The 135918-nt window shown below is 43.1% G+C and overlaps 5 protein-coding genes across 5 annotated transcripts in view; 3 read left to right on the top strand and 2 right to left on the bottom strand.

Annotated features, from left to right (window-relative positions):
• Nucleotides 1-5537, top strand: part of wbp11 (WW domain binding protein 11) — an 8691-nt gene extending 3154 nt beyond the window's left edge. The window contains exons 6-12 of the mRNA XM_079886202.1: nucleotides 81-214; nucleotides 534-667; nucleotides 3186-3383; nucleotides 3638-3748; nucleotides 3845-4117; nucleotides 4234-4419; nucleotides 4819-5537. Of these exons, the coding sequence (XP_079742328.1) occupies nucleotides 81-214; nucleotides 534-667; nucleotides 3186-3383; nucleotides 3638-3748; nucleotides 3845-4117; nucleotides 4234-4419; nucleotides 4819-5384 (1602 nt within the window). The 3' untranslated portion in view covers nucleotides 5385-5537. The remainder of the gene's footprint in view (nucleotides 1-80; nucleotides 215-533; nucleotides 668-3185; nucleotides 3384-3637; nucleotides 3749-3844; nucleotides 4118-4233; nucleotides 4420-4818) is intronic.
• Nucleotides 5538-17653: 12116 nt separating this feature from the next.
• ddx47 (DEAD (Asp-Glu-Ala-Asp) box polypeptide 47) lies at nucleotides 17654-31115 on the top strand. The gene is made up of 12 exons (XM_079853885.1): nucleotides 17654-17983; nucleotides 18823-18916; nucleotides 19541-19729; nucleotides 20038-20109; nucleotides 20192-20310; nucleotides 23233-23304; nucleotides 23484-23600; nucleotides 23709-23855; nucleotides 24157-24294; nucleotides 29760-29830; nucleotides 30234-30363; nucleotides 30440-31115. The coding sequence occupies exons 1-12, from the start codon at nucleotides 17783-17785 to the stop codon at nucleotides 30608-30610; spliced, it is 1521 nt and encodes a 506-aa protein (XP_079710011.1). The 5' UTR covers nucleotides 17654-17782; the 3' UTR covers nucleotides 30611-31115.
• A 25844-nt stretch (nucleotides 31116-56959) lies between these two features.
• LOC307166563 (polyunsaturated fatty acid lipoxygenase ALOX15B-like) lies at nucleotides 56960-87263 on the top strand (the record flags this gene model as incomplete). The annotated part of the gene is made up of 18 exons (XM_079885008.1): nucleotides 56960-57126; nucleotides 67648-67653; nucleotides 67770-67920; nucleotides 68184-68388; nucleotides 71349-71450; nucleotides 74733-74859; nucleotides 75786-75889; nucleotides 77078-77247; nucleotides 77360-77503; nucleotides 77934-78137; nucleotides 80251-80337; nucleotides 80692-80861; nucleotides 81223-81344; nucleotides 81783-81883; nucleotides 85047-85217; nucleotides 85496-85663; nucleotides 86400-86618; nucleotides 86805-87263. 18 exons carry the CDS (start codon nucleotides 56960-56962, stop codon nucleotides 87261-87263), a joined length of 2877 nt encoding a protein of 958 aa, XP_079741134.1.
• Nucleotides 87264-97699: 10436 nt separating this feature from the next.
• Nucleotides 97700-99197, bottom strand: LOC307155187 (ecto-ADP-ribosyltransferase 5-like). The gene is made up of 2 exons (XM_079865730.1): nucleotides 98968-99197; nucleotides 97700-98871 (listed from the first exon to the last, which is right to left on the bottom strand). Exons 1-2 carry the CDS (start codon nucleotides 99031-99033, stop codon nucleotides 98098-98100), a joined length of 840 nt encoding a protein of 279 aa, XP_079721856.1. The 5' UTR covers nucleotides 99034-99197; the 3' UTR covers nucleotides 97700-98097.
• Nucleotides 99198-116812: 17615 nt separating this feature from the next.
• Nucleotides 116813-120630, bottom strand: LOC307167319 (interferon-induced protein 44-like). The gene is made up of 7 exons (XM_079886315.1): nucleotides 120424-120630; nucleotides 120265-120298; nucleotides 119021-119225; nucleotides 118756-118902; nucleotides 117539-117677; nucleotides 117125-117225; nucleotides 116813-117016 (listed from the first exon to the last, which is right to left on the bottom strand). The coding sequence occupies exons 1-7, from the start codon at nucleotides 120524-120526 to the stop codon at nucleotides 116843-116845; spliced, it is 903 nt and encodes a 300-aa protein (XP_079742441.1). The 5' UTR covers nucleotides 120527-120630; the 3' UTR covers nucleotides 116813-116842.
• Between the last annotated feature and the right edge of the window lie 15288 nt (nucleotides 120631-135918).

The raw sequence follows: 135918 nt of genomic DNA, 5'->3' as shown, positions 1-135918 counted from the left end.
TCTGTGGTGTGTGTGTGTGTGTCTGTGGTGTGTGTGTGTCTGTGGTGTGTGTGTGTGTCTGTGGTGTGTGTGTCTGTCAGAACGCGGAGTCGGTGGAGGTGGACAGTATTCCTCTGCCAGACATGCCTCACGCTCCCTCCAGCATCCTCATCCAGGACATCCCCCTACCCGGAGCCCAGCCGCCCTCCATCCTGAAGAAGAGCTCAGCACTCGGGTCAGAACACACACACACACACACACACACACACACACACACACACACAGGTCCACCATCTGATCTGGATACGGCCCAGATCCGGCTTACTATAACCAATCAGAAAAGAGAGATGAGGTTATTTTTTTGGGTGATCTTCTTTCTCATGATCGATTGTCACTGTCACGTACGAGAACTTCAGTACTCTGGTGCTCTGCCCATCCCTATCATGGATGAAACACGTCATCACAATATCAGATATGTTTAGGAAAGTGTCTGCGCCAGGACTGTGTGTTGATGTGTGTTGATGTGTGTTGATGTGTGTTGATGTGTGTTTCAGGAAAGGGTCAGCGCTCTCTGCTGCTGCTCTGGCTGGAGTTCCTCGCCTGCCGCCGGGACGCAAACCACCAGGACCCCCTCCAGGACCCCCGCCGCCACAGATCCTGCAGCTGTACGCCAGCACACGCCGCACAGGTACACACTACACACACGCTACACGCCAGTTACACGCTACACACACGCTACACGCCAGTTACACACTACACACACGCTACATGCCAGATACACGCTACACACCAGGACCCCCGCCACCACAGATCCTGCAGCTGTACGCCAGCACACGCCGCACAGGTACACACTACACACACACTACACACGCTTACACACACGCTACACACACGCTACACGCCAGATACACGCTACACACACGCTACACGCCAGTTACACACTACACACACGCTACACGCCAGTTACACACTACACACACGCTACACGCCAGATACACGCTACACGCCAGGACCCCCGCCACCACAGATCCTGCAGCTGTACGCCAGCACACGCCGCACAGGTACACGCCACACACACGCTACACGCCAGATACACGCTACACACACGCTACACGCCAGATACACGCTACACACACGCTACACGCCAGTTACACACTACACACACGCTACACGCCAGTTACACACTACACACACGCTACACGCCAGATACACGCTACATGCCAGGACCCCCGCCACCACAGATCCTGCAGCTGTACGCCAGCACACGCCGCACAGGTACACGCCACACACACGCTACACGCCAGATACACGCTACACACACGCTACACGCCAGATACACGCTACACACACGCTACACGCCAGATACACGCTACACACATGCTACACGCCAGATACACGCTACACACACGCTACACGCCAGATACACGCTACACACGCTACACACACGCTACACGCCAGATACACGCTACACACACGCTACACGCCAGATACACGCTACACTCCAGGACCCCCGCCGCCACAGATCCTGCAACTGTACGCCAGCACACGCCGCACAGGTACACGCTACACACATGCTACACGCCAGATACACGCTACACACACGCTACACGCCAGATACACGCTACACACACGCTACACACATGCTACACACACGCTACACGCCAGGACCCCCGCCGCCACAGATCCTGCAGCTGTACGCCAGCACACGCCGCACAGGCACACGCTACACACACGCTACACGCCAGATACACGCTACACACACGCTACACGCCAGGACCCCCGCCACCACAGATCCTGCAGCTGTACGCCAGCACACGCCGCACAGGCACACGCTACACACACGCTACACACATGTCACACGCCAGATACACGCTACACACACGCTACACGCCAAATACACGTTATACACACGCTACGCGCCAGGACCCCCACCACCACAGATCCTGCAGCTGTACGCCAGCACACGCCGCACAGGCACACACTACACACACGCTACACACATGCTACACGCCAGATACACACTACACACACGCTACACACACGCTACACGCCAGGATCCCCGCCACCACAGATCCTGCAGCTGTACGCCAGCACACGCCGCACAGGTACACGCTACACACACGCTACACACATGCTACACGCCAGATACAATACACACACGCTACACGCCATTATACACGTTATACACATGCTACACACATGCTACACGCCAGATACACGCTACACGCCAAATACACATTCTACACACGCTACACACATGCTACATGCCAGATACACACTACACACATGCTACATGCCAGATACACGCTACACGCCAGGACCCCCACCACCACAGATCCTGCAGCTGTACGCCAGCACACGGCGCACAGGTACACACTACACACGCTTACACGCCAGATACACGCTACACACACACTACACACACGCTACACACATGCTACACACATGCTACACACACGCTACACACACGCTACACACATGCTAAACACACGCTACACACATGCTACACACATGCTACACGCCAGGACCCCCACCACCACAGATCCTGCAGCTGTATGCCAGCACACACCGCACAGGTACTCGCTACACACACTACACACACGCTACACGCCAGATACACGTTACACACGATACAAGCCAGATACACGCTACACACATGCTACACACATTCTTACATGCCAGATACACGCTACACACCAGACACACGTTACACACATGCTACACGCCAGATACACGTTACACACGATACACGCTACACACATGATACACACATCCTTACACGCCAGATACACGTTACACACGATACAAGCCAGATACACGCTACACACATGCTACACACATTCTTACATGCCAGATACACGCTACACACATGCTACACGCCAGATACACGTTACACACGATACACGCTACACACATGATACACGCCAGATACACACTACACACGATACACGCTACACACATGCTTACACGTCAGGTACACTCTACACACATGATACACGCCAGATACACGTTACACACGATACACGCTACACACATGATACACGCCAGATACACACTACACACGATACACGCTACACACATGCTTACACGTCAGGTACACGCTACACACATGATACACGCCAGCCACACACAAGATGTTTGTTGATCATGTTTTCCGTGTTGTGTGTGTGTGTTATTCCCCGCTCACGGTTGTGTGTGTATGTCAGAGGGCAGCGGTGGCTCCGACACTGAGATGATGGACACTGGAGCACGAAACTCCGACAGCGAGAGCGACACAGACGACGACAGCGACTCTCAGGACGACAGTGGCGGAGAGAGAGACAATGCAGATGCTGGCGCGCGAGTGACAGCTGATCGCCACGACGACCGCGATGAGGAGCGAGACCGGGGCGAGAAACACACAGGTGACCTTCACTTACTGATATATATACAGATATGAGTACTGTACCTCCAAGGCCTTTCCCCTGACGGAGACAGAATTAGGGTACAAACATAAACTAAAAAAACTGGTACTTAGAATTAATATAATGTAATACTAAAGTGTTGTCATATGAGATATTTGAGTCAGTTTTTTATAAAGGCATCTTTACTTTTGACCATCGGGATCAAAAACATGATCCGACCCTGATAAAGATATGAATGTTTGTGTTTCCCTCAGGTCGCAGTGTGCGGTTCGCAGACATGCCTCCGCCCAAAGACAAGAGGAAGAGGAGGGTGGTGAAGACGAAGAGCATCACACCTCTGCAGGCCATGATGCTCCGGATGGCAGGTGTGTGTCGGTCAGCACTGATGAAGAGCTTGAGCTCGCTCTCACACAGACAGGAGTGGCTTACAGACGTGTGTGTGTGTGTGTGTGTGTGTTCAGGTCAGTCTGTCCCGGAGGAAGAGGAGGAGGAGGATGAAGAGGAGTACTCGGAGTCTGAGGAGTCGGATGCTGAGGACCAGGTCTCTGCCGAAGCCGCTCAGTCATTGGTCAATCCCAGACTTCCTGCTCCATCGGCACCAATGACAGCGCAGCAGCCGCCTCCACACATGCAGGCTCCACCAATCACAGGGCCTCCTCCTTTAGGACCGCCTCCTGCTCCTCCAATGAGGCCGCCAGGCCCGCCGTCCGGCCCACCTCCAGGCCCGCCTCCCGGTGCGTTACATCACTCATCATCATTATGCTAATGAGCAGCTCATTAACTCTGGAGTCCTTAATAAAGCATTAAATGTAGCAGTGAAAGTAATGTTAGTGAATGTGTTGTGATGCAGGCGCTCCCCCGTTCCTGAGGCCTCCTGGACTCCCCGGGTCCCTCAGGGGCCCGATGCCTCGTCTGCTGCCTCCAGGACCCCCCCCAGGCCGCCCCCCCGGCCCTCCCCCGGGCCCCCCACCGGGCCTGCCTCCAGGGCCCCCCCCCAGAGGGCCCCCGCCCCGCCTGCCGCCTCCGGCCCCGCCAGGTGTGTGTGTGTGTGTGTGTGTGCGGCTCATAATAGGACTCAACTCACCATGGCATACGATTCACGATACGATTCTCACGTTTGTTTGACTTTTTAACACATTAAGAATCAAGACAAATTATAAATGAAAAAGTGTCCTTTTTTAACTTTTTCACATTGTTTTATAAAATTTAAATATATTTTGAGTAATACTGTCAAGTCAAATCACCTTTATTTACATAGCACTTTTTACAGTACAGATTGTGTCTAAGCAGCTTTACAGAGATAACAGGGAAATAATGCAGGTTTCCAGAAGGTGACTGGAGCTTCTCACTGCTGATGATTAGTCTTCGGGAGGTCAGAATGGCCTAGCACATGATAATGGCCACACTGATGCTCTAATGTGTTGTTGGTTTGCAGGAATGCCTCCGCCCCCCCCTCCACCCCGCTCCGGCCCCCCGCGCATGGCCCCGCCCCTCTCGCTGTTCCCGCCTCCACTCACTCCCAACGTGCTCAGCGCTCCGCCCAGCCTCCGCCAGAAGACTCCCTCGGCTCCGCCCCCCTCCGGCGACGCCCCCCAGAGCTCCGCCCCCCTCCCGCCTACCTCCAGAGGCTCCGCCCTGCAGATGCCGCCACCCCCCGGCACCTCCGCGCACCCGCTCGCCCCCACCATCGAGAAGCGGGCCACGGTCGCGGGCGGCTCCGGTCCGGCCTCCGCTCAGCCGGGGGGCGCCACCATCTCCGCCAAGCCCCAGATCATCAACCCCAAGACGGAGGTGACGCGCTTCGTGCCCACGGCGCTCCGCGTGCGCAGGGACCGGGCCGGCGGGGCCGGAGGGCCGGAGAGAGCCAGCCGGAGGGAGGAGGAGCCCCGACACCAGGCCGCCGCCCACCCGAGCCAGCCGGACCGGCCGGCGCCGCCCAGCATGAAGACCAAGGACCAGATGTACGAGGCCTTCATGCGGGAGATGGAGGGCCTGCTCTAGCTACTCTCGCTAACGGCTACATGTCCGCGCGCAGTGGCGCTCGCTTTAGAAGCTCTTTTGTACCTTTTCTCTCAGCAGCGTCACGTGATTGTGTTTTATCTGTAAACATGAATAAAAATGTCAAACCCCTGCCGAGTCGCTTTGGTAATGATGTTGGTAAGCCAGGGCTGTCTGCAGCGTGTGTTCATCACCACCTGAGCTGGGTTAGCGCCGCGGCGGAGCTGAGTCTGCGTTCAGGAGAACGGGTTAGGGTTAGAGGAGGAACTGAGGAGCTACTGAGGGTGGAGTTCAGACGCCGGCTCGACATCAGAGTCTGAGTGTAGAGTAACTCATCAAGGAAACAGTATTCTGCTTAATTATGTACATACATTAGTGTCTGAACTTAACACTTGACATCTTCACCCTTTATTCAAACACTATTAATGTGTGGAAAGATTTAGTGTAAAGCATACTGTGTTGGGAAAACTTATTTACTTTTTGAACAATTCTTCTAAAAAAACGCTTCCTTATAATTTGGTTTAAATAAATTAAACTTATGTGAGCTTTGCTCGTCACATAAATGCTATTCTTAAGTAATTGCGGAAATATGACGTACATGTATATCTACTTTGAATTGTAATGGTGTTCGGTTTGAACAGAGCTCGAGTAAAGTACAGATTCCCCATAATAGCAGGCTTGGTGGACTTCATGCAGCTCTGCGCAGGCCGATCCGCGGCTGACGTGAAGCAGTGCATGCTGGTTAGAGCTTGTGTCCGACGCCACGTGACTGATGTACGCCATCACAGCACTGCGAGAGCGACTCGAGAGTAGCCGGAGGACTCGGCCAGCGCAGCTTCTCTTTTCTTTATTAATGCTGAGAACGGGAAAGTGTACATCACATAATATCAACAAAAACAATAATAAAGGAGACAACAGCAAATATAAAATACAAAAAAGAAAAGAGGTAGGGCCAGATTACATCACATAAAGATGTTCACATGAAGAGATCAAAGGCAGTCCTTATAGCTTTCTTATTAGTAGATGCTGAAATCACATTTAGATCATTTTCTATTTCTTTCAAGAAGACTGAGAAGACAGGTTTACAGTTTGGAAATTTGCATTTGTGAATTTGCTTAGGAAAATAATTAAATTAATAACAAAACAGATATTTTCGTTTGTGGGGTCTGAGTCAAAATACACAACTATAATGTTTCATATGTATTGAGAAGCCCGGCCAAATCTTACACTTGACAAACACATCAATATCATCCCAGAGCTTCTGATGTAGTGCCGCGACCAGAGTAAGCGAACCACTGTTTCATCAGAACGCTAAAGGAGCATGTTAGCTCAATGTCAGACTCAAATCTTAATTTATTAACAGGACAGAACCTGTGTATGAGCTTACATGAGAGGTTTCTTTCACTTTATCTGTGAGGAAGAATTTCTGCTGTAAAGACCAGATTAAGGTTTCCAGTTAAGGTTAACAAACAAATTATTCCAAAAGGAAATAACAGGTGGAACAGAAATCACATTCTTAAGAAATCAAGATCACAAGGGTTAGGAAAGGATGCAGTAGACACTGAGGAGGAGTAATTACAGCTGTTAACGAGCATTCATAAGCCAGAGGGAATAGCACCCATTACTGTAGCTAACTCTTTTGGGGTTATTGGTGTTTGGTATTCGGAAAGAAATTCTGAATATCTGAACAAAACACCTTGCTTATTAAACAACTGCTCCACCAAAAATAAACCATTACTGAACCAATTATCATAAAATAGAGACTTGAATAAAATGTTCTTATTGTTCCAAATAAAACATCTCTGTGGTGAAAAGTTATGTTTACAAATTAGTGCCCATGCTAAGAGAACCTGACGATGAAAGTCGGAGAGTTTGATAGGGAGTTTGGATACATCATAATTACACATTAGGAGAAAATGAATGCCACCAAGTTGAGGAAAAACATTGCAGATAGAAGACGGTTTGGCGAGGAACTGACTCTGTATTGTTGAGGGAATCAAAATCAATAAAATTCAAACCACCACTATTATAATAGTTTAATATGACTGATTTTGTCATAATGAGATTAATTTTTCCATAAGAATTTTATTAAAACCTCATTAATCAATTGCATTTTTTTTTTTTTTGGAGTTTTGGTAATAATAGGTTTGAAGTTTGCTGAACACCTACATTCAGCAACTAAGCTGTTAGCAAGTTTGTTAGTTTATCCCAGTTCCTAACCCTTTGTGTAACGTCAGAGGCTGGGTTAAAATATATATATATATTGTAATTTTTAGGTAATTTTTTTTTTTTTTTTTTGGGGGGGGTGGTTTATGTTTTTTTAATATTTTTTTTTTTGCATGATCGAACCATTTGTTAACAATCTACTTGCATTAGAAAAAAAGCGAAAATAAAATAAAATACTTTCAAAAAACAACAAAAAAATCTTCACTTTGAGGTAGATTATTCTCCAAAACAGGAAAAGTAAAATAATTTTAAAAAACCTAACAAAAAATCTTCACTTTGAAGTAGATTGTTTTGCAAAAACAGAACCATTTAGAACATGAAAAAGAAGATGTGTGTGAATCACACATCCGACATCAGACGCTGGCGTTTTCCTTTGAGCGCACTGAGCGTTCGGACAGCGACGGAACTGTCTTTGCAGCGCCTCAGGTACTCCTCATAGGCTCTGATGTGGCTCGTGTCACGGCTCACACTGATGTAGACAGTCTCCAGGCAGCGCCTCAGGTACTCCTCATAGGCTCTGATGTGGCTCACGTCACGGCTCACACTGATGTAGACAGTCTCCAGGCAGCGCCTCAGGTACTCCTCATAGGCTCTGATGTGGCTCACATCACGGCTCACACTGATGTAGACAGTCTCCAGGCAGCGCCTCAGGTACTCCTCATAGGCTCTGATGTGCCTCATGTCACGGCTCACACTGATGTAGACAGTCTCCAGGCAGCGCCTCAGGTACTCCTCATAGGCTCTGATGTGGCTCACGTCACGGCTCACACTGATGTAGACAGTCTCCAGGCAGCGCCTCAGGTACTCCTCATAGGCTCTGATGTGGCTCGTGTCACGGCTCACACTGACGTAGACAGTCTCCAGGCAGCGCCTCAGGTACTCCTCATAGGCTCTGATGTGCCTCATGTCACGGCTCACACTGACGTAGACAGTCTCCAGGCAGCGCCTCAGGTACTCCTCATAGGCTCTGATGTGGCTCACGTCACGGCTCACACTGATGTAGACAGTCTCCAGGCAGCGCCTCAGGTACTCCTCATAGGCTCTGATGTGGCTCACGTCACGGCTCACACTGATGTAGACAGTCTCCAGGCAGCGCCTCAGGTACTCCTCATAGGCTCTGATGTGGCTCACGTCACGGCTCACACTGATGTAGACAGTCTCCAGGCAGCGCCTCAGGTACTCCTCATAGGCTCTGATGTGGCTCATGTCACGGCTCACACTGATGTAGACAGTCTCCAGGCAGCGCCTCAGGTACTCCTCATAGGCTCTGATGTGCCTCATGTCACGGCTCACACTGATGTAGACAGTCTCCAGGCAGCGCCTCAGGTACTCCTCATAGGCTCTGATGTGGCTCACGTCACGGCTCACACTGATGTAGACAGTCTCCAGGCAGCGCCTCAGGTACTCCTCATAGGCTCTGATGTGGCTCATGTCACGGCTCACACTGATGTAGACAGTCTCCAGGCAGCGCCTCAGGTACTCCTCATAGGCTCTGATGTGGCTCATGTCACGGCTCACACTGATGTAGACAGTCTCCAGGCAGCGCCTCAGGTACTCCTCATAGGCTCTGATGTGGCTCATGTCACGGCTCACACTGATGTAGACAGTCTCCAGGCAGCGCCTCAGGTACTCCTCATAGGCTCTGATGTGGCTCATGTCACGGCTCACACTGATGTAGACAGTCTCCAGGCAGCGCCTCAGGTACTCCTCATAGGCTCTGATGTGGCTCATGTCACGGCTCACACTGATGTAGACAGTCTCCAGGCAGCGCCTCAGGTACTCCTCATAGGCTCTGATGTGCCTCATGTCACGGCTCACACTGATGTAGACAGTCTCCAGGCAGCGCCTCAGGTACTCCTCATAGGCTCTGATGTGCCTCATGTCACGGCTCACACTGATGTAGACAGTCTCCAGGCAGCGCCTCAGGTACTCCTCATAGGCTCTGATGTGCCTCATGTCACGGCTCACACTGATGTAGACAGTCTCCAGGCAGCGCCTCAGGTACTCCTCATAGGCTCTGATGTGGCTCATGTCACGGCTCACACTGATGTAGACAGTCTCCAGGCAGCGCCTCAGGTACTCCTCATAGGCTCTGATGTGGCTCACGTCACGGCTCACACTGATGTAGACAGTCTCCAGGCAGCGCCTCAGGTACTCCTCATAGGCTCTGATGTGGCTCATGTCACGGCTCACACTGATGTAGACAGTCTCCAGGCAGCGCCTCAGGTACTCCTCATAGGCTCTGATGTGGCTCATGTCACGGCTCACACTGATGTAGACAGTCTCCAGGCAGCGCCTCAGGTACTCCTCATAGGCTCTGATGTGGCTCATGTCACGGCTCACACTGATGTAGACAGTCTCCAGGCAGCGCCTCAGGTACTCCTCATAGGCTCTGATGTGGCTCATGTCACGGCTCACACTGATGTAGACAGTCTCCAGGCAGCGCCTCAGGTACTCCTCATAGGCTCTGATGTGGCTCACGTCACGGCTCACACTGATGTAGACAGTCTCCAGGCAGCGCCTCAGGTACTCCTCATAGGCTCTGATGTGGCTCGTGTCACGGCTCACACTGACGTAGACAGTCTCCAGGCAGCGCCTCAGGTACTCCTCATAGGCTCTGATGTGCCTCATGTCACGGCTCACACTGATGTAGACAGTCTCCAGGCAGCGCCTCAGGTACTCCTCATAGGCTCTGATGTGGCTCACGTCACGGCTCACACTGATGTAGACAGTCTCCAGGCAGCGCCTCAGGTACTCCTCATAGGCTCTGATGTGGCTCATGTCACGGCTCACACTGATGTAGACAGTCTCCAGGCAGCGCCTCAGGTACTCCTCATAGGCTCTGATGTGGCTCATGTCACGGCTCACACTGATGTAGACAGTCTCCAGGCAGCGCCTCAGGTACTCCTCATAGGCTCTGATGTGGCTCACGTCACGGCTCACACTGATGTAGACAGTCTCCAGGCAGCGCCTCAGGTACTCCTCATAGGCTCTGATGTGGCTCATGTCACGGCTCACACTGATGTAGACAGTCTCCAGGCAGCGCCTCAGGTACTCCTCATAGGCTCTGATGTGGCTCATGTCACGGCTCACACTGATGTAGACAGTCTCCAGGCAGCGCCTCAGGTACTCCTCATAGGCTCTGATGTGGCTCATGTCACGGCTCACACTGATGTAGACAGTCTCCAGGCAGCGCCTCAGGTACTCCTCATAGGCTCTGATGTGGCTCATGTCACGGCTCACACTGATGTAGACAGTCTCCAGGCAGCGCCTCAGGTACTCCTCATAGGCTCTGATGTGGCTCATGTCACGGCTCACACTGATGTAGACAGTCTCCAGGCAGCGCCTCAGGTACTCCTCATAGGCTCTGATGTGCCTCATGTCACGGCTCACACTGATGTAGACAGTCTCCAGGCAGCGCCTCAGGTACTCCTCATAGGCTCTGATGTGCCTCATGTCACGGCTCACACTGATGTAGACAGTCTCCAGGCAGCGCCTCAGGTACTCCTCATAGGCTCTGATGTGGCTCATGTCACGGCTCACACTGATGTAGACAGTCTCCAGGCAGCGCCTCAGGTACTCCTCATAGGCTCTGATGTGGCTCATGTCACGGCTCACACTGATGTAGACAGTCTCCAGGCAGCGCCTCAGGTACTCCTCATAGGCTCTGATGTGGCTCATGTCACGGCTCACACTGATGTAGACAGTCTCCAGGCAGCGCCTCAGGTACTCCTCATAGGCTCTGATGTGGCTCATGTCACGGCTCACACTGATGTAGACAGTCTCCAGGCAGCGCCTCAGGTACTCCTCATAGGCTCTGATGTGGCTCATGTCACGGCTCACACTGATGTAGACAGTCTCCAGGCAGCGCCTCAGGTACTCCTCATAGGCTCTGATGTGGCTCATGTCACGGCTCACACTGATGTAGACAGTCTCCAGGCAGCGCCTCAGGTACTCCTCATAGGCTCTGATGTGGCTCATGTCACGGCTCACACTGATGTAGACAGTCTCCAGGCAGCGCCTCAGGTACTCCTCATAGGCTCTGATGTGGCTCATGTCACGGCTCACACTGATGTAGACAGTCTCCAGGCAGCGCCTCAGGTACTCCTCATAGGCTCTGATGTGGCTCATGTCACGGCTCACACTGATGTAGACAGTCTCCAGGCAGCGCCTCAGGTACTCCTCATAGGCTCTGATGTGGCTCATGTCACGGCTCACACTGATGTAGACAGTCTCCAGGCAGCGCCTCAGGTACTCCTCATAGGCTCTGATGTGGCTCATGTCACGGCTCACACTGATGTAGACAGTCTCCAGGCAGCGCCTCAGGTACTCCTCATAGGCTCTGATGTGGCTCATGTCACGGCTCACACTGATGTAGACAGTCTCCAGGCAGCGCCTCAGGTACTCCTCATAGGCTCTGATGTGCCTCATGTCACGGCTCACACTGATGTAGACAGTCTCCAGGCAGCGCCTCAGGTACTCCTCATAGGCTCTGATGTGCCTCATGTCACGGCTCACACTGATGTAGACAGTCTCCAGGCAGCGCCTCAGGTACTCCTCATAGGCTCTGATGTGGCTCATGTCACGGCTCACACTGATGTAGACAGTCTCCAGGCAGCGCCTCAGGTACTCCTCGTAGGCTCTGATGTGGCTCATGTCACGGCTCACACTGATGTAGACAGTCTCCAGGCAGCGCCTCAGGTACTCCTCATAGGCTCTGATGTGGCTCATGTCACGGCTCACACTGATGTAGACAGTCTCCAGGCAGCGCCTCAGGTACTCCTCATAGGCTCTGATGTGGCTCGTGTCACGGCTCACACTGATGTAGACAGTCTCCAGGCAGCGCCTCAGGTACTCCTCATAGGCTCTGATGTGCCTCATGTCACGGCTCACACTGATGTAGACAGTCTCCAGGCAGCGCCTCAGGTACTCCTCATAGGCTCTGATGTGGCTCATGTCACGGCTCACACTGATGTAGACAGTCTCCAGGCAGCGCCTCAGGTACTCCTCATAGGCTCTGATGTGGCTCACATCACGGCTCACACTGATGTAGACAGTCTCCAGGCAGCGCCTCAGGTACTCCTCATAGGCTCTGATGTGGCTCATGTCACGGCTCACACTGATGTAGACAGTCTCCAGGCAGCGCCTCAGGTACTCCTCATAGGCTCTGATGTGGCTCGTGTCACGGCTCACACTGATGTAGACAGTCTCCAGGCAGCGCCTCAGGTACTCCTCATAGGCTCTGATGTGGCTCGTGTCACGGCTCACACTGATGTAGACAGTCTCCAGGCAGCGCCTCAGGTACTCCTCATAGGCTCTGATGTGGCTCATGTCACGGCTCACACTGATGTAGACAGTCTCCAGGCAGCGCCTCAGGTACTCCTCATAGGCTCTGATGTGGCTCATGTCACGGCTCACACTGATGTAGACAGTCTCCAGGCAGCGCCTCAGGTACTCCTCATAGGCTCTGATGTGCCTCATGTCACGGCTCACACTGATGTAGACAGTCTCCAGGCAGCGCCTCAGGTACTCCTCATAGGCTCTGATGTGCCTCGTGTCACGGCTCACACTGATGTAGACAGTCTCCAGGCAGCGCCTCAGGTACTCCTCATAGGCTCTGATGTGGCTCATGTCACGGCTCACACTGATGTAGACAGTCTCCAGGCAGCGCCTCAGGTACTCCTCATAGGCTCTGATGTGGCTCATGTCACGGCTCACACTGATGTAGACAGTCTCCAGGCAGCGCCTCAGGTACTCCTCATAGGCTCTGATGTGGCTCACATCACGGCTCACACTGATGTAGACAGTCTCCAGCTCTGTCCACCTGGCATTCGTACTGACAGGAACTGTGGATGGATCAACTCCTCTTCGGGTTCCTCATCAACCTCGAAGTCAGCCACTTCTCTTCTTTCCTGGGTCTGGGTGGCACAACTGGAGGCAGGACCAGCTTTGTAGGGACTGAGTCGTGGAATCTCCAGACTGCAGGAGACCTCAACAACTGAAGTTGGGAAAGGATGCGCAACTCCTTCATGCGCCTCTGGGTTACGGGAAGCTGCCGCTCCAACTCTCCAAGTTTTTGGAAGGAAACGAAGTCCCCATTGTGGATCATTCCAACAGAGCCGAGGAAGGCCAGCACCGTCATTAGTCGGTCTTTGGGCAAACACTTAGGTAGCCTCTCAAGACACGTCTCCATCCATGGCATCCCATGCTCCCGATACTTCACTAGGTTCCTTGAGTAGGAAAGATCCAACTCTTCAATCTTGGCGCACACGTCTCCAAGGTAAGCTGCTGCGCGCGATGCAGCAGATGGAGCTTGAGTTGGACGGTAGAGTTCGACAAAGAACTGATGGCATCCACAACCTCAGGAAAGCCAGGATGAACAAGGAAAACACCCTCCAGCCTCACGAAGGGCCTTGCATTGGTTAAGAGTGCCAGATCATCCATGTGGTCCACATGTGGTTTTGGCATCCTTGGGAAGCATCCGCCGATGCTCCTCGATATGGAGGTCACATGTCGTGGTCACCCTGCTGACAGGGTGCTTAGCGGGGGTGCCCTGGTGACAGTGCGGAGTCACTGCAGGAAATCCACCTTGCAGTTATCAAGATGCACAACCTGGTCAAGAATAGCACTGACATCAAGTGGCATCTGGTCAAGGTTAGGTTGAAGATTTGCACTGTACCTATTCTCCGCTCTTGCTTTATTCCAATTTTTGTGAATTATCTTGTTAATTTCCCTGTAAGAGAGAATGGAGTTGTTAAGTTTCCAGTAAGAAGAGAATCAGTGCACATTGTCAGAGGCAGAGAAATGTATACGAATCAAGATACTCTTGTGGACAGAAACTGGTGATGGCAACATATCAGTAGAGGCGTTGCATAATTCTTTAGAGATAAGCCACATGTCAGTTCGGGATTGTGAGGAGAGAGAGTTATTACTCCATCCACTAACATCTTAGTTTGGTTGTAAGAGGGTATATGCAGTGACACACTGGGTAGATTATAAAAGCAGAGAGAAGTTGTCAAAAGTACCGGTACTTCGGAACCAAGTCGGTACTGAAATGTTTAAAATGTGACGATACCAGCATTTCTGTAGTACCGGTAGTACCGAGTACCGGGTATATTGGGCACCCAGTAATAGGCAGCTCTGTGTTTATCTAGTGCGGGGCTCCAGACTAACTTTTTTACTAGGAGCACTGTAGCCTATACCACAATATATATAGTGTCTGTGAATATTAAACCGCAAAAATACTGTTTAAATATTAACCCTGCATGTTCTGCTTGTCTCTGTGTGAATGAATGGCGCAGACGCGCGGTTTCATTTACCTCACACACACACACACACACACACACTGAAGCACGAGTGACGCTCGCGCTGTTTTCAGTCTCTGCTGCCTCACGATATGATGACATGATGAACTTCATCTCCAGAGCCACTCTGAGAGTCACTTCATGAGCATTTTACCGTTTCATTTGAGAAAAACTATCGTCATATCACACACACACACACACACACACACAGAGAAACTCAAAGATCTTCACGGCAACCCGTCAAAATAAAAGTTCGGTTTAACTTGAAGAAATTGACACAAATAATTATATTAGGCTACTGTACAGTAGATTTAGCTATGTCTCCATGTATTAAAAATACTACTACTAATAATAATAATGTGTGCATTTGAAGGTTGTTATGTTTCACTTGATTTTTTTATAATATTTACGTTTAAACAGCATGTAGCCTTCAGTGCTTATGTATAATTTACTTATGATTACCGTCATAAATAGAAAGTCATTGAATTTAATTTAATATTTTTTTTTTCAAATAGTTAAATAAAACGGAAAAATAGTTTCAACAGATTTTGCTGTGGTACCGAAATTGGTACCGAGAACCGTACAATTTTAATGGTATCGGTACCGACTACTGGAATTTTGGTATCGTGACATCCATATCTAATATAACTACAAACAGGGGTTAAATTTGGATTTATTATGTGGGGTGGCTCTCCCTAGGGGGGTCCGGGTGTATGCCCCCCCCACCCACCCCCCCTCCCGGAATTTTTATTTTTTTTAAATAAACCATTAAAATGGCATTTTCTGGAGAGTTTTGTGCAAAGAAATGGAGAAATTGAGTCTTACATGATATGTGAAAAACTGCAAGGTTAAGAGCATATACTTTGCATTGTTGTAGTATCAACAGGTATTAGGACATTTAGCATTTACATTACTGTTAATCAGCAGTGGTGGAATGTAACGAAGTACAAATAGCCTACTTCGTTACTTTACTGAAGTAGGCTACATTTTTCACGTAGTTGTATCTTTACCTATCTGTACTTTACTTAAGTAGCATTTACAAGCATTTACTCCATTTAACAAGTGTTAAACTTCATAACAAGTGTTAAACTTCAGCCCACTCCTTTTCAAGCAGCGGTAAATTTAATTTGTTGGATCATCAGTGTTTTTTCAATTATTGTTTTATGTTGTACATACTGTACACTTTTTCATTGTATGCTTGAAAAAAATAAATAAATAAATAAATAAATAAATAAAGCATTTACGAGACGAGCTCCAGTTCACGCGCCGGCGCCTCCGTGTCATGATTATCTATTGTCTGCTATATTTACTTCTTAGTTATTAAATCCTGGCATTTGGTTGATGAAACATTGATTAAAATTAAGATATCATTAATACAAAACTAAATTAAATTTAAAGAAAGGTTTTGTGCTTTCTGTTTGAGGTCTCAGTGAAAGTTTTAAAGCAGTCTTTAGTGCCGCTTTCAGAGCGCTCACGTGCGTAACGGAGATCTGTCCCGTCCGTAACATAGTTTTTTCCTCATAAATGCGAACATGAAAAATAAAATAAAATGAATATGTTCTGTTCTGTGGAGAGCCGACCCTTCTTCATCCGGTGGGTAGTACTTTGGTTTGCAGTGTAATTCACAGAATTACAAAAAAATTATTTTGCCACCTAAAAGTTAAAGATTTTTTGTGTCACGCCCACGGCATGTGTAGCCTATTTCCCTCATATTAAATATAATATATTTATATTACATAATACCTCCTGGACTGGAGTGTTGCCCTCCTTATAAATAAACGACGCCATCAAAACCTTACGGCGAAATGACAGTACCTCCACACACTCGTTTGTAAGGCGGCCTCCTGTATTTTTGCTAGTCGATTTTATTTCATCCAGTGACATGATGGGTTTTATAACTTCATTCAGGAGATTTTGGGTAACTGCACAACTCTGAGCGCACCGCCAGCGGTGTGTGTGTGTGTAACCATAGCGATAAAATAACTAACCCTATTTTTTTACAGTCTATGGTGTGTGTGTGTGTAACCATAGCGATAAAATGACCAACTTTCGGACCCTGCACTTAAGCCTAATTTCGTTTTTTAAAATGTAATTATGTATTTAAAAGTTGCAGAATGGATTAATTTGGAGACTCGGAAATCGGCAGAGATAGGCAGGCAATGCAAAACAAAATCTTACATTGGGAAATAGTGGAGGGGACTAAACTTAGTAGGCTATAATGGCTCCTACACTCTCCAACTATCGATCAATGAGAATCTTTGCATTTAAACATTTTCAAGACAGTTTAAACTAGTATTGTCAGGGAGTTTTGGTGTTTTTATACACTCTTTCATGTAGTTGCGATGTTATATTGTGTCATGTTTATCAAATTAAAACTGATTAAAAACGTAGACTCCACTTCATTGATAGTAGCTTATGCTGAACTTTATTCTTGTTCAAACAGACGCTGGATGAAGCAGTACATAAAGTATTGAATGAAAGTGTCTCTGAAACATCTGTGTATTATTTGGCAAATATCGCATTTATTTCACTTCAGCTGTGGTAAAGTATGCAAACACCACGTGAGCGGTCACCACGGGAACCAGAGAGTGTCCGACTTCACGTCTCCGTTTGCAGCTCCTCCCGCCGGCACGCGGCGACTCTCGCCGATCGGGTGCATCCAGCCGGTGTCCAACACACCTAGTTTCTCATTTTGGGTTTGTGGCATTTTTTAAAGTAACTTCCATGTAATTCATAATCGAAAAACACAGTGGTGTTAAAATCCAGTCCTGCTGTTCTTTCACACACACACTCGCGCTGTTTACTCGATCCCCTCCGTCACTTCCGCTCGAGGGCGGAGCTTCAGCAACACGTGGGTAACGCGCCGCAAACATGGCGGATCCCAGAGAAGCGTCTTCAGATGAAGAGAAGAAACACACACGCAGAGCCGAAGACACACACACCGAAGACATGGAGCCGAGCGAAGACACACACACCGAAGACGTGGAGCCGAGCGAAGACACACACACCGAAGACGTGGAGCCGAGCGAAGACACACACACTGAAGAGACACACAAGAGCTTCAGAGACCTGGTGAGGCGCGCACACAGTCAGTCTTCATCACTCTCGGTTATTATTATTATAAACACGGGCTGTTTACTTTAGTGCCCATTAGTTTAGTGATGCGAAACTGATCTCTCTGACCCAGAGAGGCTTTGAACGCTGATATTGTGTTGATTTCTCGAAGCTCTGGTGCGCGTTCACAGCCTGCTGGTCAAACACGAGAAGCGCGCGCACGTCAGTCCGATAATACTGTAATATTGCACCTATATTTAAGTACACTTAATAGTCAGGTTATTATATACACAGTGTGCGGTTTCTGTGTACATTATACTTGTGTATATTGGCCAATAATTACATTTTTCTATAATAATTATAATATAATTGTATAATAATTGTATATCGACTTACTGTGACTGATAAGGTGTGAACACACACACACACACACACACACACACACACACACGTGTCTATGAACACACAGCGATTGTGTTTGTGCTGTTTCAGGGCGTCACTGAGGTTCTGTGTGAAGCCTGGGTTAGGGTTAGTTACACACACACACACACACACACACGTGTCTATGAACACACACCGAGTGTGTTTGTGCTGTTTCAGGGCGTCACTGAGGTTCTGTGTGAAGTTAGGGTTAGTTGTTGTACATAGTTGAGTGAACACACACACACACACACACACACGTGTCTATGAACACACACTGAGTGTGTTTGTGCTGTTTCAGGGCGTCACTGAGGTTCTGTGTGAAGCCTGGGTTAGTTACACACACACACACACACACACACACACACACACACACACACACACACACACACACACGTGTATATGAACACACTCTGAGTGTGTGTGTGCTGTTGCAGGGCGTCACTGAGGTTCTGTGTGAAGCCTGTGATCAGCTGGGCTGGAAGAAACCCACCAAGATCCAGATCGAGGCCATTCCTGTGGCTCTGGAGGGTGAGCAGATACACACACACACACACACACACACACACACACACACACACACACACACACACACACACACACACACTGATACATTCACTCACACTCTCTCACTCATACACACACTCTCTCTCACTCACTCTCTCTCTCTCTCTCTCTCTCTCTCTCTCTCTCTCTCTCTCTCTAACACGTGTGTGTGTGTGTGTGTGTGTGTGTGTGTGTGTGAGAGCAGGTCGTGACATGATCGGTCTGGCGGAGACTCTCTCTCTCTCTCTCTCTAACACGTGTGTGTGTGTGTGTGAGCAGGTCGTGATGTGATCGGCCTGGCGGAGACTCTCTCTCTCTCTCTCTCTAACACGTGTGTGTGTGTGTAAGAGCAGGTCGTGATGTGATCGGTCTGGCGGAGACTCTCTCTCTCTCTCTCTCTAACACGTGTGTGTGTGTGTAAGAGCAGGTCGTGATGTGATCGGCCTGGCGGAGACTCTCTCTCTCTCTCTCTCTCTCTCTCTCTCTCTCTCTCTCTAACACGTGTGTGTGTGTGAGCAGGTCGTGATGTGATCGGCCTGGCGGAGACTCTCTCTCTCTCTCTCTCTCTCTCTCTCTCTCTAACACGTGTGTGTGTGTGTGTAAGAGCAGGTCGTGATGTGATCGGCCTGGCGGAGACGGGCTCGGGGAAGACGGGGGCGTTTGCTCTGCCGATCCTCCAGTCTCTGCTGGGGTCCGCTCAGCGCCTGCACTCGCTCGTCCTCACGCCCACCCGAGAGCTGGCCTTCCAGATCGCAGAGCAGTTCGACGCGCTCGGCTCCAGCATCGGCGTCAAGACCGGTACCCTTCCCAGCATGCACTCGCTCACCACACCCTTCCCAGCATGCACTGTGACCAGCCAACACAATAACCCTTCCCAGCATGCACTCGCTCAGCACACCCTTCCCAGCATGCACTCGCTCAGCACACCCTTCCAGTCAACACAATAACCCTTCCCAGCATGCACTTACTGTTAAAACGGCTCTTTATATCACAGCGTCTCTATCTGTCCATAATAGAGCTGATGTGTGGTGTGGTCATGTGATGCAGTAAGGGTTGTGAACACACTCTCATCAGTGTGTGTGTGTGTGTGTGTGTGTGTGTTTCAGCGGTTGTGGTCGGAGGGATCGATATGATGTCTCAGGCTCTGGTTCTGGCCAAGAAGCCGCACGTGGTCATCGGTAAGAGCTTACGAGCGTGTGATGTTCAGACCGAATGTGTGGCCTGTTGAATCATGGGTAATAATCCTGCTCTGACTCGCAGCGACTCCGGGCCGCTTGATCGATCACCTGGAGAACACCAAAGGTTTCAACCTGAGAGCGCTCAAGTACCTGGTGATGGACGAGGCCGACCGCATTCTCAACATGGACTTTGAGTCTGAGGTACACACACTCACTCACAGAACAACACACACTCACAGAACAACACACTCTCACAGAACAACACACACTCGCACTCATACCACTATATATATAATTATACAGTTGTAATCAAAATTATTCAACCCCCTTTGCAAATCAGGTTTATTGGCAAAATGTACAGACTTTCAGCATTTTACAATGAACAAATCAAGCAGAAGTAATTGAGATGGCTCGAGACTGCAGAAGTCATTAAAAGTTGCATTTTTAGTTGAATTTGGGGAAACCACTTGAAACATTAGTTGTGTTGAGCTATCTCAATTACTTTTGCTTGATTTGTTCACCCCCTGAATATAATCCCTCACAACAGCCCAGGGGCCGTATTCACAAAGAATTTTAAGGCTAAAAGTAGCTCCTAACAGCTCTAACTGGCGAATTTAGGAGCAACTCCTAAAAATAATGGGCGTGTCACTCGTAACTTTAGGACTCCTAATTTTTTTGACTAAGAGTAATTCACGAAGCATTTTAGCCCTAAAAGTAGCACCTAAGCCTGGGACAGCTTAAAAGAAGTCGAGAGGACTCCTAACTCACTAAGACCTTCACAAACCGCTTTCTGTGGCATTTCACGTTGCGATGTTTTGAAATGCGTACGCGGCGCTACAGGAGCTTCCAATCGTGAGGGAACAATTCTGCAGTGTAGGCATAACTAGGGATGCAATAACGCCACCAACAACAACCAAAACTAGGCTACTCATTGCATATAAACGTTTCATTGTGAATCAAATTAAAATGTTCTTCTCTTTGCAAATGTAGGCAGAGGCATATAGTGACAGATTAATTCAATAATGTTGCAAAGATATTGCATCAATCCATATGTTTCATTAGACTACTAGGCTATTTGTTTTGCCTTACTCTTTATTCATTTAGGCTATTTATTCAGTTATTCATCATCTTCCATGGTCTCAAAGACTACACCACTACTGACCCCAAGACCACACCACTACTGACCCCAAGACCACACCACTACTGACCCCAAGACCACACCACTACTGACCCCAAGACCACACCACTACTGACCCCAAGACTACACCACTACTGACCCCAAGACCACACCACTACTGACCCCAAGACCACACCACTACTGACCCCAAGACCACACCACTACTGACCCCAAGACCACACCACTACTGTCCCAAAGACCACACCACTACTGTCCCAAAGACCACACCACCACTGACCCCAAGACTACACCACCACTGTCCCAAAGACTACACCACCACTGACCCCAAGACCACACCACCACTGACCCCAAGACTACACCACCACTGACCCCAAGACTACACCACTACTGACCCCAAAACTACACCACTACTGACCCCAAGACTACACCACCACCGACCCCAAGACCACACCACCACCGACCCCAAGACCACACCACCACCGACCCCAAGACCACACCACCACCGACCCCAAGACCACACCACCACCGACCCCAAGACCACACCACCACCGACCCCAAGACCACACCACTACTGACCCCAAGACCACACCACTACTGACCCCAAGACTACACCACTACTGACCCCAAGACTACACCACTACTGACCCCAAGACTACACCACCACTGTCCCAAAGACTACACCACCACTGACCCCAAGACTACACCACCACTGACCCCAAGACTACACCACTACTGACCCCAAGACTACACCACTACTGACCCCAAGACTACACCACCACTGACCCCAAGACTACACCACCACTGACCCCAAGACTACACCACCACTGTCCCAAAGACCACACCACCACTGACCCCAAGACTACACCACTACTGACCCCAAGACCACACCACCACTGACCCCAAGACCACACCACCACTGACCCCAAGACTACACCACCACTGACCCCAAGACTAAACCACTACTGACCCCAAGACTACACCACTACTGACCCAAAGACTACACCACTACTGACCCCAAGACTACACCACTACTGACCCAAAGACTACACCACTACTTTTCGGCCCTCTGTATCAGCGGTGTGTCTGGAGTAGGAATGAGGCATAAGCTGTGAAGAACACCATCTACAGTTCAGCATGAGGAGCTTGTGATGTTCTCGTCTACAGTTCAGCATGTGGAGCTCGTGATGTTCTCGTCTACAGTTCAGCATGAGGAGCTTGTGATGTTCTCGTCTACAGTTCAGCATGTGGAGCTCGTGATGTTCTCGTCTACAGTTCAGCATGAGGAGCTTGTGATGCTCTCGGCTGATGTATATCCTCCAGCTCTGAAAACCTGCAGCGTGAGGAAGGAGAGATGGAGTCACTGAAGTATCAGGAGATCCTAGGAAAAAAAGTCATGCCGTCAGTGAGGAAGCTGAAGCTTGGACCTTCAACAGGACAATGATCCCAAACATTCCTCAGATTCCAGCATGGCTTGGTTGCAGAAGAAGTCCTGGGAGATACAGTGGCATCACAGTCTCTTGACTCGAACCCCATAGAACATCTCTGGTGGGATTTGAAGAAGGTGCTTGCAGAACACAAGCCCAATAATATTATATTCCTGAACTGGAGGCCATTGCTCATGAGGAACGGGCTCGGATTCCTCAGAAGCTGCTGACTGGCTCTACACCTTGCTTGCAGGAGCTCGGAACAGCAGAAGACTGATCTACCAAGAGCTAAATATGCTTGCCATGAAGGGGGTGAATAATTGTGAGACTGCAGAAGTCATTAAGTTGCATTTCCAGTTGAATTTGTGGAAACCACTCGAAACGTTTGTTGTTGAGCTATTTCACTTACTTTTGCTTGATTTGTTCATTGCAAACAGCTGAAAGTCTGTTAATTTTGCCAATAAACCTGACTTGCAATGGGGATGAATAATTTTGATCACAACTGTACATAGAGTTCAGTGATATGATGACAGAAGGTGAGCTCATGTGTTTGTGTCTCAGGTGGATAAAGTCCTGAAGGTCATTCCGCGCGACAGACGCACATTCCTGTTTTCGGCCACCATGACTAAAAAGGTAAAGGCCTACATGTGTGTGAAGTGGCCGCTGATGCGGTCGAGCGACTGTTGATGTGCTCTGGTCTCACTGGTTTCAAGTCTGTTGATGTGCTCTGGTCTCGCTGGTTTCAGTCTGTTGATGTGCTCTGGTCTCACTGGTTTCAGTCTGTTGATGTGCTCTGGTCTCACTGGTTTCAGGTGCAGAAGCTTCAGCGAGCTGCTCTACGGGACCCCGTCAAGTGCAGCGTTTCCACCAAATACGCCACCGTCGACAAACTGCAGCAGTACTACATATTCATCCCATCAAAGTACAAGGTTCCTTCAGCTCCTCCGTCCTTCTATTGTCACTCTCCTCAGACGTGTGTATCAGACGTGTTTCAGCCCTCATGAACGCTCATGTGTGAGTCTGTGTGTGTGTGTTAGGACTGTTACCTGGTCTCTATCCTCAATGAACTGGCCGGAAACTCCTTCATGGTTTTCTGCGGCACGTGTAATAATGCCCAGCGTGTGGCGCTGCTGCTCAGGAACCTGGGAATCACTGCCATCCCACTGCACGGTCAGATGAGTCAGGTACTCACACACTCTCTCTCACACACACACACACATACACATACGGCCATCCCACTGCACGGTCAGATGAGTCAGGTACACACACACACACGGCCATCCCACTGCACTGTCAGATGAGTCAGGTACTCACACATTCTTTCTCACACACATACACACATACACATACGGCCATCCCACTGCATGGTTAGATGAAGCAGGTACACTCACACACAGACACACTCTCTCACTCACTCACACCGCGTGTGTCGCGTCTCCAGTGTTTCTGTGTGTCATGGACTGACGTGTGTGTCTCCTCCTTCAGAACAAGCGTCTCGGCGCACTCAACAAGTTCAAGTCCAAGTCCCGCTCGGTGCTGCTGGCCACGGATGTGGCGTCCCGTGGGCTGGACATTCCTCACGTCGACTGCGTCATCAACTTCGACATTCCCACACACTCCAAGGTACACGAGCAACTTCTACATCCCCACACACTCCAAGGTAAACGAGCAACTTCTACATCCCCACACACTCCAAGGTACACGAGCAACTTCGACATCCCCACACACTCCAAGGTACACAAGCAACTTCGACATCCCACACACTCCAAGGTAAATGAGCAACTTCGACATCCCCACACACTCCAAGGTACACGAGCAACTTCGACATCCCACACACTCCAAGGTACACGAGCAACTTCTACATCCCCACACACTCCAAGGTACACGAGCAACTTCTACATCCCCACACACTCCAAGGTACACGAGCAACTTCTACATCCCCACTCCAAGGTACACAAGCAACTTCTACATCCCCACACACTCCAAGGTACACTCCAAGGTACACGAGCAACTTCTACATCCCCACACACTCCAAGGTTCACAAGCAACTTCTACATCCCCACACACTCCAAGGTACACAAGCAACTTCTACATCCCCACACACTCCAAGGTACACAAGCAACTTCGACATTCCCACACACTCCAAGGTAAACGAGCAACTTCGACATTCCCACACACTCCAAGGTAAATGAGCAACTTCGACATTCCCACACACTCCAAGGTACACGAGCAACTTCGACATTCCCACACACTCCAAGGTACACGAGCAACTTCTACATCCCCACACACTCCAAGGTACACTAGCAACTTCGACATCCCCACACACTCCAAGGTAAACGAGCAACTTCTACATCCCCACACACTCCAAGGTACACGAGCAACTTCGACATTCCCACACACTCAAAGGTAAATGAGCAACTTCGACATTCCCACACACTCCAAGGTACACGAGCAACTTCGACATTCCCACACACTCCAAGGTACACGAGCAACTTCGACATTCCCACACACTCCAAGGTAAACGAGCAACTTCTACATCCCCACACACTCCAAGGTACACTAGCAACTTCGACATCCCCACACACTCCAAGGTACACGAGCAACTTCTACATCCCCACACACTCCAAGGTACACGAGCAACTTCGACATCCCCACACACTCCAAGGTACACGAGCAACTTCTACATCCCCACACACTCCAAGGTACACGAGCAACTTCTACATCCCCACACACTCCAAGGTACACGAGCAACTTCGACATCCCCACACACTCCAAGGTACACGAGCAACTTCGACATCCCCACACACTCCAAGGTACACGAGCAACTTCTACATCCCCACACACTCCAAGGTACACGAGCAACTTCTACATCCCCACACACTCCAAGGTACACGAGCAACTTCTACATCCCCACTCCAAGGTACACAAGCAACTTCTACATCCCCACACACTCCAAGGTACACTCCAAGGTACACGAGCAACTTCTACATCCCCACACACTCCAAGGTTCACAAGCAACTTCTACATCCCCACACACTCCAAGGTACACAAGCAACTTCTACATCCCCACACACTCCAAGGTACACAAGCAACTTCGACATTCCCACACACTCCAAGGTAAACGAGCAACTTCGACATTCCCACACACTCCAAGGTAAATGAGCAACTTCGACATTCCCACACACTCCAAGGTACACGAGCAACTTCGACATTCCCACACACTCCAAGGTACACGAGCAACTTCTACATCCCCACACACTCCAAGGTACACAAGCAACTTCGACATTCCCACACACTCCAAGGTAAACGAGCAACTTCGACATTCCCACACACTCCAAGGTAAATGAGCAACTTCGACATTCCCACACACTCCAAGGTACACGAGCAACTTCTACATCCCCACACACTCCAAGGTACACAAGCAACTTCGACATTCCCACACACTCCAAGGTAAACGAGCAACTTCGACATTCCCACACACTCCAAGGTAAATGAGCAACTTCTACATCCCCACACACTCCAAGGTACACAAGCAACTTCGACATTCCCACACACTCCAAGGTAAACGAGCAACTTCGACATTCCCACACACTCCAAGGTAAATGAGCAACTTCGACATTCCCACACACTCAGAGGTACACGAGCAACTTCTACATCCCCACACACTCCAAGGTACACGAGCAACTTCGACATTCCCACACACTCCAAGGTAAACGAGCAACTTCTACATCCCCACACACTCCAAGGTACACGAGCAACTTCTACATCCCCACACACTCCAAGGTACACGAGCAACTTCGACATCCCCACACACTCCAAGGTACACGAGCAAGTTCGACATCCCCACACACTCCAAGGTACACGAGCAAGTTCTACATCCCCACACACTCCAAGGTAAACGAGCAACTTCTACATCCCCACACACTCCAAGGTACACAAGCAACTTCTACATCCCCACACACTCCAAGGTACACGAGCAACTTCTACATCCCCACTCCAAGGTACACGAGCAACTTCTACATCCCCACACACTCCAAGGTAAACGAGCAACTTCGACATCCCCACACACTCCAAGGTACACGAGCAACTTCTACATCCCCACACACTCCAAGGTAAACGAGCAACTTCGACATCCCCACACACTCCAAGGTACACGAGCAACTTCTACATCCCCACACACTCCAAGGTACACGAGCAACTTCTACATCCCCACACACTCCAAGGTACACGAGCAACTTCTACATCCCCACACACTCCAAGGTACACGAGCAACTTCTACATCCCCACACACTCCAAGGTACACGAGCAACTTCGACATCCCTCACACTCCAAGGTACACGAGCAACTTCTACATCCCCACACACTCCAAGGTACACGAGCAACTTCTACATCCCCACACACTCCAAGGTACACGAGCAACTTCGACATTCCCACACACTCCAAGGTAAACGAGCAACTTCGACATCCCCACACACTCCAAGGTACACGAGCAACTTCTACATCCCCACACACTCCAAGGTACACGAGCAACTTCGACATCCCCACACACTCCAAGGTACACGAGCAACTTCGACATCCCCACACACTCCAAGGTACACGAGCAACTTCGACATCCCCACACACTCCAAGGTACACGAGCAACTTCGACATCCCCACACACTCCAAGGTAAACGAGCAACTTCGACATCCCCACACACTCCAAGGTACACTAGCAACTTCTACATCCCCACACACTCCAAGGTACACGAGCAACTTCGACATCCCCACACACTCCAAGGTACACGAGCAACTTCTACATCCCTACACACTCCAAGGTACACGAGCAACTTCTACATCCCCACACACTCCAAGGTACACGAGCAACTTCTACATCCCCACACACTCCAAGGTACACGAGCAGGTACACGAGCAACTTCGACATCCCCACACACTCCAAGGTACACGAGCAACTTCTACATCCCCACACACTCCAAGGTACACGAGCAACTTCGACATCGTACACGAGCAACTTCGACATCCCCACACACTCCAAGGTACACGAGCAACTTCTACATCCCCACACACTCCAAGGTAGAAGAGCTGTGACAGCAAGCATGGCTGCCTGACGGGGCTTGAGTTAAACCTGTTAGAGTAGCATGTGCTATTATAAATATGCCTGAGTGAAACAGTGAAAGCGGGCAGGACTTGGATTGTGATGCTTTGCTCAGAATCTAGTCTCGTTACTCTGAATAATGCCTAATAAAGTAATTTATAAGCACAGCGGTGCTTTGCTTAACAAAGGTAACCATGGTAACCACTGTATTTCTGCTGTTTCATAAGCGCCCCCTACTGTCAGAGATTGAAACTGTACTCACGTTTGTTCAGACAAATGTGAAGAGCGACCAGTGCTTTTACACAACTGAAGGGCCTCACACTGAATGTGAATGTATACATTTAAATGTAGAGCTGTTCACACCGGGCGCAATCAATCGCGGCGTCACAAAGACAGTTCGACCAGTGTGGTGTTGTTTTTTTCTTTGGAACGGGCCAATTAGATTGAAGACTCAATTCGCGTCTATCGTGTCTAGTTGGACGCTTGAACATTTTGAATCCACCAAAGCGAATTGGACGCGCGTATAAAGCGAGCGTTTGAAGCGAAATAGACGCGCATTCAAGGCGTAATTCTTCTCGTGGGAGGGGCAAGTGCTAGGCGGTTGTCTGTTTGCAAGATGGCTGATGTTGATCGAGCATTCATCGACAGAGTTACCGCTCTGTATTTGCTCTGGAGAGCAGAACAGTGGCGTAGGGGTCATCAGCAGCGTAGGGGTCACCGTCGCTGTACTTGGGTCCACCAGACCCTCCGGAGGCGTACCCAGTTTGGCGAGTTTCACCAGTTGCTCCAGAAGCTGCGCCTGGATGACGGCCGCTCTCAGCATTACTTCCGCCTGTCCCACGCCCAGTTTGAGGACCTGTTGTCCCACATCGGAGCGAGGATCACCCTCACCCACCTAATCTGTCATTTATTTTTGTTTCGATGATAAATGGAGCCAGCCTCCAAAAGTAATTAACCTGTCCTGTGAAGTTTTTTTTTCTTTTTTTTTTTCTTTTTTTCCTCACACAACACTGCCCAGACACGAACACTGTTCTTATTCACTAAAGTATGTTGGTTGTCTTTACATTAGAATAATTGTTTCATATAATCTACATTTAGATATGGAATAAATATTGAAATCAAGTTTGTATGTGATAAAAGATTTGCTTTGTTGTGCATTAGGACCACACCAGGCATTTAGTCAAAATAATTTGAGGCCAAACATATAAAATAACATTATAAACAAGAAAAGCGGGCCTGCCCCCGTTTACCCCGTCACTTCACCACGTGACCGCAGCAAGCAGGCTCCTGATTGGTTAACGCGGCGTGAACAGACGCCAAAGTTCAGATTTTTCTACTCCGGCGTCAGGTGCGAATTCGCTTCAAACACGGGAATGCACAAATAAGCACCAAATAAAATCACTCGTGGCAGACGATCATGTGCCTCTCTCGCGCGAACGAGTTAAACGCGTCTATCGCGCCACAGGACCTCCAGACGCGCGTCTTTACATTGACGTAACATGGAAATCACTCGCTCCAGACGCTCAATTCGCGTTCGGTGTGAACGCAGCATGATGATGTTCATATCAGTTTGACTCTAGATGGTGGTTTGAACGTTGATCACGTCACGTGGAAAACAGAAGCTCGAATGAGCCTGATGTGAGATTCTGTGGATATCTAGAGTTTCAGAGATCAGAGAATATATTACACACACACACACACACAAAGGTTTGAACTTTAACTGACTGTCAATCATCTGATGCTTAATCATAATAATAATAATAATAATAATAATAATAATAAACACTTGATTAGCATTAATATAGTCCTGAAAAACTCTGTTTTAGTGCTTATTTCTGTACTTGATCACTGGCTGTTTGTGTGTTGCTAATGTAATGGAAGAATACTGGAGTTAGATGCTGTTGTTAATCTGTATTGATATTTGATTTACTTGATTAAAACCCTTTGAAGAAGTGTTGGCCTGTGTGTTTGCTAACGCTAGCTGTGTTCTCCGCAGGACTACATCCACCGCGTGGGCCGCACGGCGAGAGCAGGGAGATCTGGGAAATCCATCACCTTCGTCTCACAGTCAGTCACTCCTCCTCTTCTTCAGTCGTTCAGTGATTCTGCTGTCTATCTCAGGCCTTAGAATCTGCACTCAGGAGAGTCGACGTGTTACTAGCTTCAGTGTTTCCAGACACCTATATGTGTGTGAATTATGGGATGGCGCATGTAAAACCACTGGATGGAAACGCAGAGATAAATTCTTAAAAAGGAAACATCCCATTTTGTGCACAATTTAAATTCATAACTTTGGATGGAAACAGCGCTATTATTGGCTTAAGAACTGATGAACCAGTGAAGGGTTTCAAGCTTTATTAGTGCAGGTCTGAAGAAGTCTTAAGTCCCTCTTCAGAGCGACTGAGCGACTGTGTGTGTGTGTGTGTGTGTGTGTGTGTGTGTGTGTGTGTGTGTGTGTGTGTGTGTGCAGGTATGACGTGGAGCTGTTCCAGCGCATCGAGACACTGATCGGGAAGAAGCTGCCCGCCTTCCCCACACAGGAAGAGGAAGTGATGATGCTGGTGGAGCGAGTGAGCGAGGCTCAGCGATTCGCACGCATCGTACGTCCTCCTGCCCTGTGATCAGGTACTGCGGTGTGACGGAGTGTGTGTGTGACGGCTGTGTTTCCTCTGGCAGGAGATGAAGGAGAGCAGCGAGAAGAGGAAGCGGCCCCGAGCGGCCGAGGAAGAGGATGGCGAGCAGTCGAGCGGCGTGAGGAAGATGGTCAAGGGCGGCTCCTTCAGAGGAACACGAGGCGGCGGCTTCAGAGGGACGCGAGGTGGTGGCGGCTTCAAGAGAGGAAGATGAAGAGCAGGCTGACGTCTGCAGTTCTCCCTGTCAATCTAATAAATGCTGCATTCTCTTCTCGTTTCGAGTGAACTGTCCCTTTAAGATAATATAAACATGTGCATTATGAATTTCTTTGAAGCCGCGTCCCCCTTTGGCAGAGAACAGACCACAGCGCTACTTCTTTTAGAGGCGTCTCTCAAGGGCAGGTTCGGACTTGTGTTTTTGGCGGTTCAGACTTGGCGAAGGAACCCTGGAGTCCTGAGATTCAGCGGACAGAACAACAGCTCTCGGTTACTCGCCTCGATAGGAGTCGACTGGAACAGGCTATGATTGCTGTTGCCGTTGTTCTTTATAAGGAGCGAATCCGTCAGGAAGAGACAGTGGAGGACGGACAGGAGACATGCGTCTCCAGCTTTTATCTAACCCTTATGCTTTGCTCATCACCTGCCCATGTGTTTATAAATGTGACTGGACAGTTCACGTGCTATACCTCTAAATAAAAAGTTTAGCATTGTATTATTTGGCATTTGTAGGTGTCCTTTTTGGCGTAAGCTGTAGTAAGAGGTGCTTTTAATTGGTCCTGGTTATACGGAGAAGTGTTTCACTCATATAAATGCACCTGAAGAACTGGTAAGTTTCTGGTAATGAAACATCCAGAGGGTTTTATTTTTCTAATATATTGCGGTGAACACGTGGAAACTGTATCAATAACAGTGCATGTATGCAATGTGTACATTAGCCGAGCTCTAGTGTGAATGACTGGTGTAACAAACGTTGGTAAAACAAATCTTTCCTCAAAGTAGAACGACAGACAATCTGCATTAATAGACACAGTTATAACAAAGGAAAAAAGTCGGCACACCACGGTCGAAAAATGTAATAGACTCACACACAGGTGGTAACGTTTCGAGCACGTAGGCTGCTCTTCTAGACAATATTTAGAAGAATGTCAGTAACCAGACAGTTTCTGGTCATATTGACTTCCATGGTGTATTTTTTCCTACTATGGAAGTCAATGAGACCAGAAACTGTCTGGTTACTGACATTCTTCTAAATATCTTCCTTTCTGTTCAGCAGAAGAAAGAAATACATACAGGTCTGAAACAACATGAGGGTGAGTATATGATGACAGAATTTTCATTTTAAAGTGCAGTATCCCTTCAAACACACCATGCCTTAATACTCACAGGTGACCATGGAATGACATGGAAGTCTTCATGGACTTACCCGTCCCATGTAAATAAAGATAAGAAATTCTTCGCTTACGAGGATAAGTCAGATCATTGGCAGAGGTCATTTTACACCAGTGAGGACCTATTTTATGAATACAGACAAATTTCAGATGTTTAAATGACAAAATACCATTTTTCAACCGAGTGAATCTACACATGAGAGGCCTTCAGAAGTCATAACTTCAGGGGTCAACGGTTTAGGTCAGTTGGCAAAAACACTGCGTGTGTAAAAATCAAATACTGTATTACACTTTTCAAAGGATAATCTAGCTTTAAAGTTAGAATAAAAAGTTAAAAACCAAACATATCTTCATACCTGTTGTGTTCTGACACAAGGCCATTTGTTTTATAAATGTATTGTTTATTTCTGCAAATATCAACCTGATAAATATGGACTTAATACACGATTAAACAAGATAATCATGCTACCAAATACGCCTGACACAACATTAAGAAAAATCAGTGTTTTAAAATAAAACTAAACCATGATAACAGATGATTTTTTGACAGTTTTCGGCATAGTTTCAGGTGTAGTGCAACCATGCAATGTTCGAGAAAGCTAATATCGGTGTAATCTTTGCGCGGCCTCTCCCACAACGCACACCTTTGTGTTGGGTGATCCAGGCATACCTTTACTAAAATAAAATATTATGGAAGTAATTTCCAAACTGTAATTATACCATATTTTATGTATTAATATTATGGCTTCATGTTGATTTAAAGTTTTTGTTTGTTTGTTATTAACTAATACCTTTATCTTTTAACTAACACTTCAACATCCAGCACAAAATTAAAGAGATGTATGAGCTAAGGATGTTCTCTGACCCCAAATAAACAGATAATGGAGTGTTCACAATCTACAATCTACAGTTAGATATTCTCCTTCTTAGTATGTGTGTAAATAGATGTGCTTAAATCTTTGGGTGTATTTTTACACAGCAGCATATTTTGTCACACCGTAGTGATGCAAAGTTCCACACCCTATTTTGTTAGGTCACAGGCACACCCTGTTTGATAAGCTGTATGTTTTTTTTTTCTTCAACTCTCTAAACATTTAACTGATTGTTTCATAACCTGTATGTTTTTTCTTCAACTCTATAAACATTTAACTGATTGCAATTTCTTTGTGACCCCATTTTATTTAAACTGAAATGGTTGGTTCAGTGGATTTTTTTAGTAAGCTATTTTATAATCATTCAACTTTTTGTGTGAGGTTTTAGTAAGATCTTTATTTTATATTATTTATTTTATAATCATTTATATTATTTTAAAGAACAATGTTTTTTCAACATTTGTGTGAGATAAACTTCCACAGTTTTTCTTATTACTTTCACAGTACAGCCCGGATACGCTCAGGAATGTGGAGGGGGGTCCTGTGACACCAACTTCAAAAAACTAAACCTTCTGTCAATACCATGAATTATTATTAACACTAACTGTCAATATCAAAAGGCTTCAAAGAATCAAAACTAGCTGTCAAAACACATGATCAAGGGCTAACCGGGTCAATAGGTCAAAACTTACTGTCAAAAACATGATCAAGGGCTAGCCGGGTCAAAGGTTAACCCTTTGATCTCCTTTGATCTTCTTTGATCCCTTTGATCCTATGCCAAAAGGGGCGGGCACCTGTCAATCAATCATTTTTGACAGGAGGTCCAGAGTATTCACTACTTATACAGCGTCCTCATTATGGTATTAAAGTATAATAAATATAGAATATCTTATACATCTGTATAACCATAATTAAACGAGGTATAGCCAATATTAGCAAGATAAACCACGATGCTAGCGACCCTTACATGTGTGTTTCACTTGACGAACTAATGTACATAAAGATCGCGACTCAAAGGCTCAGTGTTAAAGATAATCTCAGCAGTATAAACGTCCAGTAATACAAATATAAAGTCAGGAAATAAACTCACTTCTTCAATAACTTTTATCCTGCATTCAGCGATGCTGCACGGTTGGAAACTATGCGTCACGTACATAAGTATGCTGTATGCGTACAGCAGTGGATAATACTTAAAGACATACAATGTAAAGAATTCACAACAGCCACCCCCACATTTGAACAGCAAATGTGCAATTTAAGAGAATTCTTTAAGAGTCTTTGTTTTCCTCTAAAGCTGGCAACAGAATAAGGCGAGCGACTGGCCTGGTGTACACTTTACCCTTGAGAAGAACATCTGCTGTTCTCACACATCCATCCTGATTGACAACAGTCTTAGCCACTTTACCGATAGGCCACTGAGCTCTTGGGAGTTGTGGATCAATTAATAAGACTACTGAGTCTACTGCCAGATTGTCTGATGGTTTGTGCCTTTTCTGGCGTGTCTGGAGTGTAGGCAAGTAGTTCCTTGTAAATTGAGTCCAGAATTGGTCCACAAGATTTTGACGATGGCGCCATCTGCGCCGCCCCATTTCTCCTGAGGCATACGCCATGAGCGATGCATCCCGCCGCCCCATGAGGAGAACTTTTGGTGTAATGGCGTTGAGGTCTGCAAAGTCTGCTGAGACGTATCCGAGGGGTTTTGAATTTAAAATGCCCTCTACCTCTACTAAGACTGTAGACGCTGAATCGCTGATCGATTGCTCCTGTCTGCCTCGCTGCCTGCTGTGAGTGTGTTTGTGTGCTTCGGTGCGGTAAGCTCCGTCTTAGCCTTATATTTCTTTGTTTTGAACCATCATTTTACTACCATTTCTAGTTGTTTATATTACTACATTTTACCCAACATCTCAGATTAACCTGACATCGCTAGCTTTTGTTATTAGTACTACTAGCACAAAACGCTAGTAATTCGCTAGCCTGTTAACGCGCCACCCGTGCGCTCAGCTATTTTATTTATTTATTTTTCTCTCGCGCGTCCGCGCCTTTGAGTTCATAAAAAGCTCAGGTGAGTAAGAATCACTCAACAAACACGGTGAGTAATGTCTTGTCCTGTTATTGTCACCTGCACTTCATGTCACATGTTTAGTATAGCCTTCTCTGTCGGCAATATAGGATTTATATGTGATAAATGTAAGGAGACAGTTAGGTTGACAGAGAAGATTTCAGAATTAGAAACACGCATCCAAACTTTAATTGAGGATAGTAAGAGTGCTAGTGCTTTAGATGTTTTGGATGCGCATAGAATAGTGAACACTTTACATGGCGTGGTTCCGGCTGAAGTAGAGCCTGAGCAGCCGGGCAAATGGGTGACAGTGAGGGATCGCTCTAGTCGCGGATCTAAAAACCACTCTTCCGTTCCGATTACCATAACAAATCGATTTGCCCCGCTCAGTGAAACACCCACTGAGAATGATTGTGCCCTAGTTATTGGCGATTCTATTACACGGAACGTGAAAATAGAGACACCAACCACCATAGTCACATGTTTGCCGGGAGCTAGAGCGCCTGACATCAAAGCAAATTTAAAAGTGCTGGCTAATGCTAATCGTAAATTCTCTAAGATCATTATTCATGTCGGCACTAATGATGTTCGACTCCGCCAGTCGGAGATCACCAAAATTAATATTAAAGAGGTGTGTGAACTTGCAAGTACGATGTCAAGGACTGTAATTTGCTCTGGCCCCCTTCCTGTTCGCAGGAGTGATGAGATAGTTAGTAGATTGTGTTCGCTTAACGGTTGGCTGTCTCGGTGGTGTCCGCAACATAATATAGAATTCATAGACAATTGGAAAAGTTTTTGGGGCAAACCTGACCTGTTGAAAAGAGATGGTATTCATCCCTCCTGGGATGGTGCTGCTCTTCTCTCTAGTAATATGGCTCATAGTCTTAGAGCTCAAACATGACAATCTGGGGCTCAGGTCAGGAAGCAGACAGACTGGCTAAACCGACCGTCTGCTAGCGGCCTCGCGTCACCAAGGTCAGATAAATCCTATCACATAGAGCCTCTTACACCTAGCTATCATCATCATATAGAGACTGTGTCTGTTCCCCGAATTTGGAAATCCAAAAAACGTTTTAACCCATCTAAGGTTAAAAATTTAATTGATATTCAACAAATAAAAAACAGCTATAATACAGATGAGCAAATGCTAAAGCTTGGGTTGCTGAATATTCGATCGCTTACTTCAAAAGCACTCATTGTTAATGATATGATTTCAGATAATAACCTAGATGTGCTGTGTTTGACAGAAACCTGGCTAAAACCAAACGACTACATTACTTTAAATGAGTCCACCCCGCAAGATTACTGTTATAAACATGAGCCTCGTCTGAAACGCAAAGGGGGTGGTGTTGCTGTAATTTATAGTAATAGTTTCAAAACCACTAAGAAATCAAGTTTTAAATATAATTCTTTTGAAGCATTGGTGCTTAATGTAAAAATATATAGTGTAAACGATAAATCACGTTTGAGATTTGTGCTGGCTACTGTATACAGGCCACCAGGGCACCATACAGACTTTATCAAAGAATTTGCGGACTTTCTATCAGAATTAATATTGACTGCAGATAAAGTACTAATTGTTGGTGATTTTAATATACACATCGATAATGAAAAAGATGCATTGGGATTGGCATTTAAAGACATTGTAAATTCAATTGGAGTTAGACAACACGTGTCAGGACCTACTCATCGTCGTAATCATACTCTAGATCTAATATTATCACATGGAATAGATGTTGATGCCGTTGAAATTCTGCAGCAGAGCGATGACATCTCAGATCATTATCTAGTCTCGTGTAAACTTCATTTAGCCAAAGCTGCAAAGCCGACTCCGTGTTTCAAATATGTGAGACCTATCACTTCTGCCACTAAAGATTGCTTTATTAATAATCTTCCTAATCAGTTTCATCATCTCAGCATCCCAGATAGCTTAGAAGAACTAGATATTACAACAGAAACGTTTAACTCTCTCTTTTCCAGCACTTTAGACACAGTTGCTCCGTTGCGCTTAAAGAAGATTAAAGAAAATAGTCCAACGCCGTGGTACAACGAGCACACTCGGGCACTTAAGAGAGCAGCTAGAAAAATGGAGCGCAACTGGAAGAAAACAAAACTAGAGGTATTTCGCATTTCATGGAAGGAGAGCTCGATTACTTACAGAGAGGCTTTAAAAGCTGCTAGATCTGCTTATTTTTCAAACCTATTAGAAGAAAATAAACATAATCCTAGGTATTTATTTGAAACGGTGGCTAAACTAACGAAAAATAAAGCTTCAAGCACCGAAGTGTCCAAGCAGCACAGCAGTAATGACTTTATGAACTTCTTCACTTATAAGATTGATAATATCAGGGACAAAATTATAACTATGCAACCGTCTACTACAGTATCACATCAGGCAGTGCATTGTAGTCTCCCTGAGGAAAAATTTTATTCATTCGTTGCTATAGGAGAGGAAGAATTTACTAAACTCATTAAATCATCTAAATCGACAACATGTATGTTAGACCCTATACCAACTAAGCTACTGAAAGAGATGCTTCCAGAGGTCCTAGATCCTCTTCTTAATATCATTAATTCATCTTTGTCTCTAGGATACGTACCAAAAAACTTTAAGCTGGCTATGATTAAACCGCTTGTTAAAAAAACGCAACTTGATCCTACAGAATTAGTCAATTACAGGCCGATCTCGAATCTACCTTTTCTGTCAAAGATATTAGAAAAGGCGGTATCCTCACAACTGTGTTCCTTTCTAGAAAGAAATGATATCTGCGAGGATTTCCAGTCCGGATTTAGACCGTACCATAGTACCGAGACAGCTCTCGTTAGAGTCACAAATGATTTGCTCTTATCATCCGATCGTGGTTGTATCTCGCTATTAGTGTTACTCGATCTTAGTGCTGCGTTTGACACCATTGACCACAACGTTCTTTTAAATAGATTAGAACATTATGTTGGCATTACGGGAAATGCACTAGCATGGTTTAAATCATACTTATCTGACCGTTATCAGTTTGTAGCAGTAAATGATGAGATGTCTCATCGATCACAAGTTCAGTATGGCGTACCACAAGGCTCAGTACTAGGACCGCTGCTGTTCACTCTGTACATGCTACCATTAGGAGATATCATTAGGAAACATGGCATTAGCTTTCACTGTTATGCTGATGATACTCAGCTGTATATTTCTTCAAAACCTAACGAAACTTATCAATTCATAAAATTAACGGAATGCATAGCAGATATAAAAAATTGGATGACTCGTAATTTCCTACTTCTAAATTCTGAAAAAACAGAGTTTCTAATTATTGGACAAAAAACTTCCTCACGTAATAACCTAGAATACTGTCTAACACTTGATGGCTGCTCTGTTAAGTCTTCGTCGTCGGTTAGGAACCTGGGTGTGCTCTTTGATACCAATCTTTCATTTGAAAGTCACGTGTCTAGTATCTGTAAAACTGCATTTTTCCATCTTAAAAATATATCTAAATTACGCCATATGCTCTCATTGACAAATGCGGAACAATTAGTTCATGCGTTCATGACCTCAAGGCTAGATTATTGTAATGCTCTACTGGGTGGTTGCCCTGCACGTTTAATAAACAAACTACAGCTGGTCCAAAACGCAGCAGCTCGAGTTCTTACCAGAACCAGGAAGTATGACCATATTAGCCCGGTTCTGTCAAAACTGCATTGGCTCCCTATTAAACATCGCATAAATTTTAAAATATTGCTGATTACTTACAAAGCACTAAATGGTTTAGCTCCGCAGTACTTGAGCGAGCTCTTAACGCATTATAGTCCGTCACGTCTATTGCGATCTCAAAATTCCGGCCAGTTGATAATACCTAGAATATCTAAATCGACTGCTGGCGGTAGATCCTTTTCCTATTTAGCACCAAAACTCTGGAACAGTCTTCCTACCATTGTCCGGGAAGCAGACACACTCTGTCAGTTCAAAGCCAGATTAAAGACACATCTCTTTGACCTAGCATTCACATAATACATTATAGACTTCTATAATTTAATGTTAGGCTGCATAGATTAGGTCAGCCGGAACCGGGAACACTTCCCATAAATCCTGATGTACTCGTTACATCATGAGAAGAATGGCATCTACGCTAATTTTACTGTCTGTGTTTATCCCGAGGTTTTCCTGCAGCCTGCCGGATCCAGGCCGTATCCAGATCTGACGAAGGCCCTTCGCCTGGACCGATGACAACGCAGTGCTGAAGTGCCAACTAGTCTCTCCCTATGGAGGATCCCACTACCACTATACAGATAAGGCGTTGTCGGGAAATTCGTTTCGCGTTCCTACCCCAAAGCAACAAAATAAAATAAAATTCTTTATCAAAATTTATAAGGAAAGACAAGTACTTTGTTTAGGCTTGGCTTGTAGGGAATTCCAAACCTGCGTATATTCAAACGCACATAACTATAGAACCCATTCTAAATGCGCATGTGAACGCCATCAGCGTTTCTCACAGGTTCGCGTTTAAAGTCTGTGTAGAGAGAATGGTGTCGTCTTAGCGGCCCCTAATTTAATAACAAATGATCGTTGCGACGGAAGCAAATCAATCAAAACTAACTTTAGATGGAAAATAACTTAACTCTGCTATAAAGCCAAAACAATCTCTGTTACCTTAAATTATACGCTTATCTCTGTGAAGCTGCTTTGAAACAATCTACGTTGTTAAAAGCGCTATATAAATGAAGATGACTTGACTTGACTTGACAGGACATCTTCAGAGATAGACTGACTTCCAACTGCCACTTGGAGAGCAGATTTAATGGAACGGACCTCTCGCTCCCAGACACCACCAAAATGAGGAGCATTAGGCGGATTGAACTTGAAGAGGATCTGGTAATCTGCTAACTGCTCTTTTAATTGGGAGTCCATAGCTGCAAAGGCTTCTCACAGTTCTCGATCGGCACCACAGAAGTTTGTGACACAATCTAACCTGATCTCCTTTGGTCTGCCATGTCTGGCTATGAATCGTTGAAGTGCAAGCAAGAAAGTATCCACATCCATGGAGTTGAGAAGCTCTATGTGGACAGCTCTCGTTGTGAGACATTTGAAAATTACACCCCAACGTTTCTCAATCCTTCTGCCTATTTTGACATGATACAGCCCAAAACAGTCCACTCCTGTAGAAAAAAATGGGGGACAGAGAAGCCTGAGCCGCTCTGGTGGCAAATCTGCCATTTGTGGTACTTTAGGCTGAGCTCGCCATTGTTGACAGGATTAAAAGTTAAGCTGGTGGTGTTTAATAGCTTGGCGTCCCCGAAAGATCCAGTATTGCTCATCGAAGTCTTTAAACAATATTCGCTTAAATACTGATTCAGGCAAATTATCAGTGCTGGTACTACTCGACCTCAGTGCTGCATTTGACACTGTTGATCATAACATACTTCTTGACAGGCTGGAAAACTGGGTGGGGCTTTCTGGGATAGTCCTAAAATGGTTCAGGTCATACTTAGATGGGAGAGGTTATTATGTGAGTATAGGAGACCATAAGTCTGAGTGGACATCCATGACATGCGGAGTCCCTCAAGGCTCAATTCTTGCGCCACTCCTGTTCAACCTGTATATGCTCCCAATGAGCCAAATAATGAGAAAGAACCAGATCTCTTACCACAGCTATGCAGACGACACACAGCTCTACTTAGCCCTATCGCCTAACGATTACAGCCCCATCCCTGTGCCAATGCATCGATGAAGTCAAAAGTTGGAGGTGTCAAAACTTTCTTCAGTTAAACAAAGACAAAACTGAAGTCATTGCGTTTGGAAACAAAGATGAAGTTCAAGGTGAACGCATACCTTCACTCTAGGGGTCAAACAACTAAAAATCAGGTCAGGAATCTTGGTGTGACACTAGAGTCAGACCTTAGTTTCAGTAGTCATGTCAAAGCAATAACTAAATCAGCATACTATCATCTGAAAAATATTGCAAGAATTAGATGCTTTGTTTCCAGACAAGACTTAGAGAAACTTGTGCATGCTTTCATCACCAGCAGGGTGGATTACTGTAATGGACTCCTCACTGGCCTTCCCAAAAAGACCATAAGACAGTTGCAGCTCATACAGAACGCTGCCGCCAGGATTCTGAGCAGAACCAGAAAATATGATCATATCACACCAGTACTCAGGTCTTTACACTGGCTCCCAGTTAAATTTAGGATTGATTTTAAAGTATTATTACTGGTATATAAATCATTCAATGGCCTAGGACCTCAATACATTGCAGATATGCTCACGGAATATAAACCCAACAGATCACTCAGATCATTAGGATCATATCAGCTAGAAATACCAAGGGTTCACTCTAAGCATGGCGAGTCCGCTTTTAGCTATTATGCTGGAACCAGCTTCCAGAGGAGATCAGATGTGCTCCTACAGTAGTCACTTTCAAACCCAGACTCAAAACACATCTGTTTAGCTATACATTTACTGAATGAGCACTGTGCCAATGTTCGTCCGACTGTTTGTTCTGTACTGTATTTTATTTTTAATTTTTCTAAACTGTTTTAATTATTCTTATTTTTATTATTTTAATTTCTTCTATGTAAAGCACTTTGAATTGCCATTGTGTATGAAATGTGCTATATAAATAAACTTGCCTTGCCTTGCCTTGCCTAATGAGAAGCTTTGTTGCTGGATGCTGTGGATCTAGCACTATCGGATGAATTTGCTCAACATTTGGGCTTTCCAGTCTCTGTAATCGTCCTCCGACTCTTAGTACATTCGTCACTGGATCCCATTCTGGAGCAAGACACATTAGTCGACTGTGGTTTGGAATATGTTTTTGTGTTTTAAGGGCTGCTATTTCCTCAGGAAAGCTCTGAGCTTGACACTCTCTCAATAGGATCAATATCTGCTTCGCGATGATCAAAGAGCCAGGTGTTTGTTAAATCATCTGTCACCTTTTGACATGCTAGTTGAGTTGCCTCCACTAACTCTTTCCATGTGCTGAACTGAATGGCATCCGGAAGGGTTTGATCTGATTGCGTAGTGGTTAGGCAGCAGATAGTGAGACTCTTCAAATCAGGTAACCTTTCTGACCTTGCCTGTTCAGGTCTCTTTGGCCAGTGTTCAGAACTCAGTTTCAGGAATGATGGTCCCTGACTCCAGCGACCAGGCCCAGTAAGACTTGAGAGTGGTTTACCTCTTGTGATATCGTCTGCTGGGTTCTGTTGCGTGTCCACGTACCGGCAAGCACTGCGCTCTGTCAACTCCTGTATTTCTGAGACTCGTGTTCCGACAAAGACTTTGGATCTACAAGAGTCTGACTGTAGCCACTCCAGTTGTAGAATCTGTCCAGAGAATTGTCTGCTGGATTGTGAGAGTGATCTCATCTTTCAGAAGCTTTGCTAACTGTGCTCCAGCTAATGCTGCACATAGTTCCAAGCGAGGCATGGATTGTTGCCTCTTGGGAGCGACTCATGACCAATAACAAAAGAAGTATGGATGACATCTTCTGTGTACTCTACTAAGTAAGCTACTGCCCCATACGCCCTCTCGAATGCATCGCAAAACACATACATACTTCTGTACATCATTAGGAACTGATGAGTAACAGCGAGGAATGGTTATGGCACTAAGATGCTGTAACTCACTTTCCCATGTGTTCCAGGCAGCATGAAGATCCGGAGGTAAGTTTGGGTCATCCCATTCTCTTTTTTTGGACCATACCTGTTGAATGAGCACTTTTGCTCGTGTGGTGAAAGGCACAATGAACCCCAAGGGATCATACTGAGTTGCTAGCACTTGATAGGCTGTTCTCATTTTTAGTGCGGCATGTTCAATGGGACGATAATGGTATCCTAATGTATCGGCAGCACAATTCCTACCTGAAACCCAAAGTTGGCTCCATTGGATCAGTCCTGTACTGCCCAAGCCATTGTTCTGCAGCCAAAGACCTTGCTTCCGTGGGTAGATGCGATATCACTGATGGCTGGTTGCTGGCCCATTGTCTGAGGTCAAATCCACCCTCTGACAGGAGATTGTGCAATTGGTTGGTTGTTAGCTTGGCCTCGGATGCGGTTGGAAAGCTTGCCAGATAGTTGTCCACATAAAAACTCTGTTGCACTGTTTGTAGAGCACCTGGGTAACTCTCTTGATTATTCAGAGCATGCTGTTGCATGGCAAAAATGGCACAACATGGGCTGCTGGTTGTACCAAATGGCAAGACCTGCCATTCATAAACGTCTGGGCAGTTCTCAGAGTGTAAATCTCGCCAGATGAAACGGAGTAGAGGTTTGTCCTCAGGCAACAGGCGAACCTGATGGAACATTCTGCGAATGTCCGCACTTACAGCCACGTGGTGTTGTCTGAATCTCAAAAGGACCCCCAACAATGATGGGCCGAGTGCAGGCCCTGGCAGAAGCTGATCATTCAGAGACAGACCTTGATACCTGAACGAGCAATTGAAAACCAGTCATGGTTTATTATTGTGGCACACCAGGTGGTGGGGAATGTACCAAGCTTCCTCTGACTTGGTAACTTCTTCAGGTTGAAGCATAGTAACATAGCCTGCCTTAATGAGCTTATTAATCTCACCAGTGTTACGACCCTTGGCTCAAGGGAAGCAACAAAAAACAAGGGACACACGAAAACCAAATTATAAGCTCAAAGAAATATTTATTTAATTACAAAATAAGGCAACACTAAATAATAAGATGAAAATCAATTAAAGAAAATAACAATGTTTCTGTATTCATCAGTAAGGTCAGTGTGTAAGGCAAGGTGCAGGTTTGAAATGTAATGTAGTGTTGAAGTGAAAATGAAAAGAGTAACAAAATACAACACAACCAAAGAGTCCAAAACCAAAGCGTCAAAACCAAAGAATGAATTGTCCGGTCAATTGGTGATCTCTTAAACAGCATCCAAGGCACGAACACAGGTGTTTCCAGTAGACTGGCAATCAAGGTGATTAATGGGCTCAGGTGCCAACCGCAATTCACAGAATCAACAGCAGATGTCGTCACACCCCTCCCCATAAGACAGGGACTCCCACAAAGATCCCTGTAACAAAACAAAATTCAGTCATAGGATACACTCAAGTTCAGAACCACAGACAGCTCCCAAAGACACCAAACAGGAATAACACATCAAATCCAGTAGATTAAACTGCATCTGGGGCGCGTGACAGCGCATCAGCTACCACATTTTCCGATCCTCGAATATGTCGAATATCTAGACAGAAGGATTGCAGGAACAAGGACCACCGAACCAACCTCTGATTCGGACACTGCAAAGAATTCAAAAAAGTTAATGGATTATGATCCGTGTAGATCACAATAGGTGCACTCGAGCTGAGGTAAACCGCAAAATGCTGCAATGCCCAAATAAGGGCTAATGCTTCCTTCTCAACAACAGAATAATTACATTGATATGTGTTAAACTTCCGCGAAAAGAAACTGACTGGATGGTATACTCCGTCCCCATTAGACTGCTGCAGGACAGCTCCAGCTCCCACATTACTGGCATCGACGTGCAACGTGAAAGGTTTGTCAAAGCACGGAGCCATAAGCACGGGCGCTGAACACAGCAAAGATTTCACATTCTCAAAAGCCAATTCACAAGGGTTAGACCAGATAAACTTTGTCTTTCCCTTTAACAAGTCTGTAAGCGGTGCCACCACAGTAGAGAAATTTCGACAAAAAGACCGATAGTATCCGACCAGCCCTAAAAACCTCATAAGCTCTTTCTTTGTTGTTGGTGAAGGAAAGTTCTGAACAGCCTGCACTTTAGCCTGTATCGGACGCACTTGACCGTTCCCCACCACCTTCCCGAGATATGTCACTGTCGCCTTCGCAAACTCGCATTTGGCCAAGTTCACTGTAAGTCGAGCATCAGCCAAACGTCTCAACGCCGAACGCAAACGTTTTAAATGAGACTCCCAACTGTCACTAAAAACTACCAAGTCGTCCAAATAGACGGCACAACCCTCAAGACCACAAATTACTCGGTTCATGAGGCGTTGAAAAGTCGCCGGAGCGTTTCTCAGGCCAAAACTCATGACCTGATATGAATGTAACCCTGACGGAGTGACAAAAGATGAAATTTCTTGCGCTCTCTTGGTTAAAGGCACTTGCCAATAGCCCTTCAGCAAGTCAAACTTGCTGACAAACTTGGCTGAACCAACCTGGTCCACACAGTCTTCGACGCGGGGCAGAGGGAAGCAGTCTGGTTTTGTTAAAGCATTAACTTTGCGAAAATCCGTACAAAATCTCACAGTACCATCCGACTTTCCAACTAAAATACACGGGGAAGCCCAATCAGAAAATGAAGGTACTGCAATATTGTGGTCCTGCATATACTTAATTTCCCTCTCCATCAATTCCCGTTTCTCAGGCGCAACACGATAAAAACGCTGCTTAATAGGCTTTGCGTCCCCCACATCGATATCATGTTCAACCCAATCAGTACGCGATGGTGCATCACCAAATAATTCAGGAAAACTACGTAATAAATCACATAACTCCTGACATCTTACAGGAGATAAATGACGGAGAGTAAACTCTAAGTTGTGCAATGACTCAGAATTATTCAAACGACCCCGGAAAACACAATCATCGGGCGAAATGGTCTCCTCCTCCTCACCCACCAAACTCACATTACCCCCACCGATGGAAACGGCCGAAAGTGCTGAATGCAAAGATGTCGAATTTTCTTTTTCATAATAGGGTTTTAATAGATTTACATGGCACCGTTTAACTGACTTTTTCCGCAATGGCATTGAGACTTCATAATTTTCATCAGTCAATTTCCGTTTTACAACAAATGGGCCATCAAATTTGGCTTCAAAAGGAGAAGATACCATCGGTCGTAAGACAAGAACTTGATCACCTGGTACAAACACTCGACGTTCAACCGTACGATCATACAATCGTTTCATGTTTTTCTGATGTTTTTCGAGACTTAATTTTGCTAGTTCTCTAGCCTGGATGAGTCTGTTTTTAAACCCCAAAACATATGACACCAAGTTTTTAGGAGGCTCTACAGCTTTACCAACCTGCTGAAATACGGACAACAGTCCACGAACATTATGGCCAAAGACCAAGTCGTTAGGGCTGAAACCCATACTTTCCTGCACCACTTCACGTGCGGCTAACATCATCCAAGGTAAACCCTCTTCCCAATCTCTATCCAGCTGCACACAGTACGCACGGAGAAGTGACTTTAACGACTGATGGAATCTCTCCAATGCACCCTGACTTTGTGCATGAAACGCAGTAGATTGATTATGCTTAATGTGCAGCTGTTTTAACACTTGCTGGAAGAGATGCGAAGTAAGATTTGAACCTTGATCACTCTGGATGATTTTCGGAATTCCGAAGACAGATATAAACTGGGTTAGAGCTTTCACAACAGAACGAGATGTAATTGTACGTAGTGGATATGCAGCAGGGAAACATGTGTTCAAACACATCACAGTAAACAAATAACCACTACCAGACTTCGAACGGGGAAGTGGCCCTACACAATCAACAACAAGATGCTCGAACGGTTCACCAGTAGCCTGAATTGGTTTCAACAGAGCAGGTTTCAATACCTGATTCGGCTTACTGGTTAACTGGCAGGTTTTACATCTCTTAATATAAACAGAGACATCTCGTTTTAAACGCGGCCAAAAAAAATATCGCAACAGGCGATCGTAAGTCTTACGCACCCCCTGGTGACCTAATTGATCATGCGCAATTTCGATCATCATTTGTCGAAAATTAGTAGGAACAACTACTTGAAAAACAGGATCCCCAACAAAATCTTTGTGAGGACTCCATTTTCTCAACAACACTCCATTGTGAACGAAATATCCACGGGCAACATTGCACTCCTCTACTGGAAGAACAGCACTCTGGAAGAGTTAATCCAAAGAGGAGTCAGTTCGCTGTTCCTTTCCTAAATCCTCTGCAGAAACAGGAAAAGACAAAGCAGACAAGTCAGGCATAAACAACTTAGAACAGCCTTTATCAGATTGAATCTCTTTTTGATCACACACTTCATCATTGGCACGTTTCATTGCACGAGTCACAACACATGATGAATCCTGGCACAAAACACTCAGTTCAGTCTCAATTTTATTAGCAGTGATCACTATGGGAAACAGTGAAGTATCAGCCCACACACGTTCACCTACCAGTCCATTACCCAAAATAATATGGACCCCCTCAACTGGCAAAGCTGGTCGTACTCCCACTACAACCTCACCTTGAATCAAATCAGACTGAAGCCTTACCTTATGAAGAGGCACAGACAGAGTATTCAGTCCTATTCCACGAATTAAAACACTCTCACCAGTATGAGACTGCAAAGAAAAAGGCAAAACTGATTCCAAAATAAATGAATCCATTGCGCCAGTATCCCGCAAGATTTTAACGGGAATTTCCTCTTTCTCTCCAACCAGAGATACACGCCCTTCTGTAATAAAAGGTGAGTAAGAAGAGAAATCAACATCAAGTTTTTGACTTTCAACGATTTCACTCCCTGCCAACAGGACTGGTGCTGCAAGAGCAGAAGGCTTAGCTTGTGAACTTTGTGCATTACTTTGGGATTTATTTTTAAGGACCGGACAATCTACTTTCCAATGTCCTTTCTCATGACAGTAATTGCAAATCTTGCTTGGATCAAATTTTCCTGTGAAAACACGATTATACGTAGACGGAGACTTTACATACTGAACATCACGAGCATGCCAATCAACAAAAGTGGTTTTGTGCGTCAGTACAAAATCATCGGCCAACATAGCCGCTTCCTCTGGCGTTTTAACATTATGCTCACTGATAAACATAGCAATACGGCTCGGAACTGAATTTTTTAATTGTTCCAACACCATCAAATGAACTAAATCCTCCAATGTTTTAATGTCTAATGCCTTACACCAATGATTAAAGTGTCTTCTCAGATTACGCACAAATTCTAAGTTTGTTTGCAACTCGTCTTTTTTCTGCAATCGAAAGTGCTGTCTGTATGCTTCGGGTACACATTCATATGCCTTTAAAATGAGAGATTTAACTGTACCATAATCTTTACAATCATCAACGGACAACGAAGTGAACGCTACTTGTGCTTTCCCAGTTAACACACACTGCAGCAGTGCAACACGATTCTCATCTGACCAGTTCCTTAATTCTGCCATGCGTTCAAATAGAGTAAAGAAAGTATCAGGATCTTCCTCATTGAATTTGGGAACAAGTTTAAGATTAGAAGTGATCGAAAAAAACACACTCTGCTCCTGACCAGAACTAGAAAGCTTACCTTCTTTCATCAGGTTGAGCTTGAGAAATTCCAAATCCAATTTTGCCTTTTCTAATTCCACTTTACCCTCTTCAGAACGCAGTTTTAACCTCTCGTGATCCATCTGTAAAAGTAGCAGCTCTTTTTGTTGTTCAAAAGACAAATTACTTTTTAATTCAGATGCAACTGGTACATATTCCTTCATCTCAGTGTCTAATAAACCTTTTTCAATTAACTCAATTTTCAAAGCTATTTTAACATTTTCTTTGAGCCTTTTATCTTTAATCACAATTTCATAACGTTCGGCAATACTTAATAATTGCTCTTTAGTACACCTGTCCAAAAATTCATGCGACGGTGAACTAACAAACGCATCAATATCAGCCATGCTAAAAATCACCAGAATAATTGAATTAGTACAGTGCAATCAAATAACGAGAGTTTTCCCTCTACCTACTTTTCCAATACCTCTACCTAACTCAACCCTAGTCTTCATGCGATTACCGGTGGGGGGTATTTATGCACTGTAGCCCGCTGGGTGAAAAACGCAACTGGTCAAACCAGCGACGCCTTCAACACCACGGATGTGCTCCCGAGATAATTACTTCTACCCACTTTCACCGCAACACTACAGAAAAATAACAAATCCGACACGTCTCAAAAGAAACATGCCGCTATACCTATCAGAGAAAACTCACGTTCAAAAAAACAATATTGCACATGTACTTACCAACTGGTGAATTCACACGGTGAACTAATTGACTTCGGTACAAACAAATTTTCGCATGTCCAAAAAAAAAATTTGTTTTAATAAATCAATTATCAAACTATACGAAAACAAAACTTTAACGCAATCAAATAACCTAAATAAGGACGAGCCCCCAATTTGTTACGACCCTTGGCTCAAGGGAAGCAACAAAAAACAAGGGACACACGAAAACCAAATTATAAGCTCAAAGAAATATTTATTTAATTACAAAATAAGGCAACACTAAATAATAAGATGAAAATCAATTAAAGAAAATAACAATGTTTCTGTATTCATCAGTAAGGTCAGTGTGTAAGGCAAGGTGCAGGTTTGAAATGTAATGTAGTGTTGAAGTGAAAATGAAAAGAGTAACAAAATACAACACAACCAAAGAGTCCAAAACCAAAGCGTCAAAACCAAAGAATGAATTGTCCGGTCAATTGGTGATCTCTTAAACAGCATCCAAGGCACGAACACAGGTGTTTCCAGTAGACTGGCAATCAAGGTGATTAATGGGCTCAGGTGCCAACCGCAATTCACAGAATCAACAGCAGATGTCGTCACACCAGAGTATACAACAGCTTTCTCTTGGTCTCTCTGAAGCTTCTTCTATGTGCTCCTCAGACTAGGCATAACTGATTGCATCGTACTTATGAGTTTTGGAGCACCAGGTCGGCGGAGCAGCGGGGTGGCATAACGTTGAACTTCTTCAAACTTAATCCTCTGTGTTCGGCATTCAAGAAGTTGAATTGCCTCTTGGTCTTCCTTGGATCGAACCACCAGTTTTTCATTCCGATAAGGCAGGACATCAAGTTGCCATAACTTCTCAACATTACGACAGAGCAAGTCATTGGGACAAACAGTCCACACGAAAAGACACTGCTGCACTGAGTTGTGACTTGGTGTGCCCTCCTCGGCTCCTTGTAGGGCCCACCCCAGAGCTGTGTGCACGGCAACTGGACCACCTTTAGGTCCCTGGCGGACTGGCCTATCCACTGTGAGAAGATGGACATTGTCTGATCCAATCAGTACCAGTGAACGCACATTATGTGTAACTGTCCGTTTGGAGTTATTTAAAAGGTCTTGATTAATGAGTGTAAATGCATATTTTGTGTATTTATAAAGGATGTTTTTATTGAGATTGTGGTGTAGATATGAACACTTCACTCAGCGCGGGCACCAGTGACTTCCACCAGTGGGCAGTATAGTTTCTCCCACTGGTATAACCCTAAATAAACCTGTGCTTACGAGTTACAGCTGTGGCAAACTCACAAACAAAGTAAGAGCGAACAGAAGGGAGCACACAGCAAAGACGCCAAATTTAGGAACGCTAAGGAACAAAGGAAATCGGCAGGTTTTGGTTTAACGCCCTTGGGAAGCGGAACGAGGTATGTGTAGTTGTTTATATGTGGGCGCTGCGGGAGTGAGGTGTTCATGTTTATTGTTGTAAGTTATTGGAGCTATGTATTGACAAAGAGCCATTTCGCTTTGATAAGTTGATCTGTGTGTAATTTAAAGGTTATGGTCTAGTGAAATATAGATTTTGGTGGAAAATGATGATTGTTTATGTGGTGTATTCATTTAGGTTTATTGTTTGAGTATGTTTGATGTTGCTAAGGAAATGTGTATGAAAGTACTTATGTTTGTATTTATCTGTATATTTTTATAGTTTTCACGGTGTATTACGGATAACGGAAAAGGAAATAAAGAAACCGTAAAGACATCAGTCGAGACTCTCTACATCTTGCTTATACCCACCGGGGGCAGTTATATTATGGAATGACTGTCACGGAAGCTTTCTGAGGTGAATGTACCGTATATATAATGCGCTTTTCTCAGACCCAAAGCGCATACAGTAAAAATAAATACAGCAAGAGCAATAAAAACAATTAAGAAAAAGCAGCCTTGAACAAATGTGTCTTAATCAACCCTTTGAACTGTCCCAACGTTGGCGCACTTTTGATTGTAGAAGGAAGTAGATTCCATAGCTTGGGGGCTTTGCAGGAAAAAGCTCTTTCCCCCATGGTCTTGAGCTTACACAAAGGCTGATGTAATAAGAGAGAATTTGCAGAACGGAGAGAATGTGATGGAGTATAAGGGCTAATAAGATCACATAGGTACTCTGGAGCAATCCCATGTAGTGCCTTGTATGTTAGAATGAAAATTTTTAAATCAATTCTCGCCTTTACGGGAAGCCAGTGCAGCTGTATAGCCCGTGATGATCCAACAAACAGTACAACAAGCACATCAGAGAGTCCATGCGCCCACACACAATCGTGGACACACTCTAGATTTAAGTCAAGTCAAGTCAAGTCAAGTTTATTTATATAGCGCTTTTCACAACATAGGTTGTATCAAAGCAGCTTCACAGTAATAAATTAAAACAATACATCAATGTTTGTTTCTAATGGAACGTCCATGTTTGGTAATGCTGATCAATAGTATCGTTGATTGATTAGTTAAATTAAATATCCAAATATCCCCAACTTATCAGTAAGGGTCTAAACATTTCATTGAATGATATTAAGGATGTCGCACTCTCTGATCATTACTGTATTTTCTTTGATATATTGATCTCTCCTGCCATTGAAGTTAGATCTGTGTCTGTCAAGAAGAGATGCCTAAATGAGAACACTAGTGTACTATTTATGAAGGCCATATCCCTAAGACCGAGCATATCTGCTGACTCGGTTGATTCTCTCCTTGATTCTTTTAACTCGAAGGTTAAAAGTGTAATTGATGATATTGCTCCTGTGAAAGTCAGGAAGAATGGTAAACAAAAAGCACCTTGGAGAAACTCAACAGCAGTGCAAATTATGAAAAGACAATGCAGAAAATCAGAGCGCATGTGGCGAAAGACAAAACTTGTAATCCACTATAACATCTATAAAGACACCATTCGTGCTTTCAATATGGAACTAGGCAAAGCTAGACAGACTTTCTTCTCCAATATCATAAACAGAAACCTAAATAATACTCGAAATCTCTTCGCTACTGTCGACAGACTAACAAATCCCCCAAGCCAGATTCCCAGTGAAATGCTCTCCGACAGCAAGTGTAGTGAGTTTGCTACCTTTTTCTCTGAGAAAATCAATAATATTAGAAAGGTGATCAGCACATCCTTGAGTTGCGCTGGGGTCAGTCAGATCAGACTACAACCTGAGAAAGTAGTTACTATGTCTGATTTTGAAGAAATTGATGGCAAAATTCTGAAAGAAACCGTTCAGCACCTTAAAACATCAACCTGTGCTCTTGACACACTTCCCACATCTTTTTTTAAAAGTGTGTTAGACTGTCTAGAAGCAGATCTCCTAGAAGTGGTAAATGCCTCACTTCTCTCTGGGAGTTTTCCATACTCCCTGAAAACTGCTGTTGTCAAACCCCTCCTGAAAAAGAGCAATCTGGATAAGACCATATTAAGCAACTATAGACCGATCTCAAATCTTCCTTTCACAGGCAAAATCATTGAAAAAGTTGTCTTCAATTAGCTGAACAAATTCTTAAACTCAAATGGATACTTTGATAATTTTCAATCTGGCTTCCGACCGCACCACAGCACAGAGACAGCGCTCATAAAGATAATAAACGATATTCGCTTAAATACTGATTCAGGCAAATTATCAGTGCTGGTACTACTCGACCTCAGTGCTGCATTTGACACTGTCGATCATAACATACTTCTTGACAGGCTGGAAAACTGGGTGGGGCTTTCTGGGATAGTCCTAAAATGGTTCAGGTCATACTTAGATGGGAGAGGTTATTATGTGAGTATAGGAGACCATAAGTCTGAGTGGACGCCCATGACATGCGGAGTCCCTCAAGGCTCAATTCTTGCGCCACTCCTGTTCAATCTGTATATGCTCCCAATGAGCCAAATAATGAGAAAGAACCAAATCTCTTACCACAGCTATGCAGACGACACACAGCTCTACTTAGCCCTATCGCCTAACGATTACAGCCCCATTGACTCCCTGTGCCAATGCATTGATGAAGTCAACAGTTGGATGTGTCAAAACTTTCTTCAGTTAAACAAAGACAAAACTGAAGTCATTGTGTTTGGAAACAAAGATGAAGTTCTCAAGGTAAACGCATACCTTCACTCTAGGGGTCAAACAACTAAACATCAGGTCAAGAATCTTGGTGTGACACTAGAGTCAGACATTAGTTTCAGTAGTCATGTCAAAGCAATAACTAAATCAGCATACTATCATCTGAAAAATATTGCAAGAATTAGATGCTTTGTTTCCAGTCAAGACTTAAAAAAACTAGTGCATGCTTTCATCACCAGCAGGGTGGATTATTGTAATGGACTCCTCACTGGCCTTCCCAAAAAGACCATAAGACAGTTGCAGCTCATACAGAACGCTGCCGCCAGGATTCTGAGCAGAACCAGAACATATGAACATATCACACCAGTCCTCAGGTCTTTACACTGGCTCCCAGTTAAATTTAGGATTGATTTTAAAGTATTATTACTGGTATATAAATCATTCAATGGCCTAGGACCTCAATACATTGCAGATATGCTCACGGAATACAAACCCAACAGATTACTCAGATCATTAGGATCACATCAGCTAGAAGTTCCAAGAGTTCACTCTAAGCAAGGAGAGTCTGCTTTAGCTATTATGCTGGAACAGCTTCCAGAGGAGATCAGATGTGCTCCTACAGTAGTCACTTTCAAATCCAGACTCAAAACACTTCTGTTTAGCTATACATTTAATGAATGAGCACTGTGTCACTGTTTGTCCGACTGTTTATACTGTGTCTTATTTTAGTCTTTATTCTAAACTGTTTTAATTATTTTTAGTTCTTTCTTGTTTCTTTATTTTAAACTGTTCTTTATTCTAAACTGTTTTAATTATTTTTAGTTCTTTCTCGTTTCTTTATTTTAAACTGTTTTGTATATTCTTATTTCTTCTGATTAATTTTAATAGTATGTAAAGCACTTTGAATTACCATTGTGTATGAAATGTGCTATATAAATAAACTTGCCTTGCCTTGCCTTGCCTTGTGGTGTGCAGCGCGTGTTTGAACCCAAAATTGTCAGATGTAGGCGCGCGGCCACGGCTTTTCTCAAGTAGCTTAGTGGAAGAGTTTTGTGCAGCATTTAGTGCAAATATTTTTTAATCAGGTAATACATATTATTTATCAGTGTGTTATACCCGAATAAATAATAATGAAAAAAGTTCAAAAGTCGGACTGTAAGCGAATGAGACTTAGGCTACAGGAGAGCATGATTGCTATTCACACCCTTATTAAAATGGCTGTAATAATGTGTTACCACAATAGTACTTGATATGTTTAAAATGATTTAATTGGTATATGTCTGCTAGGTGTTAAATTAAAATTCAACATTAAAATTCGTCTAAACCTGTTATTCATTTTTTTCTATTTTTGATCTGAGCGCACAATCAGAAAATCGGAAAACGAGTCGTTATTCGTTTTTTCATTTTAGTTCAGGAAATAAATAATGGAAAAACAACTCAGATTTCTTCACTGAGAAAATAGAAAGCATCAGAAACGCAATTGTAAATGTACAATCTTCAATGGTGTCTTATGATTCAGCCTCAATTATCACCCCGCAAGAACAATTACAGTGCTTTACAACTATAGGACAGGAAGAGATAATAAACTTATCACTTCATCTAAACCAACAACATGTTTATTAGATCCAATACCCACAAAACTACTGAAAGAAGTGTTATCTGTAGTGGAAGAGCCTCTCCTCAATATTATTAACTCGTCTTTATCTTTAGGTCATGTTCCAAGAACATTTAAACTGGCAGTTATAAAACCTCTCATTAAGAAACCACAATTAGATCATAATAATCTAGCAAATTACAGACCCATTTCAAATCTACCTTTTACGTCTAAAATACTAGAAAAAGTTGTGTCTGCCCAACTGGGCTCTTTCTTGCAAGAAAATGATATCTATGAAAAGTTTCAGTCTGGATTCAGGCCGCACCATAGCACTGAAACTGCGCTTGTTAAAATTACAAATGATTTACTTTTAGCTTCTGACCAAGGCTGTATCTCAATACTAGTTTTACTTGATCTTAGTGCTGCGTTCGATACTATAGATCATACAATACTCTTAGATCGACTACAAAATTATACTGGTGTTCAAGGACAAGCATTAAGCTGGTTTAGATCGTATTTATCTGACCGCTACCATTTTGTTTATTTAAATGGAGAAAAATCGATCATAACTCCAGTAAACTATGGAGTGCCGCAGGGATCTGTGTTGGGCCCTCTGTTATTCTCAATATATATGCTGCCACTTGGAAATATTATAAGGAAACATGGAATTAGTTTCCATTGTTATGCCGATGACACTCAAATCTATATTTCATCACGGCCGGATGAAAATGCTAAATTATCCAAATTGACAGAGTGTGTTAAAGATATAAAAGATTGGATGACGCGCAATTTTCTTTTATTAAATCCAGACAAGACAGAGGTACTAATCATCGGTTCAAAAAACCGCCCACAAAACCTCTCACAATACAACTTTAACATCGTAGGATGTCCTGTTACTTCATCCTCTACAGTAAAAGACCTGGGTGTTATATTAGACTGTAACCTGTCTTTTGAAAATCATATTTCATATGTTACAAGAACAGCCTTTTTCCACCTTAGAAACATTGCTAAGCTACGTAACATGCTATCAGTTTCTGATGCAGAAAAGTTAGTTCATGCATTCATGACCTCGAGATTAGATTACTGTAATGCTTTATTAGCTGGTTGTCCTGCATCCTCAATAAACAAGCTACAGTTAGTCCAAAATGCCGCCGCTAGAGTTCTTACTAGATCAAGAAAATATGATCATATAACACCAATTTTATCATCACTACATTGGTTACCTATAAAGTCCCGTATTAATTACAAGGTATTGCTACTGACTTATAAAGCCCTAAACGGCTTAGCTCCAGTCTATTTAACGGATCTTCTATCGCCCTATAATCCATCGCGCTCTTTAAGGTCACTAAATTCGAGGCTTTTGGTCATACCTAGGATATCCAGATCAACCAAAGGAGGGAGAGCATTTTCACATTTAGCTCCAAAACTCTGGAATAGTCTTCCTGATACTGTTCGTTGCTCAGACTCGCTCTCCCAGTTTAAAACTAGATTAAAGACGCATCTCTTCAGCCAGGCATTCATATAATACTTTTAATCTTACAGTTAAATCCGACCTCTAGTTCATAAACGCCAGAGGAGAACTGGCCCCCGACTGAGCCTGGGTTCTCCCAAGGTTTTTTTTTCTCCATTAGGTCCTGATGGAGTTTTTCGGTTCCTTGCCACTGTTGCCTTTGGCTTGCTCAGTTGGGGATATTTTGGGGATATTTAATTTAATTTTATCAATCAATAAATTTCACTAGAAACAAACCTTGTTGTATTATTTTAATTTAATACTGTGAAGCTGCTTTGATACAATCTGTATTGTGAAAAGCGCTATATAAATAAACTTGACTTGACTTGACTTGACAATAAAAAGGTTGTGAAACATTTTTACATGCATATTTCTTGGACACATGACACCTAGGGAATGAGACCCTTTATCAAGAATGCCTTATCATTCCTTATCAGTTCTCACCAAAAAACCTAAGGCCACCCTTTTCCATGGGGACTGACAAAAATGCAACGGTATTACTCAATCACAGTAGTGGGCATTTACATTGAAGTCTTAAATGAGTCACAAGTCTTAAAGTGTTTAAATCAAAGTGCTAAAATCAGGGTAGAAAATGAAGAAAATGAATGATATAAATGATGACAGGTTTGAAGTAATTCTACTAACATTATAAGAACAACATAAAAATTGATGCATAAAAATTGTAAACTAGCAAATTTTAATTTCTCCGATAATGTGATAAAGTGGATGAAGTCCTATCTTGAGGGCAGAGTTCAGTGTGTAAGGGTGGGTAGTGAAATATCATCCTTCCTGAGCAATGAAATGGGTGTGCCTCAGGGATCCATCCTGGGTCCTCTCCTGTTCAGCTTATATATAAATGATTTACCATCGATCTGCACAGGGTGTGAAGTTCAGATGTATGCAGATGATACTGTGATATATGTCCATGCAAGAACCAAAGAACAACATAAAAATTGATGCATGATCTCATGATGTCTTAGACAAGCTGGCTCACCAGATCCTCCTGTGGGCCCAGGGGAAGCTTCTTTCATTGAGGGCAATACTTATCCCAGGGTATCTAAATCAGGGGCAGACATCCTGTCGAGGCAGGGGCCGAGGCCTGGGGAATGGAGACTCCACCCCGAGGTAGTGGAGCTCCTGTGGAAGAACTTCGGTCGTGCCGAGGTAGACCTGTTCGCTTCCAGGGAGACATCACACTGTCCACTGTGGTTCTCTCTAAGCCATCCAGCCCCTCTGGGGTTGGACGCTATGGTGCAGGCGTGGCCGAGGTCATGTCTGTACGCATTTCCCCCAATTGCTCTGCTCCCAGGAGTTCTGGAAAGGGTTCGCCGGGACGGGGTCAGCCTATGGTTGGTAGCCCCATCAGAGGGGACATTCCCGCAGCGTTTCGACGCAGCGTCTCGTTCCCTCTTCAGGGAACTAGGGTAACATACATAACCGAGACGTTTTCCCCAGAGTCTCCCACATGTCACACATTAAATTAAGAAAAATTATTCAGAAAGAACCTAAACAAAACAATTCTTTTTTTGTGACAATAAACCCAATATCTCCCTCTGAATTGAAAACAATGGATATCATTAATTTATATCACTTAATTATGCAAAAGTATCTTACAAATTATTTATTTAGCATCAAGTGAAATGTGAAATGTGAATGATCAATATTAGTGATGGGTCGTTCGCGAATGAGCCGGATCTAAGATCCGGCTCTTGTAGGTGAACGTCGGGAGCTGGCTCGCATGTCTGAAGAGCCGACTCTATTTTAAAAAATATAACCTATAGAAATTAAATCATTATGTAGGCTAATAATGAAATAATGAATGATTTTAATTGTATTTAAAATAATTGACTAATTCAAAGACCAACAAAAAAATAATTATATAGGCCTAAAGGCGCACACACATTTGTTTTGACTGTCTGATCAGCCTCACATTCTGTTCCTGTCAATCATACACGCGATGTCAACCAATTAAACTGCATGAGGGAGGGCCGAGCCAACTCTCTCACACACACACACACACACACACACACACACACTAGAGATGCGGATAAACTGCGGATAGGGCGGATGACGTGACGAAAAATAATATTTTAATTAAATTCGGGCGGGTGGCGGTTGAACCAGTCAAATGAAAAAAGTTTGCCACTAAGCAAACCTTCAAGCTATGAGCCCAGCTGTCAGTACTATTGGAGGAGGCCTAAACGTCTCATAGATGAGACTGCCTGGGTTATTTTGTTATTTTGTTTCGATATTAGCTATATTTTAAAACAGTCAATAGTAGCCTACCACTAGGCATTTAAAAGAGAGACAGATTATGGTCTGATATAACTCAGAAATGACATCGGGCAATTGCAGCGCAAGATGTTCAGAAGAACGCAAGAGCTAAACTTCTACAAGCTCAATAACATCCACATAAAAAATAAAAAAAATAAAAAAAATAAAAATAAAAAAGGCAAGAAAAATAGTCAGTCATAACTTTGCCCATTAATTAGATGTGCAAGGCAAGAAGCCAAGTTTTCGGGTTGTTATGGACAATTAAAAATGTTAATATTCACGTTGCACAGTTGTGTGGTGGACTTTCAGCGAGTTAAAACATATATTTTTTAAAGAGCCGTTTGTGAGTCAAACGAGCCGGAATGCCCATCACTAATCAATATTATATTCATTGTCTATAAGTAAGCGCTGGCTGTATCAAACCGGTGTCTTGTAAGCACTAGTATTTTTCAAGACGGACCGATTAAAAACACTGTTATAAAGAACATAACAATAATCAGAGCCTCATAAAAGTCACTTAGTTTACAAGCAAAATATTATCATGTTAAAGGTATAGTGGAGGATTTTTCCGAATTTTAGAAAAGAACCGCCCTCTCCACTTGCACATGCACAACACTCCACCTGCTCCCGAGGGAACGCCTATTAAACGTGTGCGAGAGAGCATGCACGAGCCCAGTTCTCCTCCTGCACGCTCTGTTTACAATTTTTGCTGACGAGCACGTACGACGGCCTTACGTAAACATATCACCAGAATGATTGACAATTAGGAGGACCAATAGTCTTGATGATCCACCCGGAAATAGAAAATCCACCACTATACCTTTAACATGCCTGAATATAAATTATGTAAATTGCACTATTGATTTAAGCAATAAAACAAAACACCAGCCTACTAATACGATAAGAAACATTTTGCTAATTTAATTTAGCATTCATAAAACATTCTGCTATTTAATGGCTGGTAATAAATATTTTTGTCCTGTACATTTTCTCAGTTCACTCACTGATTTTAGCTTAATTTTTGTAGTTTCATGTAAAGAGATCATGCATACATTTTTATTTCCTATGCTGTTCTTATAATGTTAGTAGAATTACATCAAAACTGTCATCAAAGGTTATTTTCTACCCTGATTTTAGCACTTTGATTTAAACACTTTAAGACTTGTGACTCATTTAAGACTTCAATGTAAATGCCCACTACTGTGAGTAATACCGTTGCATTTTTGTCAGTCCCCATGGAAAAGGGTGGCCTTAGGTTTTTTGGCGAGAACTGATAAGGAATGATAAGATATTCTTGAGAAATCGCACCTGGTTAACTGGAAAAAGGGTGTGAGACAACAGCTTCTCATTCCCAAGGTGTCATGTGTCCAAGAAATATGTATGTAAAAATGTTTCACAACCTTTTATTGTGACGCGGCCGGTAGCTCATTGCTTTCATTGAGAAACTTTTGGAATTAATACACAGACACAATGGGCATGGGAATTTTATCCTCACAAAATTCTATATTATTTTTAATTTTGTCGCCATGACATGATATTATGGGTTATGACTATTACGTAGATGTTTTTGAGCAGACCCCGATCCCTAAACCTAACCATTTCTCAATATGAAACACATAACAGGCAGATAAAAGTATGGTCACAATAATTTGTGTAAAAATATCAAATATTTCAAGTCTTTCGAGGCCAAACGATTGTGTTGTTTAAGGAACAAACCAGAAAATGATCACCGTCTCCATCCCCCGTAACGCTCCTATCTTGCACACATTCATCGGATCGTGGTTGTATCTCGCTATTAGTGTTACTCGATCTTAGTGCTACATTTGACACTATTGACCACAACATTCTTTTAAATAGACTAGAAAACTATGTTGGCATTAGTGGAATTGCACTAGCATGGTTTAAATCATATTTATCTGACCGTTATCAATTTGTAGCAGTAAATGAAGTTCAGTCAAGTCAAGTCAAGTGTATTTGTATAGCGCTTTTCACAATACAGATTGTATCAAAGCAGCTTCACAGTATTAAATTAAAATAATACAACAAGGTTTGTTTCTAGCGGAATTTATTGATTGATAAAATAAAATGAATATCCTTAAAATATCCCCAACTGAGCAAGCCAAAGGCAACAGTGGCAAGGAACCGAAAAACTCCATCAGGACCTAATGGAGAAAAAAAAAAAAACCTTGGGAGAACCCAGGCTCAGTCGGGGGCCAGTTCTCCTCTGGCGTTTATGAACTAGAGGCCGGATTGTAGTTTGAACTGTAAGATTAAAAATATTATATGAATGCCTGGCCGAAAAGATGCGTCTTTAATCTAGTTTTAAACTGGGAGAGCGAGTCTGAGCAACGAACAGTATCAGGAAGACTATTCCAGAGTTTTGGAGCTAAATGTGAAAATGCTCTCCCTCCTTTGGTGGATCTGGATATCCTAGGTATGACCAAAAGCCTCGAATTTAGTGATCTTAAAGAGCGCAATGGATTATAGGGCGATAGAAGATCCGTTAAATAGACTGGAGCTAAGCCGTTTAGGGCTTTATAAGTCAGTAGCAATACCTTGTAAATAATACGGAACTTTATAGGTAACCAATGCAGTGATGATAAAATCGGTGTTATATGATCATATTTTCTTGATCTAGTTAGAACTCTAGCGGCTGCATTTTGGACTAACTGTAGCTTGTTTATTGAGGATGCAGGACAACCAGCTAATAAAGCATTACAGTAATCTAGTCTCGAGGTCATGAATGCATGAACTAGCTTTTCTGCATCAGAAACTGATAGCATGTTACGTAGCTTAGCAATGTTTCTAAGGTGGAAAAAGGCTGTTCTTGTAACATATGAAATATGATTTTCAAAAGACAGGTTGCAGTCTAATATAACACCCAGGTCTTTTACTGTAGAGGATGAAGTAACAGGACATCCTACTATGTTAAAGTTTTATTGTGAGAGGTTTTGTGGGTGGTTTTTTGAACCGATGATTAATACCTCTGTCTTGTCTGGATTTAATAAAAGAAAATTACACGTCATCCAATCTTTTGTATCTTTAACACACTCTGTCAATTTGGATAATTTAGCGTTTTCATCCGGCCGTGATTAAATATATATTTGAGTGTCATCGGCATAACAATGGAAACTAATTCCATGTTTCCTTATAATATTTCCAAATGGCATCATATATATTGAGAATAATAGAGGGCCTAACACAGATCCTTGCGGCACTCCATAGTTTACTGGAGTTATGATCGATTTTTCTCCATCCAAATAGACAAAATGGTAGCGGTCAGATAAGTATGATCTGAACCAGCTTAATGCTTGTCCTTGAACACCAGTATAATTTTGTAGTCGATCTAAGAGTATTGTATGATCTATAGTATCGAACGCAGCACTAAGATCAAGTAAAACTAATATTGAGATACAGCCTTGGTCAGAAGCTAAAAGTAAATCATTTGTGATTTTAACGAGCGCAGTTTCAGTGCTATGATGCGGCCTGAACCCAGACTGAAACTTGTCATAGATGTAATTTTCTTGCAAGAAAGAGCACAATTGAGCGGACACAACTTTTTCTAGTATTTTAGACGTAAAAGGTAGATTTGAAATGGGTCTATAATTTGCTAGATTATGTGGGTCTAATTGTGGTTTCTTAATGAGAGGTTTTATAACTGCCAGTTTAAATGTTCTTGGAACATAACCTAAAGATAAAGATGAGTTAATAATATTGAGGAGAGGCTCTTCCACTACAGGTAACACTTCTTTCAATAGTTTAGTTAGTATAGGATCTAATAAACATGTTGTTGTTTTAGATGAAATGATAAGTTTATTTAACTCTTTTTGTTCTATAGTTGTAAAGCACTGTAATTGTTCTTGCGGGGTGATAGTTGAGGCTGAGTTATAAGGCGCGATTGAAGATTGAACGTTTACAATTGTGGTTCTGATGCTTTCTATTTTCTCAGTGAAGAAGTTCATGAAATCATTACTACTAAACTGTAACGGGATATTTTGTTCGGGTTATGTCTGTTTATTTGTTAGTCTAGCCACGGTGTTAAATAAAAACCTTGGATTATTTTGGTTATTTTCTATTAGTTTGTGGAGGTGCTCAGCCCTGGCCGCTTTTAGGGCCTTTTTATAACGTGACGTACTGTCTTTCCACGCGATTCTAAAGACCTCTAAATTAGTTTGTTTCCATTTACGCTCTAAATTACGGGTTTCTCTCTTTAGAACATGCGTAGTATTGTTGTACCATGGTGCTTTAATTTTCTCTCTGACCTTTTTTAATCTAATGGGTGCAACAATATCTAATGTTCCAGAGAGAATGGTACTCATAGTGCTAGTTAGTTCTTCTAATTCATCTGTTTGTTTGGGTTCAGGCAACAGCTGAGACAGATTAGATAAGCAATTTGAGAAATTATCTATGGTGGATGGAAGGATTGTTCTGCCTGGTCGATAACGTGGCGCCGCATGACATATTACAGCAGTACGTAATATGCAAGTTACCATATAATGGTCAGTGACATCATCACTTTGTGGAATGATATCTATATCGGTTGGATCGGTTCCATATGATATAATTAAATCGAGTGTATGATTAAAACGATGAGTTGGTCCGGTAACGTTTTGCTTAACCCCAAAGGAATTTAATAAATCTGTAAACGCAGCCCCTAACACATCATTTGTGTTATCTACGTGTATGTTAAATTCTCCAACAATTAATGCTTTATCGACATTGACCAATAGATCTGAGAGAAAATCTGCAAACTCTTTTAGGAAATCAGCGTAAGGCCCAGGCGGTCTATATACGGTAGCCAAGGGTAGAGATAATAGGGATTTTTTCTATCATCTAAGAGCGTAACATTTAGTACAAGTACTTTAAACGAAATAAACTTATAACCCGTTTTCTGAGTAACATTGAGAATATCTCTATAGATTGTTGCAACACCGCCGCCACGACCAATCAGACGGGGTTCATGCTTATAGGAGTATCCAGATGGAGTAGACTCATTTAGACCGAAATAATCATTTGGTTTAAGCCAGGTTTCAGTAAGGCAAAGTACATCGAAGCTATTATCTGTGACTATTTCATTTACAATAACTGCCTTAGGTGTGAGTGATCTAATGTTTAGAAGACCTAGCTTTAGAAATTGTTTTTGTTCACTAATATGGAGATTTTCTGGTTTAATCACAATTAGATTTTTCCTAGATCCTGCAGTAGATTTATTATTTGATCTCACTAAACGAGGAATAGACACAGTTTCTATGCAATGTTCTACACTAGTATTTATATCAGTTAAATTGGTGCAGCAGAGACTATGATTTGGACTTTTGGTAACTAGTCATCTAACAGTATTTAACATTTTGGAGATGTTATCCGACAGAAGATCCACTCCGAATCTGCTTGGGTGTAAGCCATCAGCACGGAAAAGCCTAGGACGCTCCCAAAAAACAGATTTATTTACAAAGAGCAGTTTCTGCTCATTGCACCATGACATTAACCATTCATTTAGCGCGAATAATCTACTAAACTTTTCATGTCCTAGTCGGTACGTGGGAAGCGGTCCAGACACAATAATCGTTGTTTCAGGCGATGTGCTGCGTACCGTATCGATCAGATTCCTGAAGTCTTTCTTCAGAACCTCCGTCTGGCGCAGCCTGATGTTGTTCACTCCCGCGTGCAGGACCACAGTTCCGACGCGCTCGTTCAGAATCTCGGGAACGCGAGCGGCGATTTCAGAAACACGAGCACCAGGAAAGCAGTGACTGTGCACCTTACTTTTACCTAATGTAGCGTGTACGTGTCGAACGATGGAATCGCCGATGATCACAGCATCGCGTTCTGTTTCGCGAAGAGGGGAGAAGCGGTTTTGTGTGGATAACTCGAAAACCGGGAGGGTCTGAGAGAGTCTTGGTCTAGACCTGACTCGCGTCTTCCGCTGCGGAACCATCCAGGCTGGAGCCAGAGTGAACGAGACCATGGCTGATCGCGACCTCGGCGCTCGGGACCGATGCTGAGTAACGCACGGAGTAGACGAGGTCGGAGTCAGCGGGTTAGTAACGTCAATCACTGATTTGTGTGCATCGCCACGTGATGTTTCAAGAGCTAACCGCCGGTCTCTTAGCTCGGCTTGTCTCACTAAAAGGTCGTTGATCTGTTTCTCAACAGCTTCCAGCTCAGACTGCACCGCGTGAAGCTCAAATGTGTCCTCACCTGCACCAAAAGGTAGACTACTTACATCTGATATATTCGCCATTTTAACAGATGGACAGTAAGTTAGCAATGACGCTACCAGTGATGCTATCAATATTAATACTAATTTATGACTAAACTCTTGGATATAATCCGTCTATTTTAGTGGTACGGGTGTAGAGTAGACGCACGATAGGCGAAAAAAAAAATGTTTGTTTGTAAGTGAGTGTGGAGAAGACGCGTTCAGCCGTGATCCACGGACGTAACCTATAGGAGTATCCAGCGTTGGATCACTAAAAGGCTTGAGATGCGTCTGCTCAACAGTCCGCGTTGTAACTATGAGGTTTGAGCAGCAGTGCTTCTCAGTGAGGAAAAGTAGAAAATGTTCGTTGTAAGTGAGTTTAAAGAGAAAATCAAGAATTATAAATCAAATCGATAGAGCTCCAAAGACAACAACGTGTTCAGACGCGACTCATGCGCAATCGAGTCAGTGTCAGTCCAAATTAAAGTGACACAAAACAAGTATGGCGTACCACAAGGCTCAGTACTAGGACCGCTGCTGTTCACTCTGTACATGCTACCATTAGGAGATATCATTAGGAAACATGGCATTAGCTTTCACTGTTATGCTGATGATACTCAGCTGTATATTTCTTCACGCCCTGACGAAACTTACCAATTCACTAAATTAACAGAATGCATAGCTAATATAAAAAATTGGATGACTAGTAATTTCCTACTTCTAAATTCTGAAAAAACATTCTAATTATTGATTCTAATTATTGGACAAAAAACGTCCTCACGTAATAACCTAGAATACTGTCTAACACTTGATGGCTGCTCTGTCGAGTCTTCGTCGTCGGTTAGGAACCTGGGTGTGCTCTTTGATACCAATCTTTCATTTGAAAGTCACGTGTCTAGTATCTGTAAAACAGCATTTTTCCATCTTAAAAATATATCTAAATTACGTCATATGCTCTCATTGACAAATGCGGAACAGTTGGTTCATGCGTTCATGACCTCAAGGCTAGATTATTGTAATGCTCTACTGGGTGGTTGCCCTGCACGCTTAATAAACAAACTACAGCTGGTCCAAAACGCAGCAGCTCGAGTTCTTACCAGAACCAGGAAGTATGACCATATTAGCCCAGTTCTGTCAACACTGCACTGGCTCCCTATTAAACATCGCATCGATTTTAAAATATTGCTGATGACTTACAAAGCACTAAATGGTTTAGCTCCGCAGTACTTGAGCGAGCTCTTAACGCATTATAGTCCGTCACGTCTATTGCGATCTCAAAATTCCGGCCAGTTGATAATACCTAGAATATCAAAATCGACTGCTGGCGGTAGATCCTTTTCCTATTTAGCACCAAAACTCTGGAACAGTCTTCCTAACATTGTCCGGGAAGCAGACACACTCTGTCAGTTCAAAGCTAGACTAAAGACACATCTCTTTGACCTAGCATTCACATAATACATTATAGACTACTATAATTCAATGTTAGGCTGCATAGATTAGGTCAGATGGAACCTGCCTGTTCTCTCTCCTTCATTAGTCTCCTTATGTCACCATTAATCCATGGGAGAGTATATTTACTGTCACCTTAAGATTTATTTTTCTTTAAAAATGTGTGTGTCAGCATCCACATTTGTACCAGGTAGTAGTTCATTCCAATTTATGTTTTTATAATAGCATTTTTATATTGACATACATCACTCTTAGGTATTCTAAATTGGCATGGCTTTATATTTGTGAAAAATGTGGACCGGTTTTTAATGAGTTTTCTGGCTATAATGATTAAGTTGTGATCAGACAAACCTGTATTACCTTGGAAGTATCAGATCAATTTGGGTTCTGGATGAAGAAGTTATCCTAGTAGGTCCTTTAACTAGCTGTGCCAGATCAAATTTATTTGTAATTTGTTTCAGTGCCTTTTTACATGACTTGTCTTCCCAGTTAATATTAAAATCACCCATCATAATTACTTCCTTCTTTGAACTGCATTCCCTAAGCATAGCATTTAATTTCTCAAGATACACAGATTTTGCAGACGGTGGTCTATAGACTCCAATGAGAATGAAAGACATTTGTGGTGATAGTGCAACATCTAGGCAGAAACATTCTATATCATTCTCAACAGAGTATTGAATCTCTTTACACAATATGTGATCTTTAAAATAAAGCAGCAACCCCCCACCTCTACCCTCAGTTCTATATTTCCTGAAGGCATTATACCCAGGAATATAGTGCAGCAGAAGTGGAGTTTTAATGGAGCCATGTCTCTGACAATCACAAAAAGTCTAAGTTGGAATCAGCAAGTTAATTTGATCACTTTTTGGAATAATACTGCGAATATTCAGGTGTCCCCCTAGCAGACCTTTGGGTTTTGCTTTAGGGTCCCACATTACTCTGGCATTGTTAACAGTTTTAAAATGCACAGCTAAACAGAAGTGTTTTGAGTCTGGATGTGAATGTGACTGTAGGAGCACGTCTGATCTCCTCTGGAAGCTGTTCCAGCATAATAGCTAAAAGCAGACTCGCCATGCTTAGAGTGAACCCTTGGTATTTCTAGCTGATATGATCCTAGTGATCTGAGTGATCTGTTGGGTTTATATTCAGTTAGCATATCTGCAATGTATTGAGGTCCTAGGCCATTTGTAGGAGCCATATTTAGAATTTTGTGCACTACCAAAATTGATATTTGTTTAATTCACTTATTTTATATTTTTCTTTTATGTTTCATATTTGGACTAACCTGTTCACGTGAATAGACTTGCTGGAAACAAAGCATCTAATTCTTGCAATATTTTTCAGATGATAGTATGCTGATTTAGTTATAGCTTTGACATGACTACTGAAACTAAGGTCTGACTCTAGTGTCACACCAAGATTCCTGACTTGATTTTTAGTTGTTTGACCCCTAGAGTGAAGGTATGCGTTCACCTTGAGAACTTCATCTTTGTTTCCAAAAAGCAATGACTTCAGTTTTGGCTTTGTTTAACTGAAGAAAGTTCTGGCACATCCAAAAGTTATGACACATTCCAACCAATCATTAACTTCAAGTTTGAAGACGTTTCCTTATTTGTACAAAAGAAGTTATTACTCTTTAGACTGGACCATGACGAAATTTAATACATTACAAGGGAGTTATAAAAGGCTTGGCCTCTTCTTGTTCAGGTCAGTTTGAAAGGAACAAGGTCCTTGTTTTGGCAAAAACCTGGTAAGAAAACTTTGAAGATTTTTGCAATGGAGTGTTCAATTAAAATGTATTTCATTTTTATTGTAATTTCCATGACATAAACTGCTTTCTCTTTACAAACATTGTGACTTCTCTTACAGTAAGAGGTGAGACTCTCTCTTTCACTTACACACTCTCTTTCCCTCTCTGACGTGATGATATTCTCTGGTGGTCTCATCATGTTTGTATTATCTCTTAAAAATCATTGTCCTTTACTTTGCAGAACAGCCATGGTGATCTACACAGTAACGGCATACACAGGAGATAGGCATTTGGCGGGCACCTCCAGCCATATCTACATCCAACTGCGTGGCACTGAGGCTGAGAATGAGGAACAGAATCTAAATTGCATTCATGGGTTTTGGCAAGGATCGGTAAGTGCACCCAATTAAACCAACAGTATGGAGTTTAGGACTAAAAACTATCAGTCAATGCTACATTTATTGGAAGATAGTTGAAAGAGTGAGTATAAAAGTTATGATAAAAAGTTAGGAGTAATGACAAAAAAAAATGCATTGGAAATTCTGGAGTTTCTTCTCTGAATTTTAAACCCAACTGCATATTATTATATATATTTTTTTTTTGTTTGTTTTACCTACAATGGCCCTTATACGCCATTGTACATATGTCTGTTTAGGAGCAAGAATTTAAGATACACTGTGAAGCGTCCCTGGGAGAGCTCATAACTGTCAAGCTCTACTCCAAGCCGTTTATGGGTCTTCTATACGACCAGTGGTTCTGCGATAAGATCACAATCAACACGCCAGAAGGTGATGAGGTTTTGTTTCCGTGCTACTGCTGGCTTGACTGGGACGAGAAGCTCTATTTAAGACCTGCTAAAGGTAGGCACTCCAGTTTCAAGCTGTACAAACTGTATATTTTGTCCCCTTACACTAACCCTACCCATCACACAAAACTTTTTGCATTTTTACATAAAAAACAAAAACAAATTCTGTATGATCTATAATTCAATTCAATTCAATTCACATTTATTTGTATAGCGCTTTTCGCAATAGACATAATTTCGAAGCAGCTTTACAGAAAGTGCATGAGTCCATATTACAATTTAGAGGGATGTGTTCTCAGAGGAAACTGTCTAAGTTATGGATTTCAGAAATGTACATATACAAAATCACAGTTAGCGAAAAATTTATTAATTTAAACAATGTAATAATTGAATGCAGAAACAATGAGCTCATTAAAGTAATGAATACTTGTTTGTTAACAAATGGTTATGATATTTAGAAAAAAATTGCATTGGGGGCGGCAGTGGCTCAGTGGTTCATGTGGGTTGTCTATAATAATAATAATAATAATAATACATTTTATTTCTAAGGCGCTTTTCTTAGACTCAAAGCGCTACAATATACAAAGAGAATAACAACAATAAAATACAATAAAATAGTCACATTCAGTTACAGTAAGCAGCTGTAAAAAGGTGTGTCTTTAAAGAATTCTTAAAAGAATCCAACGTTGGAGAGTCTCTAATTTCCAGTGGTAGAGCATTCCATAGACGTGGTGCTGAGACCGAGAATGCTCGACCACCCATAGACTTTAGTTTATATCGAGGCTGCTGGAGGATGCATGACCTGGAAGACCGCAGAGAGCGTGACTAAACTGCAGAGATAAGCAGGGGCCGTCCCATGAATAGCTTTATACGTTAAAATCAATGTTTTGAATTCGATACGTGCTTGTATCGGCAGCCAATGCAAATCAAAGAGTACCGGGGAAATATGTTGACGAGTAGTTGTATGTGTCAATAACCGGGCGGCTGAATTTTGAATATATTGTAATTTTTTGATGGATTTGTTTGGGAGACCAGAATAGAGCGCATTGCAGTAATAAGCCTCGACGTCTGACTCTGGGCTGTTGTCGGAGCATTTAACGGTATTCCTACTCTTACCGATACATCTTATCGATCCGGTACTTTAACTGTATTCTTATCGGTTCTTTTTGTTTTATATATAAAACAATAGATAAACAATAGATAAACAAAAGATAAACAATTAAACAAAGATACACATTATATAGGCCTACACAGTGCTTTAATTTCAGGAAGGTCTACTAACATTATTGTTCAGGTATGGTCTAATAAGAAATCTAATAAAGTAATCAAATGTAAAATAACACTGCATAATTTAAAGCTTAAGTTATTCTTTCAAGAGCTGTGAGTGATTTTTCGCTTGTTGTTTCTCTCGCAGTAATGGCGCAATCGTCAGCCTGTTTATTAGACTGCGGACCCCCTAAAAGACGAGTTCAGATCTAATAGGCGACTGATGCACCATATTCCCAACTATTTACATAACTACGTCCATTTAAGACATAAACTGTTTTTAGTGAATCTCCAAGCTGGTCATTTTGACATACTTTTGTGTACATTTGATCGTTTAGATGCGCACCTGAAACCCAAAGTATAATTTGCTCGTCTCGGTCTGTTTCGGAGGGCGCGCCGCCTTGCGAACAGCATCTCTTGCGCAGATTTTTGTGCTAATAATATATCTTTTAATTATTTAACGCGTCCCGCAATTTAGCAACAGTAGCTAGACTGCATTTTACAACAATCACCGATCGTGCTGATTCTGTCGTTAAGTTTGAGTTTAACGGTGCGTGTCCACTGGCACGGTGCGAGCGGAGCGGAGCGAGCGTTTTCAATTCATTCCTATGGAAGTCGAGCTTCACGCTCGCGCAGTGCATTTTGGGATTGACAGCGGACCGGAGAAAGCGTTGAGAGCGACCGAGAGCGTCAAAAGGTTGGGCCGTTCGTTCTCGACTTTATGCAATTATCAAGCGAAAAACGCGGTCGGCAGCCAATTGCTGTGAGGTTCGGGATGTGACGTCTGTTTTGAGAGTTTAAAAATATGCTTATTGTGCCGGAGTTTATGCTGGATTTAGTGCATAAATCATTTTGTTTACAAATTAGACGCTTTGCAGTTGTTATATATGTTAAAGATTTTATTTTGGATGTGTTCATTGTGATTATATTGGCTGGGTTTGTAAAAGTTTATAAAATTGAAAGGATAAAAAAAATTCTTTGTCAATTTCCCCCTCATGTCTCGTCATACAGTTTTGGAATTACATTGGTGCCGAAGTGTCGGCGGGAGGGAATATTATAACGCGGCTCGAGTACTTTCATCAGCTGACGAAATCCTTCACACTCAATCACCCTGTACGGTTGCATATGTTTTGCTATAAGCATCCCCAATGCTTTAGTTATGGCTATTGCCCTGTCCGACTTATCACTGAGAGGTTGCTTAAAGGACAGTAGAAGTTGTTTCCTAACTGGCTCTCTCCTACTGCTACCGACACATTGGCGTGATGTCTTCTCAGATGAACTGACATATTAGAAGTGTTCCATTAGCATATTGAATCCATAGTGCACAATGCTTGCACACAGTCGCAGTTCTATCTACTGTTTTATTTCCGTTGTCATCATAGGTAGCATGAAATCCAAAATGTTCCCACACACCGGACTTATACGACGCTGGCGCATCCTCCAACTCCGGGCAGCCTTCCTTATCTCTCCCACTTGCCATTTCTACATGTGACGTGACCACTCCTTACTCCACTTTTACTGTCTATTTGTATACTGTCTGACGCACACACGCTCCGAACCGAGACAAGCGAACCGAACAGTTTGGAATTTTTTCATGTACCGTGCCACCCCTAATATATATATACACACACACACACACACACACACACACACACACAATATAGCATAATTTTTTTCTTTCAAATTTTTTTTCGGTTGCAAACATAAACAAATTTAGATTGTGAATTAATGTTGGGATTTGCATTTCAGCTTCACTTGTGTTCCAGGACACCAACCCAATAGCCCAAAGACAAAGGATGAGGGAGCTAGAGGAGCAACAAAAGCTATTCAGGTTGGTGGGCAACAAGTCGGGTGTGACAGCGAAGTGTCTGTGTTATATTAAAATAAATTCAGAGAAATTGCTGAAATACAGCTGAATATTCTACCCCCAGGTGGCGCGTGTATGCTGAGGGCATGCCTAAAGTTATCGATTGCGACACTCCCCACGCTCTGCCACCTGAAGTCCAATTCTCTTTCACAAAGGAAATCGAGTTTGACTTCACCGCAGGAACTCAGTAAGTGACCCAGTCATTTTAACCCTCCTGTAGTGTTCATCTCTTTGTTACACACTGTTCAGTGTTCACGGGTCTGCTGGACCCAATATTGGGTTTTTAAAACAACACAACCATAAGAATTTAGGGAAACAACTGAACAGGTGTCGATTCTATTTTAATTTCAATTACAAGCAATTTGGACAGTAGGCCTATTCATGGCTAATCTTTGCCGTATAGGCTTCCTCTTTCAGATCCCAGTTACTGGTAGCATCAGCAGGTTCCCATCAGTGTAGTTTCACTCTGCATGAAAATGAAGGAGAAAAGTTATATTGGTGACGTAGAGGCAGTGTCCGATTACTTTGGAGTATGCCTTATTCAAAAATTAACTGCAATAATTTTAGTTTAGTTTATTTATCCCTTAGGAAATGAGTTTTTGCACAGGTGCCACACATCACATAAACACAAGAACGCACAAGTAGACAAGTTAAAAAAGGCAATGGTTACAGACTATTCAGCATTAAAATAGCAGTTGTATAAATGAGTTTTTGAACCTCTTGGTTTCCCCCCCATTGCTCTATTTCTACGGCCTGATGGGAGCATAACAAACTCTTTGTGTAATGGGTGTGATGGACAGTTGATTATTGAATAGGCTTTTTTAACAACCCGTTTCTTAACAATGTCCTGGAGCAATATCTGTTGAACTCCAATTACTTTAGAAGCAGTCCTAAGCAGCTTAGTCGTTCTGTTTCTATTGGACAGGCTAATACAATCAAACCATACAATGGCAGAGTAAGAAATGACAGATTCGATAAAACTCTGATAAAACAGTGTCATCAACACTGAACATACTTTAAAAGAGTTAAACGCTGTTGAACCTTTCTACAAATAGCATCAGTGTTGGGATTAAAATTTAATTTGTTATCAATCACTATACCAAGATATCGTCCCTTCCATTTATAACAGTAGGAGAGGCTGAATTTTCCAAAATCTACAATCATATCTTTGGTCTTTGATATATTTAAATTTAGATTACAATTTGCACACCAAGAGACAAAATCCTCCACCACAGGTCCATGAGTTGTCTCTTCATTTGCTAGAAGACTCACAATCACAGTATCATCTGCAAACTTTAACATATACCTATTGTCAAATGTGCTCCTACAGTCATTTGTGTACAAAATAAAAAGCAGAGGGGAAAGAACACACCCTTGAGGGGAACCAGTGGAAGAACATAACTTGGAAGAAAGCAAACCATTGACTCTCACACACTGAGTCCTGTTCGATAAGAAATTGACAATCCATCCTACTAAATTAAGATCAAGGTTAAATAGTCTGACAAGTTTATCGGCTAACACATGTGGCCTAATTGTGTTAAATGCGGATGAGAAATCGATGAAAGCTAGTCGTGCCCTTGTTTTTGGGGTCTCCAGATGTTGAGCTACTAAATGTACAAGAGTAGTTATGGCATCCTCAACACCCCTCCCTGCTCTATACGCAAACTGGAGAGGATCTAAATTGTCTTCTACATGCTTCAATATCTCCTCTCTCACGATTTTCTCAAATGTTTTCATCACCAAAGAGGTGAGGGCTACCAGTCTAAAATCATTTAAAACCTTCGGACTCCTGCATTTCGCCATATGTTGGGAACAGGTGCACCACACTGTGGTCAGAGGAGCCCAATGGGGTCCCAGAAACGGATCTGTATGCCCCACGTATAGATCCATAACATAAGTCAAGAGTCTTATTTCCTTGAGTGTGACAAGTGGTGTACTGATGAAAATGGCTAAGTGTTTTGTTGCAGTTAATGCGGTTAAAATCACCCATAACAAGACATGGGGCATCAGGTGAGATGGACTGAAGTCTTTGTAACACGGAGAACAACACCTCATTTGCATTTTTAGTATTAGCCTTAGGGTGAATATACACAACAGACAGAAACACTTGAGGAAATTCCCTTGGCAAGTAGTATGGTCTCACCGAAATTGTCAATAGCTCAATGTCCGGTAGGCAAATTTTCTCCCGTACCGTCACATTATTACACCATCTTGGGTTAATATAAAAACATACTCCACCTCCCCGTCGTACATGGATCGCGATCGAGACATACTGGTACCCCGAATCCATCGATGTCAATGATAGAATACATGTCTACGTCCGTCAGCCACGTCTCAGTGAAGGCTAACACACACGCATCTCTTAACTCCAGTGTGTACGATACTCGTGCCTGCAGTTCATCCACCTTTTTTTTTCAGTGATTGGACATTAGCCAGGACTATTGAGGGTAGAGGCAGACTTCCTGGTTAAGATTCTCACGCGCTGCCTCACGCCACCCTTTTTGCCCCTTTTCCGTATTTTCCTTCGAGTCCTGCCATCTTCTTCAGAACTGAAGTGCTGGCAGTTATTATAAGCCATAATGTCCTTAAACAGGGGAGAATTTGCAAGTTGCCTCGACACCAAGCTGCCTGTATTCAGTTCAAGGAGAAAATCTTGTGTGTATTGGATCCGGTTCGGTAATGTTCCTGCAGCCAAGTTGAGTAAAAGTACTAAAACCAGCAAAGATATGATCCCTATCTTCCTTAGAACCATCACGGAATAATAAAATAAATAAATGATATAAAAAGTAAAAAAATAAGGATAAAAAGAACTGCAAACAAGCCAAGAAAAACGTAGTCTACTCCAACACACATGAACACAATCACACTCAACTTTGGACACCTGTTGCGAGTCGCCTCGTGTGCAGCGCTAGTAGTGGTGGGCAACACATTTTTCAAGGATTCACCATGTATACTCAAAGTAGGCTACCCAATGTATTAGCCTGATGTCGTCATACTCAGATTCTAGTCAGAATGTGAGTCTAACCCCTAATTTCCACCAACTGCGGAACGGCGGCGGAGTCAATAGGTTTCCATTAAAGTCAATGTGTGTATTTTCACTGACTGCGGAACGGCTGCGTTCCGACTCCGGCGATCCGCAGCCCTCCGGAGCAGATACGCAGAGCTTCTATTTTTGCCGGATGCCGGAGAGCTCTGCAGCGATTCAGCACTTATATCGCGCGATCATACGTGAATTCATGAGATCTCGTGGGTCCTCGTGACCTCAGCTGTCAGTCATGGCCGCAGCCGTTCCGCAACAAATCTGGACCTGGTGGGTATTGACGGACAGCGGAGCACGGAGCCGACACGCAGCGGAGCCGATCCACAGCGTTCCGCAGTTGGTGGAAATCCGGGGTGAGACTGCTCCACTGGGCTGTGATTATGGGGCGTGTTTCAACCGAACCAGGAAAGAAAATGTCTCTGCACTCAATTGGATAGACCTACAACCAATCAGAGCAACGGAGTAAGTGATGTATGTTCTTCTTTCCGATCGACAAATGCCTTGATCGCGGTTCTCTGTTCCTCTTTTCAAATGAATGCGCTGTTGTCGATGTCTTCTATAACAGATGCGATGGCGGAATCTACTCATCTCAATTCTCCAGCGGCAACCATCTTTGTTGTTAACAAATTCAACCCAGGCGCTCTTTGGTGACGTGGATGATTACGTTACTGTTGATCATCTGTCCATCATCGTATAAAGCCCGCCCTGACAATTTGATTGGTCCGATCAGCTCTGGTTCGAGCATAGTTGCTCCACAACGGATCAAGTCCAGACCGAACTTCCCGACCTCAAATGTTGTGGACGGGGCTAAGTTCTGCTGCCATCCAGGCTACAATGTAATGGTAACTCTAGAGACGCATTTAGAAAGTTCGTTAGTAAGCCCACGACAGCAAGCTTAACCATTTCACCATTATTGTTAGGACAATGGACTGTATCAATATTTTCTGTTTGTAGGTTAGCCTAAATATGGTGTGTTTTTTAGTGATAGATTGCACTGGTGGAAATGCTGAATATTTATAGTTAGATTTAATTTTAAGTATGCTTTAGTTAAAAATTAACTGTGGTGATTTAAAAACATGATCCATGTATATTCAGTGTATTCTGCATGGAAGTGGATGGCATTCGCAAAATAACTTTGTCTCGAAGACAGTAATGATATAATATCTAATAGTAACTACAAAGATGCTCACAACTAAAGCTAGGATGGACCATAGGTAGTATATCAAGGCTAGTTACACTATTAATGTTTGCACTGTGTACCTGTGTATTCTGTGTGCAGGTTAGCTGCTCTGAAGCTAACTGGATTAGCTGACTGCAGAAGATCGTGGGAAAGCATCAGCCAACTGGAAGCAATCCTTTGTGAAAACAGATCGAAAACCATTGGTACTCATCTTACATGAATGAACTGTTCAAAATGACTGTATTGCAAATAAATTACTGTCTGTACTGTAGCATCCCTTACGGAACAAAAATGTATGGTAATATACTGCAAAATATAATTTGATATATTACATAATAAATTCCCATATATGGGAAACTAGTGCCTATATTTTTCAACATACTGCAATATATGCATTGACCATGCATGGCTATATATTAATGAACATAAATATTTATAAATGAAGACAAAAATAGCATTACATGTAATATTCACAAAGTTTTACCCTTTATTGTGTACATATATTGCACATACATTTTCCCATATAAATGTGAATGTACTATGGTTTATACACACACACACACACACACACACACACACACACACACACACACACACACACACACACATTCATGGAATGAGTTACAACAGATTTCTAGTTCCCAGCATGATTTTCTTCTGACTGTTAAAGGAGAGCAAATGTTCAAATTAAGTGTTATTTAATGTGTTCTGGTCAATATTAATATAGGGCTGAGATCTGTTAGTGTTTATTGTTCTATTATTTTTTAATTAGAAAGGTTTTCTGGTATATCTGAGTTTTTGGAGTTACCATTGTGCTGAAGAGTAGAGCCTGTGGTTCGGTTGATGATTGGCCATAGATCATTTAAACTATAATTATTATATTTAACAAAGTAATGGCTGTGAATTCCTGAGCACAGTGATAGTCTCTTGGCTGAATACATTAGTACATGCAGGTGTGCTTGTGCTTTTGTTAATTAGCTTGAATAAATAATAAAAAAATATATAAGAAATATATTACATTCTATATTTCTCTCTCTCTATATATATATATATTTGTGTGTTTAAGCTGTATGAGTAATTATTAATATATCTGCAATATATTACACATGCAGTACCATATCTAATCACGTATACATCTATATATTATGAAGTGTATTACTGAATATAAAGTTACATACATTATGATATATTAGTACATATGTTGATATTTTTCAATATATGAAAAGCGGCAATTCCTTATGTATTATTCAATACATTGTATTATATTAACATTATATTATTCTGTGTATTTTCAAATATACTGTTAAACCATTTAATATGTTGATCATTCATATATTGGAAATATATTTTCGTTCCGTAAGGGATATGTTCTGACACAGCATGCTTTGCAGAATACTGCCAGGAGCACTGGGATGAGGACGAGTTCTTTGGCTACCAGTTTCTGAATGGCCTCAATCCCATGATGATCCAGCGCTGCTCAACTCTGCCTGAGAACTTCCCCGTCACAGATGACATGGTCAAAGACTCTCTAAGAGGGAGCAGCTTGGAGCAGGAGATGAAGGTACGCTACTTGCTACTGGCAATGACTTGGAATGACTGGGTCTGGTTTGCTTTGGTTTTGTCTAATTTCCTGTGTTTCTTCATTCTTTGGTGTGATCTACCCCCATACCCAGAAAGGGAACATCTTCTTGTCTGACTATGAGATGTTGGACGGGCTGGTGGGGAATGTTGTCGATGACAGGCAGCAGTATCTCACGGCTCCCCTGGTCCTGCTGTACTGCAACCCTCAAGGCATGATGCTGCCCATCGCCATTCAGGTGCGTGTCTTGCATCCGGAGTGCAGAAATCCACAGGTTATGAATAAAACCTCGGCTCTTTCACAAGACATCACGCTGTATGGGATATCGCTCCTTGAGCATGTAGAGGGATTAGAATCGGCTTCAGCTGGGAAATGCTCAAGAAGCGATATCCCAGGGTGACGTTGAAGTGCTTTAACCGAAACAGAACTACCTCGTCAGTCTTTATTAAATTAAATACAGATGAATAAATCTTGAAAGATGAGGTAAATAACCGAATTATTACAAAGAAACAAAGTAAAGGTGATATATAATGTACAACTGATGAGTAAGCAAACTTGTCTGAATGATTAAACATTAAATCTTTTTTTAAGATGTCAATGTCTTTAAAAATAATTACTCAGATTCCCTTTGTACCATTTTCACGGATGTTCAAATGTAATGTGCACAGTTAAGGCAAAAGCCCAGCAAACACAACCCCATCTTCCTCCCAACGGATTCAGAGGCCGACTGGAGACTGGCCAAGATCTTCGTCCGAAACGCAGAGTTTGCCGTTCACGAGGTCAACTTTCACCTGCTGAGGACTCACCTGCTGGCGGAGGTGTTCACCGTGGCCACGTTGCGCAATCTTCCCTCTTCACATCCTCTCCACAAGGTATCGCGCATGAGTTGGTTTGACATACAGTGAGGAAAATAAGTATTTGAACACCCTGCTATTTTGCAAGTTCTCCCACTTGGAAATCATGGAGGAGTCTGAAATTGTCATCGTAGGTGCATGTCCACTGTGAGAGACATAATCTAAATAAAAAAATCCAGAAATCACAATATATGATTTTTTAACTATTTATTTGTATGATACAGCTGCAAATAAGTATTTGAACACCTGTCTATCAGCTAGAATTCTGACCCTCAAAGACCTGTTAGTCTGCCTTTAAAATGTCCACCTCCACTCCATTTATTATCCTAAAATAGATGCACCTGTTTGAGGTCGTTAGCTGCATAAAGACACCTGTCCACCCCATACAATCAGTAAGAATCCAACTACTAACATGGCCAAGACCAAAGAGCTGTCCAAAGACACTAGAGACAAAATTGTACACCTCCACAAGGCTGGAAAGGGCTACGGGGAAATTGCCAAGCAGCTTGGTGAAAAAAGGTCCACTGTTGGAGCAATCATTAGAAAATGGAAGAAGCTAAACATGACTGTCAATCTCCCTCGGACTGGGGCTCCATGCAAGATCTCACCTCGTGGGGTCTCAATGATCCTATGAAAGGTGAGAAATCAGCCCAGAACTACACGGGAGGAGCTGGTCAATGACCTGAAAAGAGCTGGGACCACCGTTTCCAAGGTTACTGTTGGTAATACACTAAGACGTCAGGGTTTGAAATCATGCATGGCACGGAAGGTTCCCCTGCTTAAACCAGCACATGTCAAGGCCCGTCTTAAGTTTGCCAATGACCATTTGGATGATCCAGAGGAGTCATGGGAGAAAGTCATGTGGTCAGATGAGACCAAAATAGAACTTTTTGGTCATAATTCCACTAAACGTGTTTGGAGGAAGAAGAATGATGAGTACCATCCCAAGAACACCATCCCTACTGTGAAGCATGGGGGTGGTAGCATCATGCTTTGGGGGTGTTTTTCTGCACATGGGACAGGGCGACTGCACTGTATTAAGGAGAGGATGACCGGGGCCATGTATTGCGAGATTTTGGGGAACAACCTCCTTCCCTCAGTTAGAGCATTGAAGATGGGTCGAGGCTGGGTCTTCCAACATGACAATGACCCGAAGCACACAGCCAGGATAACCAAGGAGTGGCTCTGTAAGAAGCATATCAAGGTTCTGGCGTGGCCTAGCCAGTCTCCAGACCTAAACCCAATAGAGAATCTTTGGAGGGAGCTAAAACTCCGTGTTTCTCAGCGACAGCCCAGAAACCTGACTGATCTAGAGAAGATCTGTGTGGAGGAGTGGGCCAACATCCCTCCTCAGTGTGTGCAAACCTGGTGAAAAACTACAGGAAACGTTTGACCTCTGTAATTGCAAACAAAGGCTATTGTACCAAATATTAACATTGATTTTCTCAGGTGTTCAAATACTTATTTACAGCTGTATCATACAAATAAATAGTTAAAAAATCATACACTGTGATTTCTGGATTTTTTTATTTAGATTATGTCTCTCACAGTGGACATGCACCTACGATGACAATTTCAGACCCCTCCATGATTTCCAAGTGGGAGAACTTGCAAAATAGCAGGGTGTTCAAATACTTATTTTCCTCACTGTACAGAGGAAGAATGATAGAGAGTTAAATAATGTAGGTTACTTCTATACTATTAGACGGCAGGGGAGTTTTCCAGCTGTAGTCTGTGGTCACAGCTGTTTATTTGACCTCAGAGATGTGGCATTGTGAAAAAGCCTGCCCTTCATTATTTGCCTTTTGGAGAGCGAGACTGAGATATCTAAAGCCTGTGGTCACAGACTACACAGTACATTAGGTACAAGGTTACTCAAACCCATTCACCTCCCTCTTACCATTCTCTCAAAAAATTGAATTATTCTGTAATTCATGTAAGAATAACTGGAATGGAATTAAGGAAGTCACACACAAAAGCAGGCTTGCGGGTACAGGTACACACACGCAGGTGCAATAGCACACGCACTCACAGACAAGAAATTAAAATTCATTCTTCATTCATATATTTTTATCTTCAAAGAATGTGAAGGCAGTGAATGCTAATCTCTTACATACTTTTCCTTCTGTAGCTCCTCTTTCCCCATATGCGATACACGCTCCAGATCAACATCATGGCCCGGAATAAACTGATATCCAAGGATGGGGCCATTACAGTGGTATGCATATGTCATGGTTAAAGAGGCACTAAAAGTTCAGTCTTCAATTATAATCCAATACACTGTTGAATTCAGTTCACTATCCTGTGTACCTGAAAACATATCTTGTAAGATTGGTAAAAAAAAAAAATACATTAATGGCTCTTTAATGCTTTCTGTGATGACTGACTTCTTGAACAGTAGATTGCTAAAGATTGCTGGAAAAAGATTGCTATATTGCTTTTACTAAATGTATTATTTTTTATTTAAAAATGTGGAAATTATTATGGGATTTGTGGTGACAGAACTGTGTTATACAGTAGCCTTTAACCTAACTTTGTCATGTCTTCTCTCCGTTACTGATACCACTCTTAGAATGCAGGAGTAGGTGGAGAGTCATTGGAGAAGTTGCTGAAGCGTGCTACTGCCTCCCTGACCTACAGCGCCCTCTGTCTTCCCGATAACATCTCTGAGAGAGGCCTGGAGACTGTGCCCTGCTACTACTACAGAGATGATGGGATGAAACTGTGGAATATCATCAACAAGTATGACTACCAGTGGAGTTTAGTCTAGTGTTTTATTGATAGGCATTATGCTCTCTCTCTCTCTCTCTCTCTCTCTCTCTCTCTCTCTCTCTCTCTCTCTCTCTGTGTGTGTGTGTGTGTTACATAATACATCCAGTTTTACATCCTGGTGCAATTTCTGATTCATATTTCAACAAATACAATGTCAATTATACAGGTTCATGGGTTTATTAGTCAGTGAGCACATGCTGCACATCAACTGTGTTGTAAGTCACTTTGAATAAATTCCTGCTTAAGAAATAAATGCAAAGCAAATCTACAACAAAAGTAAAGCTGTAAATATGTAAACCTGGAAAACATCTGACTGTGAGTTTGCTTACAGGTTTGTTGCAGCTCTCTTGCCACACTACTATCATCGTGATGCACACGTGCAGAAGGACACAGAGCTGCAGCGCTGGATCAGTGAGATATTCACCAATGGCTTCCTGGAAAGACATTCCTCAGGTCTGTTATCAGTCCGTTATCAGTTGAAGATGCTGCAAGTGTGATTTCTGGTGGGATAAATAAAGTGTCTAGACCAATGAGTGCATTTCCAACGGAATTGTTTCCATATTAGGACATTTAATCCAACAAACGTTTCCTTTCTTTTGTGTGTGTGTGTTCAGATTAGTATTTGCACAGCATAAGATATATATAATCATTGATAGAATAGATAGATAGATTAGATGGAAAATCTATCATTTTTGATATTTGATATTGATTTTTGTAAACCTCACTGTAATTCACTCTTTTATGAAAAATAATTGAACCAGGTCAATAGTCAAATTTAGTTTGGTTTATCGCTCCACTTTCCATTTCTGTGTGTGAGTGTGTGAGTGTGTGCATGTATAAATATCCTAAACTGAGTTCCTCACAGAAACAGCCTTTCATTCTTCTTCCCAGGAATACCATCATCTTTTCAGACACTGAAAGAGCTTATCAAGTTTGTCACCATGGTGATCTTCACTGCATCAGCCCAACATGCCGCTGTAAACAGTGGACAGGTCAGTTAGTACAAGTCAATTCACTTCCAATCACACAGAGCCATTAAAGCTGCACTCCGTGATCCTAATCTCATACACTTTTTCTCAAATCCAGCGAATTGCTCCACACATTCCTCTAGCTGTGCGTTCAGTGTCACGTATTCATGTGTCTTGATTCATGTGTATAGTTCTGTTCCAGTGTTTTGCGGTCTGTGTGTTAAGCCGAGCCCACACTGTGCGATTTTGGCCACGATTTGGCCGTCTGAGACAAATTTAGCAAATCCTAAAAGATTCCTCTGATCCTTGGCTAAAATCTGAAGTCTTTGATCGCTAGTTTGACATGTGACCCTTGCGATCACATTTTACCACTGTCAGAAGATTTGAATCTCAGTCCTGCAGTGTGTCAGCTTTATTTGTTGCTTCTTTTGCACACTCATCTGCGATCTCATTCCCTTTTACTCCTACATGAGCTGGTGCCCAGCAGAAATTCACTTCTAATCCCATCATCTGAATCCTATAAAATGACTGAAGGATCTCAATCAGCACATCAGCTTTCTGTATGACATTAATTGGAAACAGGTCATTAATCGTGTTCTCAGGCAGGAGTGCCGTAAAGCAGAATGGAAATGGAAAAAGGATAGGCTACATGTCTCCTTGGAGATTTTCAAGTCTACCTATCAGTGCGCTGTCAAAGCAGCTACAATTGAATACCTCTCAGATTTTATAACTAAAAATTCACATAATCCAAAAGTACTGTTTAATACTTTTAATAAAGTGGTTAACCCTAAGCCTTCTTCACATCCAGATGCTACCCCCGAGTTGTGTGTAAAATTTCTAGATTTTTTCAGGAATAAGATTGAGGTTCTATATTTTTTTGTATTCCTAGTGCCTATCATGCTTCTAATTCTTCCAATCCTGCCCCTAATAATGTCAAACAAATTTTAATCCAATTGATCTTAATAAATTGATAGAGTTCATTTCAAAACTGAAACCGACTACCTCACCAGCGGATATTATGCCGACATGTCTTTTTAGAGCGGTCTTAGGTGTGATTGGCCCATCTGAGGCCACTTGCCTCAGCTCAGTCACGATCAGAAAAAGGCTATCTCTAAAGCCTTTAAATGTCTATATATTAAATAAATGTTATCTGATTATGTAATCCATATGAAACCGAGAGGTAGGCCTACAGAGGATATACTCAAACATGTTTAGCTATCATGCGAGCGCTTTCCAATTAGGAAAGGACAAGGCAAGAGTGAAAATCTTGCTCTAATTAAATGCAAATCACCCTGAATTAAAATGTAAAAACAGATCAAATAATTCATTTATCCAAATAATTTATCGAAATGTTGCTTTAGTTCCATTTAATTATTCGATAGGCCTAAATGTTATTTAGTTTAACAGCAGCACCACGAAGCACTGTGGTTCGAGATTTAATTTTAAAAAACAAACAAACAAAAAACGCTTTATTCACAAATCGCATGCACCCTGGTTGTAAGGAACCAAAGATATTAAGTTGTTAATATTGAGTTGAACGTTTTGTTCATGACAACAAATGAACATGCGTTTGAAGATTGTATTTAGTTTTGCTTGGAAAAAGCTGGCCCAAATCGAAGTAGCGTTTTAATTCTTCAATTCTTTAATTCTTTAGTTAATAAACTTTTATGATAGAAATATTACTTACATGTAGCCTAAATCATTTAATTCCTTCATTATCAACACTTTAATAGCCTAATGCTAATGTCTAGAATAGTGATTTAAGTGTGAATTGCGACTTCTCTTTGTTTTAAGTCAGTCTCAAACTCAGATAGCCTGTGGGGGGTTTGGAGGGGCAGTTCAGTGGCTTGTTCGGTAGCCTTATTGTACTCCCAATCGTGTTTTGTTTTTTAACTTCCCACTAACATACCCCTGCTAATAATTCAGATACTACTGTATTATCAACTGTTGTCTCCTTCCCATTTATAACATTTATTCTTGTACCATCCCCATTATTAATACATACTAGGTTTAATACATATTAATACATACCTTTTCTGTCATAGATATTAGAAAAGGCGGTATCCTCACAACTATGTTCCTTTTTAGAAAGAAATGATATCTGTGAGGATTTCCAGTCAGGATTTAGACCGTACCATAGTACCGAGACTGCTCTCGTTAGAGTCACAAATGATTTGCTCTTATCATCTGATCGTGGTTGTATCTCTCTATTAGTGTTACTCGATCTTAGTGCTGCATTTGACACCATTGACCTGGCTTTAATTAGTTCAGTCTTCCCCCGTTCCATGATTTCCTCCATTACAGATTTGATTAGAGTCCTTTGTTTAGTTTAGGTGTGTCTTGTTAATTAGTCTCATTAGTTCCTCTGTTTGTGGTGTACTTAAGCCCTGTTTAGTCGAATCCAGTTGTCAGTTCTAACGTCTTGTTTAGTTGGTTGTTCTATTCCTGATCATGACATTCTGTTTTGTCAAGATTTGAGTTTGTTCTTGAAATTAAAGTTTAAGACTGCTGCACTTAGATCTTGTTTCATCTCTACTGCAACCTACAGTGACATTCAGCGTTCGAGCTCAAAAAACCCTCTGTTGTTCTGGCTCTGAGAACGGAAAACAAACATAGAGGTTTGGACCGAGCCATAAACAATCCCAGCCGATCAAGCTTTAGCAGAATGAAGGGGAGGGTTTTCATTTGATTGGCTATTGAGCTCAAATGTCAACAACCTTTCACAAACCCATATTCGCAGACTCTGCTTTAAACTGTTTCTGTTATTAACATTACCTCAAGAAGCTTTAACCCCCTAGGGTAGCGGTTCTCTTAAGTGTGGGGGTGCACGGATACTGCAGAGCTGGCGCAGGAGATCAGCAGAAAAGCAACACAGCCGTTACAGCGGCTTTCAAGTGCGTGAATAGTGGTTGGCGCTCTGCCTTGATAAAGCAGCACCGATCGCCAATTCCACTGAATCGTTCTTCTTAAGACCGTTGACTTGTCACCAGACTGTTTTAAAGTGTTTTAGGGGGACATGACTAAAAAGTTTGAGAACCATTGCCCTAGTGCAAGTAGCCCAGGACGACGAGAAAAACCTGTCCATATCCACTTTCCATGGCCTAAGTAATGTGAATTATGCGCTCTTGTTATTCTTTATGAATATTTGACTGATATATCACATTTCACACAAATTCTTTCCCCCCAGTTTGACTTTGGCGGCTGGATGCCTAACTACCCCGCTGCCCTCAGAAAGCCCCCTCCCAACGAGAAAGGCCAGACCACTGAGCACACGATTCTGGAGACCCTACCTGATGTGGGCACGACGGTGAATGGGATGGCTGTCCTGAAACTCCTGAGCAAGGACTCTGCAGACCATGTGAGTTTTCACACCATCAGGGCACATGTTAAAAGACTGCAAAATGGTGTCATATTACTCTGGATGACAATGGCTCACTTACACTGCTTTCATTCCTGTAGTTTGCATTACCTGACTGTTACATTACAAAGGAGATTTAGCAAACTGTAAGCATAGTGTTGCAGTGGGCTCTTACAGAGTATTAGTGTGCTGTCATATGTAGTGTGTTAAACATAGCTATAAACATGTTTCTTATCAACATGTTATTTATGATTACAATCTTGATACTCTGTCCGTAGTACCCTCTGGGATATTTCCCTGAAAATCTGTATGATGAAGAGGTCCCCTGCAAGCTCATTGAATATTTTCAAGAGGATCTGAGGGAGTTGTCAGATCTCATCGAGAAGCGGAACAAGAAGTTGGAGCTTCCCTACACCTATCTGAATCCCAAAAATGTGGACAACAGTGTAGCCATTTGAAAGGATACAGTAGTCCTTAATACATTTGTCTTTCTATTAATAGCTTTGCCAATAAAAATAAAGACCAAAGGAATAATAAATCAAAGTGAATCATGGATGTTGCCTTTCAGAGAAAATAAAAAATGATGTGAAAGGCTCTGCTTAATGTGTGGTGCATTTTTTTAAACTTGTGGATTATGATATATGTTTTTACAGCTGTGGTGCCACCTAGTAATAATAATAATAATAATAAATTTAATTTATAAAGCACTTTACATTTGACACCAAATCTCAAAGTGCTACAGTACAACATAATTAAAAACAATACAGTATACAATAAAAACACAACATGTTAAAAAACGGGACTAAAAACAAGCATTTAGCTGTTAAAATACGCCTGTGTAAAAAGGTGGGTTTTTAGTCCTTTTTTGAATGTGTCCACTGTCTGCGGGGACCTGAGGTGGTCTGGGAGGGCGTTCCACAGGCAGGGAGCAGCGACTTGAAATGCCCTGTCGCCCATTGTTTTGAGCCGTGTCCTGGGCATGACCAGACGGTGCTGTTGGCCTGACCGGGTTCTGGTTGATGAATTTGGTGTGAGCAACTCAGTGAGGTAAGTGGGGGCCGCACCGTGTAGACAGTGATGGGTGTGAAGGAGAACCTTATATTCTATGCGGGACTGAATGGGGAGCCAGTGCAGTGAACGGAGGATGGGGGTGATGTGCTCATGTTTTCGCACCCTCATCAGGACCCTGGCAGCGCTGTTCTGAACATACTGGAGTTTTTGAAGGCTCCTGCCAGGAATCCCGATGAGGAGTGCATTACAGTAGTCCAGCCTGGAGGAGACAAAAGCATGGACGAGCTTCTCTGCAGCAGAAAGGGAGAGGGAGGAGCGCAGTTTGGAAATATTGCAGAGGTGAAAGAATGCAGTTTTGCAAATGGAGGTGACATGACTGTCGAAGGAAAGGTGGGGGTCAAATTTTACCCCTAGGTTAGTAACAGAGGGAGAGAGGGTAGTGGTGTGTCCAAAGAGTGAAACAGTGGTGATTGGAGAGGAGCGGAGTTGATGAACGGTTCCAGTTTGAATGGCCTCTGTTTTGGAGCCATTCAGCTGTAGGAAGTTTTGACTCATCCACGCCTTTATCTCCTCCAGGCAGGAGCTAAGGCGGGCAGCCGTGGCAGAGGGGGAGCTAAAGGGAGTGACTTGAAGGTAGAGTTGTGTGTCGTCAGCATAGCAGTGGAAATTAACTCCATGCCTGCTGACGACACGACCCAAGGGGAGCATGTAAATGGTGAAGAGGGTTGGACCGAGTACGGAGCCCTGGGGGACCCCACAGGTGACAGTGTGGGGTCTGGATTTTACATCCCCCAGAGCTACATACTCGGTTCTATCAGTGAGGTAGGAGTGAAACCATTTCAGGGCAGTACCAGAGAGACCTGTGTAGTGCTGAAGTCGGTGCAGGAGAATGTGATGTCTACAGTGTCAAACGCAGCAGAGAGGTCGAGAAAAATGACGAGGGATGTGGAACCGGAATCAGAAGCCATCAGCAAATCGCTGGTGACTCTGATAAGAGCAGTTTCTGTGCTGTGGGAGGGACGAAAACCAGATTGAAATTTCTCATATAGCCTGTTGGATTTGAGATGATTATGGAGCTGGGTGGAAACAACTTTTTCCAGGAGTTTGGAGATGAATGGGAGATTAGAAATTGGTCTGTAATTCGACAGTGGTGTAGGGTCCAGGGTGGGTTTTTTGAGGAGGGGTTTGATGAGAGCAGTTTTGAGGGAGGTGGGAACATAGCCTGTCTCTACGGACATGTTTATTATTTTGGTTATGAGGAAACTGATAGAGTTAGTGTGAGTTTTAAGCAGAGGAGATGGGAGGGGATCAAGGCGGCAAGTGGATGTTTTGGATTTACAGATGATGTTCTCGACCTCCTGCTGCGTTGTGGGGGACAGTTGTGATAGGGTTTGAGCGATGGGTGTTGCGGGCAGGTCTAGTGAAGTGCTAATTAGAAGTGGAAATGAAGAGCGAATAATGTCAGTTTTTGATGTAAAAAAATCAAGAAACCGGTTGCAATTTATATCGGTTGGACTGTAGAATGAGGAGATCTGTGGTTTGATGATGTGATTTATTGTGGAGAACAGTTTTTTTGGAGTTACCTGGGTTGTTGTTTATAAGTGTTGAGTAGTGTTCTGACCTAACCTTGGAGAGTGCTTTGGCATAAGCCCTACGATGTTCCCGGTAGGCCAACTTATGCACCGTCAGGTCAGATGTTTTGCAGGCACGCTCCAGGACACGGCCAGACCTCTTCATCCCTCTCAGCTCGTTTGTAAACCAGGGGGCAGAGCGGGTAAACGTGACTGTCCGGGTTTTTAATGGAGCAAGACAATCCAGAATAGAGGTGAGGCTGGTGTTGTAGTAGTCCATTAAATCGTCAGCTGATGAGTGAGGAGAGGGGAGAGATGCTGGAGATGTTGACTGAGGGAGGTGGCGTCCAAGTTCTTGATGTTTCTGAAGGTAATATGGCGTTTTGGTTTGGTGGGAGGAACTAATATTGGGACTTCAAATGTAACCGCCAGGTGATCGGAGACACCCACGTCATACACCTGAAGGCCTGAAACTGAGAGGGAGTCTGTAATGACAAGGTCCAGTGTATGCCCCCTATTGTGTGTGGGGGCATCCACAAGCTGTTGGAGGTTAAGACAATCCAAGGTTTGTTTGAAATTTGAGGCCAGTTTACAGTTATGGGAGTCCACGTGTATGTTGAAATCACCAATAACCAGAATATTTGAGTGAACTGTGCAGAGGGAGATTAGAAAATCATGAATGTCAGAGATGAAAGTTGGTTGTGGTTTGGGAGGGTGATAGACGAGGGCTATTGTTGCTGAAAAAGCTTTTTTGCAACTGAAAACCAGACTTTCAAATGAGCCAGTACTGGGCACAGACACGGGGGATAGTTCAATGTTGCTGCGATGTAAAACAGCTAGGCCCCCACCACGGCCAGTTGTACGAGCCTTATCGAGGTAGTTGTACCCAGGTGGGCAGGCCTCATTTAGGGATGAGTATATTCCAGGCTGCTGCCATGTCTCTGTAAGACAAAGAATGTCTATCCCCTTATCCAGGATGTGGTCGTATATAAGTCCAGATTTGTTTGACAGGGACTGCACATTCAGCAGTTCAAATGTCATTTGAGCTCTAAAATCCAGTTTATTGACAGGGCGGAGAACCCTGCGATCCACTCCAGGTTTTACAGTGCACCGTTTACACCCAGCACTATCTATGCCAGGAGTGGCGGTACTCTGATGACGCAAACGGTGACGTGTCAGTTGCGCAACGGGACGCGATGCCGACCAGAGGGATGAGATGGAGCTGTGGTCACCGGATTTAGACACAACAAACTGGCGCCTTGATCCCCTATGGATATATCGAGGTCGGTACGGAAGATCCAGTTGCTGCAGGGGAGCTCGGTTGTTGTTATTGAGAGCTCGGAGATGTTGCATCGAGGTGTCGGACCACAACATGATGCGTGATGTGTTAGCGGCTAGCCGATATCCAGGCGAGTACCGGTGAAAGACAGCGACACAAGCCAAGGTAATCCACAGCTTCCAAAGGGGTGGTATTCCACGTGCAGACATCCGCTTGAAGGCAGAGGCGATGCAGAACCCCGAAGTTGGTTTCAGGGCTCAGGGATTTGAAGCCAAAGAGTGGAGAATACACTCTGACTTTGCCGGATTCAGCTTAGTAACAGGTATGTGCCAGGTAACAGTTCACGTAGCAATCAGTTGGCTACTGAGTGCAAAAAATATCCGTCAATTGCTGTAGCGATTTCAGTAACTACAGTAAGAATAGTACGGTAGGGCGGATTTGCGCGAATTTGCAGAGAAGCGGCGAACAGCCAGCGCCAGCGTCCTCTCCGCCCATCAACGATCAACCTTTTGACATTAATCAGCACAATCCTGCAATATTAAACATTACATATGTGGCAGGACCGTCAGGTAATGGGGAAAATAGAGACCCCAGAACTATATTTAACACTCGCCTACGCCACCCGGAATACACTGGGAAATATCAGCCCTATACAGGGGGGTACACAGGTTCGTTACCAACATGTGGGCAAGTAGAGAGACAGGTATATATTCACAAGTCACAAAAAAGGAACAAAGAAAAAACAAAAACAACTGCAAATGTACAAAAAATAAATAAAATACAAATACAAAAGAACATTTAAAGGAGGGAGATGGACTGCTGTAGCCCTCAGTTGCTACACCACACTTAAAGGTGCTGTAAGTGATGCAAAACATTTTTTGTCACATACAGCAAACATCTCCTCACTATCCGCTAGCTCCCTGTCCCCTGAACACACTGTAAAAAAACGCGGTCTTTCTAGACACCACAGGCTCCACAAACGGCAACAAAAACAAACTGGGCTCACCCGCACCATGAAACACAATAATCAGAGTTACAGCCAATCACTGGCAAGAAGAATTTGAGGGTGGGGTTAGTGCGCGTGCACATGAAGGGGGTGTGGAGGAGAGAGTAGCATGAAGAGGGAAGTTTGAATTACGGCCGACACACGACCAAAGAGACGGCGTTACGATGAACAAAGTGCAAAGAAGAGGAACAAGGATAAGAAATATTGTTATATACGATTGTTTGCACCCACTGTTTGTTATGAATTTGAATGTTCATTTATAGGCTATTGACAACTTTGACTAAATTTTTTTACGCCGCCGCCGTTGTTTATGCTCACTGGGAAACGCGAAGCTAACGTTATCATGCTATTATTGCGTCCTTGTATGGGAGCTATAGTTATAACGGATATGTGTCTAACGTTACCTTTGAGTGCAGGTGAGGACACCTTCGAGCTGCATTCTGTGCAGTTAGAGCTGGAGTCCGTGGAGAAGCAGATCCGCGACCTACTAGAGAGACAGGCCGAGCTGCGAGATCGGCAATCCGCGCTTGAAACATCACGCGCCGATGCTCACAAGTCAGTGGTTAGTAACCTTTTGACTCCGACCTCGTCTACTCCGTGTGTTTCTCTGCACAGTACGCGATCATCCCTGGTTTCATTCACTCCGGCACAGACACAACACTATGGACCCTGGGTGATTCCACAGTGGAAGACGCGAGCCAGGACCAGAGCAAGGACCTCTCCGCCACTCCCGGTCTTCAAGATCTCCACCCGGAACCGCTTCTTCCCTCTACTGGAGACGGAACGCGACGCTGTGATCATCGGCACTTCCATCGTCCGGCATGTCCACGCTACCTCAGGTAAAGGTAAGGTGCGCACTCACTGCTTTCCTGGTGCTCGAGTTCTCGATGTCGCTGCGCAGGTCCCTGAGATCCTGAACGGTGACGAGCGCGTCGGAGCTGTCGTGCTTCACGCGGGAGTGAACGATATCAGGCTGCGGCAGACGGAGGTTCTGATGGAGGACTACAGGAGCCTGATCGAGACGGTACGCAGCACATCGCCTGAAACAACGATTATCGTGTCAGGACCGCTTCCCACGTACTGACTAGGACATGAAAGGTTCAGTAGATTATTTGCTCTAAATGAATGGCTAATGTCATGGTGTAATGAACAGAGACTACTCTTTGTAAATAATTGGAATCTGTTCTGGGAGCGACCTAGGCTCTTCCGTGCTGATGGCTTACACCCCAGCAGAATCGGAGCGGCTCTTCTGTCGGACAACATCTCCAAGGCATTGCACACCATATGACTAGTAAGTCAAAGTCCAAATCACAGTCTTTGCTGTCCAAACTTAATTGATATAAGTACCAATGTAGAGCGTAAATGGAAACAATCTAATTTAGAGGTCTTTAGAATCGCGTGGAAAGACAGTATGTCACGTTATAAAAAGGCCCTAAAAGCAGCCAGGGCTGAGCACCTCCACAAACTAATAGAAAATAACCAAAACAATCCAAGGTTTTTATTTAAAGGAGTAGTTCACTTTAAAATGAAAATTCTGTCATCATATACTCACCCTCATGTTGTTTCAAACCTGTATGAATTTCTTTCTTCTGCTGAACAGAAAGGAAGATATTTAGAAGAATATCAGTAACCAAACAGTTTCTGGTCCCATTGACTTCCACAGTATATTTTTTTCCTACTATGTTATAAAGCACTAATTTTATTATTAAATAAATAAAGACAATTAGGTTAATAGTGTTTAAACTAACGATACATAAATATAGACTATTATTTGAATGAACAGTGCACTATAATATATCTCTGTTTGTAGGCTAGAGGTACACAGCACAAGGTCTTGTTTGCTGAGGACTTTACAGAACTGTTATCAACAATTACCTCAGAGTTTGACTGTTTTGCCATTGCTGGAGATTTTAACATTCACATAGATAGTGCAGAAAACAATATGGCAAAAGAAATCAAAACTGTTTTAAAAACGTTTGATCTGACTCAGCATGTACATGGACCCACACACAATCGTGGACACACTCTAGATTTACTCATCAGTAAGGGTCTAAACATTTCATCGATTGTTATTAAGGATGTAGCGCTGTCTGATCATTTCTGTATTTTCTTTGATATATTGATCTCTCCTGCCACTGAAGCTAGATCTGTGTCTGTCAAGAAGAGATGCTTAAATGAGAACATTAGTGTACTATTTATGAAGGCTATATCCTTAACACCAAGCATATCTGCAGACTCTGTTGATTTTCTCCTTGATTCTTTTAACTCAAAAGTTAAAGGTGTAATTGATGATATTGCTCCTGTTAAAGTCAGGAAGAAGAGTGGCAGACAAAAAGCACCTTGGAGAAACTCAACAGCAGTGCAAATTATGAAAAGACAAGGCAGAAAAGCAGAGCGCATGTGGCGGAAGACAAAACTTGTAGTCCATTATAACATCTACAAAGACTGCATCCATGCTTTCAATATGGAACTAGGCAAAGCTAGACAGACTTTCTTCTCAAATATTATAAACAGTAATTTAAACAACACACACACTCTTTAGCCTAGGTTTAAGCAGTATTGGGCAAGTTACATCAAAAATGTAATACATTATAGATTAGTAGTTACTGTCATTTGAGAGTAATTAGTTATATAACGGATATTACTGTCTCTGAATTGTAGCCTAATGACTTGGCAGGTAGCTTGTGAATTTCACCACGGGATCAACAAAGTCTCATCTTTATCCGCTTTAATTCATCATAATTTATTCATATTATTTTGTATTATTAATCTGAATCTGCAAAGTAACTAAATCTATCAAATAAATAGCTAAGTAAAGCGTACAATTGTCACATTCACCGTCTGTCATCGTCCTGTCTGCACTACAGTTCCCAGAATCCTCCTTGTTTCCACACCTGAACTCACTCCCTTCATTACCCGCCTGTTCGTCATCATCATCATCTGCATCACCTGTCTTGTGTTCATCTGTCTGTGTATTTAAGTTCCTTCTGTTCACTCATCACTTGTCGGTCAATGTTTTATGTTAGGTTCCTGTTCTGAGCACACGCTCCCTGTTTTTTGTGTATCTGTTATATTTGAGAATTAAAACCTTGGAATACTTCATCTTCGAGTTTGCCTCCTACTTCATCCACCCGGAAGCCTGACAGATCGACCGACCAAGGTAATGGATGAACACTAGTGATGGCAAAATGAGGCTTCCTGAACCACTGAGACCTCGCAGGCCATTGCTTCAGCCAAAGGTTCATTACTCGAAGCTTCATTCAGCATTGCTCACTAGTGACACCTAGCTACTGTGCAAAGAAATAGCAGACAAATTCATTCATTCTGAACCAGTGTCGCGCCCTCCCTCCCTCCCTAATTTTATAAAAAATATTTGTTTTTTATAAAAAAAATTATATTTTATAAAAATGCTTTTATAAATAAAAATATTTATTTGTAATGTAAATATATTTATATTTAAATGTATATTTAAAAAAAATATTTTTATAAATAAAAAATATTTATTTATTTTGTACTCACTGTTAATGTTTGTAACCTTTCATTTGCAATAATAAAAAGACATGATCAGACATTTGTCCATTACTGTGTATAATATAAAATATGTATCTTTCTCTGTCTGAATTTACTTGTCCAGAGTCACACACACAGTTCATTAATTATTCATAAATTGTTTGGATGAACAACAACAGTGACACTGTGTTGAGTGCAGTGCTTATGTTAGAGGGAGTGTAATAAAGTACATTTATTAATTTAACAGATTATAGATAACAGATTAAAGTAAACTGCAACAGAATAGTCTGGAAGGAAGGAAAATAAAAATAGATTTTTATTGAGAAACAGAATTATTTCAAGTGTGTTGGGGTTTAGACGATTCCTCTTCTTGGACAAAATCTCTCTAGCCTTGGAAAAGATCATTTCATAAGGAACAGAGGATGCAGGGGAACATAAAAATGGCAGTGGTATAAATGAGGACACTGATGCTTCTGTTGAGCCCAGACAGGGGAGGATTCCCTCTTTCTTGCTGCTCCATTACCAGGAAAAAGGAAGAGTCACAAAAAGCAAACAAATCCAAAAGGGCAATCCAAATCAAAAAGCAGTCCAGTCCAGATGCAAAAATCCAGAGCAATCCAAATAATCTTATCTAATTAATATAACAAGACTATAATATAGGCCTACTATAATAATAATATACTACAACTATTCTAACCTGATAATGTAATAATATACAGCCCTCACATATGACACAATAACGACAATGATAGTTTTCTAACTCTCTGACACTACTACAACTGCTTCTACTACTCCTCCAACACCCACAAGGTGGCGCGAGTTTCGAACCGGCTTTAATCCGGAAGCGACACTCAGACCGAACCGATGACGTAGCCACACAAACCGAGGCCTCGTTTGTCATTAGTCACGTGATTTTCACGTTAACAACACAAGCCTCGAAATGCGGCTTCATCTGGCACGCCCACTTTTTCTCGACACACGCTCCGACGCCTCGCTTCAAATGTCACATCACTAATGAACACCTCAAATTCATCCTCGTGGCTCAGGAGAACCACGACATCCTGAGCTTTGCCAAGGAGTTTTGGCAGCTCGCCCTCTTAAGCTCTTTGAAGGACGAAACCCTCAGCACCCTGTTCTGGATCGGGGCCTCTTTCCATCGTCCTCTCAACCTCCCAGACACCACCGGACTGAGTTGGAAGGAGACGGTAACCCGGTGTCTGGAGAGTGTTGCGACCCGGTCCAGAACACCACCCAACCCAGCACTTCACGCCAGTCCAGCCGAGCCTGCACTTCACGCCAGTCCAGCCGAGCCTGCACTTCACGCCAGTCCAGCCGAGCCTGCACTTCACGCCAGTCCAGCCGAGCCTGCACTTCACGCCAGTCCAGCCGAGCCAGCACTTCACGCCAGTCCAGCCGAGCCTGCACTTCACGCCAGATCTGCCGAAGCCAAGGCAGTATGCGTCATGCCTGCCGCCCCTGAGACTGTGAGCGTTATGCCCGCTGCACCTGTGACAGACAGCGTCATGCCCGCAGAGCTTTTTTTTTCTTTTATTCCGCCGAGCTTGAAGCTCCCTTCGCCGCTGGTTCCGTCCAGCTCAAAGCTCTCTTCACCGCTGGTCCCACCCAGCTCAAAGCCCTCTTCGCCGCTGGTCCTGCCCAGCTCAGAGCCCTCTTCGCCGCTGGTTCCGCCCAGCTCAGAGCCCTCTTCGCCGCTGGTCCTGCCCCGCTCAGAGCCCTCTTCGCCGCTGGTCCTGCCCAGCTCAGAGCCTTCTTCGCCGCTGGTCCTGCCCAGCTCAGAGCCTTCTTCGCCGCTGGTCCTGTCCAGCTCAGAGCCTTCTTCGCCGCTGGTCCTGTCCAGCTCAGAGCCCTCTTCGTCGCTGGATCTGCCCAGCACAAAGCCCTCATCGCTGGATCTGCCCAGCACAAAGCCCTCATCGCTGGATCTGCCCAGCACAAAGCCCTCATCGCTGGATCTGCCCAGCACAAAGCCCTCATCGCTGGATCTGCCCAGCACAAAGCCCTCATCGCTGGATCTGCCCAGCACAAAGCCCTCACCGCTGGATCTGCCCAGCACAGAGCCCTCACCGCTGGATCTGCCCAGCACCGAGCCCTCATCGCTGGATCTGCCCAGCACCGAGCCCTCATCGCTGCCCAGCACCGAGCCCTTATCGCTGCCCAGCACCGAGCCCTCTCTGGTACCCGGGACTTTTCCCAAGTATTTTTTTTGGGGGGGCCATAGGGCTCCGCCATGGCCACCTGAAGGGTCTTCACCACCATGGCCACCTGAAGGGTCTTCACCACCATGGCCACCTGAAGGGTCTTCACCGCCGTGGCCACCTGAAGGGTCTTCTCCGCCATGGCCACCTGAAGGGTCTTCACCGCCATGGCCACCTGAAGGGTCCTCACCGCCGTGGCCACCTGAAGGGTCTTCTCCGCCATGGCCACCTGAAGGGTCTTCACCGCCGTGGCCACCTGAAGGGTCTTCTCCGCCATGGCCACCTGAAGGGTCTTCACCACCATGGCCACCTGAAGGGTCTTCACCACCATGGCCACCTGAAGGGTCTTCACCACCATGGCCACCTGAAGGGTCTTCACCACCATGGCCACCTGAAGGGTCTTCACCACCATGGCCACCTGAAGGGTCTTCACCGCCGTGGCCACCTGAAGGGTCTTCTCCGCCTTGGCCACCCGAAGGGTCCGGACCGCCATGGCCACCCGAAGGGTCCTCAACGCCGTGGCCGCCCGAGGGGTCGTCTCCGTCCTGGCCACGCCCACAGCCTGCTCCACCGTGACCACACCCACAGTCTGCTCCACCCTGGAGGCTTCCTGCCTTGTCTCCCTTGCCTTGTCTTCCCCGTCAGCCTCCAGGGCGCCCACCCTCCCACCCCTTTGGTCTTTCTACGGCGCGAGGACGCGCCTACCGGGAGGGGGGAGTAATGTCACATTCACCGTCTGTCATCGTCCTGTCTGCACTACAGTTCCCAGAATCCTCCTTGTTTCCACACCTGAACTCACTCCCTTCATTACCCGCCTGTTCGTCATCATCATCATCTGCATCACCTGTCTTGTGTTCATCTGTCTGTGTATTTAAGTTCCTTCTGTTCACTCATCACTTGTCGTCAATGTTTTATGTTAGGTTCCTGTTCTGAGCACACGCTCCCTGTTTTTTGTGTATCTGTTATATTTGAGAATTAAAACCTTGGAATACTTCATCTTCGAGTTTGCCTCCTACTTCATCCACCCGGAAGCCTGACAACAATAGCCTACATTGACTCTGAATTGTGGTGGACTAGAAGTAGCCTAATAAGTAGGAGAAAATAAAAATACTCAACTAAAAGCACCTGACATTTGAATGGAAGTAGCCTACGGAATAGTTACTTTCCACCGCTGATAAAATGTAATGATATTACCTGTAGCAAGACTAAACATTAATTCCCGACATGTTGTTATCTGTCCAGTTAGGATGGACTCTTAAGCTGCACCAATTCTTAATTATGTGTGGTTTCCTTTGTGTTGTCAGATCTTTGAGCTGGTTCAGGACAGTGACCATGAGGTCTTATCTTCACAGTTCTGCAAGCTTAGCGTACTCATTCAGATCACATTTACATTCAAGGCAAATTTGCAGCGCTCCATATAAAAGAGACAAGAAGTCTCCTCCTGTTGAGAAAAGCTTGACCTGAACACCTCAAATGATAACCTCACTAATGCTTATTTAAAGCTGTTTTAAATGCAGTTTCCAGCAAAGTGCAGTTAAATATTAAATATGTTTTAGTGTTTAAATGTCATGTGTTCTGGCTCCTTCTGTCTTTTTACACTCAGAGTCTTTCATATGAGTTAATTTCTTTTTGCGCGCAGTATCTTAAACTATTTGCTCTCCATGTACAAAACTAAATATCATCGATTTGTAAAGAGGACTTTCTACAACCTAAAAGCTTTAAAGACCACTCAAACATATAGACAGTCCTCTCAGAAATCTGACTGGACACAATCAAGCTTTGTGACAGGAGACTCGTCAACATGTGAACTTTTTGATGAACTCAGAGCTTCTCCTGTTTGGGCTGTTAGACACCGAGGTGATTAAATATTCGATAAACATGCACAACTTGTGAAACACGAGTGAGTTTAATTACTTTAAGACAGTTTTCATACAGTAACTTTGTATATAGGACAGGTTATGCATCCAATTTAAATACAGATGACATGGGCAATAATACATGTATTACAACATTTAAATTCTTGTTATTAATTTAAACATTTTAATTCAGATCCAGTTTAACAATGACACAACTGTAAGGGCTCATTTTTATGCAGCTAGTGTTTATTTCTCTTAAACACTTGTTGCACAGTAGAAAATCTACACCTCAATTTGAGATTGTTGACAAATGTCATTGTTAACAAATAAATCCACATTCACATTAATCTTGATTAAAGATCATTTGCAGTAAATGGTGCATCCTAAATTGTACATGTTTTGTTAACTGTATGTAAAACATGTGAAAGTGTTTACTTCGTAAAAAGAGCACAATTCAACTTGGAAACAGGAGGCCATGTACTCTCCACTTTATAGACCACCTCACATGGAAGACCTAACTGCTCTGACCTCTTCTTTATCTCTACGACTTTAAAGACCTCATAGGGAGGAATCAGCACTTCTGCTTCTGCTTCCCCAAATTTAGAATAGAGGGAGACATCTACTCCCATGCACGTGAAAATCTCAAAGCATGACTTATCTCCGAACGATATCTTGCTGTAATCACCCACGGAGGCTGAGGTGAAAGAGCCAAAGCGAAACTCTTTGTCTTTAACATCTTGGCTAAAGTACCTGTCGACTCTACGGTAGCCAGTGAGACATTGTATTTTATCAAAGGCTCTTTCAGCTTGAATGGCAGTAGTCAGGAAAAAATGAAGTGCGTGATACCTGAATTCGTATGCGGTCGTATACTGAGATCCCTGGGTTCGAACTGCAGAGTTGAAATCAAGATACACATCGCCTTCGCCAGAGGTGTAATAATAAATAGCTACAATCTGATCTTTTTCTAGTGATTTGGTTTTCCCATCCTTAAATTTCTCGAGGACATATTTCTCTGAGCTCTCCCAGACCTTTTTGAAGGTTTTGTCTTTGTTCTTCTCATTCTGCAGGTCTGCTGTTAACCTCTCCATCATTTTATCTTTGCACCCATAGTACATGTCGTCAACAGAGTTTTCAGCCATGTCCAGTGGTAGCACACTGTTTCCCCCAGCTACACCACCAGCTACAGCACCAGATTTACTTGCCAGCTTCAAAGAAATAATAGACATTTTAGAACAATTAATCTTGTTTTCTGGTCATCTTACGGATGTTGGTGCACAGTAGTGAAAATTAAGCAACCCTACCATTGCCATTCCTGTAGAGACTCCGTAAGTGAGAAGCACTGCTGCCACAACGACCATCATTGCCATCTTCCACCACAGCAGAAACCTGGAGACTGTTGTGGAAAATCTCTTCGGTGTTCAGTGATGAAGCTGGAAAATAAGATTGTCTGACACACTGGGTTTATCGATTTTATCTTGCAAGTAGAAGGAAGCAGTTTAACAGAGTGTCAAGCAGTCTGCAAAATTACGTCGAGGAATCGAAGGCTTTCCCAGAGTTTTTATGGGCGAGCAATGCAGGGGGAGGGACTGAATTCTTGTCGACTCAGCAATCCTGGTCCTTTAGACGTCTTCGAGGGGAATCCATGATGTGTCATCTTCTATGATCTGGTTATTCCAGTACTGTACACGTTCATTTTCATGGGAGGCTGTTTGAACAAACTAAAACAGTTGTAATTTCATAGGAAATTTAGATTCTAACACACTTGCATTTGGTCCCCAAAAGAAAGGCGAGTCCCCACAATGTGACTGTTAACTAATGTTTGTCCCCACAACAGGAATAATACACATTTGATGTTCTGTTGGGTGTCACTTATGGAGCAACTTCCTCACACCACAGACCTCGGCTGCTCAGTCTGAGTTCATCTGTCTGTTCATCCACCGCTCACATCTTTAACACATCACACATGAAAATAACATGTTCTTTGTCTTTAGTTAATCTGTGAGACAATAGTGGGTGTAGAGAAAGTATGGATGTTTTTAGATGTTTAAAATTAGCTGGTCTTTTGAGTATATTGTAAATTTTACCAGTTAGGATGGACTCTTAAGCTGCACCAATTCTTAATTATGTGTGGTTTCCTTTGTGTTGTCAGATCTTTGAGCTGGTTCAGGACAGTGACCATGAGGTCTTATCTTCACAGTTCTGCAAGCTTAGCGTACTCATTCAAATCACATTTACATTCAAGGCAAATTTGCAGTGCTCCATGTAAGAGAGACAAAACGTCTCCTCCTGTTGAGAAAAGCTTGACCTGAACACATCAGATGATATGCAAACTCACTAATGCCTATTTAAAGCTGTTTTAAATGCAGTTTCCAGCAAAGTGCAGTTAAATATTAAATATGTTTTAGTGTTTAAATGTCATGTGTTCCGGCTCCGGCTCCTTCTGTCTTTTTACACTCAGAGTCTTTTATCTATCTTAAGCTATTTGCTCTCCATGTACAAAACTAAATATCATCGATTTGTAAAGAGGACTTTCTACAACCTAAAAGCTTTAAAGACCATTCAAACATATAGACAGTCCTCTCAGAAATTGTACTCGGTTACTAATGTAACCTCGGTTCTCTCTAGAAGAGGAGAGTACGAGTACTGCGTAATATCTTACGCTAGGGGAAAAATCTCTTTTCCGCGAGATACTGAAGCCAAAAATTATCCTTAATTTAGAAATAATGTAAAACGCGTTGTGGCAGCATGCAGACATAGGCAAGACGGCTCGCGCGCCTATTGGCTGCCCTGCGGCAACTGCAGCAGCCTATCGAGAGAGGCCCTTTGTGACGTCAGATCCAATGGGGGCGCTTCGCGCCCACTGCGTCACGTCCCGCCGAAACAGGCATGGCTTAGGCCTATAAATACAGCTCGACAGGCTGATAGAATCTGGTTTTTCATCGCCGATGCGAACCAGAGCGTGTTGCAAGCACGGCAAGATACCCTCTTCTAGAGAGAACCGAGGTTACGTTAGTAACCGAGTACGTTCTCTTACGAGAGGTTCTCTCGTACTGCGTAATATCTTACGCTAGGGGAACACAGTGTAAAACGCTGTGCGTGCTGAGATCCAGCACCAAAGTCCCAAGGGCAGGTGCCCGGGGCTCATATAGTGCATGGTCATCAGGGACTCACAGAGAGTCCAGAAAGAGGGGCTATAACAGCATCATTCCCGTAATAAGTAGCGTCCTAAAGGAGCAAATTATATCAATAGTGTTCCACGCAGTCAGGGCGAAAACTCGGCCTGGACTGATGAATATTATGGGTCCTACGCACTGCCCATAGAGTTATTTAGTCGATCAGCGAGCGGCGCTCAAGCAGTGTCAGTATTCTGAGCCGATAGCATCAGGCGAGCGGGTTGTACACGCCGCCTTCAGTCGCCGTACCTGCTGCGCTATCCGGCGTATAATATCCTTTTTCTCTGCTAAGTGTGTGTTCGCCGCCGCGACTCACACTCTCTCTCTAAAAGAGCCGAGCGTCTTTTTCAAGATGCCTCACACCTTCTGTGGCTCGTGTCGAGCCCCACTCAGTGACGGGGACCGCCATGTCATCTGAGTTTCCTGCCTGGGTGAAGAACACGCAGTTCTCGGCTGCCCTCACTGCGAGCTAATGCCCATGGTGACTCTGAGGACTTGCCAGGCATCTTTCGCCGAGACTGCACCTCCGCCCGCTGCGGTGCCGCGCTGTAAAAAGCAACCCGCGAAAAACCTTCAACCCGCGAAAGCTCGCCGGTTCGCCCGCCAGCTTCGCCGCCTGCGTCGCCCGAGTCTCTCACCGACGGACAGTGGCCGCCGCCTGCCGCCGCTTCCGTCATGGATGCAATGTTCAGCACCCCGCGTGCCTCACTCACCGGCGAAGGGAGGAGGGAGGGAGAGAGAGTGTTTTTAGTCCCACCGAGGCCGGACCAACCTCTAATTCTCACACATTTCTCAGTCCCCTCTTAAGTTCAGGCGGCTGGAAATATTAATATTGCACTAAATGAGCCTGTTATAATACATGCCCGCCTGCAAACAAACACCGACACAAAACATGACGCTTTCTTACATACAGAAAGCGAACCCGCCTCTCGCACATAATGGTGCTCGAGTATTTATGAGCGTCTGAACATATGAGCCTTCAAAGCATTTCGCTCTGTCAGTCCCCTTAAAAGGCGATTGCAGATGTGTATTTTGCAGCCAACGAGCTTCAGATGCAGAGGCTCGTCCCGCTGAAGGCTTTTTGAAGGCGCGGCTTCTTCCTCTCAGGATCCAGCGATGCGAGAGCTTCGCTGAAGAGATGAAAAGTCAGGTTCTATCAGCCTGTCGAGCTGTATTTATAGGCCCAAGCCTAGAATGGATACTTTGACAATTTTCAATCTGGTTTCCGACCGCACCACAGCACAGAGACAGCGCTCATAAAGATAATAAACGATATTCGTTTAAATACTGATTCAGGCAAATTATCAGTGCTGGAACTACTCGACCTCAGTGCCGCTTTTGGATGTTTAAAATGAGCTGGTCTTTTGAGTATATTGTCACTTTCACCATAACAGTAAGATGAACATTTGGTCTCCTAAACTGCACCTTGCTACGTGGACTGTGATGAGCTAGTTGCCCACACCATGAGACAACACTTCATAACAAAAACCTTATATTTAATGTAGCTACTTATTTAAATGTTAAATCTTCAGGGTGGTTTTCCGTTTCCCAGATATGTTTTGTGGTCGATCTGGATTCGTTTAAAGGAAGGGACTTAGACTGAGCTTACAAACATGTCGATTTTACTGTAACTTAAAATATTTTGTTGTATGTCAGTGTTATTTGAGCGAGGTCAGGTGGTGAAGATAAATTACTTCAGTAAAAATAACAATGCCACACTGTAAACATATGTGTTGGTTCCCAAACTTCAGGGGTCCGTTCTTCGTACGTCGCTAACTCAGTTAGCAGGATTTGATTGTTGGCGATTTGGCATGATCTTGGATTGTTTGGTTCTTTGATGCCCATCCTGGACTTGCTGTCATAGCAACAGGTGCGCAAACTTGAACCTGCTCACGAACAAAAGTCGGCACACCACGGCTCCAAAAATGTGAAAAATTTAATAGTAGACTCATACACAGGTGGTCACGTTTCGAGCATGCAGGCTCTTCGTCAGACAATTAAGAGTTAAACACACCATGCCTTTATACTCACATTTAAAAAAAAAAAAAAAAATCTTAAAGAAACGAACGAATATCAAATTCTTCATTTAATCCCCTTGGTGCCATAGTGCCTAATGTGTAAATCCAGAAGGGTTCACGTTTTAGAAGTAAAGACATTAGACATAAAAAGGTAGTCTGTAATGTCCACATAACACAGGCTGGACAGCCTTAACATAAACAAGACATGCCAAGAGTGTGTGGGGCCCAGTGATACCAGGAAAAACACATTTGGTACTTTTGTTTAGTGCCTATCCTGTCATGCAAGTGTAGCCAGCGGCGTCAGGTACTGGAGGGCAACTGTATGAAACAACAATTATATAATGTTCAACTACGCCACCCGGTATATACCGGGAACTATCAGCCCCAAATCAGGGAGCGCACAGGTTCGTTACCAAAAGAAATGGGTGAGCAGAGAGACATAGGCCAGGGAATATCAATTATGAGGCAGTTTTATTCAAATACAAAATTTAAAACCATCAATACATTAATCTATCAAGGGCTCAATATTCACATGTCAAAAAGAAAAGAAAACACTTTACAAGACTTCAAAAATAAAGAAACAATAAATTCAAACAAACAAATACACGAGAAAGCTTAATTGAGAGGGAGATGGCCTGCTGTGACCCTCAATTCACACAACACACTTAATATCCCCACACACCCACTCTGGTGTAGTCAGATCACTCAATAAGCACAGCACTCATTGTGAACCCCGTTAAACAGCGGCTAAACCCCTCCCCTATACCTTTCTTCGTCACGCTGTTTACAAGAAAAGAAAAGACAAACAATAAACATTAACTAGCTGGTATGAACCAGCCCCCAAAGAAAGAAACAATCAGTTCACAAACATAAAAGAATAATAATACACAAAAACAATATTCACTTCGCTCTCGGTTTGGAAATCAAAATAAACTTAAACCTAAAAAGAAAATTAAATTATATTACATACAAAATACGCAAAAATGAGCACAAGACAAAATAAAGAAAAAGCTCAATTACAATTCGGAACAAACAAGAAACACATCAAAATAACCAGCAGGGCCACGATCGCCCGCACACAAAGAGCAAGCCGGCGAGAAAACAGCCGCGCTTCCACTTTAGTTCTCACACTGCGGCGAGCAATCGTCCAGGCTCACGGTTAGGCAAGTTCAAGTTCGCTCCGACGAAAAGACGACCAAAATAAGCCCAGGCAAGACAGCAGTGCGTTACGTCAATAGACGTGCATCTCGTCCCGCAATATAGAGGTGAAACCCTTGCTCTCGTCACTCAATCTGTCGAACATGAAATAAAAGTTACTAATAAAACAATAAAAGAGACAAACCACGTGAATGGCTCTCATACATACCGGAAATGTTCTCAGCGCAGCGTGCGTGTTCGCTGGCCTCAACATGCCGCTGGTTGCTCGTCATGAACTACACAGACTCAAAATAGTAAATACACGTTCCATTGACAAATCCTCAAAACAGACGTAGGTTACCAACCTCAAAATCCAGGGCAGCCTGTGCACGGCCGCACAGAGCCGAGACGGCACTTCAGCTACTCTCCCATTCATAAATGGCGGCCTCCGTAAAGGGGCGGTACGGGTGTCAACGCATCCCAAGTGACAAAAACCTCCCCATTTTATACCATGACAGAAGACTGCCGATAGGTTCAGCGTTCTCACATGACACTGGTCAATGATCCACACTTCACCCTGCTACACAAGTTTGAAAAATAATATGCACATAATAATTTAGTTTGTTACAAAATCATTTTATTTCTTTTATATGGGTACACTTTTTCACAATATTGACTTTTTTTCATTACTTTTAAAGTTAAGTTGAAAACGTATCTTTTTAACTTGGCTTTTAGTTAAGGGTATTTGTTCATTGAAGTAATAACTTATTTTTATTTATTTTTTCCCCCTCTCTTTCTCGTCTGTACTGATCTCACTATACAGTTGTGAGACAAGTACAAGTTCCTTGCAAGGACAATTTTGCCTGTATTATTGGTGTCCCCTTCAAAACTTGCTCTTGAGAAATGTTATGTTTATTGTCCCCCCTCCAACATTTAGATGAAATTTTCACCCCTGCTTGGAGGTGAAACGAGTGTTCACATTTAGAGCATCCTATTTCAATAATGGTCATGGTTTTACGATAATCATTTATGTGGGAGGACACCAACCCAATAGCCCAAAGGATGAGGGAGCTAGAGGAGCAACAACAGTTATTTAGTTTGTGGGCAGCACACCAATCACCAAAGTCGTGTGTGACAGTGAAGTGTCTGCATTAAATTAAGTTAATTCAGGTGAAATCCAGCTGAATATTCTACTCCCAGGTGAAGCGTGTACGCTGAAGGCACGCCTCAAGTTATCGACTGCGACACTCCCCTCGCTCTGCCAGCTGAAGCCCAGTTCTCTTTCACAAAGACAACTGATTTTTACTCCACCGCAACAAAGCAGTAAGTGACCAAGTCATCTCTAACCCTCCTGTGGTGTTCATCTCTTTGTTCAGTGTTCACGGGTCTGCTGGATCCAATATTGGGTTTTTAGAACACACAACCACACATTCCCTAATTTATGAACGCATGAACTTCATCCGGTTTCCGGGTCGAGTACGCTGTGCGCGTTTGTGCTGCCGCTTCGAATCCTGGATTGTTTGTACTGTTTGTCTGGTTCGGATATTTTTTCTTTTTCATCGGAACTCTGTGTTGATTACTCCGTTTCTCACTATTGCTCACTGACCTGGACTGTTGTCACTGCACTGACCACCTCTGCTGTCTGCAAGACGTTGAGAATACTGTGCGTGTCTGTGCAGCTGTTTCGCGCCTGGTTGGATTACTCCACTTTTTCACTGTTTAAACTCTGAACTGAACTGTTGATAAGTCTGCCATCGGGCTGCTGCGAGCTTTCTTCCCTGTTACATCTCTACCACACTCGGCTCCTCAGATGGGTGAGTTACTGCTCTCTCTGTCGGTTGCGCTGTTTGTTTACTGCTTACTATCTGGGTGCGTTGCCTCCTATTTAGTCAGCTGTTTTGGTGAAGTGACGTTCAGGTTTGGCTAACGTGGTTTTGCTTGTGTTTGGGCTTTCACTTTCTCAGCATCAACATGCCTTGTGCAAAAACATTTTTTTCTTTTTTCCTCTGCATTATTTTTTGTCTTACATCTGTGATGGATATTGAATATTCTACATCACAACTGAGGGCCTTTAACTGCCGCCCGCGTCTTGATTCGGTGACGTATGAATACTGCCAGAGACTAGGGATTCTCCGTCGCCCAAGATACATACACCGTTCGCGGCGCACACTCTTGAGTTCCTTCTGTTCAAAGCCTGATGCTCCACCTTGCATCTGGACCAACAATAGACTATCTTCCATGCCTAGACAACTGCCTGCCGGTCCCACCATTCAGCGTTCTCTGATCTATCTCACTGATAGCGATCTGCAACATACACCTAATTTGAATCCATCGCATCATCACTTTGCACTTTTGAACTGTCGATCAATTTCGGACAAAGCCCCTTATCTCAATGAAACGATCACTGACAATAACCTTGACATTTTTATTCTCACTGAAACTTGGCAAGTTCCTGAAGATTTTCTACAGTTAAATCTACTTACGCCAGATGGATATAATTATCTGTCCAGACCGCGACCCCATGGTAAAGGGGGTGGTCTTGCTATCATCCATCGTGATAACTTCCGTATCAAGCAACTTGACTTTCATGATACCAGTACATTTGAGTACATGGTTTTGAAGGCTGACTCTCTCATAATTATTTTGCTCTATCGACCTCCTAAGGTCCTGTCTAACTTCTTTTCTGAACTCAGCGAACTGTTGACCCTTGCCTGCTCATTGTCATTTCCCATTCTACTGCTTGGTGACTTTAATATTCATGTTGATGCTGTTTGCTCTAACACCAACCAGTTACTTTCTATCTTTGAATGTTTTAATCTGACTCAGCATGTTAATTTTCCCACTCATTCCCGTGGTCATACCCTTGATTTGATCTGTACATCAAGGGCCAATATCTCCTCCATCACTTCTACTGACACTGGTATTTCTGATCATAAATTTCTTGATTTTAGCCTCAGCCTGCCTATGCTTAAGAATTGTTCTACAACTGTCATATCTTACCGCAATCTCAAAGCTGTTGATACTGCATTATTTTGTACCTCCGTTTCCTCTTCTAATCTCTCTGATGTCTTTGATATCTCTTCAGCCTCACTGATACTATCTAACTATAACACCATAATCGCGGATATCTTAGATAAGCATGCTCCTGTCAAGACCAGAAGTGTCCCTTCCACACATTCGTCTCCTTGGTACACTCCTGAGCTCCGTATCTTAAAGGCCACTGGTAGACGGCTTGAGCGTTACTACAGGAAAACTGGCCTGACTGTTCACCATTTGGCATTTACTGAACATATCAAAACGTACAAATCGGCCCTGAACCTGGCTCGTTCCAGTTTTGTATCTGCGACAATTAATAAATCAAGTAACAGGCCAAAAGCATTATTTAACACAATAAATAAACTTACCAAACCTCCATCTCATGTTGCTCTAGCTTCTGATGAACTTTGCATTTCATTCTTGACTTACTTGCTAGAAAAGACAGATGCCGTAAACCAGTGCCTCTTTAATGATGCTACTAACATTAGTTATCTGCCGAATAAACCTGGTCAATCCCTGTCTTTCTTTTCTCTGTCTACTCCTTCTTCTGTCTCTGAGTTAATCTTGAAATCCAACCCTTCATCATGTCATCTTGACCCTGCTCCTACTACTCTTCTGAAACGTTGCCATTCAGTTATTTCTGCACCTATCTCTCACTTCATCAATGCATCTCTTACCTCTGCTTCATTTCCTCTGTCACTCAAAACTGCAGCTGTTACCCCAGTTCTCAAGAAACCCAACCTTGATCCCTCAGTTTTATCTAATTATCGTCCCATTTCAAATCTCCCCTTCATAGCTAAATTACTAGAAAGTACTGTTGCCTCCCAGCTTCAGTCTTTTCTAGTTGAAAATAATCTTTTTGATCCTTTTCAGTCTGGTTTTCGCCCTTTGCATAGTACTGAAACTGCACTAGTTAAGGTACTGAATGATCTGCTTCTCTCTGGTGACTCTGGTTCTCTGTCTATGCTCCTGCTGCTCGACCTCAGCTCTGCCTTCGATACCGTCTCCCATCAACTACTCATTTCGCGCCTTTCGGATGTGGGTATTTCTGGTGCTGCTCTTTCGTGGTTTTCCTCCTATCTCTCTGACAGACTGTTCTACATTTCACTTCAGAATTTTCACTCACCTACTGTCCCCCTGAAGCAAGGTGTCCCTCAGGGATCCGTTCTTGGGCCATTATTATTTATAATCTACATAATACCTCTTGGTCAGATCCTCCGTCGTCATGGTTTTAATTATCATTTTTACGCTGACGACATTCAATTATATACTACCTGTACATCGACTTTATCTCTCACAACTGACAAAATCTCTGCTTGTGTACATGAAATAAAAGATTGGCTTCATTCAAATTTTCTAAAACTTAACATGGACAAAACTGAGATTATTTTCACTGGACCTCCGTCACTCAATAATAAAATTCCTACCAACTTCACCTGTGAGATCGCTGGCTCTCTTATCAAACCATCTAGTACTATTAAAAATCTTGGTGTAATTTTCGATTCCACTCTATCTTTCCACTCTCACATTAATTCTATCACTAAATTGGCATTCTTTCATCTACATCGTATCGCTCAGCTCCGTCCCTTTATCAGTATCTCAGATGCTGAAACCGTCATCCATGCATTTGTCACCTCACGTCTCGATTACTGCAATGCACTTTTCATTGGCCTATCAGCTAGCTCCATTTCCAAATTACAATACATTCAAAACTCTGCTGCCAGACTACTCACCCACACCAAGCGTTCTGCACATATTTCCCCAATTCTGCATGATCTTCACTGGCTTCCTGTGGCTTACCGTATCAAATTCAAAATTCTCCTTCTCACTTTTAAGTCTCTGCACGGCCTGGCTCCCCCCTATCTCTGTAACCTGCTTCTCCCCTACACCCCGACTCGCTCTTTACGATCCGCTGATTCTAGCCTTCTCGTCGTCCCTCGGCATCGTCTTGCTTCAATGGGGGGCAGATCATTCAGTGTTGTTGAACTCTCTCCCCCGATCACTCTGTTCTGTTAACACTATCTCTGAATTCAAATCCATGCTCAAAACTCACCTATTTTCTGAATGTTATAATTCTTAATTATTATTATTATTTTTTTTCTCAAAGTTATATCTGTTTGTATTCTGCTGGTTGCCGCCCCATCTACCCATTTTTCACTTACTGTACTTGCACTCTCAACTGCCTACTGTTGTTCTGTCTGCTGTCTTTGTCAACTGCCTTTATTGTTGTTTGTTTATTGTAAAGTGTCCTTGAGCTCTGGAAAGGCGCTATATAAATAAAACTTATTATTATTATTATTATTATTAGGGAAACAACTGAGCAGACATCAACTCTATTTCAACTTCAATTACAAGCAATTTGGACACTAGGCCTTTTCAGGTTAATCTCTGCCAAACAGGCTTCCTCTTCCAGATCACCATTACTGGTAGCAGCAGCAGGTTCCCATCAGTGGAAAAAACATGAAAAATAAAAAAGAGCGCTTGACATTTGTTGTACAATAAGGAAACAACCTAAGATTTGGTGGAGTTGAAACTGCACCTGACCGTGGCACTAGAGTCAGACCTTAGTTTCAGTAGTCATGTCAAAACAATAACTAAATCAGCATACTATCATCTGAAAAATACTGCAAGAATTAGATGCTTTGTTTCCAGACAAGACTTAGAGAAACTTGTTCATGCTTTCATCACCAGCAGGGTGGATTATTGTAATGGACTCCTCACTGGCCTTCCCAAAAAGACCATAAGACAGTTGCAGCTCATACAGAACGCGGATCAGAACCAGAACATATGAACATATCACACCAGTCCTCAGGTCTTTACACTGGCTCCCAGTTAGATTTAGGATTGATTTTAAAGTATTATTACTGGTATATAAATCATTCAATGGCCTAGGACCTCAATACATTGCAGATATGCTCACTGAATATAAACCCAACAGATCACTCAGATCATTAGGATAATATCAGCTAGAAATACCAAGGGTTCACTCTAAGCATGGCGAGTCTGCTTTAGCTATTATACTGGAACCAGCTTCCATGTAAAGCACTTTGAATTGCCATTGTGAATGAAATATAAGTTTATAAATAAACTTGCCTTGCCTTGCTTATTATTGTCACGGTTGAGTTATGCACTGTTTCCTCTGTGTCTCGTGTCATTGTTTGTTTTCATGTCTGTGAGTGTGCGTGAGTGGGCGTTGTCCCGCTCGCGTGATTGTTCAGTGCTCCAGCTGATAATCATCACACTCACTCCCCGCTCCAGCTGCTTTCAATTCCTGCTCTCCATTTATACTCACTCATCTCTCCATTCCAGCGTCCATCCGTTGTTTGCCGTCCTGTGTGTGTGTGTTGTGCCGTCTCATCCGGATCTTGTTATTCCTGAGGATCGCGTCTTCTCTGTTTCACCGCCCACGAGCACCGAGCACTGGGGATCTACGTATTCACCGCATCAGCGCACTTCATCACGTGACCATCGAAGTCCCTGCGAGAGTGAGCCTGATTGTCTGCCCCCTGAGAGCGTCTGTTTGCCTGTTCCTGAGAGCGTCTGTTTGCCTGTTCCTGAGAGCATCGGATCGCCTGTCCCCGAGAGATCGTTCAGCATTGACTTTTGAGTGTTATTTCCTTTGAGCTTGCTGTTCGTAAATAAACACCTTTTTACCTGCAACTGCTTCCAGTATTCTATCATGACAGAACGGATGGACCAAGACATGGGAGCAGCAGGTGGATCTTCAGCCTCGTTGGAGGAGTTTATTCGAGTATGCATCGGCCGTATGGATGCACAGGAACGCAGCCAGGGGGAGACAGGACGAGCTATTCAGGCTCTTGCCTCGCAGGTGTCCGAGCTCACCCAGCGATTCCATCAGCTTCAACCTCCCACTGCGCCAGCACCACCTGACGCACTGGCAGTTCCTCCCATACCAGCTGTGCCTCTCTCCCAGTCGGAGCCCAGACTCCCTACTCCTGAGTCATACTCCGGTGAGCCCAACTTCTGTCGTCCATTTCTAACACGTTGCAGCATGCATTTCGCCCTACAGCCGAGGACCTTCGAGAAAGAGGAGTCGAAAGTGGCGTTCGTATTGACGCTACTGACTGGGAGAGCGGCGCTTTGGGGAACTGGCGTGTGGGAAAATCAAGACCAGTGCTGCTCCTCGTTCCAGGCGCTCGCGACGGAAATGAGGAGGGTCTTTGATCGTGCCGTCGCGGGAAGAGAGGCTGCCAGGGTTCTGGCAGAGCTACGCCAGGGAGATCGATCCGTCTCGGACTATTCCATTGAGTTCAAGACCCTGGCGGCCGAGTGTCGCTGGAACGAGGAGGCGCAGTGGGATTTATTCCTGCATGGGCTGGCCGAACGCGTCCAAAGGGAGATCTACGCCCTGGACCTGCCCTCATCACTAAACGCGCTTATTGATCTGGCCTTGAGGGTGGACGCTCAGCTATCTCGGATCGGTCGTCGAACGTCACCCACCAGAGTCCGCGGCAGCGTGGAACACCAGTGGTCCAGCGGCATGGACGCGTTCGGTCCCCACGATCCCGAGCCCATGCAGGTAGGGCGAGCTCGGCTTTCCCGGGAGGAGAGAGAAAGGCGGAGATCCCAGGGCCTTTGTCTATACTGTGGTGGCGCCGGACATTTCGCTCATTGTTGTCCAGTAAAAGGCCCAGCCCGATAGTAAGTATGAGGCTACTATCGGGTGGGATCTCCGCAGAAAAGACCTCATCCACTTCCACCATCCTCCCGGTAAGACTGAGATGGTCAACTCAAGATCACCACTGCAAGGCACTTGTCGACTCGGGAGCTGAAGGTAACTTTATGGATCACAGTTTTGCTTTACAGTTTCAAATTCCCCTCAGAACACTCCCTCAGACCATCACTGTAAATGCATTAAACGGACAAACACTACCGGCCATCTCTCAAGTCACCGAGAGCCTCACACTCATCACATCTGGAAATCACGCTGAGACCATTTCATTTTACATCATGGACTCCCACCTTACACCCATCGTTTTAGGACACCCCTGGTTAAGTTTGCATAACCCCCGTATTGACTGGAAACAGAGAACCATATCGGCTTGGAGCACTGAGTGTCATAATTCGTGTCTAGTGTCTGCTTGTTCTGTTGTTTCTGTCCCTGTGTTGCAGGAGGAAGCAGTGGATTTGTCAAACGTGCCCGTAGAGTACCAGGACCTGAGGGAAGTGTTCAGTAAGTCAAGGGCTGCTTCTCTCCCTCCGCATCGTCCCTATGACTGTGCAATAGATTTACTGCCAGGTAAGTCTCCGCCTAAAGGCAAGATTTATTCACTCTCGGTTCCTGAGAGAGAGGCTATGGAGAAATATATTTCTGATTCTCTAGCAACCGGGTTCATCCGACCTTCCTCTTCTCCTGCGGGGGCGGGGTTCTTTTTTGTGGGGAAGAAGGACGGTTCTCTGCGACCTTGCATTGATTACCGAGGGTTGAATAACATCACGGTGAAGAACACTTATCCTTTGCCGTTGATGTCTTCAGCCTTCGAGAGGTTGCAGGGAGCCTCACTCTTCACAAAATTGGACTTACGTAACGCTTATCATTTGGTCCGCATCAGGAAGGGGGATGAATGGAAGACTGCTTTTAACACCTCTAGGGGGCACTTTGAATATTTGGTTATGCCGTTTGGCCTGTCCAATAGTCCCGCAGTCTTCCAGGCGCTCGTCAATGATGTGTTGCGAGACATGATCGATCAGTTCATATATGTTTACCTGGATGACATATTGATTTTTTCTTCGTCTCTCCAGGAGCATGTGCAACATGTCCGACGAGTGCTTCAAAGGTTGCTAGAGAATGGGCTTTTTGTCAAGGCGGAGAAATGCGTTTTCCATGCACAGTCGGTTCCTTTTCTGGGACACATCGTGTCGGCTGAAGGTATGCGTATGGATCCTGACAAAGTTAAGGCTGTGGTAGAGTGGCCAATCCCAGATTCCCGCAAGGCCCTGCAGCGGTTTTTGGGATTCGCCAATTTCTATCGGCGATTTATTCGCAACTTCGGCCAACTAGCCGCACCTCTGACCGCCTTGACCTCACCCAAAACTACGTTCAGGTGGTCAGACGCAGCTGAGGCTGCGTTTGCCAAACTCAAGAGCCGCTTTGTTTCAGCTCCCATCTTAATTGCCCCTGATTCGGCACGTCAGTTTGTGGTTGAGGTCGATGCGTCAGAGGTGGGGGTAGGCGCAGTTCTTTCACAACGCTCTCCTTCAGACGACAAGATGCATCCCTGCGCGTTTTTGTCACATCGTCTATCTCCTGCCGAACGAAATTATGACATTGGTAACCGAGAGTTGTTGGCAGTCAAGTTAGCGTTGGAGGAATGGCGCCACTGGTTGGAGGGATCAGGGGTACCCTTCATCGTCTGGACAGACCATAAGAATCTGGAATATATTAGAACCGCCAAAAGATTGAACTCCAGGCAGGCTCGGTGGGCACTTTTTTTCGGTCGTTTCGATTTTACTCTTTCTTATCGTCCAGGGTCCAAAAACATCAAACCCGATTCTTTGTCGCGTATTTTTGATCGTCCCGAACACGAACCTACTCCCGAGCGCATTTTTCCAGAGACCCTAATTATCTCTTCGCTCACATGGGAGGTCGAATCGAGGGTCAAGAGGGCCTTGGAAGGGGTAACGCCTCCGATCCGGTGCCCACCTAACCGCTTATTTGTGCCGGAGGGATTACGATCAGACGTTATCCAGTGGGGTCATTGCTCTAATCTAGCCTGTCATCCAGGGGTGAGTCGTACTATCTTTTTAGTTAAGCAGCGATTCTGGTGGCCACTTATGGCTCGTGATGTTCACAATTTTGTTTTGGCTTGCTCAAATTGTGCCAACCACCTGTTTTTCCTAGTACGGAATCCGAAGTCGCGGTCTCCTCTGCCCACGCCTTCATCCAGAGGTGTCACCGTACTTGGACGAGAGCCCGGGAGACACTCCTCCAAGTGCGGGAGCGCACCAAGGCCAAAGCCGATCGCCACCGGTCCAGGCCTCCCGTATACGTCGTCGGTTCCAAAGTGTGGCTTTCTACCAAGAACATTCCTCTCCGCTCCGTATCGAATAAATTAGCTCCTAAATTTATTGGCCCGTTTTCTGTCACCAAGATCGTTAGTCCGGTGGCAGTCCGCCTCAACCTTCCTCCGGCGTACAGGAGAATTCATCCGGTCTTCCACGTCTCTAAGATAAAGCCCGTGTTTTTTGCACGTATTAATCCGCCAGTCCCGGTTCCCCCACCGCCGCGACTCGTAGACGGGGAACCATCTTATTCGGTTCGTCGCATCCTGGATTCAAGGCGGAGGGGACGCGGATTTCAGTACTTGGTGGATTGGGAAGGTTACGGTCCGGAGGAGAGAAGTTGGGTCCCTGCTCGTGACATTCTGGATCACTCCCTTATCGATGATTACAATCGACAGGTAAGGAGGCCTGGGAATGCCGTGAGGCATTCCTAGGAGAGGGGGTACTGTCACGGTTGAGTTATGCACTGTTTCCTCTGTGTCTCGTGTCATTGTTTGTTTTCATGTCTGTGAGTGTGCGTGAGTGGGCGTTGTCCCGCTCGCGTGATTGTTCAGTGCTCCAGCTGATAATCATCACACTCACTCCCCGCTCCAGCTGCTTTCAATTCCCGCTCTCCATTTATACTCACTCATCTCTCCATTCCAGCGTCCATCCGTTGTTTGCCGTCCTGTGTGTGTGTGTTGTGCCGTCTCATCCGGATCTTGTTATTCCTGAGGATCGCGTCTTCTCTGTTTCACCGCCCACGAGCACCGAGCACTGGGGATCTACGTATTCACCGCATCAGCGCACTTCATCACGTGACCATCGAAGTCCCTGCGAGAGTGAGCCTGATTGTCTGCCCCCTGAGAGCGTCTGTTTGCCTGTTCCTGAGAGCGTCTGTTTGCCTGTTCCTGAGAGCATCGGATCGCCTGTCCCCGAGAGATCGTTCAGCATTGACTTTTGAGTGTTATTTCCTTTGAGCTTGCTGTTCGTAAATAAACACCTTTTTACCTGCAACTGCTTCCAGTATTCTATCATGACAATTATAGCACAGACAACATACTATAATTTATCCCATTCAGCAGTGTTTTATATCATTTTAAAGGGTTTTCTGTAAAATTACACTGGAATATTGCATATATAGCACTGGATATGGGTATGGGCAGAGTTTAGATTTGGGTAGGTGGAAATTCAGATTAAAATGAACATCTTTTTCATTTTTTATTATACAGAAGAAAAAAAAATAGCCAGTGTTTGCTGGCATCTAGAGGAAACAAAAAATCTAGAGGCCACTTTATTTTTTATTTTATTTTTTATTACAGCTCAGACAACATGTACATAAATGTTTATAACTTTTAGCACTGTTAAAATGACTCCAACATTGTCCATTTTGACAAAGCAATGATGAAATGTCAGGCTTTTCTATTTGGGTAGGCAAATCCAGGTGGAAATCCCCCAAAATGGCCCCGGATCTTATCAGGTTAACATGCTATATAAAAATATCTGTGGGCTATTTTGAGCTGAAACTTCACACACACACTCTGAAGACATCAGAGATTTATTTTACATATTGTGAACAGGGCATTATGCCACCCCTTTAATGGTAAAACTGAACTGAACTTTTCGAAGATTTCTCCTTTTATTATCTTGGAGATCCTATTTTTTTCCTACGCTTATGGCGTATGTTGCTTCTGATGTTTATTCTTGCCACTGTATCAGTCTGTGGAATATATAGCCTACTTAGGAAATCACAGTAACCGCTGGAATGAAAGTCTCTTTCAAACTCATTTTGAAATGATTGATCTTGCTGATTGATTGTAGCTGAAATAAGATGCATTTGCTTGTCAACGCCAAGGACTAAAATCCACACAGCTATAGTGTTCTTCCTCAATTTCAGTTTACATTCATACATTTAACAGGCACATTTAGAGGAGCATAAGCAATTCTTTACAGAACCAACACAATTCAAAGTAAACAATTGCAGATTTATTAGGCTAGACTGGGAAACAAGCTAGAGCAGTGGTTCCCAAACCTGTCCTGCCGGCACCCCAACACTGCACGTTTTCTTTGTCTCCCTAATCAAACACACCAGATTCAACTCATCAGCTCATTATCACATGGGTTAATGTTGTAATGTCCCAGTGTTGGGGGTCCTCCAGGACTGAGCTAGAACATAGGTCAAATGCCAAGAAGAGTATACTAAGAGTATATGTTTTACTTCTTGCATTTGGATCCTACGGAGCCCAAAGGGACATGGTTGAGGAACAAATATGAGATGGGAGGGAAAATGATGCTGTTTCAACATGAATTGCAAGAAAGGTATGCTTTCTCTCAGTCTGATTGCTCCAGATACCCACATTCACTCTTTTAAGACAGGCTTAATGCATGTATTTGTCAAGAAAAAAAAAAGAACAATTCAAGATTAAACGGGATTAATTCAACAGATCTCAATAAGCACAAGCAATTTTGTTAATACATGTTTTGTACAATCTAAAATACAAGATTGTCATATATTAGGAGTATTAGTATATATTAGTGCTATATTAGTCCCATTATATTTATGCAGTTTAATAGTTTTAATGTTAAATGTAGAAAGATTTTATATCATAACTTTTCTTTTCTTAAAAAATCTTTCTATTAATTTTCAACTTTTGATTGAGTCAAACAAACATAATTCTATAGTCATTTTAATCCACGATCTAATAACTATATTACTAACTATATATATATATATATATATATATATGTGTGTGTGTGTGTGTGTGTGTGTGTGTGTGTGTGTGTCTGTCAGTGTGTGTGATTTTTTTATTTTATTTTTTGGAGCAACTGTCCTCCAAATTATTGTTGGCAATTTGAACAATGTGTTGAAATGCCTTTAGTATCAGAACATCAATGTCATCCTCTGTGTTAATCTCCTTATGGTAGTTCTTCACTGGGAAGATGTTTGACAATGGCAAACCCAATTTGTCACTGCACAACTCCATCTGGCCAGGAACAGAAAATTACACGTAGCTATTAGACAAAATCAGATCAGCATGAGCAATATATATTTGCAATATAACAAGCGCATGTATTTGGATGATATCACATACCTTCTCTTTGATCTTCTTGCTAGTGTAGATCTTCCTTAGATCGTTGTTGACCAGCGGACATGCGTCATCCACTTTGGTCATCACAACCACTTGAGGAATCCCTACAGCAAATGCAGAGGCAATGTAAAGGCAAGTTTTTTCCCTCAACAACTTTGAGCATTATTGTGGCAGTCTGTTGTACATATCTACATTACTGACCCATACTGTCTGGGTCATATAGATAATTATGCAGAAAAGTTGAGTTTTGTAACATGCCCTCTTTGCACTTGGCATTAAAATGCAGCCTGTATCTTTGTCCATCTATGCATTGAAAACACACACACACACACACACACACACACACACACACACACTTCCTAACCCAACATGTATGCGAACTCATACAAATCATAAACATTCAGTGGTCAGATTTACCCGCTTCACTGATTCTCTTGCGGATGATCGTCAGCTGGTCAATAAGTTTATCATCGGTGAATAGGACTGTGTCTGCGGCTATGACGTACACCAGGCAGGAAGCCTGACCGGAGAGGTTGGGTGGCTGCTCTGCATTGAACTAAGATTGGAAATTCAGCAAAATATGTTCAATGTCAAACCTATTGCACACAAACTTTATGTTGAAAATGTTATCACAATATAGGGGTTTATTACGTCCAGAGGCGGACAGAGTACACAGCTACATTACTTGAGTAAAAGTACAGATACCCCTTGCTAAATTTTACTCAAGTACAAGTAAAAGTACTAAAGTCAGATGTCTACTTAAGTAAAAGTACTAAAGTACTTGTTTTTAAAAGTACTTGAGTATCAAGAGTACAAGAGTAAATTTTTTAAATATTGCATTACTACTGCCACAGTGCTTACATTGGTAAACACAGCAAACACTTGAAGCGAAAACTATCATTAACTTGTTCAGAAAATTGAAATAGTCTGGCGAGGTGGGGCCACGGCTTGGCACATTCCCGGGATGCAATATTTTTTTTTCCCAGGATGGTAGGGGAAGACTCATGAATATTCATTAGGGAAGTCATCCCTGATTGGTCTGATGACCTACCCCTAACCCCACCCCTAAACCTACCCTTCACTGGGGGTCTTATGACCTCCCTAACCCCGCCCCTAAACCTACCCGTCACTGGGGTTAAGACCAATCAGGGATGACTTCCCTAATGAATATTCATGAGTCTTCCCCTACCATCCTGGGAAAAAAAATATCGCTCCCGGGATGGACCCGGGATGGGCTTCATCCATTGTTTCGTCCATGGTTTCGTCTCTTATCTAAATCTGACCATGGAGTTGACTTTGGCGGAAAGCTGAAGGTGATTGCTGATAGGCTGTCCCAATCAGTGGTGCCTGCACAATCCAATCACATTTGAGAGGGAAACAACAAATTGAGGGTTTCCGAGATGTTGCTTTTTTCCTTTTTTTTTTTGTTTTTTTTAGAAGATGTAACGGGTACTCACAGTTATGGATAGAAATGTAGTGGAGTAAAGAGTACAATATTTGCCTCTCAAATGTACTTGAGTAAAGTCATGAGTACTCCCCAAAAATGATACTCGAGTAAAGTACAGATCCCTCAAAATTGTACTTAAGTACTGTACTCAAGTAAATGTACTCAGTTACTGTCCGGCTCTGATTACGTCATAGCCATCCTTCACGTTTCGAAACACAGCATTGATGATGTCATCTGTTTGTGACCCAGCAAATGCATCAGGTTCTATTTCCATTATGTCCGTGAAGACGAAGGGCAGAGATTTGTTCCCACTTGTGATGGTGAATCCTTTAAGCTACAAATGAAGACCACAAGCACAAATATTTGCAAAGAATTTCCCAGAAATCCTCATTCAATTACCTAAAATGGTTACAGGTCAACATGCAACTACTGTACAGGTGACAAATACTTACTTCTTGTGTGAAACCAAGACTGTCACCACCAGGCGAATTCACTAGCGCTCTAGAGGTGATCCGCCCTTGAAAGGCATTATTGATTGAGAGAATAAAGCTGGACTTTCCTGCTCCATCTTGTCCAGTTACCAGGATCTTAATGTCCTTTACATCTGGATTATCCAGAGTGAAGTTTTCTAGATTATCTTTCAGGGCTTCTTTCAGACTTTCAAAACAAAAGACAATTCTGTGAACAATGGATACTGGGCATAATATTTCTATAGTATAGCATAGAGAGTAAATGAAGACTGCTATGCTCATTCTAACATCCAACAACAAAACACCTCAATCGCTTTAGGGGACATTCTCGTCTACAGCTGCTCCAGCGTCGAAACGAATTTTTATTTATTTTTGTTGTTTTTTTTGGCGACGAGGATTTATTCTCCTGTGGCTCGGCATAAGTATGACCCTGCATTATGAAGTACCGTGCAGTGCAGCCTTTCAGATGTGCCGGGGCAGTGACACGCATTACGCTTCTCCGTGTCCGTTCAGCTGGTTTCAGTCACGTGACGCTGGCTCTGAACGAAAATGCGTTGTGGAAACACTTTGTGGTAGGCTAGTGCTTTTTGTCCCTCTCTGCTGCTATTATAGTGTTTCAAGATGGTGGAAGGACATGGAAGCTTCCTTGGACTTACCCGTCCCATAAACAAATATAAGAATTTTTTTGCTTACGAGGATAAGTCAGATCATTGGCAGAGGTCATTTTACACCAATGAGGACATATTTATGAATAAAGACATTGATTTTAGCTAATATAATACTTAAAAACCTACACAGTGTACCTTTAAAAATGTCCATGAGTAGGCTATACATGTTAAATAATTTCCCCAAATAATATAAAAGTAAAAAAAAAGAAAGAAAAATGATAGCGACTATACTCTTAACTTACTGAAATACTATAATTGCACTTCAAAACAGCTTATTCAGAAAGTGCATTAGGTAAGTTGGGGTTATTGTTTTAATAATCAGTTCTTATTTTGTCTCTTGATGAATATTCAAATATTCAGATTTAATTTTTAATATTCAGCTGTGAATTAAATGCTTTGATGTGCCTTTAAAATTAATTATACAAGGGACAAATAAGCAGGAATAAAAAGAAAAGTTATTGACTTGTTTCTACATGCATTTGGTGTTGGTGAAAATAAGTACAACATCATCAACATCATGAATGCCATATAGTCTAGGATACTAAGCAACCAACTTACGTCCAATCAAATTCTCTCCATGGTGTGTCCAGTTCTAGAAGAAAAAACATAGATCATAGTTACTTTTGTATGTTCTTTGTTTTATGTTCTCCCCATTAAATATTAATACAACTCATGTAAATGTTGAACTGTATATCTGGAATTAAATGATCCTCTTACCTGGGTTTGACACTCGTGTGGGTGGCAAACTTCTACACATATGTACATTGACTGGAGCGTTTATGGTTGATCCTGAAATTTCTGTTGATTGTGATCCTCCCATCTTTGTTTTTATGTTGTTTTCCTCCTAAATTATGAATATCTATATCAGCAATATCTCCCTAAAATTAAGGGCAAAGCAAAAGCAACTTGTTTCTCACTCACCGCAGCTCTAAACCAGCACTATAGAAATTTCCAAAACATTTTATGAATTGTTTTCATAATTTTATAATCTTTGCGGAGATATACTAGATATTAGGGGTGTAACAGTACATGTATTTGTACCAAAAGTTTTCAGTACATGTCTTTTGGTTCACTACGCATGTGTACTAAACAAATGCAGCACTGTTTTAACCACTGTACATGCAGAGCTTCTCTGTGTGGAATGTAATTTCAAACCCCTGAATGGGACAATATCATTTAAATCAACATACTTTGTTGTAAACACATCTGAAAAATAACACACAGCATGAGCTGCTGCCAGACAAGTTCACAAAGTTGTCTTAAACATAAGATGTTATTTATATTAAGCACTTCAAACAAAATAATTTACGTAGATGGCTTGCCAATCGATGTGTCAGATACACAGTATGTCAAGTCAAGTCATCTTGATTTATATAGCGCTTTTAACAGTGTAGATTGTTTCAAAGCAGCTTTACAGTGATAAACGTATAATTTAAGGTAACAGAGTGTAAGGATGGACTTTTACTAAGACTGAATTCAAGAATTCTAACCTGCAATAAAACAATAAAACTCACTAATCTGAAGAAGAGATCTATGGGACAGAGAGCACAACACAACTGCCCCAATCTCATCTCTTCCCCCATGCTGAGTTCCTGACTCCTCACACTATCTTCTCCCCTCCAGGTCCCATTCAGTCATGCAAAACACACACACACCTACAGTCTCCAGCTGTTTTATGAGAGGTCAAAATAAATACTTTTGGTGCCAATGGTAAAGAAGTTTCATTCCCGCAGCAGCAGAACAGTCAGAATAAATAAAACAATGCCTGTTCTTCTGATGTGGGAGATGCCCCAATAAAGATAATAGATAACCAGTGGTGTAGTCTAGTTTTTTGTAGTGAGCATACTGTAATATACCGCCCCCCTGCGCCACCATATACTCACCCATCCCAGAGCGTCAAGTCAAGTCAAGTCAAGTCAAGTTTATTTATATAGCGCTTTTCACAACATAGGTTGTATCAAAGCAGCTTCACAGTAATAAATTAAAACAATACATCAATGTTTGTTTCTAGTGGAACGTCCACGTTTGGTAATGCTGATCAATGGTATCGTTGATTGATTAATTCAATTAAATATCCCCAAATATCCCCAACTGAGCAAGCCAAAGGCAACAGTGGCAAGGAACCGAAAAACTCCATCAGGTGACCTAATGGAGAAAAAAAAAACCTTGGGAGAACCCAGGCTCAGTCGGGGGCCAGTTCTCCTCTGGCGTTTATGAACTAGAGACCGGATTTAACTGTAAGATTAAAAGTATTATATAAATGCCTGGCTGAAGAGATGCGTCTTTAATCTAGTTTTAAACTGGGAGAGCGAGTCTGAGCAACGAACAGTATCCGGAAGACTATTCCAGAGTTTTGGAGCTAAATGTGAAAATGCTCTCCCTCCTTTGGTGGATCGGGATATCCTAGGTATGACCAAAAGCCTCGAATTTAGTGACCTTAAAGAGCGCGATGGATTATAGGGTGATAGAAGATCGGTTAAATAGACTGGAGCTAAGCCGTTTAGGGCTTAAGTCAGTAGCAATACCTTATAATTAATACATGACTTTATAGGTAACCAATGTAGAGATGATAAAATTGGTGTTATATGATCATATTTTCTTGATCTAGTAAGAACTCTAGCGGCAGCATTTTGGACTAACTGTAGCTTGTTTATTGAGGTTGCAGGACAACCAGCTAATAAAGCATTACAGTAATCTAGTCTCGAGGTCATGAACGCATGAACTAACTTTTCTGCATCAGAAACTGATAGCGTGTTACGTAGCTTAGCAATGTTTCTAAGGTGGAAAAAGGCTGTTCTTGTAACATATGAAATATGATTTTCAAAAGACAGGTTGCAGTCTAATATAACACCCAGGTCTTTTACTGTAGAGGATAAAGTAACAGGACATCCTACGATGTTAAAGTTGTAGTGTGAGAGGTTTTGTGGGCGGTTTTTTGAACCGATGATTAGTACCTCTGTCTTGTCTGGATTTAATAAAAGAAAATTACACGTCATCCAATCTTTTATATCTTTAACACACTCTGTCAATTTGGATAATTTAGCGTTTTCATCCGGCCGTGATGAAATATATATTTGAGTGTCATCAGCATAACAATGGAAACTAATTCCATGTTTCCTTATAATATTTCCAAGTGGCAGCATATATATTGAGAATAGCAGAGGGCCTAACACAGATCCCTGCGGCACTCCATAGTTTACTGGAGTTATGATCGATTTTTCTCCATTTAAATAAACAAAATGGTAGCGGTCAGATAAATATGATCTAAACCAGCTTAATGCTTGTCCTTGAACACTAGTATAATTTTGTAGTCGGTCTAAGAGTATTGTATGATCTATAGTATCGAACGCAGCACTAAGATCAAGTAAAACTAGTATTGAGATACAGCCTTGGTCAGAAGCTAGAAGTAAATCATTTGTGATTTTAACGAGCGCAGTTTCAGTGCTATGATGCGGCCTGAATCCAGACTGAAACTTTTCATAGATGTCATTTTCTTGCAAGAAAGAGCCCAGTTGAGCGGACACAACTTTTTCTAGTATTTTAGACATAAAAGGTAGATTTGAAATGGGTCTATAATTTGCTAGATTATGTGGATCTAATTGTGGTTTCTTAATGAGAGGTTTTATAACTGCCAGTTTAAATGTTCTTGGAACATGACCTAAAGATAAAGATGAGTTAATAAATAAAGATGAGTTAATAAAGATGAGATGAGGTTAGCGTCACCCCATAAGCACCACCACACTCACTTATGCATACAGTATGCATCGACATGTAATTGAGAGCATTATGAAATACTAAGTGTTATCAACACAAGACTTTAACAGCCAATGACATTTACAGCTGGGGAGACTGGACTGATTTTCTACTGTTTAGTGTTAATCACCATCTAGCTCAGCCAGTTAAGAGCTACATTTAGCCTTAGATGTTATATGAATATGGTATCCCTGAAGCACAGGTTTTATCAGCTGACAATAAAAAAAAAAAAAAAAATTAAACAATATAGGCACAAATACAAATTTACTTTTAGAAATTGTGTTTTTGAAAAAAAAAATGGTGTTATTGTTTTGTCAAGTTTACCGTTTAAATTAAAACATGTATGAAAACTTGTGTGATATTCCCTTAAAATAACGTTTTACTATTATTATTATTATTATTATTATTATTTTAAAATACATTTTACTGTGCAGTTTCTTTCAAATTTCTTTGAGTTAGACCGAACTTTTATTTTGGTGGGTTGTAGACATTTGAGTTTCTGTGTGTTTTAATAAACTATTATTATTATTATTATTATTATTATTATTAGGCCTACTTGAAGTATACTACTGTGCAATAGTAATTTCTGTTATAATTTCTTCAAGTTATACCAAACTGTTATTTTGACAGGTTGTCGTAAAGACATAACAGTTTCTATGTGAAACGAATGAATGACGATAGTTTTGTCAAATTAAATGGTGAAATTTGAAGTGCACATGTGTAGCCTACATCATGTCTCAATACAGTGAAACGCTGAAAACACCACAAGCGTGAGTCACGCATGCTTCAGTGTGTGGGTGTGTGTGTGTGTGTGTGTAGTGGAATACACATTGAGCGCTCATTCCCAGAGACGCATATAACAATTGCAGTCTCTTTTAACTTTAATATTCATATAGGCTAGCAGCTACACTAGTCAATATCGAGATTTAATTCATTGTACAGCCCTACTTTAGATTTATTCATTCAAAAATTCCGTGACGTTCTACTTTATATAGAAAATTCCATTTGTGACTGGATTCCGCGATTCGATCCGTGTCGCTTCGCAAACACAGACGGGGTGAATTTATGAATGAAAGTGTGAAAGTTCTGACACAAAACGAAGTTGTTACGTATCCTCACGCTTTTTTAAGTGGGTATAGGAAATCCTTGGCCTTTTCTAGTGGGTATATGGCGTATACCTGCGTATCACGTAGACTACACCACTGTAGATAACCATTTGTCTTTATCCCCCAAACTCAGGCGTGACCACTTTGAGCACGAGAAAGGGTCCAGCAAAAGCTGAATAAATATTTGGGTGCTAGATGTTTATTGTTCTTTTGTTCCACTTGGGTATTTAAAGGGGATTGGCAAACCACTCAAGGAAGCATCTGTAAACAGAACTTCCCACACTGTTGCTGTGTGTCTCTATTGCCAGGTATGCTGACTCTTTTAAACTATTTTTGATATTGCATTTTGAACTATGTTTGTATTTTATGCTGATCAGTTATGTATTGTGTATTCTGTTTAATCCTTTTAATTGATGCTTAACCTTGCCTGGCAAAATAAATGTTACATCTTGATTTATTCTGAAGTATTCTGAAATCATTATTTTAATATATTAAGGAAGCTGGTGCTACCGCAAATCTTAGTTAAGGTAGGTCAAACTAAAGGCGCATGTATGAACGGAGCAGTAGGCACGTCATCTGGAGACCTTTTGATTTCTGTCTATCACTGATTTAGCAAGTTGCATGGAAATGACTAAATTAAACTACTGTACACTCTCTTGTTCGAGTGAGCAGTAGGCAACCGACTTAAGAGGTATTAGCTAACCCTACATCCACTGACTAGAATTAGCAAGTTTGTGTCCGTGAGAAACGCATTGGGTCCATAATGAATTAATAACTGAAAGTATGGAACGTCAAGAATAATAAAAGATTTAAATTAAATCACAATTCATCTTTTGATCAGCTGTTAAGAGAGAAAATCAGTAAAAACAAAGAGTCACTTAAATTTGGAGTCAGATTAAATTATTAATGGAGTCAGAATTAAAAATTGGAAATCAGCTGTTTAATAAATAAAGTGATTTTTCCAGAAGCACCCGAAAAGACATACACGCTGAATTCCCTTCGACCAAGACACCGGAACACCGTCTTTGGGCCGGTGATTGGAGTTTACAAGAGATTGTTTTGGCTTTATAGCGGTTCTTGAATAAAGTTATTTTACAGCTAAAGTTAGTTTTGATTGATTAACTTCCATCACAACAATCGTCAGTTACCAAATCAGGGCCGGCAAGACGACACCGTTCTCTCTACACAGACCTAAAACACGAACCTGTGAGACACGCTGATGTTTATCACAGAGCACTCTGAGAGTGAAAGTGTTTGTTTCGAAAGTGATCAAGGAGATTAAATATGTAGGTCGTAGGTTAGCTGGCAGTGGGGGCATGTTGTTACAAGTCTAAATAGTTTGCCAAGAAAGGTAATTAACCCTCTGGGGTTTTAAGGTATTTTCTGGGCCCGAGGTGTTCTGACATGCACTGACATTTGTGCCTATTTCTTGTAACATTTGCATGGCTAATGCAGGGTTGCCAACTTTGGGACTTTGGCTGGAGTGAGACTCTGTAAAATTTCAGTGCGCGCGGAGAAATTTTTTTGTAACCCTAACCCTAATTTAAAATGTTAATACAGTAATGTTAACTTGCTCAAAGAGTGATTTGCCCGACCAAAGGACGCAGCAGGGGTGTTCCTGATTCGAAAGGTAGAGGATGAGGAAGAGGTGGAGGCCCATTATCTACCAGTTTCAGCTCCTTCTAGTCTATCGCTGAGTCATCTGTCTCAAAGTCAACAGTTTGAAATTCAGAGACTGTGTGATCACCAAGTTTTTCAGAAGAGACCAGGGCACATGAAATGAAATGTTAGCCTGAACATCGTGGAACCATCAAAAAGTGAATGGTGCAGCCCAGGGATCTCATTTATAAAGCGTGCGTACGCACAAAACGGGGCTGGAAACGTACGTACGCCAGTTCCCATGCAAAGGTTGTGATCTATAAAAAACAAACTTGACGGGAGAACGTGCGCACCGTTAAGCAAACTTTGAGCCGTGCGTACGCACATTCTGGAGACAAAGGGAATTGGCGACACTGATGGTGAGCTGGAGTTCAGTGTCTTTTTGGTCACTTTTAGACAGAAAATCTAAAGAAAATTAAACGTACAGTATACAGAAAGATAATACAAATATAATTTCACTCACCAAGCCTGTCACTTGAAGCAAATATCCATCCCTTCTTAAATGTCCGCACCAGCGAGCGCGTTGGGCCGTTTAGTGTAACTGACGCAAATAACAGTTTAAATAAATAAAATAATGATTTAAACTATGTTTTACTTCTGATATAAACATTTAGATTAAATATGCCATTCAAATTAATGGAGTTAAGCACTTAAACATGAAATCATTACTGAGAAGTTACAACATTTTTATATTCAAATTCAGTCAATAGAAATATTTGTTGTGGATGCGATGCTTCTGAACACTTTTCCTCTGGCATGCTGTGTTTTAATGTTTTAACCAGAGATAATTGCTTATCATGATAATACCAGATTGTCTGAGAAAATAGTTTCGTGCAAATAATGCCCAAGGCCTATCTGTTTATTAAAAATATAAATCAATTAAAAATACAATTCGGCCAGTGGAAAAGATTGAGAACAACTTTCTCTGAAATGTATTTTACACTATTTGATTTATGTATTCAAAAACAAGGCAAGGATAGGCAACTACTTAATTTTTATCAATGTAGCCTAATGTGTCTTGTACCGTTAAACGTTATCACGTGGATGAATAATCATATGCAAATGATATGCAGATGAGGATCTGCATAGTAAAACTAGGCGTTGTAAGCTCCATATATGGTTATTTCGGGGAGGAGACGCATGTGCGCACAATCTTCCGCTGACTGGGACTTATAAAGTGAATTCTGCGCAGGTTCTGGCGTACGAACGGTTTTATAAATCTGAATATTTTTTTGCGTACGCCATTTTTGGCTTTCGGGCGCACGTACACTTTTAGTAAGGTTCCTATGCACAGTTTTATAAATGAGACCCCAGGTGTTTTGGTGCCCTAAATGGATGGAAGCCTACGGTTCTGCATCGACGTTAGATATCTTAACTCAGTGTCAAAGTTTTATTCTTATCCGGCTCCCAGAATCGAGGACCTCATTTGGGTAAAGCCAATTATTTAACCCTCGGGGGTTGGCAATCACGCCGGCGTGATCTGCTCGCTTTTTTTCTTATCAGTGCAAAACAAACTCAAAATACTCTGTTGATTTTGATTTAGATTTTAAGTGCTACACATAATTCAAAACTGTTAAATGTCTTCTTTTATTTGTGTACACTCATAATAAAAACAAAATGTGTTTTTCGTAAAATAAAGAAAATAAACATGATGCGCATTCTGCCGTCTCTCTCAATGTGAAGTTCATTCTGAAAGTTTCATTCAGTTTCTTGTTCCTGTTCATTGTATTCAGTAAGCAGGGACGGACTGGGGCTAAAAAACAGCCCTGGACTTTCTCCCAAATAGGCCCATCATCCGGCCATTCGCCTCTAGCCGTGTGCAACAGACACTAGCCAGGATGTCCTGATACTATGCCACAATACTGTAGCCAAAAAATGTACAATGCCATAAAATACAAATAATGAAATGTCACTGGCTACAGAAACCCCAAATTACACAAACTTGTAATTATAAAACATATAGCCTAGTTACTATATACCAGGGGTCTCCAACCTTTTTGTGTGCGAGGGCTACCTCAAGGGATAAAATAATCTAGAAGGGATTTTTATTTGTTATACTCCAATATTTATTATACATATAACATGGTGAAGCTTTTTTACTTTTCACCATCATATGGGAAATAATAAAATATCTTGATATTCTGGTTCAGACTTACAAGTGTTTAAAAAAAAAATTCCTGGAAAATTATGAAAATATTTATTGATTTTTTTGTTGATTTTCTATAAACCTATTGTATGTGTTATCAAAGTATAAATATAAATGAATAAATAAATAAATAAACTGCCATAACTTCTAAACAAAACATTACTGCATTACATTTAATACATTTATACATGACTATATTAAAGGGGCATTTCACCCATTTGAACATTGTTTTTTATTTAAAGTGGGTCATATATGTAGTCGAAATGTAAAAGAAATTTTGAATTTGGTGCCTTTGTGAACGAGAAAAGACAAAAAATAACTTCAGGACGCATTTGTATGAAAGACAACAACTCCCGCAATGCACCACATTGCACAGCTCCGCAAGCCACTCCCACTAATCCAGAAAGCGCAAATCTGCCTATTGAGAGTGAGGAGTTGTCGTCACGGTATAGAGCCCCTCCCCTCGATCCGCCATGTTGGCAGGATTCCAGCGACAAAACATAATTGGTTACGTGTGTTGTTAACTCGGTAGTAGAGGAGGTTTTCGCAATTCCGCACTGTTTTACCATGCCTGGAAGTAAAAACTGCTCCAGTGTTTGTCACAAGAAGCCAAGCGCCGACATTAGGCATTTCTCAATAGCAAGTACGCAAAGTTCGGACTTAAATGCCAAGTCCAGCTCAGGAGAATGACTCCCGAGGACGCGCGTCACTCAGCTCGCTCTGCTACTCCGGTTATCTCTGTATGTACATTTTAGGCAACAATAAAACGAAATATGTTACAAAACATTACACTGCCTCTTTTCGTTTTCATTTAAAGAAATCTTAAACATTACACAAATGTGGTTCAGGCAACGCATATTTATTATATTCACTACATGTAACGTTAGCATATTGATAACAAAACTTTTTTTTTAAATTGTTATATTTGAATTGTTCTTTTCGTTTAAATTTAAAAAATATTAAACTTATTAATATGGTTCAGGCAATATATTATGTGCATTTGTACTCTGATCATCACTGTAATAAAAAAATAAAAAAAAATACAAAACTAAACCCTGTCTCTTTTTGTTGAATTTCAGTTTTATCAATAATAGCCATTATAAAAGTAGCCTATAAGTAAAAAGTACAAGAAGCTATACAGTAAGAAATAAAGCAAACGATTCAGTCAAACATACAAAGTCAGCGCTCTAGTCTAACATTACAACAACGGTAAAGTTAAATAGCCTAAATATAAAGTTATGAAATTTCACTTAGCCCTCAGTTTGGCCAGGGAACAAGATTCACAAGACCAAAGATCGCCCGTTAGGTCAACACAAGACTAATTATATCTCATGTTATATCTTCTCCAAATACCGCTGTTTTGCGCTTGGTGTGAGCTTGTTCCTGTAAGGTCCCTTTTCTTTCGCCTTATCTTTTTGCATTGCTTTACTTTCTTCCTTTTCTTTTTCGTATTCGTAGATCAGTCTGTGTCCCGCCGAAATACTAAATAGCCTAATAATAAGAGCCTAATAAATGCGCAAAAATGAAAGAGCTCTGAAATGTTTAGTCGCGCTTCTGTGTAGTTCTGAAGGCGTTGCCCCTGGCAACCGATAGCGTCTCCTTCCATCATGGCCGACAGGCTCAGACCCCGCCCAAATCAACCCAAGTCGGCACGTGACTCCTCACTCTCAATAAGAGAAATCACTCTTCCGTCTACAAGGCTAGCTACCACCAGAGCTTGAAATTCATTTCACATTCACACAAAATGTCTAGTTAGTTGGCGAACTCATTAGTGCATTACTCCTCGTTTGTATTTCTTTCGAAAAGGTGAATTATTGCATGGTACCTGGATGTTCAGTCAGAACATATGCGGTGCGAAACTAGGATAGTTCTCAACACAAACGTCCGTGTCCTCGTCTGATTCAGAGATTTCGTCCAGGAGAAATTGTCATCGTTGAAATTCTTTTCTGCAGAAGGACTCCATCTCTGTGTTCGTAGCGGTTCGTAGCTGCATTGTGAGATCACCGGCGCCACCAGTCCGCCCTAACTCGAGCCTAACCCTTCTGCTGCCTCGGCTGCTCTTCGCTATAATGCGGCTTGTAAAGGTAGCCACAAACACCTGATTCAAGCATCAGACTTCCGAAATCCTCTTCTTCTATATCATATTGAGCACTCTCCTCCGCTATTGTCATAACTTTACATCTGTCTCCACAGCGCCTGTTAGCTTAGCTTCAAACAAGATGGAGGATATTGCTTTCAGTTTCAGAGAGTAAAGTCCCACCCACTGATCTGTAATAGGTCTGTAGCGTGAGCGGGTCCCGCCCCCTGGGAAAGATGAGGAACGAGTGTTTGTAGTCTCAACAGAAATCCCCCCCTCTTACACTTCCTCCTACAATGACGCAAAATGATGATTTTTGCGTCATTGTAGGAGGAAGTGTAAAAGGTAAATAACGGATTTCTCCCGTATCAGGGGAAAATGAGAGAGTGTTGCACGACCATTCAATAGTATGACTGGGTTTCTAACAATGCAAAGCTTAATGCAAATGGGTGAAGTGTCCCTTTAATATAACAGCATTGTTTTACTAAAGTTAATTCATAAGTTGTGGTGTGATGTCTTCTAACTGGTTTGTTTTCGGAACAATGTTTCGCCTGTTTTTTGCGTCAATATGTTGAGAATATCAGCGCTGTTTCATCTGGCTTTTTACAAGCTTAAATCACATAGTCATTTGTGGGTTTATAATAGAGATAAGATAATTCTGCGCTGAAATGAAATGATTCTCAGTGGATCGCGCAGCTCTGTGTAATAATGTTTGCGTGATCGAGATCAGCTTTGTCCGCGATCGCTGTTTTTTGGGCCGAGCTGATAATGCTCTGCGCTGCTCAGATCAAACAAGTTTTGTTCCGCTTTTTGAGCGTTTGCCATTTGATGTTTCTCATACGCAACGCAAATGACAGAGTATAATCAAAGAGAGTTGGATAATTTTGTAGAGGCAAAAGTTCAACGAAACGTTTAGTTGAAAAGGTCGCAAAATGATAGGCTACCATTTATTCGAAGTCTGGAACCCCGACGGCAAGTTAGGGCTATTTTAAGAATGTGTTTAGCGGGCAACTCATATGCACCATGTTGGAGACCACTGCTATACTATAACTTAACTATTCAAACATAATGTAAGCAAATTTAAAAGTGCAGCCTTATAAAACTAACTTTCTGTCGGTGGCTGTAGGCCGACTCTTCTTCCTCAGTTGTTGTTTTTTACATGTATCATAAGTGATCGTATTAGTGCCCTAGTTGGCTGTTCATATTGCTTTATTAGACTTTTTTTTTTGTGCCGACGGCCCTCGGTTGGACGGCCGTTCTGGACTTTTCCAGAATGCACAGATTGTCAGTCCGTCCCTGTAAAGAGTTCACTATGCTAGGCGCATCCAAAATAGTATCTAAAGCACTAGCACTCTTACTATCCTCAATTAAAGTTTGGATGTGTGTCTCTAATTCTGAAATCTTCTCTGTCAGCCTAACTGTCTCCTTGCAATTATCACATATAAATCCTATATTGCCAGCAGAGAAGCCTATGCTAAACATGTGACATGAAGTGCAGGTGACAATAACAGGACAAGACATTACTCACCGTGTTTGTTGACTGATTCTTACTCACCTGAGCTTTTTATGAACTCAAAGGCGCGAGCGCGAGAGAAAAATAAATAAATAAAAATAGCTGAGCGCACGGGTGGCGCGTTAACAGGCTAGCGAAATTACTAGCGTGTTGTGCTAGTAGTAATGGAAGCTAGCGATGTCAGGTTAATCTGAGATGTTGGGTAAGCTGTATTTAGTAGTAGTATAAACAACTAGAAATTGTAGTAAATGATGGTTCAAAACAAGGAAATACGAGGCTAAGACGGAGCTTACAGCACCGAAGCAAACACACTCACAGCAGGCAGCGAGGCAGACAGGAGCAATCGCCTTATGAGGAAGACACACACCGTCACACACACTGATGTCTATATGAGGAAGACACACATCGTCACACACACTGATGTCTATATGAGGAAGACACACACCGTCACACACACTGATGTCTATATGAGGAAGACACACACCGTCACACACACACTGATGTCTATATGAGGAAGACACACACCGTCACACACACACTGATGTCTATATGAGGAAGACACACACCGTCACACACACACTGATGACTATATGAGGAAGACACACACCGTCACACACACTGATGTCTACATGAGGAAGACACACACCGTCACACACACTGATGACTATATGAGGAAGACACACACCGTCACACACACTGATGACTATATGAGGAAGACACACACCGTCACACACACACTGATGACTATATGAGGAAGACACACACCGTCACACACACTGATGTCTATATGAGGAAGATACACACCGTCACACACACACACTGATGTCTATATGAGGAAGACACACACCGTCACACACACTGATGTCTATATGAGGAAGACACACACCGTCACACACACTGATGACTACATGAGGAAGACACACACCGTCACACACACACTGATGTCTATATGAGGAAGACACACACCGTCACACACACTGATGTCTATATGAGGAAGACACACACCGTCACACACACACTGATGTCTATATGAGGAAGACACACACCGTCACACACACACTGATGACTATATGAGGAAGACACACACCGTCACACACACTGATGTCTACATGAGGAAGACACACACCGTCACACACACACTGATGACTATATGAGGAAGACACACACCGTCACACACACTGATGTCTACATGAGGAAGACACACACCGTCACACACACTGATGACTATATGAGGAAGACACACACCGTCACACACACTGATGTCTACATGAGGAAGACACACACCGTCACACACACACTGATGACTATATGAGGAAGACACACACCGTCACACACACTGATGTCTATATGAGGAAGACACACACCGTCACACACACTGATGTCTACATGAGGAAGACACACACCGTCACACACACTGATGACTATATGAGGAAGACACACACCGTCACACACACTGATGTCTACATGAGGAAGACACACACCGTCACACACACACTGATGACTATATGAGGAAGACACACACCGTCACACACACTGATGTCTACATGAGGAAGACACACACCGTCACACACACTGATGACTATATGAGGAAGACACACACCGTCACACACACACTGATGTCTATATGAGGAAGACACACACCGTCACACACACTGATGTCTATATGAGGAAGACACACACCGTCACACACACTGATGACTATATGAGGAAGACACACACCGTCACACACACTGATGTCTATATGAGGAAGACACACACCGTCACACACACTGATGTCTACATGAGGAAGACACACACCGTCACACACACTGATGTCTACATGAGGAAGACACACACCGTCACACACACTGATGTCTACATGAGGAAGATACACACCGTCACACACACTGATGTCTATATGAGGAAGACACACACCGTCACACACACTGATGTCTATATGAGGAAGACACACACCGTCACACACACTGATGTCTATATGAGGAAGACACACACCGTCACACACACTGATGACTATATGAGGAAGACACACGCCGTCACACACACTGATGACTATATGAGGAAGACACACACCATCACACACACTGATGACTATATGAGGAAGACACACACCGTCACACACACTGATGTCTACATGAGGAAGACACACACCGTCACACACACACTGATGTCTATATGAGGAAGACACACACCGTCACACACACACTGATGTCTATATGAGGAAGACACACACCGTCACACACACTGATGACTACATGAGGAAGACACACACCGTCACACACACTGATGTCTACATGAGGAAGACACACACCGTCACACACACTGATGTCTACATGAGGAAGACACACACCGTCACACACACTGATGACTATATGAGGAAGATACACACCGTCACACACACTGATGACTATATGAGGAAGACACACACCGTCACACACACTGATGTCTATATGAGGAAGACACACACCGTCACACTCACTGATGTCTACATGAGGAAGACACACACCGTCACACACACTGATGTCTATATGAGGAAGACACACACCGTCACACACACTGATGACTATATGAGGAAGACACACACCGTCACACACACTGATGACTATATGAGGAAGACACACACCGTCACACACACACACACACTGATGACTATATGAGGAAGATACACACCGTCACACACACTGATGTCTATATGAGGAAGACACACACCGTCACACACACTGATGTCTATATGAGGAAGACACACACCGTCACACACACTGATGACTATATGAGGAAGACACACACCGTCACACACACTGATGTCTATATGAGGAAGACACACACCGTCACACACACTGATGTCTATATGAGGAAGACACACACCGTCACACACACTGATGACTATATGAGGAAGACACACACCGTCACACACACTGATGACTATATGAGGAAGACACACACCATCACACACACTGATGTCTACATGAGGAAGACACACACCGTCACACACACTGATGACTATATGAGGAAGACACACACCGTCACACACACTGATGACTATATGAGGAAGACACACACCGTCACACACACTGATGTCTACATGAGGAAGACACACACCGTCACACACACTGATGTCTACATGAGGAAGACACACACCGTCACACACACTGATGACTATATGAGGAAGACACACACCGTCACACACACTGATGTCTATATGAGGAAGACACACACCGTCACACACACTGATGTCTATATGAGGAAGACACACACCGTCACACACACACTGATGTCTATATGAGGAAGACACACACCGTCACACACACTGATGTCTACATGAGGAAGACACACACACACACACACTGATGACTATATGAGGAAGACACACACCGTCACACACACTGATGTCTACATGAGGAAGACACACACCGTCACACACACTGATGTCTATATGAGGAAGACACACACCGTCACACACACACTGATGTCTATATGAGGAAGACACACACCGTCACACACACTGATGTCTACATGAGGAAGACACACACCGTCACACACACACTGATGTCTATATGAGGAAGACACACACCGTCACACACACTGATGTCTATATGAGGAAGACACACACCGTCACACACACTGATGTCTATATGAGGAAGACACACACCGTCACACACACTGATGTCTATATGAGGAAGACACACACCGTCACACACACTGATGTCTATATGAGGAAGACACACACCGTCACACACACTGATGTCTATATGAGGAAGACACACACCGTCACACACACTGATGTCTATATGAGGAAGACACACACCGTCACACACACTGATGACTATATGAGGAAGACACACACCGTCACACACACTGATGACTATATGAGGAAGACACACACCGTCACACACACTGATGACTATATGAGGAAGACACACACCGTCACACACACTGATGACTATATGAGGAAGACACACAC

Source organism: Squalius cephalus (assembly GCF_949319135.1).
Source record: "Squalius cephalus genome assembly, chromosome: 1".
NCBI lineage: Eukaryota > Metazoa > Chordata > Actinopteri > Cypriniformes > Leuciscidae > Squalius > Squalius cephalus.
Note: the sequence above shows the minus strand (reverse complement) of the source record. Positions and strands in the feature narration are given on the sequence as shown.

Bases quoted from the DNA above. Each gene is read 5' to 3' on its own strand.
- ddx47 (XM_079853885.1), top strand. From the start codon at position 17,783: ATGGCGGATCCCAGAGAAGCGTCTTCAGATGAAGAGAAGAAACACACA. The intron at 24,295-29,759 runs GTACACGAGCAA...TGTTCTCCGCAG, and splicing joins ACATTCCCACACACTCCAAG to GACTACATCCACCGCGTGGG. The intron at 29,831-30,233 runs GTCAGTCACTCC...GTGTGTGTGCAG, and splicing joins TCCATCACCTTCGTCTCACA to GTATGACGTGGAGCTGTTCC.
- LOC307155187 (XM_079865730.1), bottom strand. From the start codon at position 99,033: ATGGCAATGATGGTCGTTGTGGCAGCAGTGCTTCTCACTTACGGAGTC. The intron at 98,872-98,967 runs GTAGGGTTGCTT...ATTTCTTTGAAG, and splicing joins TCTCTACAGGAATGGCAATG to CTGGCAAGTAAATCTGGTGC.
- LOC307167319 (XM_079886315.1), bottom strand. From the start codon at position 120,526: ATGGGAGGATCACAATCAACAGAAATTTCAGGATCAACCATAAACGCT. The intron at 118,903-119,020 runs GTAAGTATTTGT...CTTCATTTGTAG, and splicing joins GTCTTGGTTTCACACAAGAA to CTTAAAGGATTCACCATCAC. The intron at 117,017-117,124 runs GTATGTGATATC...GTTCCTGGCCAG, and splicing joins GCAAGAAGATCAAAGAGAAG to ATGGAGTTGTGCAGTGACAA.